Genomic DNA, 144,179 nt, shown 5'->3' with positions numbered 1-144,179 from the left:
AAGAAGGGGCCATGAGCCAAGGAATGTGGGCAGCCTCTAGAAATTGGAAGAGGCAAGGAAATGGATTCTCCAGAAACGACAGTGCCCTTTCAGCACCTTGATATTAACCCAGTGAGACCAATGTTGGTCTTCTAACCTACAGAGCTGTAAGATGATAAACTATTTTAAACCACTGAATTTGTAGTAGTTTGTTACAGCAGCAATAGAAAATTAATATGCCAATCTAGGGAAGAACTTGAGGAAAACAAAGGCTCACTGAGGAGGTGCTAAGTTGCAGTAACATAAACCAATGGCCAACCTGGAGGAAGGAACAACAATTTGGAGAAGGACCAGAAGTCAATTCGCATGTAAGTGACATCTCAGAGGTTGGAGAATAACAGTGATTGCTATTAGGTAATCATATTTTTCTCCTTGGCTGCTGCTCATGAAAGATTTGAGATGAATCCTCCACATTTCTGATGCTAGTAGATTATTAAAATACTTAACAAATACCTGGTTCTCCAGTTAGTAGAAAGGGTTATGTCTGGACACAGCAGGTAATCATGTAACCCAAAGGTGCTAAATAGTGTGCACAAACAAAATGAGGCCTTGGAACTCAGTGAAGCCAGTCTAGTCTTATTCTTGAAGGATGACTAAGTACTTAGGGGCCAGAAAACAGATGACCATTTTTTAAAAAAATTATTTTCAATTTTGTTAATCATGAAATCTAAAAAGTGTGTAGCTATTGAGGCAGAAGTAATAGTCCAGTTAAAGTGGACAAATTGCTCCATGGGTATGTCAGGTAGGAGTTGGTTACAGGAGAAGGCATTTTTTGTGTTTTTAATATTAATTGCATTAATTAATAATCTATTATTATAGATTGGATGAAAGTTTGTGGGTAGAGTGAGATTACTCTGTTTCCCCTAATTTCCTGCGTATACATCTGTTTCAAAATTTGCTGGGCTAGCAAAACAACAACAACAACAAAAACAAGACTGTCCAATGCATCCCTAAGGGCTGAGGGACTTTTGACTTAGATAGTTAAGCATCTAGGAAGTACTGGTACTCAGAGAATATCTTCCCTTCTCTGTAGGTTGCAGGAGGTGGGAGTAGGTTAGTATAAAGTATCTTGGATGACAGAATTATTGTTTCCTTCTCTTCAAAGTGTGAGAGCAGTGGAAACAGGTGTGGAGAGAGAACACAGCAATGTTCCCACAGGTGGGACAATCCCTTCCTGGCTAGGGTGGAGGGTAGTGTACGGAAAGGATTGCTCATGTACTTCCTACACATCAATGGATAGATCCCTGCTTTCAATGCTAAATCTCCCGTATTTGAAATAAGCGTGTAGCAATTGAAGCAAGAGAATCCCCTGAAGGTACAATTCTGTTTTCTGACAGGAGAGAAGCAGGTTTACGAGGATGCTTAAGCAGCTAAGGGGATCACCAGTAATCCCAATTTGTTATCTCCACTGAGGGGTTGTGTAGCAATTGGAGAATTGTGGAATCCTCACAGAAACACAGTGCAGAAGAGGGAGGGAAAAGTAACATGCAGAGAGTGAGAACTTAAGATTTCTAGAGCTCGACTGTGTTGGTCCTGAGTTTCTGTATCTGTAAGATGTGGGCTTGTAGAATTTAAGGGCCCCAGTGACCCCTAAGCAAACTACAAATCCACAAAGGAGGCAACATATTGGAGATTTATATAGTTTTATAACTATATACATATATATTTAAACATCTATTTACACGTATAGATTTAAATATTTTTTCCTCCATTATTGGAAAATAGGATGCTTTTGTTGATTTCCAGATAAGGTATCTAGCTTGTATTTTGGAAAAAAATGTTATTAAAAAATAGACTTTACCTTTAAACACCAGAATCCTATTCAGTGTGTCCTGAGAGGCAGCTGGGAAATGAGGAGGAATTTGTGTCAACTTTGTCACGTTCTACTTGGGTCCTCAGCTCATTCAGTGGCATGAGGGCTGCATCAGTCACCCACACAATTTAGGCTGTTCTTTATTTTTAATCTTTTTTGATATTAAGCACCTTTAGTGGAGTTTTTGAAAGTGAGACCTGCAGCAATGGCACCACACTTAGACGACACTGTTTCCTCCTTGACTCGCTTACTCCTTCCCTTAAAGAAAATCCATTAAGTTGGGACTTCCGGAGATGTCCAGCAATTAAAATAGAAAAGTTTTCATTTATCCCTTTAGTTGGGATTAAAACTCTTCTCCTGTCTCTTCACTCTCATAAAAATTTGTAAATGCACCTCTATTTAGTTCATTCTCACTTAGATTTAATGATATTGATGTATATTCCTGGTTCTTGGTTTTTTGGAGTAGGAATCATGTTTTCTCTATTTCAATATCTATTTACAGTGTTAGGTATAGTACATTTAAAAATATTTAAAAATTCTAAAACAGAATTTTTAATGATGGCCTGCAAAACCAGTCTCTTATAGTTGTACATTTAAATTGATTCCAGTTTTCTACTTTTATAAATAATATTTGGATAAGCTTGTCTGAATATAAGTTCTTGTGAATACATCAGCATTTGATTGTTATTCCCATTTTACTGGTGGGGATATTAAGGTACAGAGAGACTAAGTAACTTGCACATGGTCATACGCTAGTAGGTGGTAGAGTTGAAAACTGAACCCAACAGTCTGACTCCTGAAATGATATGTTGAACTGCTGCATAATATAGGCTCTCAACCCTTTATTTGAAACTTTTGGGTCCACTTGTGATTTAGAATCTAGAATCTTTCTGAGTATATACAGTAATATGATCCATATATCATATCATACATAATACTCCCACTGGGGTCTAGGACAGCAGCACTTAAGTGCATTAATATACCTGTAGCAAACTATATGAGTATTCACACTAAGTGTAATAAACAAAAGCAATAAATAGCCTCACGTAAATTCACACCAAATGAGTTTGGGCCAGATCAAGTTTTGCCATCCAATGAGTTAAGAATATCTTTAATTAGCAAGCTTAGTCCCCTCCCTACCCTACTCGCAGTTGCTTCATAGAGCTTCCAAGCTTCCGGAGTGAGGGGATAAGGATGTATATTTTTTGCTTACTTGAGTAGTAATATTTAAATTCTTACTCTTTTACTTTATCATCAAGTTAAAGTTGCATTGCAATTTAAAGCTTTTGATATTCTCCCTATACAGTCCACAACATTGGGGATGGTCCCAATTGTTCTGATTATCTATTCCTGTTTAACAAGTCACCTAAAATTTAGCCACTAAAATCAATACACCTCATGAATTTTTGGTCCAGAATTTGGGAAGGATTGGCTTAGTGATTCTTCAATTGTATGTGACATCAATTGAGGACGCTCAGTGGTATTCAGCTGGCAAATGGACTGGTCTAGAAGGGCCAAAATTTTAGTGTGAATCACGAGATGGCTAGGTTCAACTAAATCTGCTGATGGGAGGCCTACACACTTTCTCCAGGATGACACTCTGAAGGTAGTGGGGCTTCCATGGTAGTCACCTTGCTTTTAAGAGAACAGTCCAGGGAACGAGTATAAACAGCAAGGCTTCTATGATAGCCACAAAAAGCTCACATCCTAATGGTCAAATAAGTCACTGAAGTCAGTTCAGATTCAAGAGGAAGAGAATTAGATTCTACTTCGCAATGGGAATAGAACCAAGACTCTTGACCACCTTCAATCTAATACAATCATTTAAGAAAAGGAAAAACAGATGAACATTTTCTAGCAATTAGTGTTCCAACCTCAATGTTTCCATTTTTACTTTATTCTTCATTACTGGGGTGGAACATTATATTAAATATCTTTTGACCATTGTAATTGTGTGTGTGCATGTGTGTGTCCCCTATTCATGTTTTTTGTCCTTTACTTTATTGGGGTTTATTTCTCCCTTACTGATTTACAAGGGTTCAATATAGTTTTTATAACTTTAGGAATCCTTTTTGCTTATACGTTGCATATAGATATGAAAGCACTGAAAGGAACTCAGACTAAATCATTTTCAGAGATACTTAGAATTACAGAGTAGATTTGATCTTATTTAGATTCTGATTCTTTGGGAAATTACTCCAAGCTTAATGATATAAATACAAATAAAAGGCCTATGAGACACACACAAGACACCCACTCACACACACATACAACACACACATATGAAGTTATAAGATTTTGCATGATTAAATAATTAGAAATAAGAAAATTTCTATTTCTATTTCTTAAAGGCCATATGCTAGTTCTCTTTTATATGTTATATTAACCCATTTATTCAAAACAATTTAAAGATAAAAGAAACTGCAGATGGTGGGGAGGAAGTGCTAACATTTGTGGGTTGTCCATTGAAATGGCCACTTTGACAAGAGGTTTATGAAAAAGTGTTAGGATTTTTAATTCTCAGAACAACCCTTCAGAGTAGAAACTGTATGATTACTCATTCCACCCACAATGTTATAAATTTGAAGGTTAAGGAATAATCTTCACCGTGTTATAAATGATAAGGTTAAGGAAATTGCCCCTTATCACAAGTAGGAAGTCAGACTAAGTATCCTGCCCCCTTCCCTATAATGCCTCCCTGGATTATTCCCACAAAACCACCCTGCCACTAAATGGTCTCTATTTTGAGACTTCATTCAGATCATTATGGAGGACATTTAAAAGACACTTGTTAGTACTATGTTAATATTTATTCCTACCCACAGACTTACAACAAAAATGTAGCAGCAGATATCTAAAAAATGAGGAAGAATTTTAAAAATTTGCTTTGTAGGTATCACAAAGAACATTTCAATAATAAGAAACCAAACAATGATAGAGCAAGCATTATAACAAGAGTTGAAGTTTTCCAGTGAAAATGCTGTCTGTAATAATCCAATGCATTTTTTTCATTGACACACACTTACTGAATAATATGTAAAATACTGACACCTAATGTTAACTTTTTGTATTATAACTTCAGAAAATTTTCAATATCCCAAAATAGAATTTAGGAAGCTACTAAAGAATTAAAGTTAAATTTAAAAAAATCATATAGTTTTTAAAAATAAAGCTATTTGATTGTCTGATGTGTTAATGCGATAATATTTCTGAAAATTAAAGATAGAAAAAGCAGCTCATCTACATTTAAAGCTCACAATAAAGCCACGGGCACACAACTGAATTGAAGATTAGTGGCATGAATGCATTATTGATAACACCTTATCAAACTAATGTTTTCATGCACAGGTCAGTAAATTTTTTCTGTAAAGGACCAGAGAGTAAATATTTTAGGCTGTGTGGATGATAAGGTCTCTGTCACAACTATACAACACTGACCTTACACAGTAAAAGAAGCCACAGACAATATATGAACAAATGAGCATGGCACAGTTTCAAAAAAAAGTTGGCAATGAAATTTGAATTTCATATCATTGACATATGTCACGAAATATTATTCATTTTTTCATTTTTTTTTAACCATTTGAAAATATAAAAACCGTTGTTAGTTTACAGGCTGAACAGAAAGAGGTAGTGGACTGGATTTAGCCAACGGCCCATGGTTTGCTGAACCAGTGGTAATGACTTTTAGTTGAATGGTCAATGTAAGACAAAACAGAGAAACATTTCTCTATCTTTGGGGTGAGAACAGATTAAATAAAAGGAACATTCAAAGATCAAACAGATGTTTTTGTTCATACGATTACTACTCGCCTCAGACTGATGGTGCCCAGTAGGCTGTTTTATATTAACTGGATTGGCTACAGGAACATTAAAACTGTCTTAAAACTACACTACAAATTGATGTTTTCTTTTGTTTCATCTAACTATATATGGTCAAACTGGAAAGGACCTTAGAAAACTTAGAAAAAGTTTCCTAACTTTTAAATAGGAAGTCTTGCCTATTAAATACGTTTCTCAAATGACAGCAGCTCATGTCCACGTGAAGACCTTTTGCACCACACAGACTCCTTCCTTTGTTCAGAATGCTCTTTCCCTGACCCTCTGTTCCCCGTTTCTCATCCTCCAGGCCTCATTTAAACGTTACCTCCTCAGTGGGGCCTTCCCTGAACAACCTGGTGGTAAAAGTTCCTCCCTGTCCATCTCCCCCTGTGCACTCTGTTCTTTTTCTTTACAACTCTTACCCAAACTCGTACTCCTGTAACATCTGCAGTGGGTTTACATTATGGCCATCTCCCCAGAGATTTTGAGCTCCCTATAGCTTGGATGACAGTGCCCTTTTTCTCATTGCTCTGTTCTCTGAGCCTAGCATTGGGCAATGTCTGTAACTAGGGCCCAGTTAATATTTCTGACTGATGAGTATATAAATCAGATGAAATCAGACTGTCTTTGGTTGAAGTGCAGTGATGAGGTCCTGGGCTTTCACCCGCTCTGATTCTTGCCCTTCCCTCAGTGTTTTTAAGGAAACTTCATTTTAACATGAGAAGACTGAAGTCCAATAAATCAACATCTAGTATGCAGTTATTTAAATATCCTTAAAAAATTATGTTTGCTTTTCCTTTTAGGGAGATAGAGTCTGGGAAACTTAGCATAATTAAGACTACAATAAGTAATATAAAGATGACAGTTGAAAAGGTATAAGGCAGAGAAGTAGCAAGATGATTTTACGACAGAAAAGAAACCACTGGATGTCGCTAACCTGTGGCAAAAGGCCTCATGATAGAACTCCAGAGTTTACGAAATGTTTCCTTGTTTATTTTTCTGAGAAGTGAATGGAGAAAGTAGTCATTTTATCTCATCTTACATTTGAGGAAATGGATGTGCAAAGTTAGTATTTTCTGTGTTTACCATGCTTGTTGTGAAAGGTGAGCAAGCTGTGAACAATTAAAGTAAACCAAATTTTCAGTGTGCTCCAAGAGAGGAAATATTACACACTGGTTAAGTATGTGAGCTTTAGAGGCAATCTGCCAGGTTCTGATCCCAACTCTAACATTGTCTGGCTTTTTGATCTTGGGCATATTACTTACCCTCTCCTGCTTTATCTATAATATGAACACAATGATGTTTATCTCATAGGGTTGTAATAAGGATTAAATACAAAGTATTTAGACAAATGCCTGGCACACATTACACAAACAGTTAACTCTAGCCATTATTGAGCTTTATTATTTATCATGATACCTATTAGATGAAACAATGATATTTATTGAAGAAACATTTGAGGTTTTTAACTTCTAAGAACCCAACTGACATGAATAAGAAAGTGACAGAAGTAGTTCTTGGTTGGATAAGAATTTATTGTCACTCATGGAATTCTAATCGTTTCAAATATTCTCCACATCTCAGAGTTTGGTCATCAGTCCTAAAATGATTCATTCATCCATTCATTCATTCATTCACTCAATATGTTAAGCACTGAGTTATGCTTTGAGGATATGAAGATGAATCAGCCATGATTCAAATAGTTACATGAATCCAAATTACCATACAGTGTAATATAAGCATTAATAAAGATATTCCCAAATGAATGAATACAATGTGAAAGATACTCCATAGAAGAGTCAGAGCATCTTCCAGGCAAGTGCAGTTTCTATTGATTCATGAAAGTTCATTGAAATTAACTAAAGAGACAAAGGTAGAAGAGCATTTGAAGCAGAAGGAACAACACAGAGATAGTAGACTGACGGAAGACTAGAGTTGGATACACGCCTAGTGTTAAAAAGGGATGGGGAAAAGTTAATATTCATGGGGAGGAAGAACCGTATATAGAAGAGCTTTGAATTTCATGTCAAGGAAATGGATATTTTCTAAAGGTTGCAGAGTTATTAAAGGAATTTTTAAAGTAAAAATTCATTTACAGGTTTGTATTTTGGAAGTATTTTCAGTTATCTATTTCTGCCTAACTTACCATCCCAAACTTAGTGGCTTCACACAACAACAAGTTATTACTTCCATGATTCTGTGGGCTGACTGAATTGTTCTTCTACTTTACATGGTGGTGACTAAAGTGCTAGACTGGCTAGAAGGTTCAACTTGGCCTCACTTATGTTTGGAGGTTTGTGCTGACTTCTGGCTAGGCACTCACTGTGGCTGTTGTTATGGCTTTAGTTACCTTAGGCTGTTCCACATGGCTGATCAGGTTTCCTCAGAATATGAAAGCCTAATTCAAGAAGGATTGCAAGTGGCAAAAACAGAGCTGCACATCGTTTAAGGTTCAGCCTTAAACTGATGTACAACTGATACAATTCTTGTAGATTTTCTGTGTGTCAAATTATAATCCCCTGCATTAGATAAAAGCAACACCCATAGGTAGCATTCTGTATTGGGCTAAGTGTCATAGTGCTGTGAAAAAACACTGTCAAGATCCTCAGTAGTGATATTGTCTAGTGAGAGGTCTATAAAATCTCCACAAAATATCTTACAGCTGCACCTTTCATCTGATCTTGAGCCTGAGGTCATATTTAATGGAAGAATTTGATCTTTACCTTCAGCTTTTATTTTAATTTGAGAATCTTTTGTTCAGAGTGGAGAGGTCTGTAACTGAGAAGCAGTTTTATTTCTCAAACCTGGAGTTCCTGGGTTAAAAGCGTTTCTTTTATATTCTGATTGAATTTGAACAGTAGTTATTTCTTTAGTTCATCTCTCTATATCCAATTCTTATTATATGAAAAAACAAAAAAGTCAAAACAAAATTGTCACCATTTTTAACATTCTATCTGGAAATCTTAGCTAAATCACCAGTTAATTAGATATTTTTTCTATTTTTCATGTTACCTCATGGAAACCATGTTGCCAAATATTTTGCACCTAACTAACATGGGTCAACTTTTTTCAAGCTTCCAACGTCAACACACCCATTATCCTTCCAATTTCCATTAAGAATCTTTTAAAAACTTCTGGCTCCACTTACTTCCTGGTCCTCAAGCCAATGCCAGCTGTTCTAGGTTTTTGTTACATCAGTATCTCACTTCTAAGTAGCAATTTTTTGTTTCAGGCATCTATAACCATGTGACTACCTCAGAATTTAGTGGCTTAAAACAGCAACATTTTATTATTTTTCACAACTCTATGAGTTGACTTGGTGATTCTTCTGCTTAATATGGTATGAACTGAAGTTGTGGAACAACTTAAAAGTAAAACATGATCTTACTTATATGGCTGGTAATTCTTATATACTAGAACTCAGTTTGAGCCTCAGATCTCCATGCAGTTGCTTGGGTTTCCACACAGTATGGTAACTGGCTTCAAGGAGGAACATTCAATGTGGCAAAAGCAGAAGGTGAAGATCTCTTAAAATGAAACTTTAGAAGTTACACAATGTCACTTCTGCTATATTCTATTGATCAAATCAAGCTACAGAACCAGACCAGATTCTACGGGGGAAGGGACTACATGAGACCCTAAACACCAGCTGGCATGTTCATTAGGGGATATTTTTGGAATCTAGCTGCCAAAGAAATGTATTGGCAGGGATGTGAAGTATGGATTAGAAGGAGATGAGACTGAAACCAGTGAGAATAGGAGTCTATTAGTCTACCCCAGGCAAGAAATGTTTACAGCCCAAACTAAGACATTTGCAAGTGGATGGAGAGAACACCGACACAGAAGGCATTATGAGAGTGGATTGAGAGATTAGAGAGAGTGAGAGAATTCTAGGATAACTTACAAGTTTTGCTAGTGTAGTTCTAACCACAGTGGCCTCATTTAACAAATAGGATGTGAAATAGTTGAACTAGATGCTCAAACCAACCTAGACTTATTCTTTCTTGAAGCTCTGAATGCTCTCAATTATTCACAGGCTTCCTTTTCTCTGAATCATTGTCTGTGTCCCACCAGCACTAATAAGACAGGGTAGTGATAAGCATATTGAGCTACTGTTACCAAACCAAGTGGGCTCACCTCCTGGTGAGTTAAATAAGACTCTACACCAGTGGAAGTTGTCTCACAAAGTAAAGTGTATTTGCAGCAAATAGGAGGCCGTAAGGAACCATTTCCAAAGTCATGGCGTCCCCGAACAAAGGGAAGCAGGAACCTTTATTTCGGTTGGGGGATGAATATTCAAAAGGGAAAGGCGGGTATTCATTTGCACAGGCTCAGTTGGAGGACATGCTTCCACATAATGAGGGCTAAGCTCCCCCTGGAGAGACCTTTGCATTAAAAATAAGGCAAAGGTCACGGACATACCTCTTGTGGTGAGGCTTGGTCAGTTTCAGGATGGCTGGTGGTTATATCTCCCCTGAGTTTCTCACTTTGTCAGTTTCAGGATGGTTGGTGGTTACATCTCCTTAACATACAAAAGGAAAAGAAACAACTTGGAAAAACAATTAATTACTTCCAAACCCACCTTTGAGTTTCTCGAGGCACCTAGTCGGTGACACTACTACTTATTCCTCAATCTAGAAGAATGTTAATGATATTCTCCTTTGCAGTGAGCTCCTATTTTGATCAGCCTCTGAACTGGAATCCGCTATTCCCAACACTATAGACGTTGTATCATTATTCAAGTCCACAAAGGTCTCAGAAATATGCAACTCTCCCTTTCTGCTAAATAAAGAATTCAAAATGTCCTTCTGTTATTTCCAAAGCAGCTTTGACTGAGAAGACAGAAACTTGCTTTAACAGAACTCCCTCACAAAACACTTTGTACACATATTCCTGTCTACCTGGAGCCCAGAGGAGGGAAACCCAAGTCCCAACATTGAGAAGCCTGAAAAAGGCAAATAGACGGTTACCTGCTCCAAGTGCAAGTCAGAGCCTACTGGGAGCCTCCCAGAGGTAGGCCAAGAATTCTATTTCCTGCCAGAGTAATAACCGGACAATTTTTGGCCAGAGCCTGAGTAGAGATTTATACCTGAAGAACTGGATATATAATCCAATCAAATAGAGCCACCATTAGACCTACTAGAAAATTTTAAGTAGTTCCTAATACCATGTCTGTGTGTGGAGACTACAACAGATTATTGATGATACTTGGATAGGCAATTGTAAGTGTGGACCCCTACCCAAAACACAGAGTTTGCCTAATTCACTTGAGTTGCCTACAGTTCTCTACATGACTCAATCTATTCCCTTCTTGCTATCTATTGAATTCTCAGCATGCTCTATAGCTGCAGAAATTTAAATTCTGACAGTGAGATTAGGATCCTCAATTTCATTACTCACCTGTCCACTTGTGGGTTCTTCCAGAACCAGGACCACATGCTAAGCAATAGTGTGCTGGTAAACATTTAATGTAATGTTTAATGGTTAAATGATAATGTTTAATCAATCTGAGTGTACTTCTGGTATGAATGTTGGTTAACTGTTTATTTACAATAATGTGTTAGCTGAAAGTGAAACAACAAAGCTGTAGTTAACTGGTTCCTCAATGATGTGTGACCTTTTGCTCAAACAGATCATAGTTTTTGAATATTGAAAGAATATTTCCTCATTATTTTGTTATTTACAGTGTAAAAGCTACAGACATGATACACTTATAAGTTTTATCAGCATTATTGTTATTTTCTCCTTAAGTCTAGAAAATCAATAAAACAATGAAATCAAACCCCAATTTGTAGGGTTTGCCAATTTCCATGGTTTAAGTACTACCACCATGGCTGATTTCAACCTACCAATGTAGTGTTTATGCATACAGAATTGGAAAGAGATATGTATGCCATTATATAATATTTCTACTCTTCAGATAGAGTGAACATAAATAAACTCAAAACTATAGATAATAGTGAAATAAGTAGGAAGTAATAAGTTTTGAATATTTATTACCATCTTTCTAAAAAACTTTTCATTTTGAAATAATTATAAATGCATAGGAAGTTGCCAAGAAATATACAGGGAGGTCTGACGTATGCTTCACCCACTTCCTCCGATGTTGACATTTTGCATAACTGTAGTACAATAATAAACAAGGAAATTGACATTGATATGATCCATAGAGCTTATTCATATTTTACCAGTTAGTAATATACATACTCTCATGTATATGTGTGTGTGTGTATGTATAGTTCTTTGCAATTTTATCACACATGTGGCATCATATAACTATCACAACAATCAAGACATAGAACTCGTCTATCACCACAAGGCTACCTCATCTTACCCCTTTATAGCCACTTGTCTCTTGATTTTTCAATCCTTAACCCATGGAAACTGCTATTCTGTTCTCTATATCAGTAAATTTGTTATTTCAAGAATGTTAAAAATGTTATATAATTTGAACCACACAGTTTGTAACATTTTGAGATAGACTTTTTCGCTTAATATAATTCCTTTGAGGTCCACCCAAGTTGCTGCAACTATCAAGAGTTTGTTTTTTTATATTTAAGAGTAATATTCCATGGTATGGATGCACCATAGTTTGTTTAACCATTCATCCATTGAAAGACGTTTGAGTTGTTTTCAGTTTTTATCTATTATGAATAAAATTGTTGTGCATTTTTTTACATTAGCATAGTTTTTCTTTTCTCTGGTATAAATTCTCCAAAGTAACATTACTGGGTTGTGTTCCAAGCACATTTTTGGTTTTAGAAGAAACTGCTAAACTATTGCAGAGTGGATATAACATTTTACATTTGAACCAGCAAGATACAAGTGATTCAGTTTCTCTGCATCCTCATCAGCATTTGGTATTATCACTATTTTTTTATTTTAGCCATTCTGCTCATGTTTTTGCATGATGTTAAACCTATGTTAATAGTTACACAGCTTAGGCAGTGGATATATACCAAATATTTTAAAAACACATACTGTATGCAGGATTCTATATTAAGAAATGATTCTCTACTAATTTTCTAAAAGTTGTAAATAAAATGAATTGAATTTTCTTTATGATAAATCTTTCAAAAGGAAAGCAGCAGTTTACCTTCTCAGTTCTACTAATCTGTTTTTCCTTCTTTCCTATACTATTCTTTTCTTTCTTCTTTTTATATCTTGTAAAAAAAACTGTGAATATAATTTTAAAATATTTCCTAAACTGTAAATAACTAATAAATTACTAAATACAATATGAGTTGGATGAACAGAGGCCTATGAAGATAATTTTTTCTTTATCATATAGTTTCCCCGTACTCAAACTTTTTTACTAGAAATGTCTTTAAATGTTATCATACGTCTGGTAGCAATGACGGGATTAAGTTTTGTCCTTTGGATAACTTCTCTCCTTCAGTCACTGCACATACCTATATACACAAACTCACTAGCTTTATTTTTTTCATACAATGTATATTATTCAAAATTTCCAGGATGTACCTAGATTTGCAGAGATAAATATGTCTCATTGTGATTCTTTCTGGAGTTTCTGATTCTCAGAATAAAAACACTTCTGTGTCTGCACTAGATGTGTGATGTTGTACATCGTCATCTGAGAGCTCTCCTCTTTCTCAGATTACCCATGTTAAACACATAAAGGAAGAGCACGTTTCTGTTTACATGACATCATTCCTCCTTGACTTGCTCAAGCCTGGATTACAGTATGTTGTCTAGCTTCTCTAGAAATCTGCCTTTTTCATTTACAATAATAAAAATTCAATTTTTTGTCCACATGTTTAAAATGTTTTAAAGCTGCCATTCACTAACAGCCTTAGTTTAGTTACACACAAACTGTTTGAACGCTATCAGAACTTCTTAAGCTACAGCTTTCTCCCCAGTTATGAGCCATACATTATTGTCTATATCATCTGTCGAATAAACAGCTTTTGTGCTTGCCAAAAGAATATCTGGAGATGTTCTTATTTACATTGTATGTTGAAAATATAAACAAGAACACAAACATGGTTTACTGCATGTTACAATTAATAAAATCACCACAATCAAAACATTACCTGTTTTCTCCCCCACTTAACAGCTTCTCTTTAAACAGTTGATTTTTGAAAAAAAATTGTTTCCTTAATCTCTATTGAGGAGAAAAAAAATCAATATCAATCTTGCTGAAATTTTGGATTAACTATACATGAAAGAGAAGGGACATGCATTAAAATATGTTGAGAATTTAGGATTTTCTTAATATTAAATTGAAACATAGAGGGCATAACTGCTATGATGTGAGCAGATCTAAAGCAGATGTAGGACTAACGTTCAGCAGAACTGAAGAAATATTAGCATAAGTATTAATTAGCCTTCTGACAAACATTAATTATTAGTTTTAAATCAATTTTTCTGTCTTCATTCCTTTCAGTGAATGAGATTCTGATTTTCTAGGAGCCTATTTTAATTCATATCTCAGGCAATATGTTCACATACTGATAGTTACAATGGACACAAATTAATCTTTCATGATTAAGCATGATTAATGAAATGCTCTTGTTTAGATATTAGATAATAAGAAATACACCTTAGAAGTTTAAGACAGCTTTATTTCATTATTGACTATTCATCAATTTTTAGTTTTTAAATATGATTCTTCTTGCTTCTTGACAACTTTCTGTGTATCACACAATGAACTATGCTTTCTTTTTCTTTCTTTTTTTTTTTGGCGAAGAAGATTGGCCCTGAGCTAACACCGTGCCAACCTTCATCTATTTTTTATGTGGGTTGCCGCCGCAACACGGCTTGACTAGTGGTGTGTAGGTCCACGCCCAGGATCTGAACTCGCGAACCCCGGGTCGCCGAAGCAGAGCACGTGAACTTCACCACCAGCCACCAGGCCAGCCCCGTCATGCTTTCTTTTTAATTTTTTTTATCAAAGTAATTCACGTAAGTAGTTAACAATTAAATAGCACTGCCAGTACTAGTAACGTGTGCTACATATTATTTAAATGGTTTCGCATTTTAAACTACTTAATCTGTAAAACAACCCTATGAGGTAGTACTATTATTGTCTAATTTTGCAAACAAAGAAATGAAGGCATTGAGCATTTAAGTCTCAAGATCCCATGACTAGTAGGTAGTAGAGCCCTTTGATCCCTACATTTTGGTTTTGGAGTCTATGAATTTACCCTTGCAATGTACTTCTTTGCATGTTTCAACTCCTATGCCCAAAACAGTATTCCTCTGACCCTTCACACCTACTTTTAATTCCTGCTAACCAAGAGGCCTCAGCTCCTAACAATTTTAGATGTTTCTACTTATATTTAGCTCCACATTTTTAAATAATATGAATTTATTGCTATTTCTTTATCTTCAAATTTGCAACATTATTTTTTTCCTACTGTGGAAATTGAGAATTTAGTTATTATAGATCTTCCTCTCCCCATGGCCCACAAACACATACACACAGACAAATATGCTTTTTCTTCCCTCGTCCTCCAAATATTGTGAAATCATGATTCACATTACATCAATATTCATTGTCTGCATGTTTATAACTACATAAATATTATTTACAGCTGGTGTTGTCTGTATATGAAGGAATAGGGACATATGTTAAAATATATTGAAAACATAGCTTTTTTGCAACATTAAATTGAGAAATAGAGAGCATAACTTCTACACAACACGGTTTACTCTAATAATGTTTCTTTTATTATACAACCCTACTTTTTAGAGTTAGTAATTGCTGTCTTTTACAATTGCTCAATATTGTGGTCTCTGTACTAATTTGGATCCTCAAATTAGTTCTGACAGCATTTAAAACTCTTCTCAGAATAGTGGAATATATCTGGCATTAGGTATTTCATCAGTTTGTGAATGTGTGAGTGAGAGAGAGACAGAGACAGAGACAGAGAAACAGAAACAGAGACAGAGACAGAGAGGTAAACATCCATTCCTGGAGGCCTCTGAGCATTCACTTCAGTCTAGCGTGGTTACTCACTAGGAGTGATGGACTGCTATTATCATGGGATTACTCTTCATGCTCATTTTGGTAATCGTATTTTTCCTTTTTTTTTTGCCACTCAGTCCTTTCTAGTAGCTTCTGAGAAGTAATACATGGGAAGAAAGCATTCTAAGACTTTGCTCACCTGAAAATATCTTTATTCTATCTTCACATTTAATTGATAGTTTGGCTTGCCATGGAATTCTCAATTTAAAATAATTTTCGATCTAAATTTCAAAAGCATCCTCCATTGTCCTCCATCAGATTTGGTAGTGAGAATCTTTATCATTGTGATTGCTGATTTTTTTTTTTTTCTTTAGAGAAAGATCAGCCCTGAGCTAACATCCAATGCCAATCCTCCTCTTTTTGCCAAGGAAGATTGGCCTTGGGCTAACATCCGTGCCCATCTTCCTCTACTTTATATGGGATGCTGCCACAGTATGGCTTGACAAGCAGTGCGTCAGTGTGTGCCGAGGGATCTGAATCTGCAAACCCTCCAGCCACTGGAGCGGAGCGTGCGCACTTAACTGCTGTGCCACTGGTCTGGCCCCTGATGGTATTTTTAATGTAACTTAATTTTCTCTGTAAAATTGTTAGAATCTTCTTTTTAACCCCAGTATCTTTCATTTTTCCCGTGATGTGATTTACATTTTTGTAAATAGATTTATTATATTTAGTCCTCATTGAGCCTCTTTCTTCTGAAAGCACATTCTTGTTTTGGGAAGAGTTCTTGGGAAAAGTTTCATTTTTTGATAATTTCTCCTTTCTATTTTATGTGCTCTCTCATTTTGTAACTACTATTAAACAGGTTGTATTAACCTTCTAATTATCTAATCTTATTTGTTCTACTTTTAAGATAGTTTCTCAATTTTATATTCCAAAATTTCTTTCAAATTTTTTGTTTCTAATATCGTATTTCTTAATTTTCAAGAGCTTTTTCCTGTTCTCTGTACCTTTTTAATATGGTTTCTTGTTCCCTGGTTTTTCTTTTCTCTTAGAAGATATTAATTGTAGATTTTGTCCTTTTGTCTTCTTTTTCCATTGTATTGTATGTTTCCTGTTTGTTTTTGTGGATTCTATCCTGCATTTTAAGTGTTATTGTCAAATGTCTGGTGATGCATTTGTATCCATTCCTTTTTAAAACAGGAACTCTAAAAACCAGGTGCAAGCATTTTGTGCAGGGGCAGAATTTTTCATTGGTGGGCAGCCTTATACCACAATGAGACCCACGTAAGGACCGTAGCTCTTATCATTTGCACTGGACTGTTTTCCCAGAAAGAAATTTGTAATCATATTCCTGAGGCAGGCTGGAGGGGAGGTGGATATGAGCTCAGGTGCATGCATAATTTATTGGGAGCCCAGTCAGGGAAGAGAGTTAAGACTTTCACCATTTAGAATGCAAAATTTTGCTAATCAATATATTTTCAGTCAAATTGTTCATCCATCTCTTATGCTATCCTCATGTCCCCAAGCCTAGAACTATACCAGTTTGTCCTCTCTAGAAAATAAACTCTTGCCTTTGTGGGAGTGGGGAAGACGCAATATTCCAATTGCACAGACTGGAAGAAGGGATCTGGAGTCCAACTGCTAATTTTACAGACTTTCAACCACCTGTTTCCCATCCCACCGCCCACCGTGGCCTTCAGAAATAACTGGTATCTCCTATTCCCAAATATTTCAAAGATTCTTTGACCTGAGTTAGATTACTACTGTTTGGTAACCTCCCCTCTCACACAAGCAAGTGTATTTCAGCTTCTTCACCCTGATAAGTGAGTTTCCTTTACTTTCCGGCATTGAAAGTGTGTTGACATCTTTCACATACTCTTATCCTTTACCATTTAGGGGGATCCTTCTATGTTTATGCCACTTTTTTGCATTTGCTATCATTTTTTGTGAGATAGATGACTAATATCACCTGGAAATATAGATTACTATACAGTAATTTTGTTCCCCTAGAATGATTGTAAGTTATCCAACTTTCCCAGAGAAAGTACTTTAAAACATTTAGTTTTCTTATTTTATTTTTACTTTCTCCGACACAAGTACACGTTTAAATCTTTGAAGAAGGTGAAATTTTCTAATGGAAAGGTAATCACACAGGTACTGGATGCTAAACTGGTCAGAAGTGCATGAATTGATGATAAGGAATGTGCCAGCTGTGGCTGGACTGAAAGCCATTCGAAGGAAGTATTCTCTACCTTTTAACATGTTTTTCTTCAATCCTCCTAACTATTGTTGAGAGAAAGAAATATAAGAAAGAGAAAGATGACAAATATAGTGTATAAAAATATATGTAATGTTTGTTATGAAATAAGTTAATATGGCCATCAATATAATCAAGTAACAGTTATAAAAAAGCAATATTATTTAGAATTCAGTGAAAAATGTGACATTTGGAGTCAGTTACCCATTTCAAACAGTCTGGTTCTGTTGTTGCCTCCTAAAAAAAGACTGTCTGTGATTCTCTCTTTCTGTTCTGTTTTTTCCTCTTAATTGCCATTTTTTCCCAGACCAGCTGTAGCATGTATGTCCTGACTTTAATCCAACTACTTACTTTAACCCATAGAGAAAATGTCTCCCATAGACTCTGCAAATATCACTGCAATGTCTCCATTCTTGACAAGCTTGCTGTTTTAACACAATAGAATGCAAGGAGAGCTGCATGAAGTGAAGCTCCCACATACCGGGAAAGAGAAAATTAAGACCTCTGTTTAGTAAATATTGGCACAAAAATGCAGTTCTTCTCACCTAAAATAATATTGTGAGTATATGCAACTGAAATTTCAACTGAGGCCTAGGAATCCAATGTTAGTTAGCTTGTCATTCATGAGAAGTTGTGCATTAAAGCATTATTCTCATTTGATTTAGGACAATTAAGTCATTCGCCACTTTGGCCTGGCTGGGGCACTGGGAGAGGGTCTTTGAGGCCCTTTTAAGGCAAAGGATCTGTAATGTGATAGTAAACAACATAACCGGCACAGTAGATACTCTGATTCTGAAAACTTTAGAATTATCTTGCAACTGGATAAAAGAATAAAAATTGAATTTCTACCTATGGAAAACTGGTATCTATCTAAGCTGGATATTCTAAATATTTTATATGTTTCTGACGTATTCTAGTGAGCTCAAGATCTGAACCAGGTTCAATCATAAAGGATTGTCTATTAGCTACTCTTTTGAGGCAAAGGTTGCAGGAGTGGCCTCAAGATAAATGTGAACAGCGTATATGATGTATTAGAACTGCACATTTCTCATTAATTACCTGCTTATAAGGGGCTAACTGTATATTCAGCACAGAGGTAAGAACTGAGGGACATACCAAGAAAAACAAAATATTAACCATATCATTGAGCAAGTTACATTAAGGTAGGGAAAAAAGACATATACACAAATACAATGTTAGATAAAATGCCCCTTTCAAAATCCTTCATAAGGAAATTATAGACACAATTTTTTGACATGTGGAGGCAGAAGGCATTGTTTCCTTCATGAAAATGTGTGGTGGGAAAGATCATATACATGATCTTATTGAAATTATGAATTTTGAGGTAAGTATATTGGATTCTCGTCTAAGTCATCACCATTTATGGCTTTTTCTTAATTTTCAAACATTAACAAAAATAGAGAGAATCCCAAATGTCATCACTTGGTTTTAAAATTATCAAGATTTTGTCATATTTTTTTCTTCTTCCTTCCCTCTTTCCTTCCTTCCATTCATCCTTTCTTCCTATGGTAGGAAGAATAATAGCCTCCAAAGACATCCATGTCCTGATCCCCAGGACATGTGACTATTTTACCTTATATGGCAGAGAAGAATTATGATTGCAGATGGAATTAAGGTTGCTAATCTATTGGCTTTAAGATAAGGAGATAATCCAGGATAACCCAGTTGAGTCCAACGTGACCACAAAGGGCTTTAAAAATGGAGAGGGAGTCGTAAAAGTAGAGTCAGGGGAATCTGCGACTATGAAAGAATGATCAGAGCTGCAACATTGCTGGCTTTGAAGAAGGAGGAAGGGGACCAGAGCCAGGGAGTATGGGCAGCCTCTAGAAACTGGAAAAGGCAAAGAAATGGATTTTCTTCTAGAACCTTCAGAAAGGAATGTAACCCTACCAAAACCTTGAGTTTGGTCTACTGAGACTCATGTTGGATTTCTAACCTACAGAACTGTAAGATAGTAAATGTGTGTTGTTTTAAGCCACAGTTTGTGGTAACTTGTTTGTCAACATTCTTTATTTTTTTGGTAGAGGAATTTTAAAGCAAATTCCAGACTTCATATCATTTCATTCCTATGTACTTGGTATGTTATCTAGAAATATTAATATCTTCTTACAACCACAGTACAGTTAACACAGCTAACAAATTGAATAAAAATTCTTTTCATTCAAAAGTCTTCAGTTCTCTCAACAATATATTTTTATATTTGACTTTGAATCAAGATCCAAACTAAGTCCACACTTACATTTGCTTGTTATGTCTCTTCAGTCTCATATAAAAATCCAAAATAGTCCCTTCTCCCTCACCTGTCCCCTATTTTATTCATGCCATTGAAGAGTTGAAGAAACCCAATCAGCTGCCATGTAGAATGCCCCATATTTGCTTCTTTTGGGGGTCATTTAACTTATTCCTCTACTCCTCCTGGTGTTATAGACTGGAAAATAGCCCTAAAAGTTTGATTGAATTCAGGTTTATTATTTCCTGAGTATTCTGCATAAGTGGTGCTGTCTACTTCGTATTGCATCACATCACGGACATAGTTACAGATTGTTCCAATTTTAGCGGCACTAGTGCTGATCAGAGTTTAGATGGTAACAATCCGGTGCTCTCACTGTGTAGTTTCTCATCAACTTTTCCTTTAAGTTTGATCTTTGCCTGAATCAATTATTCTATTAATTGTTGAAAATGACTCTTTTCTAATTCTTTTATTCCTTCCTTAAGTATTAACTGTAATTTTCTGTAAAGAAATGTTTTTGCAAAGTATTCTACTATATTTCTTATATCTAAGAAAGAAGAGAAATGTGTGTATATATATACACACCCACACATATATATTTTACATATAGGTATTTCCTCTATTACTTTACATATATATGTATTATTTACATATATTATTACTTTACATATATATATGTAAGGTAATAGAAGAATAAACCAAAACATGAAAAATATGTGTATAGATAGTAGGAGGGAATAGGGTGAAGGTGATAGGGACAGAATCTAGAATTTCTGTGTATATCTTGCTTTGAAGATTTGAAATTGAAATTATCTAATTATCTTACACAATTCTGAAATAAATTTTAAAATTTAAAAGGAAATTTATAAGGATCGAAAAAAATTTCCAAAGTATCAAAACTAAGTATGTATGTAATTGATGGTGTAACCATACAGAGAAGAGTTATTACATGTGCCTTTAAAACACAGTAATTTGACTGACTATGCCTAGTGAGATGTATCCTAAGGACCAAAAAAATAATAATCTTAAACTGTTTTAATCATATTGCTCATCATAGCTTCAGTATTATTAATTCTAAAACTATATATATATGATAATGGTAGTATATATTATATATGATAAAACCAGTAATTAATACTGTGAGAACCAAAATTTTCAGCATGAGATACAAATATAAAATCAAGTTAAATTAAAAAATCCTGTTATCCTAAATTAAATTTAAAATATGTATATGAAATAAAGATATAATTTCTCTTAATAAATATGTATTTCCTAACTCTGTTAACTGAAAATCCTGAAAACAATGATCAACTCAATTACAATGAGCACCATCACTGTTAAGATTATGGTTTCTAAACACCATTTTCCTCCAAAAGGAACTGAATATTCTTAGAGAAATCACTGATGTCAAGTTGGAGGTATATTACCAGGTAAGCTTACATCTTGTCCTAACTAAAGCAGTGAAGCTATCAAATACAGTTGAGGTAACGTCAAAAGGACTCAGGAGCCACCTTAAAGAGTCAAAAATTGGAAAACTAGAGCATTAATAAAAAAAAAATTGCAATAAAATGAAAACACATCAGAAATGTTTAAATCCATTAGTTCATAATGTTCTGCTTTATTATTTTGTTCTTTGAGACTACATCTTGCTGAGATTAAAAATAATATCACTAGAGGGCAGGGAACATATCAGGTATCTCTCTCAGACACATAATGCAGATGCTAATGGCCCACACAAGCATCAAATTCATCATCTCCGTAACAGGGTGCCCTAATCCAGTGATTTCCATGTGTGCTTTATGATGCAATGCTTCCAGGGTGTTAGCAGGTTTCTTTCTTAAGATTATGCAAAAATCCATTTACTTAAAAATCAATGCTCTAGCAACTTCAGTTTATGGAACAAAGACATAACCCAATTTGAATGTAAACTCATATAGTTTTGAACTCAAGAGTAAGTAGAAAGTTATTGAGGAGAAAACAGCTGTAGAAAAAGTTTATTTCTTTAATTTGAAATTAAGTTATTGACCTCACACCTAGCCTTTTCTCCAGTCCATTTTGTATAAGAAGTATAATTTAGTGTTATACAAACAGCCCTGTGTATTACAATAGCTCCCAAGGGCATCACTATGAAAGAACTGTTATTTATATAAATGTACATGAGTTATTGAGAAAGCATAATCATTTTTCACATACTCTACTTAAGAAAACTGGAAGTACATAAAACATTTCTTGACAGTTTAGCATGTTGTGGGGGATTAGATACCAGAAAACAACGAAAAACAACAACAAAAACCCTTTTAAAATGAGATGGCATGAAAGCAAGAAATTCTCAGAACCCCAAAATGAAATAAAAGTAGAAACCTGGGAAGGAAGCAAGGATCAAAGTAAGCTTAGGATCAAAGCACGGCTTTCATCCTCAGAGTTTCTGCCAAATCCTAGAGTCATTGAGCTTCAGTGTTGATAACTGAATGAGGCATAGATCAAGCCTAGGACTGGACAAGGTAAATAAGCTGATAGGAGAGCCCTGAATAATGCTGACAACCAAAGAATACATAAAGAGTCAAGAAGAAAGATTAATATCTTCTGACAATTTGTAACTATAAATTGGCCCTCACATAGATTAACATATCAGTTTCATGCTATGTATATGAAAACATGAATTCATCTGAAATACAAAATATTCATCAAAATTTTAAATGTTCTTGTGTCAGAAGTGCCCCTGGCCAACTGGCAAAAGCAAACATGAATATCTTTGGAAAAAAACACTTTAACGCAGTTCTCAAAGAAATCCAAAATAGTCAAGATAAATGAGCTGTTTAAGTTAACAATTACAATATACACAAGGAAACAAGGCATTATATTTGAAAACCAACAGAAACAGAACTGTAAATTCATCATATATTAGATACAGAATATAACATACTTACGATTATTAAGACTATAAAGGAAATGCTGTCTTAGATTGAGTTCCTTAGAAAGAGAGCTTGAGACAGGGATTTGGATACGTATGCTTTATTGAAGGAGTGCTCACCAGGAAAAACCTGTGAAGGAGGGAATACTATGGGAGGCAAGGAGGGAATACTATCCAGACTATGGAAGGGGAAAGAGTTGAGCAAGCGTTAAGAGGCAGGTAAAATTCTGGTCTTGGCTTAACCCGCAGATTAAGGATGGTTTCAGAAGCGTAAACTGCAACGTGTATGTGTGTGTATGTGATTCTGTTTTCTTCCTTTTACTTGTGTGGAGGTTATACACTTATTCTCTGTTATTTTAATAATCCCTCTGGCTATTTTAACACACATATATGACAAAGGCAATCGATAGCTACTATTGGCAAGGATCGGGAGCGAGGGAACTCTCATTTTCTACTGGTTGGAGTGGAAACTTGTGCAATCCCTTTTGAAAAGAGTTTGATATTATATACTAAACTTGAACACGTGTATGCCCTCTGACCCAGCATTTTTTACAGTTATATGTCCTGGACAAACCTTTGAATGTGTGCACTAGGAATGTTAATAGCAGCATTGTTGCAGTATTAAAAATATTTAGAAAAACTCAAATGTTCAGTAGTGGAGTGAATAACTCCAATTATATAATAGAATACTAAGCAGCAATGAAAATGAATGAAAAGCTATATGCAACAAATGGATGAATCTCAAAAAATGTGATGCTGAGCAAAAGAAGCAGAAAAATATATGAAGCATTATTACATTTATATAAAGTTCACATACAGGCAAAATTAGCTAAAATATTTTTACGGGTACATACATAGGTGTAAAACTTTAAAGAAACTAAGGGAATGATTAACACAAAATATAATTTGACGATTATCTCTAGATTTGGGGAGGAGGGGAATGCAAGCTGGGAGAAAGAGAGTTTCTAATGTTCTGTTTCTTAACCTGAGTGATGAGGCCATAGTGCTGATTATGCTTTGAATGGTGTGTATATATAATTTGATGTAATTTTTTTGTGGGTGTGTGAGGAAGTGTAGCCCTGAGCTCACATCCATTGCCAATCCTCCTCTTTTTGCTGAGGAAGATGGGCCCGGGGCTAACATCTGTGTCCATCTTCCTCTACTTTATATGGGATGCTGCCACAGCATGGCTTGACAAGTGGTGCGTTGGTCCACTACCGGGATCTGAACCTGTGAACTCCAGGCCCTGAAGCTGAGCTCTCAAACTTAATTGCTATGCCACGGGGCCGGCCCCTGATGTAATTTTAATGTGATTAGCATGAAATATTTTGGAACTTAAACTTATAAGAATCTTCATATACCTTCTCTTATTCTGCCATCTAATTAATACTCCTGAGATTTTTCTTTCATAGAATCATCTGCTTCTCTTTCATAGAAGTTATGGTTTCTAATTATATATTTACTTGGGTGTATCTATGTTAACTATCTGTTTCTCCCACTAAACTACATGTTCCATGAGAACTGAAACCATGTCTGTTTTGTTTACCATTGTGAGGTTCAAAAATGATTCCTTCTATGTGAAATCATGTATAGTCAAGTTTTAAGGTTTTGAGAACTTTTCCAACTATGAAGATGAGTTTTGTCAAAAGTTGGAGTGGGAAGCTTTGCTAAAGCAATTATGCACTCAATTAAGTGAGATCACAGAAAAATAGAGTAGCACAATACACGGTCATGGTAAGTACCTGATAAATATCAGTAGTTACTGGTGTTGGTGTTGGAGTTCTGCATCTTTTTATTTAACTCAACCATCCAAAGTGGTTGTCTTAGTTTACTTCATTCAAATTTGTTTCATCAGGGACAATAATGATGTCATAGTCACTCTTTCTTGCTGCTTATGTATACAAATGTAGAATATTTTGCTAATTCATGAATAGTGGTTGTGGCATCAACAGCCGAAAACTAAGGAAGTCCAACATGGCTGAGTGTAACTGTAGTTTTCATAGCGGATAAGAAAGGTCATAGATTTGGGATAGAGGTTGAGAAATGAAGTACTTATTTCCTAATTTAATCTTCCATCGCAAATATCTTGGGGTGATTTATTTCACTATTTTAGAGACAGAGTAACACCTAAAGTCTTTTATCAGGGAAAATTCCCATTAAAAAACAAGAAATTATGATAACAATAAATAAAGGGACATTCTTGAAAAATAGGTTAGGACTCCGGTGAGTGGAAAAATAAATTTAACAAGTTTCAATCAACATTTGTTGTAATGAGATAAAATAGAACAATAAATATCAGAAACAAATAATTTATGAAACTTTTGTTTTTGCTATATATACCTTTTTTTTTAAATTGGATCTAAGATGTTATCAATTCACTGTGAGCAGCATGCTAATATCAGGGATGGTAATGTGAAAGAATGGCCAATGGTTATGGTAAGAAGCTGTTGATTGAAAATTGAAAGATATTTCTTCTTTCACAGATGTTAAAATATGATAAAAAAAATTGTGTATTAGAATCAATGAAATAAATACTGGTCTCTGATATTAAATATATTTCTTGGTGTGGATTGTGGCCAAAAATATTTGAAAGCCACTTCCCTAGAAAATGTATTTTCTGTTTCTTAAATTGGAGTTGGATGGAACATTGCAAAATCATACATATATCAGACTGTGCAACTACAGTGCTTATAAGAAACTCTTTGGTAAATTCAAACTAAAGTAATATTTCTCAAATTAACACAAAATTTCCACATATAGGGGCCGGTCCGGTGGCACAAGCAGTTAGGTGCGCGTGCTCCGCTCCGGCGGCCCGGGCTTCACCAGTTCGGATCCCGGGCACGCACTGACGCACTGCGTGGCAAGCCATGCTGTGGCAGCGTCCCATATAAAGTAGAGGAAGATGGGCACAGATGTTAGCCCAGGGCTAATATTCCTCAGCAAAAAAAAAAAAAGAGGAGGATTGGCATATGTTAGCTCAGGGCCGATCTTCCTCACACACAAAAAAATTTCCACATATATTATGAAGTTATCAGTCAAATTATAAATTAAACCAACAAAAACATTTCACTGACCATGAAATGTGACATGACCAAGAAATTTCACTACCAAGACTATGTACATAATATTTGGACTAATGAAGACTTTGATCCATCAAACAGCAAGAAATTGGACAGCTATGTGGATTCCTCAGTACCACAGGCTCAAAAAAATTATGTTTTTCTGTAAAATATACAATTCATTGCCAGTTATGTGAAATCAGTTCTGAAATACTTTCAATAATTAAAACTTGAATAATAATAATAAAATAACCACATCGACTTTCAGTATTATTTACTCAAGCTCTTCTAGAAAACACAGCTATTTTTTCGTTTCCGCAGAATCAAGTACAGAAGAGAGCAGACTGATAAATTTATAGACATCATGGAAAGAATTGTAGAGAGGAACCGGAGCCACTCGGATGCCATCTGGCTCCCGCTTGTCACACTGTGGGGGGAAAAAAGCCACAATAATGTTAGCATTATTCACTTAATAAAATTTACATTCCAGATAAACTTACATAAAGCAGTGATGCTGATTTCCCTAGAACTTAGTTTATAAGCAAATTTTTATCACTTTAAGTAAAACATAGTGTTTTTCTGTTATTTAATAATAATTAAAATATTAATGGATTCTTACATGAATATCTAAAGTACTTTCCTGAAGTCCACTCAGCAATCATCTTCTTTAAGCATTCAAAAGATCATATACACAATTTATTTATGGGGATACCCTGCAGAGACTGGAATCTTGGACATATTGAAGTGAACGAGAACCTCACAGTGATCTGGCGAGTTTTAGTCAATTATCGTACATTTAATTCTCTAATCTGTAATCTTGCAGGTAAGGAGTTGTCTACAGCCCTGGGAATGCTGAAATGTCATGAAATGGGCCCAGACAATTTGGCCTGGCCTGAAGATCCCTATGACTATCTTTAAGAAACACCTACTCCAGGCTAAACAACATAGTAAATGGTTTACGTGTGCTGGTCCATTTAATTCTCATAATAACTTTTTGAGGTGAGTATTATTGCACTCAAAATACAGATGGGAAATCTCAAGCCAATAGATGTTAACTAACTTTCCCAGGAGCACATAGCTTGGAAATAGTAGATCTTAATTTGGAATGCTGATATTCTGATTTGTGTCTCAGGAATCTGGGGTAACCTCTCCTAAAGTTTTGGAGGACCGCAGAAGTAGAGCAGTTCCTAAATTACATCATTGGAAATACATTATCACCATTTTTTCCTGAAATTATTCCATTGGCATTTAGTAAGTAGTTCTCTTCAAGAGACTAAGAAGACTATTTAGGCCCAACAGTTAAAAAAATTTATTCCATACAATGTTAACACTCCTAAGACGTGTCTACACACCTTTTTTGACTTGTAACAAGATTGAAAATAACTTAGTTCAATCAAACAACTAAATAAGACTGACTTCTTTTCCCCCCTCCACTATATTGATTCTACTTATTCAATAAATATATATTGGGGTTTTCACTAGTGAAAACATGTCCTCGTTGATTATGAAGAAACAATTTTTTCCGTTCAAACTGTAATAAAAAGAATGAACAAATTACATAACACTGTTTCCTATATCCAAAATTTGTGTTTTCTTCTCTTTTATCAGAAATGACAGATCTCTATGCCCTTCAGTTAGCACAGTACTGAATACTTAGTTGGCACTTAATTTATCCTCATTAACTGACTGATGTGAAATAACACGCAACAGTGAATAAGCCAAAGAATCCAAATTTTATACCAAACACGCAACCCATAGAGAAAACTCGGCAGCAAAGTAAGAGATATACTTACAACCACTCCTCTCTTTCCCAGGTTTTGGAATACATATGTCATTGGAGCAGAAAATGTTAGCGTCAGCTGGCAGCCACGATCCTCTATACTGGATGGCGTAATGATGTTCACAACTGGTTTCTTGGTTTCTGCTCTATCATTGCTACGGTAGTGCTTGATCATGTATTCCAGATAACCAGTTAGCAAAATAGATTTTCTCCTCAATGCTTTCATAGTTGCTTGCCTAAAGATCTGCAGAATGAGAAACAATCAGCTTAACAGTGTCTTGCTGATTTACAAAGAAGCAAAAATTAACTGTTAAGTCATGCATAAAAAAGGAAATGCCTACTTTTCACCTTTCCAATGAATGTCCCATTTTAGATAATCTTTTTGCAAAAACATGTCCTCTTTTAAATGATTTGCCATTAAAGACTGAATGCAGAGTTTTCATGACAGAAAAACTGTCCAAATGTCATTAAACAGTACTTGCAAAAGAAGAAATAAATAGTTTAATATAATGTTTCTTTAGCCAGCCCTGGTGGTCTAGTGGTTAAGATTCAGCACTCTCACCTCCCCAGCCCGGGTTCATTTCCCGATCAGGGAACCACACCACCTGTCTGTCAGTTGTCATACTGTGGGGGCTGAGTGTTGCTGTGATGTGCTGAAAGCTGTGCCACTGAGATTTCAGGTACCAGCAGGGTCACCCATGGTGGACGGGTTTCAGCAGATCTTCCAGAGTAAGACAGTCTAGGAACAAGGACCTGGCCACCCATTTCCGAAAAGATTGGCCATGAAAACCCTGTGACTACAGCAGAGCATTGTCTGATATAGTGCAGGAAGTGAGAGGATGGTGCAAAAGACCAGGTAGGGTTCCCATCTGCTATACACAGGGTCGCTAGGAGTTGGAATCAACTCCACGGCACTAACAACAACAAGAATGTTCCTTCACGGTTATTTTAAATTAGCTTAGTATAATTAGTATAAGTAAAACATACCTTAATAAATGCATTTAAATATCATAGTATTCAAACTTTTTCCTTAAAACTATTTTATACAATCATAATCAAGAAGTCTTTCTTCTATAGTGATATAAAATTTGTTTGCTCCACAAAACAGTGCAATAAAAGCAAAACATGCTGTATATGTGGAAGGCAGTGTTACCAATATTATTTCTAATTGCTTTGCCAATTACTAAATCTCCCCTAGTTTAACAGTAAGAAAAAAGCAGTTAAATAAAATAGCTAAGTTTTGTCAGATAAGGAAGCAAAAAAGTTAGATAACACATTTATTAGTAGTGAAGCATTGGGCTTTCTTCCTTCTTTCATCTATTTTTCCCCCGCTAAACTCCAGCACTGGTGTGAAACCACTGCCATTTGCTGCCTGAGGTGTCTTCTACTAAGGTGAGTGACAAGGGCACACAATAACCAGTGTCGGAACATTAGAGGTCAGAACAGACATGCTTTTCTAGCTTATCTCTTAAGGTCAAGTAGAGTATAAAAATACATCCTACATATAAGAACTGAATGAACTGCAAACAGAGTGTGATGCCCCGCATGCCTCTTAATGCTCCTTTTCTGTATCGTGTTACGCCACAGAGTAAAAAGATAGGGTCGTTCGGTGATATCTAGACTTTATGAAGTCTGTGTGAAAATAGTTATTTCTGTATATACCCATGGCATGTGTGGGCAGGCTAATAGGGCTCAAAACATTTGGGCATGGATTTTCTTGACCTGTATTGCATGGAGACTGTGGATTTGGCTAAAGGAAAGGGTAGGAGTTGTATTGAAGGTAATAGTTTCTAAGGAAGAGAGGAGAAACAGAGGACAGAATAATTGTCTTTCTCCCCAACCAGACCTCACAGACTACGTCTGCAGCCTGGGAGGAGGGTCAGCAGCCAGGAGAAACTGATGGTTTTGTTTCAGACAGCATCTGAGATCTGCAGTGCAAACACCACTGCTGGAAGACTCAGGCAACCCCAGTTACATGCAGTTTGGTAGGAGACCTCTCTTCATTTCCTTGTGTAGAACAAAATGTAAGTAGAATCTGACCCAATGACGACTCGAGAGCCTGGTCCAAGAACCAACATTCTCACACAGGGTAGGATCAGGGACAGGCAAGATGCAGCTCACCACTGGTTTGACTGTCAGGTTTGGAATAAAAGAATATGAGAGGAAATCTTTTCAAGCTTCTCTTTAGAGATCAATAATAATTCAAGAAAAATTTAATTAATAAATAATTCTGGGAAATGTTCTGCTTCCGCTATGTACCCCATGAGATGCAGATAGGAGCAATGCAGATAGGAGCAATTAAAAGTAGTACTTTTAATGATATTTCATTTGTATTCCCAGATTAGTAACACTGGGGAATATTACTTAAGTTTATGTCTTTTTTAAAGGAGGTTTTGCTCTTGCAGATTTCTTTGGATAACAGAAACCAAATTTTTTTAATGCAAACATCTCAATATTAACACTGTTACTCTTTGTTAATAATAAAATAATGTTTAAATATAAAACTATTTCCCACATTACAATCACAATAAGCGCAGTTGCATTCTGAGACATTCTTAAATTCTTCTCAGAGTGTGAAGTCTCTTCTGAGGCCTCATATAAAAATATTGAGGGGCTAATGGGAGTTAACAGGGAAATACAACAAATATCCTCTTTTCTTTTTTGCTTCTTATTATTTCTATGTGTTCAGTACTGAAAAAGATAATTTTTAAAATTAGAAATATGAAAAGTATAGTTTGAAAATATTCAATTTATAACAGAATTTTTGGTGGAGTTTCAACTACTTGGGTTATTTTTCTTACTGAGTAAAATGAATGCAAAGCTAGAAAAGTTAGATAAGTTTAAATAGGAAAAATAAGTACAGTATGATGTTTTCAACTGTTATATTTTTTCTCTTAAATTCTTAAAATTGGCTCCCTAATTACTTCCTGAGGACATACTTAGTACATTTCTTCTGACTTGCTGTGTATTTTAACTGAATGCTCTCATTTTGTATTTTGAAGATACTTATTTCATTATAAATTCATGTACTGACGGTCTAAAAATTGTCTACCTATTGCTACCTATAAGTATGACCCTTAAAAATACAATATAAGTATTGTTTAATTTCAAATGAGTAATTGGAAGATTGAGGGGACCTCTGAAGTAATCTGGTCCAAACATCTTCATTTAAAAATTGAGGCAAATAAATTCAAGAGTAGTTGTCACTCATTTAAAGTCACACTTAGTATCCTCATGAGGGATGGAGTATTTGCCTCCTGGTTCCTACCCTAGTGCTCTTTCCCTTGATCGACAATATTTTAAAAATTATTGTAGAAGTGATTAAGAGGCAACAATATAAAGAAAAAGACAGTTTGAGACTGATTATAAGGTGTTATTTTTAATAGTATCCATCAAATGCACATGTAATTGTAAAGAAAGCCATATTAATCTTTTAAAAAATTGTTATATTGCACAACTGAGATCATATCCATGTACCTTGATTCTTAAGTATAGAATCTCTCCTCCAGTTGGCATTTGACTATATAAAATATTTTTTGAAAGAGAAGTAGAGACGAAAGAGAAAAGTAGTTTGATTCAAGCATTTATTTCTTTCATTTACATAAACTTCAACTACCTATCTCCTATATGTAACAACTTTCATATAAGGTAAGCACCAACACAGTTAATTCACTAATGTTTATTCACATGGCAAACTCAGAAACATCTAGAAAGTAGAATATTTTAACAGTTAGGTAGAAAATGGGAAGCAATGAAATGTATTATTTTGTAACTTCAGAATTTTTGCAATTTACAATGGGGAGGAAGAATTTCGAAAAATATTTTCTTCAACATAAAGTTTGATTACCTAAAGTTAATTTTGGTTAGAACATAGCCTCAACAGTGAATGACTTAAGTCAGGTATTTTCAAGAGGCTCCAGAGAAACACTTAAGTGATAAGACATTCCAGAGAAGCGTATATCCCTCTTCTTGTGGCTTTTAGCATCCTTTTGGTAGGTTTAAGTTTAGATATTAAAGGAAAAGATAAATCAGACTTCAGATTCCAGCTGAGAATAAAAACTTTGTCTAGGTGACTCTAATACAGCGTGGTAGGGAAAATAAGAATCTGCTTCTTTCCATGGCAGAAGGGCTGAATACTGGAAGGGGAGCCACCCACTGCAGAGCACATTCCAAAGGGAGAGTGTCTAAAAGAAAATTTCTCGATATGGCTGAGCAGTCATTTGCAAAGGTAAGGAAAATCAGAGGAAATAACTTTAAGTGCTAGTTCTTTCTAAGGTATGCCTTGGTGCCTTTCTTTCTATTATCACTCATCTCCCCGATATAAACTTGCAAAGTGAGCAAAATTTGATTTTGTTTTAAAATGTTTTACAGAAGTGTTCCTCTGAATGGATATTATAAAACAATTCAAATATGAATATACGATTTGCTAAGCAGATTCCATCCCCCTCGAAACAACAAAAGAAACTTTCAAAAAAATGTATCACTGCCTGAAAAATCTTGTTACTGGGTCTATCATAACTTAAAACAAGATCAGCCCAAAGTGAAAACAGCACAAGCTCCACCTAGTGGTCAAACTGAGTAGGTGCTCTTTAAATTGGACTGAAATGAATGAGTTGATTACCACTATCTAGTGGTGAAGTTGTGTAAAAACGGAGGACCTTGACGCTGCCGTCCAGTGGCCAAAATGAGAAACTGCTATATGTTCACAGAATCCTAGAATTTTAGGTTTAGAAGAGATTTTGGAAGTCTTTATCCAGTCACTCCTACCGGAACGCTCCACAACAGGATTTCCTAAAATGTTATAAACTAGATTATTTTAGGAGGCTTTAAAAAAAACCAAATTTTTATTTTAATAGCTATATATTTAAAATCTCTATTAGAACTATATGTGTATATTTACTTAAAATATATTTTACTTGTATGTATATAAAATATATATTTCCTTAATATATGTATTATTATTAAATTTTATGTAATTATTAACAATATATATTTACTTAAATAAATTTAGTCTCACCCTGAAATTAATATCCAAATAATTAGTTATGATATAGATAGATATATAGAAAAACAAACTGATTATTTGGATCTTATTATTTAGGGTTAGATATTAACTATCTTAAGTAAAAATATGAATGAATTTAAAGAAAAACATTGAGCAGGTAATAGTAGAGATTATACATGGATATAAAGGCATAAAAACCCCACTTAAAAAAAAACCCCACCCTACCTCATGAGACAACCCTACTCAATCTTTGGTTTACTCTGACTATTCATAGTTTGTTTTTTTTCCCTTAAAGTAAGTTTTCCTATAGCTTTGTCACACGGCATTTTGTAAGTTCATTGATTCACAGAACTAACTAGAAGAAATAGAGTTCCCGGTAACCACAATAATGTCCAGCACACAGTACTTTCTTAATAAATAAATGTTGAATGAGTGAATTAATAAAGAATTAAATATTGTATGCTTATTTTGTGTATATCGATACCAACAGAAGATTAAATAACTTATTCAGGTTCATGCAAATTCTAAGTGGAACTAAAAATACCTCTCCCCAGGTCAGTTCCATTTAACATTTATCCAGTGCCAACAATGTGCCATGCACTGTGGTAGGGGCTGGAGAAATAAATAAAAGGTGACAATTAGCACATGGTCATTGTCCTAAAGGAGAACACTGACCTTTGCCCATTGGTCATGCACGATGCACACTTATAATCTTGCTGATTACCAGAGAAAGTACTACATGTCACAATCAGGTAAAGAAAAAGGTAAAGATGTGGGAAAGTTGAAGCATAGATCACTTACCTCTAAACTAGCCTGTAAGGAACAGACCAGAAAAATGGGAGGATTGGAAATTCGGAATCCATTGACCCCAGGGATTAACTGCAGTTCTGAAAAATTAATATCATGTCATTTTTACAGAATATATCTTAAAAAGTATCCTTTATGGATTTTTTTATGACAGTAAAGTAGTGGAGAGAAAAAAATATGACAAAAATTTTTATTCCTAATATTTCTGAGATATTTAAGAGAAACTTTATAGACCTAAAATACTGGCATCTTTCCCCTTTGCCTGCAATTTCTGTCTTCCCTGTTCCCACCTTCTTAGCAGCCTACCAAACACTAGAGCCCTTAGAAACAAGATAAAAATACCTCTCCTTGAAACTTTTCTGGGCCCCACCTATGCCCTCCCAATGCCAAGCTAGCGTTCCTTCTTCTGTCCCATCTTTGCTTTTCTATTATGAGACAAGGTCAATGAGAGGAAAACATCAAGATTTGAATGGCTTGTAATTGTAATGTCACCCAAAGGCGGAATATGAATGAAATGACCTGTGAATGGGACTTTTAGCACTAGGATTATTAGGTCAAGTGGCTTCTCTTAGAGACAAAAAAAAAAGGCTTTTTAAAAAATATCTGCCTAAGTATGACACATTAAAAAGGCAAATTAATAGAAGATATTATCCTAATTACAATTAATTAGATAGAATAGTAGCAAATTAAATCCAATAAAGATTGCTAGTTAGAGATCAAACTAAAACTAAGACTGACTAAAAGAATGTTGGAATATTCTGAGTCTTTAGAGATTCATCTAATCCTGAGGTAGGCAAACTATGTCTTGTGGGCCAAATCTGGCCCACCACTTGTTTTTGTAAGTAAAGTTTTATTGGAACATAGCCACATTCATTTATGTGTGTCTATGACTGCTTTGCCACTACAATGGCCAAGTTGAGTATTTGCCTCAGAGACAGTATAGCCCCCAAAGTTTAAAGTATCTCCTAGTCTGGCCCTTCACAGAAAAACTTTGCCCAACCTGATCTAATCCGATTCTCTCATTTACAGATAAAAAAACCCATCATAAGGAATTTAAGTAACTGGCATAATAACGGAGCTAATTATTTCAGCAGCGAAGATAAACTACAGGTTTCCGTATTTGACTGGAAGAGGCCATCTTGATCCTTGGCATCTTGGTTGTTGCAAAAAGGAACATATTTAAAATAGTATCTCAGGATTGGAAGTAATCTAAAGGATTGAGTTTAAGTTGAACTCTGAAAACATTTACAAAGCTTTCTGTATCTCACGGGATTGAAGAATAGAGTCACTCAGGAGAAAGTAGGGCAGTTTGGGAGCCCCTTACGCACAGTGTACTTTCATTTCTACCCACTGGGGTTTAACCACCATGGTTTGATATATGACAAAAGGAGGAAAATTTGGGTAAAGAGAGAGATAAAAATGAAATTTATTAAATAGCACTCTTATGTGCTACTCGATTTACAGCTTTGAACTTGTCTTACCCTCAAATTAAACCCTGAAATAGATATTATTATTTATATTAGATATGTAAGAAGGAAAAAAATCCCCAGATGATATAACTTGTGTAGCATCACAAAATGACTAAGCAGCAAAGTGGGATTGACACCTAAATCTCTCTGGGTCTGATTCCAAGCCCAAAATTCCTTCCTGTCCTCACTGCCTGATGCCTTGGGTCCTCCATATTGATGAGATCTGAGTCTTGCACAATAGATTTCACATTCTCTTATCTCTCTACAAAGGGATAGATTCAAAATCATGCTAAAATCTACAAACACTTAGTCTTACACTCTGGAAATGTCACTTCTTATTTTAAGAATTCTCAGTGGCATTTTCAAAGTGCACTCTCCATGAGCCATGTATATTACGTATCATACAAAGACAGATGAAAATTGAAATAAAGGTAAAATAAAATGACTTGTGAAGTAAAATTGAATACACTCACTGTTATCCATCTTAAATCTGGTGCTGAGTTCATGGCCAAACCATCCCACTAACCTAAAATATGAACAACAACATTAGATATTTTAGTCTACAAAAATAACCACAATTAATATAGGAATCTGGGGGCTACATATTAAAACCATTTGTGATATGATTCATCAAATACATAAGATATAAATGCTATATGATATCATAAGGAAATTAATATTTGCAACCTTATCAAAAATGAGGATAAAATCAATTTACTCATATTACTAGTTATATTATTTTTGTGAAATTAAATCATCTAAAGAGCTATATATAATGATCTTTTTCTTGTTTAAAATAAAATAAGATGAAAAAAATTTAGTTTTTCTTCGATTTTTAAAACAAAGGTAAAAGCTCAAAAAGGAAAAGCAATTAGTACAATAATATATTTTTCACAATAGGATTCAAAAAGGGAAATGGTACAAAAATAACCTATATAATTGTTGAAAATTTTTGAATAATTTCTTAAAGAAATTGGTTACTTTCATATTTTAATAAGAATGTTAATTGGTCAGACATAAAATACTAAGTGTATAGGAAAAATCATACATGTCTGTGTGCATACTACATGAAAAACATTACAAAATAATTCAAAGAAAAATATAAAATTTGAGAAAGAGTAATACAATTTCCTGATAATCAATTCTCCCTAAATAATTTTTTAGTTTTAATGCTGCCAAAATAAAAAATTCCAAAGCACTTTTTTTGGAACTTGGCAAAATGTTTTTGAGTTTATATAGAAAATATAATTGAGAATAATGAATTTTTAAGTAGAAGACTATAAAGGTGAATGGGCTACATATTATATAGCATATTAAAAAATTCATTAAATGAATGAACATAGTACTGGTAAAAGAAGCATCAAGGAGACAAATGGAACATGACAGAAAATATAAAAATGGTCCTCAGATCATATAACAATTTAATAAGTGATAATTATGACATTTCAAAAAATGCAAAGATGAAGAAAATATATTCACATATTTATACGGTTTTTAAAAGAGAAATTTCTAACTATAAAAACAAAAGAAAATATACAGGAACATATCAATAGATTCATAAACACTTAAAATTCTGTATTAAAAAGACAGACAAGGGGCTGGCCCGGTGGCGCAAGCAGTTAAGTGCGCACACTCTGCTGCGGCGGCCCGGGGTTCACCAGTTCGGATCCCGGGCCGACGCACCGCTTGTCAAGCCACGCTGTGGCGGCATCCCATATAAAGTGAAGGAAGATAGACATGGATGTTAGCCCAGGGCCAGTCTTCCTCGGCAAAAAGAGGAAGATTGTCATGGATGTTAGCTCAGGGCTGATCTTTCTCACAAAAAAAAAAAAAAAAGACAAAATTTAAAAGGCAAACCAATGATGGGGAAAAGGGTGCTACTTGCCTTATATGAAATGGTTTTCACCAAGTCATTTCATCAGAAAAAGGGCAATGTCCTAAAAGCTACAGCAATAGAACACAGACAGGGCATTTATAAAAGGAGAAACGCAAATGCCCCTCGAATTCAGGAAAACACCCTCAATTTCAGTAATAATTAAAAATATGAAATAACATAAAGATGAGACCATATTTCATATACCAAACTGGCAACGTCATTTAAAAATTATGACGCCTATTTTCATCAAAGATTCAAAAAAAAAGGAAATGAGACCTTTGTCTAATCATGAGAATAATAATAAAACTTGTGTAGAGTACAGTTTAAGAATACATATGAAAGATATGTATAATTTTCTATCCCATTACTTTTACTCTTTCCAATTTATCCAAAGGACCATTTGGATTACACTATTTGGAGTACACTAAGATATATGTACTAGGGCAATTAGCACAATACTATTTCTGGTGTCAAAGCAACCTAAATAACTTGAAAAAGAGAATTAATAAAATAAATTATACTATTTTTATATGATGGAATACTCTGTAGCCATTATAAAAATTCTATTTAAAAGAATATATATTTAGGGAGCCAGCCTGGTGGCATAGCGGTTAAGTGCACACGCTCCACTGCTGGCGGCCCGGGTTTGGATCCTGGGCACGCACTGAGACACACCCTGTCAAGCCACGGTGTGGCAGCATCCCATATAAAGTGGAGGAAGATGGGCACAGATGTTAGCCCAGGGCCAGTCTTCCTCAGCAAAAAGAGGAGGATTGTCATGGATGTTAGCTCAGGGCTGATCTTTCTCACACACACACACACACTATATATATACATATTTAAATAGAATAAAATGCATACACAATATTTATAGTATTATTCCAATTTTAGAACAGTAAAATATAATGTATGCATTTATATGTAACAATGGCCAAAATGTTAAAAGTTTTAATTTCTGTTTTATTCATAGCTGTGTTTTCCAGAATTTTCTAAAGAGGCTGTGTTGTTCTTGCATCAAAGAAAAGTTCTAGTTATAATTTTAATCCATATTCATTAGTTCAAGCTTTCTTTAATTCTAAAAATTAGGTTATTTTGTACATCTCGTATACATATATTTTTACATAGAATTAGTCAGCAAAGTCTGATTAATTATGTAAAATGATTAATCTTTTTACCCTACCACTTAAAAAAAATTATATAAAATTATATAGCTTCCCTTTACTTCAAGGGAAAAATTTAACACATCAGCCCTTTCAAAAAATTTATAGCATATCATACCTTTCAAAACTTATTTCTAATATTTTTTCTCTCATTTCAAATCATTCTTTCTCAAAATCTATCAAACAGCACTTCCCTCACCCCGGTTTTCTGCCTGAAATGCTGACATGGGTAGAAGCTGCATATGAGGAATTAAAGAAAAGAATCAGGGCAGAATGGTGAAAGCCCAAGGATATAATATCTAAGGAAATTCCAGTAAAAATGTACTTTCTGAAGTGAAGGTAAGGTTCTCCAATTTGAATTTCGAAAGCTATACCTTTGATACAATCACAGGTAAAGAACAGGGGCGAGCAGGGTCATTTTCAGAATGGCTGCTGTGTTAGGTCTTATGCAGAAAAGGAGAGGAGGCATAGCCATAAGAAGAATCAAGAGGATCCCAAAGAGCTGGAAACACATAGCTAGAGAATGAGAAACCTGAAAGACTACTTTGCCTTCTCCCCTAACCTTCAGTTTAGGTCTCTCCCCTAAATTGCTGATCTAGGAAAATTCAACTCATTCAATGATAAGCAATGAAAAAGGAACTGGGTATTGCACTGCCACAAAGATTCTACATGAAAAATGTAGAAATAGCAAAATCTATCCACAAGTGAAAAACATGCACCGGAAAAAGGTTGCCAGACATCTGATGAAAATGTAAAGCAAATGAATAAAGCAATAGAAACTAAATGAAATAATATTCCAAATGATGAAAAAATACCAAGTAGAAATGCAGAAATAGGACTGATACACCTTGATAATAGGAGGGATGAAAATAAGCTTGTAGAAATCAAGAAAGAATTAGAAAAGAAAAATAAAACACATAAAAGAAATGAAGAATTTGAATGAATGCAAGGAAGTCAGGAAACTATGGAAAAGATAGCAAGGGGCAGAGGATAGTTGTGAGAAAAAATAAACAAAAAGAAAAAGAAAAAAGAAAGATTTAGAATAGTTTAGAGAGAAAATGATAAATATAATAAGAAGACAAAGAAGTTCTATCATAGCCCAAGTGAATTTCCAAAGAAGAAAAGAAAAAAATGGAAGAACTTTTTAAAAAGTTATAATTCAAGACAACTTTGATTAAATAAAAAATGATTTGAATCTACATATTGAAAAAACACAACATTGTCTGAGCAAGTTGAGAGGAATTAATCCAAAGTGTTCAATTTTGTCTATAACTTATTCAAGTTATCGGATTTTAAGGATAAAGGAAAAAAATTGTGGTTTCAGGCAAAAAGGTGAAGACAGAATAAAGGAAAAAACATCAGATTGGCTTCAAATTTATCAAATGCTGGGGCTGGCCTGGTGGCGCAAGCAGTTAAGTGTGCATGCTCCGCTGCGGTGGCCCGGGGTTAACCGGTTCGGATCCCAGGGGTGCACCGACGCACTGCTTGTCAGGGCATGCTGTGGCAGCGTCCCATATAAAGTGGAGGAAGATGGGCACAGATGTTAGCCCAGGGCCAGTCTTCCTCAGCAAAAAAAAAGAGGAGGATTGGCAGATGTTAGCACAGGGCTGATCTTCCTCACACACACACACAAAAAATTATCAAATGCAACCATTCAATGACAGAAAATAATGTAAAAATACCTACATAATACTCAAAGAAAAAGAGGAAAACATAATGCACGAATATTAGGTTTAGATAAACCAAACTGTATAAAAGTTATTGGTGTTGATCAGGTAAGAATTTGGCTAATATATTTCTCATGAATTCTTCATGAAAATCTACCTGAGAGTGAACTTCAAGTCATCAAGAGATGACTGGGGAAATTATGACAAAAAGATATGTGGTGACTATTGAATGTATTTAATTCTACGACTGAGATTAAGCAAATGTGGAGATTAAGGTGACAGAACATAATGAAAGAAAATGTTATATGACAGTGTAAAAACGAACAATTGGCAAAAGGCGGGAAGTAAAGTAATTTCACTAATCATCTATAATTTAAACTTGACAGATCAAGTAATTGAAGTATAATCAGATCTAAGAATACAAAGTAAACACCAAGAAAGTCAAAATTCACTAAATCATGGGGTGGTAGGAGGTTAGGCAGAAGGAAGAGGAAATCTGCTACATATATCGTTGCCCATGGAAGGGAACTATTAAAAGAAAGAAGATAAAATTTTAATTAAAATCTTCCTAAATGTCATAACTATTAACTGAAAAGTGAAGACCAAAAAAACAAAACAAATCTCATGTTGAAAGACTTTAGGGCCGGCAGGGTGGCACAGGCCGTTAAGTGCACGTGCTCTGCTGTGGCGGCCCGGGGTTCGCCGGTTCAGATCCCGGGTGCGCACTGACGCACCACTTGTCAAGCCATGCTGTGGCGGCGTCCCATATAAAGTGGAGGAAGATGGGCATGGATGTTAGCCCAGGGCCAGTCTTCCTCAGCAAAAAGAGGAGGATTGGCAGATGTTAGCTCAGGGCCAATCTTCCTCACATAAAAAAAAAAAAGAAAGACTTTAAAAGCTCTAGAAACAGACAACAGGACATTAAATGACATTGAATTAAGACCAGACATAGCTGTCAAAGCAATAAAAGTCGATAGGTTTAATTCACACATTGCAAGGCAAAGTTATCAGATTATACCACAAATCAAAGAGAATCAGTAAAATGAGTGATTCAGAAAGAAATAAAATAAAAGGATGAGCACAGGTATAAATGGAAAATGCAAAAATATAGCAAGTGTGAATGTAATCTTTATATCAGACAAGATGTAAATCAGACCAAAAAGAGTTGCACAATTTGAAGTACAATTTATAATACTAGTGAATTAAGCTAATTTACAGTAAAGATAAAACACTTATGAATTTCTAGACATCACGTAACAGAGCAGCAACACTCACAAAGTAGAAGTCACAGAAGCTACAAGGAGAGAGAGAAATATCCTATGGTCGAAGCATTTTATTAACTTCTCTGAGTCTATGATAGATCAAGTGGACAAAAATATCAATTAAGAAGGTAAATCTAATTGATTAATGTCTATTGCTTTGCCCTGAAATACAGATTATAGCTTTTTTAGAAGTGCTCATAAAATATTGACTATAACTAACCACAAAAAAACCTTAATATTTCTAAAGTGGATATAGTGCTGACTATATTTTCTGATTGCCATCCAATAAAACTAACAATTAATAAGAAACACACAAAACAAAGATACTTGATTACCTGGCAAGTTAAAATAAAATTTATCTCAAATTACTTTTATGATCAAACTGAATTGGTAGAATTTCTTTCAAAGAATGATAATGAAAACACTATAGATTAATATCTTGGGATATTACCAGAATAGTGCATAGAGAAAACTTCAGAGCTTTAAATTTCAGAGCAACAAAAAAATTAAAATATTAAAGCAAATAAATCAATAATAAGTTATAAAGAACAAGAAAATAAACTGAAATAAAGCAGTAATATGCAATTGATAAAGATAAAAGTTGGAATTAACAGTTAGATAACATAAAATAAGTTACATTGATACTTAAATAAAAAATCAATTTGTGGGAGGAAGAGAGATATCAGTCAATTGAGAAAACACAAGACAGTGTAGCTGTGAAAAATAAAACCTTATGAGAAGGGATAATCACCAAATAGGGAAAAGGAAGGGCATCATAAGAGGTAGAGAGCTAAAATCAATTTTAAAACCTAGATAAAAGGGATAATTTTCTAAGAGAATGTTATTTATCGAAACTAATACCAAAAGAGAAAGAAAATCTAAACCAACAGATTTTAACAGAAGAAGTAAAGAAATGTCTCAAACATCTAAAACTCATAAAAGAAAGTGGTCTCAGAGGGAAATTCTGCCAACACTTTTCAGAGTAGAAAATTCCAATGCTATTTAAAGTATTTCAGAGTATAAAAAACAAAACCAAAACAAAAAAGTGGTATGGGAGAGATTTCCATTTTTTTGAAACAAATATATTAATATAAAACCAGGTTAGAATTGCACACAAAGAAATCACAAGCCAATTTGACTTAACAATCTTAAAACAAAAATTAAAAAAGAGCAATTTTAACAGGATATTAAAATAATAATGTGTTAGGAACAGCAGAGTTTATATAAGAAATGCAAGAATGGCTCTATATTAGTAAATTTATTAATATATAATTCATTATATTAATAAAGCTAAAAAGAAAATCATAGGATCATCTACATATACCTTGTAAAGACATTTTCAATGTTGTGCAACTATTCTTAACTAAAAACAAATCTAAACTGAAAAAAATAGTAATAGGAAGATACGTAATTGCAATTAAATATATCTATGTCAGCCTAAAAGTTAAACTTGGACTTCATGGAGAAACACCAAATGTACTTTCATTAATACTAAGGTTTTACGGTTATGAAAATTGGAAAAGAGGAAGTAAATTATCACTATTTTCAAATTGTATAATTTTATACCTGGTATGAACAAAAAGATAATTTAGTATGGTAGCCTAGTATGAAATTAATATGTGAAATAAATATCTGAAAGTTGACATTACAACAGACAAATATATTACCAAGAAATGTTCCACACCTACATAAAGAAAATTTTAAAACAATTTTAAATTTTAAAACCACTTCTGAATCTGAACGACACCACCAAAAAACTTGAATAGTATTCAACATCAAGAAAAGTCACTTCTCATCAAATTGATGTATAAATTTAATATGATAGCAGTAAAAAATACAAAGGATTTTTTTTATAAGGCACTAGAGAAACTTATTCTACTGCCAAAGGAAAAATAAATCATACTAGGATCCCTAAAATAAAAGAGCAATGAAGTTGAATATTTCTACAAAATATTACTATATTATAAAACTTCAGAATGAAAACAATGTGGTACTATGTTAACAAATCAATTAATATACAATTTATTATATTAATAAAGCTAAAGAGAAAGTCAGGATCATTTCCATAGACTCATGAATCATAAAGGAAAGTTCTATCAAGCAACATATACTATAAAAAATTCATTTGCAGCTCACGTTACAAGAGGTTAATCTTTCAAGCATAAAAATACCTAGAGATCAATAATGCAAAAATAACAACCCAAGAAAAATGACCAAAAGATGTGACTAGATCATATAGAAAAGGAAAATGACTCTTAAAGGTTAAAAAGAAGAGCTCTCCACTTACTAATGATAAGAAAAATGCTAATTAAAACTACGCTGAAATACCACTGTTCACCTCTTCTATGGCAAAAATTCAAAAGTTTGATTACACACTCCACTGGTACCAACATGGGTAAAGAGTAACTCTCATGTATTATTGTGGGAGTATAAATCGATGTATCCCTCTGGAGAACAAATGAATAATAACTATAAAAGTTACAAATACGTATAGCCTTTAACCTAGCAAATTCACTTCTGTGAATTTACTCACCAGAACTTGTGCAAGTATGCAGTAAATTACATCTAAGTATAGTCATTGCATTCCTTTTAGTAATAGACCAAGATTAAAAAGAGCCTAAAATGCCTTCACTAGGAGGCTGTTTTTAAGAAATCATGGTAAATCTATAAAATAAAATACCATATAGTTGTTAAATTAAAAGTGAATGAGGAAAAGTACTGTCTCCTGAAACAGAATGATTACAAGAGACATGAAACCAAAAAATAAAGATGTAGAATAGAATGTACAGTATCTTTCATGCATACTCAATAATTACTTGCTTATTTTTGTTTTTCTCCCGCAACGAGAGTGTCACGAGATCAGAGACTTGGTCTCTTAGTGTTTGTAGAAGAGTGCTTGTAATGCGGGTGATGTGATTATGTGGTAAACAGTTAATAGGTGAAGCACTGCTTAGGGTAACTGAACCAGCGTAGGGATGGTCAGGGGAGGCTCTGTCGAGGAAGCTGAGCAGAAGGATGAGTATATTTTAGCAAAAGAGGAAGGAAAAAGTGTTCCAAATAGTCAAAGCAGCATGTACAAAGGCCCAGAGCCAAGAAAGGGTAAGGTTCTTTAGGAGTTAAGTGATTTTCCCAAGGCAGACTACTCTCTGTTGTGGAATTGACAATTATGACAACCATTTGAGATGTAGCCAGTACGTGTGGAAGAGGTGTCATCTGAATTTATTCAACATTTTTAAAACTTGTTTTTCTTTTAACTTTTTAAATCTCTCATTTAAACTAGAACCACACTGTAAAAGTATAATTACCAAAAGTTATATATATTTTTTGGTTAGAATACAAGTCAGAACTTTCTCAAGTCTAATATAAAGGAGCTCATATAATTGAACTCCATCAATGGGGTAAACTGAGAGAAAAAAAATTATGACACAATTGTTTGTATGACATGCTGGAGTTTATCATAATGGATATTTACTTTGAAAAACATTAAGAAGTGATTTAAAAGGCAGTTATTTAAAAGTCTCAGTTAAAATACCTGAGACTTTTGTGGTAATGATTTATAAAATCCACGTGTGCTTGGAAAATTTTCAACTTATACTGTGCAGAAGAAAAGAAAAATTTAATAATCCTATTAGAAATAACCAGATCTTTTTCTGTATTACATATTCACATATTGAAAGATATATCTATGAAACAACAGAATTTGAATTATGGCTGCATATGAGGTCTTGCCGAAGACGTGAAGAACACATCACCTCATTCCAACTGAAAGAATCACTAAGCGTGAAATTCTACATGATGATAACTGACTTGATACTTTATCTGTATAGACGTCCATTTTCACTTTTAAAAGCCTCAGGGCAAGTTTTATTTTAAAGTTAACTGACCAAAATATTTCAACAGAGTGAACTTTGAGAATAAAGTATACTCTAGAATTGGTTGATGTTTAGACTGATATCCAAATGACAGATTTTGAATGGTCTGTAGAAAATCAAAGATAGGGTATGCTTCATAATGGAGAAAACAGGAAAGGCAATTCCTCAGTTCAGGCAAAAACATTTATTTGGCGTTACTCTAAATTCAACTCAAGCCATTGAGTTGAATTCAGAGAGCCCATCTATCAATATCTCATTATTTGAAGTTGACATTCTATCTAAACTACACTATTTGTTTCTACTCAAATCTAAATTTCCACTTCTATATGACTTATTCCTGTCTATCCCAAAATATAGAAGTCTTGTTTTGAGGGGGAATGTTTTGGATGGTTTTATTCATATGCTCAAAAATCTATGATTATATTTCAGTAATCCTACCTATGGCCAATCTTTACCTTTATGAACAAAACAAAATAAAAAAAAACAAAATAGAGGGGGAAAAATCCTACCTTGGAAGTAAGAAGGAATATTGTTTACATAAGTAAATGAACAAATACCTTAGCTTACATTTAGCATATCTTTGTGCCTCCAGGGAACATGAGAAAGTTTAAGTGTGTTAAGATGTTGCTGTTTGTTCTTTATCCAGTCACCACTCATGAAATATCTAGCATTTGAAAACTGATCAGATCTTCAGTTGTATGCAATAACACTGTGAATAACTGTCACAGACCAATTCATTCCATTGGGCTCACTGAGCATTTTGCATGATGTCTCTGATGTGTTCTCCACGTCCAACACACATAGAGACTATGTGGGCCAATTTGCCCTCACCTCCCTTTTCCACTCTTAACTTTCTTTTTGTACTATACTGTTTGACCTTAAATGAATTCTGTTGATTTTTTTTTGTTTACTAAATTTCTAGGTGTGTACTTAATATTCAACTTTAGAATTGTCGTCAAATTATTTTTCCAGAATAAAGTACCAAATCTGATTAGAAAATTGATGGTCGAGTTTGTATTCTGTTCTTGCTACCTATGATATTTTTAGTCACACATTAACTGCCAATTTCCCCTGATTGGAAAAATCTGTGGATTCAGGGACAACTACTGATATAATATTGTTTGAAAAAAATGTTTGGGGGTAGTAAAAACTGTGAAGATATTAGTTAAGAACATTTCTCATCATTTACAGATGGTTTCCTACAACTTTCTTCTTCACAGTGAATCAAATTTTATGCTTCAGGGTCATTTGTTAAGTGGAGAACATCAAAGGATGTATACAGTTCTGAAATCCTTTTAGCTTTGAGTTCCAAAATGAGTTTTTGAAACTTATAGCAGAGACAGTAGTCTTTAAAAGCCAAGTCTTCAGGTTTGCAATAGACATTTTGGAAATCTAATCATCACATGTCTCATATAGCCCAGCATAAAGTTCATGCTGCAAACAGCAAAGAGAAAAGAAAATAGAAGATACAATGAACCTAACCTATGAATAAAATAAAATTTGCTCATGCTAAGGAAGGAGAATCTTCAGAAAGGGAAGAGAACGATTGGATTCAAGTTCCTAATATTGAACCCAGCTGCATTCCCTACCCCCACTTCAGTTCTAGGGGATGGAAGTTGGGATGGTTGAGAGCACAGTGGGAACTCCAGATATGTTTGGAAGGATCTGATGATAGAAATTGCCTGAGTCATGTTTCCTCAGCCCTAGGAGGCAATTCAAAGGGTTTGTATAGAATCCCTCCATGCCAGCTTGATGCCACAGTCTTTATGTAAATATGTCAGCGGAATGGACCTGTGATAGCACCTCCATTTACAACCTAGGATCATACTAACCCAAGAGAGTATCCAGATCTGGGGTATATCCTATACCCCAGAGCAGGGAGTGGAAGTAACTAAGACACTCAGCATCCCCAATGGAGCTGGAGGGTTGGGATAAAGGGCATGGGGTCATGGTAGTTCCACAGACATCTTGGAAGATGCAGTAGTAATGGGAGCAGATGACCAAGGGGGTGCCAGGTACATTCTAATAGATTCCAGGAGATGGCTGTGGGCCAGAGGCTTCTCCTTTACCTAAGTCTGAGTGCTCTGTACATCACCTACCCCTGCAACCTCAGATGCCATCCTAAGGAGAAAAGGACAAGAAGAGAACTCTGAACTGACAGAGCTTAAACTCTGAATATAGTGAAAAAATCACAAAAATCGCTAAGCTTACCCAGAAGTTACAAGACTAAATTTCCTGCATCAAATAAGTTGATAGATAAAAATACAGAAAATAAAATTATTTTCCCACTTAAATTTATGGCCTGATGTCATTTACATATATAACTTAAAAAATATATATCAAATTTCTGATGACAACTGGAATCAATAATAAAATTAAAAATATATTTATCAGGGGCCGGTCCAGTGGTGTAGTGGTTAAGTTCATGCACTCCTTTTTGGTGGCCCGGCATTCACAGTTTCAGACCCCGGGTGTGGACCTACATACCACTTATCAAGCCACGCTGTGGCAGGCATCCCACGTATAAAGTAGAGGAAGATGGGCACGGATGCTGGCTCAGGACCAATCTTCCTCATCAAAAAGAGGAGGATTGGCAACAGATCTTAGCTCAGGGCTAATTTTCCTCACACACACAAAAATATATACATATACATATACATATATATATATATATTTGTCAAAGTTCTGAAATGTTTTTGTATTAAATATCAGAATTAGAACCTATGTTAAGTTAATTTGAACACATAACAGCTATAGCAATGAGTTAAATTGAGTGAGAAAACAAAACCACCATGCAGAGTAATTGTTTATTTGAGGCGCTTATGTTTATCATGATGTATATTTATTAAAAGCCCATTCTTTCAGCAGGCATGGAACTGTGCTGGGTACTGAGGGGGACTCAGTCTCACCCTTTCTATTGAGGTTTAGATTATTTTGCATAAAAAGGAGGAATTAAGGAAGGAGTTCTAGCCTGAATGAGTTAGATCCATTTACTATCATTTAGAACAGAGGCATTGACTATTATTTTATTTTAATCTTTTGAAAGGGAAGAAAAATGCTACAGTTTGTTAAAGAGAATTATTTCTTCTGTAGTTACAAACCAAAAAATAATATATGAGCCCTTTTCCACATAATGCTTTCTGTGGAAATGGAATCAAAATTTACCTCTTGACATTTTCTTTTTTTAAACATCTGAGGCGAATACAGTGGCTGTGAGACAGCGCAATGAAAAAAAATGGCAACATGTTTTTTTCCATTTCTTTTTAATGGAATCAAAACAAAAACTTGGGAGAATATTTCAATACTTATTTCTTATTTAGCAACTTTGCTTTCATTTTTGTGTATTTGCTAAAGGACCAGGCATTTGTCATTTCTGTTTGTGGAGTGATATTAAAAATTCAAGAGTATAAGTTACGATGATTGCTGGGTATATCTGACAGAAACATCAAAGGCCTACTGTGCGAACATGATGTCACAGGAGGAAATAATAGCTTGTGCTTGAAAGTACTGATGACATGTTCATAACCCAAATATGAAAGAAACAGGTGACTACAAGAAGGAAAAAATGTGTTCTTAGAGAAAAAAAATTGGGACTGATTCCATAACTGAGGTTAAGGCATCATTTTTTTATGCTTTATTTACTGAATCTATGAAAGTACTTTAACTTTATAACTGAAAAGTACAAATATGATATTATGATTGTTTCCATGTTATCTCTCATTTTTTGATGATGATATGCCTCTTCTGCACATATTCACTAAAGAAATTATATTTTGCTGTTTAAAGCTTGATACAAAGGACACTGGGAAACCAGCCCCTTGGACCAGCCCCGTTGGAGATTCTAATAGTTTGTCATCCATCACCGTCTTCCACCACATCCCTATCACCCTCAGATGGAAGTTATATAATCCCATAGAACATTTAAGAGTGATCTAGATAATCAAATTATTGCTTCTCATGCCAATAGGAAATCCTATTCAAAAGGTACGGTTGAGCAAAGCTTTTGCACAGCGAACTGCTAAGGAAAAAAGAATGGGAACTATGACATGTTTGCGGGAAAATGGGCACGATAAATTTCATGTCATCTCACTTAATCTTTGCAACAACACTCCGAGGTAGGTATTATTTCCACCATTTAGATACGAGAAAAGTAAGGCTTACAGAGGCTGAGTGATCATCCAAAGGAACATAGCTAGTTAAGCCCATATCCTGCTCAGTAAGTAAGCAGGGACATTGAGCCATCCTTGGAAGCTGAGTGGAAGGGCAAAGAGACCTGAGTAAAGGAAAATAGTTTAATGGCAGTTACAGTAGAGTTGGTACCTGTTATTAGTGACTCTATTTCTATCGTTTATGTTTCTAATTAAACTACCTTTTTTTTGAGGCTTATTAGAGTTTTTCTATATTTCATTCATTAATTCTTCAAAAATAGTTAATGAGACACTTTGCTAGGAATTAGAGATAGAGACATTACAGTGAGCTAAAACAGAAATGTCCCCTGCTCACAAAAAGTGTAAAGTCTATTGGGTGTGGGTGTGGCTGGGGGTACGAACTAGTTAAACAAACATTAATTCAACAAAAGGGTGGGTAGGTGTCCCCCATCACTACCTCCGGGTGTTCATACCTTTGTGTGACCCCTTCGCTTTTAACTATGGGTGGGACCTGTGATTCTTCATCAAGAGGCAAGAATCTAGGGGACATGTGAGGCGGAAAGAATTGAGAGAGAAAATGGAGTCAAACTTAGATGTTTGATATTAAAGAATACCTAAGGAAGACAGAGTTGCTGACATATGACATTAGGAGTGAGACATTGAGTGGATTGGAACCCTGAGAGAAATGAAACCAGAGACTCAGGAAAAGAAGTTTCAGTTTCATCAACATAAACATTGAAGTTACTAAAGGAAAGAAAGTAGAGTAAGAGAAACAGAAGAAAGAAAATCACATCTCTTTATAGAGGCTATTTATACTATAATTCCCTAACAATTGGTAGTAAATGGGGTCAGAATACTCCACAGCAGGAAGATACTATGATTTTCTGTATAACATGACACTAAAATCTAACATCTAGATGTGACAGTGACATCACTGAATTCAGTGATCAAAACAATTACTTGAAGAAAATATTAGTCAAATTTACTCAACATATCATAGATACAAACTCTCTTACAGTTTTCTGCCATGTAGCCATAAAAAAGTTGGGGGGAGATATTCCATGTTGTATGTGCTTTGAAGTCCTGGGGCCAGTAGTAGTTAATCGCTTCAACTGTCGCTGATAATTCACATGATGTGTTTCTTCCTTTGTATCTCTATTCTGATATAAAGTATTAATAATTACCATGTTCTTTTAATTATTGGTGGTATCTGTCTTCAATCTTAATGAAATTCTGAATGTTATTTCTTCTGGAAATAATTGCAACTTTGTAAAATTAATTGCTCTACACTTTTACATGATAAAATTTAATCATTTAAATGCAATATTATAACAAAAGAATGGCATTTTTAGTTTATTAAAATTTATTTTTACCCATAACCCCCGGTGAAGTATAACAAGTCTTGGGATCTCTTCTTTAATGTGTGACATTTTTCAGGTTATTCTGGATATTTTCATAAAAAAAAAAATCAATGATATATTTTTTAATATAAGAGCCCATACTAATGTAACTCTTACCATAACTAAATTACTCTTTTGAAAAACATTGTTAATTTAAATAAAATAATAAAAGAAAAAAGAATTCTATTTACTAAAATGTTAGAGAGATAGTCTTTTCCCTATATTATCTCTCAATTGATAGAAAGTGAACAATGTGAACCCAAGTGATTGACTCTTCAAATATTTAGCAAAGGTCTTGTAAAAATAGTCAAACAAGTTTAACTTAGGGATGCATGAGTTTTTCCTGATTTAGGTTTTTGTTCTAATTTTGGGAGCAACAAAGACAAATGTTAATTGAGCTTTCATTATGAGCCAGATACTGTTCTAAGTAATCACTTAATCTTCAAAATAATCCTATGAAGTAGGTACTATTACTATCCTCATTGTACAGATGAGAAAATTGAGGTTCCAAGACACTTGATAAATAGTCTAAGATAACACAGTTATTAGTCATTGAAGCCCAAATGTAGATATCGGCCATTATGACCAAGGATATTCACAAACAAACGCAAAATCACCTGGGACAGATTTTTAAAAAATGAATCAGAGATTCCCCAGATTGCTTAAATACTGCACTTAGGATTCTGAGCTGGCAGAATGCCAGGCTAGATGACAGCCGCATTCTGTTTATACACAATGCTTTTATTTTCCCCATGAAAAATTATTCTTTTGACTTTCTCAGTTCTTTCATAATCTCTGTAGTTAGTTCCTCTTCTTCAAAATGCACGGACCTAGGCATCTAATTTAGTGAACTTGGGCAAGCATATCACTCAGATATTACACCTTGAAGTCATTACAAGTGGAATGGGGCTGTTTAAAGTCAAATAAAGAAATGATTATTTCAAAAAATATTCATTCAAATACAAAATACATCACAAAGAACGTAACGTAAAGTTAAATTCATTTTAAGACCTCACCACTTGGAACATAGGAAAAGTAAAATCAAAATACTAAAGAAATATAATCCAAATGAAATCTTGGCATGAATTCTAAAAAACAAATATTCTAAAGCTAATAAAGTAAAATTAAAAGCCATTAAACTAGTTTATAAGTAGCTGTTATCACAGCAAGCTCATAAATTATTTTTACAAACTAAATATGAACAATAACAATTAAGACGCAATTTCATTGTACTTGGAATAGGAATTTGAATTTTTGCCACCAAAAATTAAAAATCAATCAAGGAGTTAATTTACTTAGAATGAAGATATTAACAGAATTTTGAGAGAAAGTATTGGAAGAGATCCAATAAATAATAAAAAGTGAAGATGTTAATATGCTTTGTGTTCTTTGAACATCATAAATTTCCTAAAAGGAGTTTCAAATAAGTACTATCAAATGGAAAGCATCACTTATTATAAAGACATCTTTGAGGCATGATATTCAGATTCAGTAAGAGAAAGCCACCAGGGATCCATTGAATATGATTTTGGATGCAAAGAGTTAGGAAATGAAATATCCAAACTCTCCTTGATCTCCTTAACAAGACTTTAATGGCAGAATCTCCAGTATGAATCCCTAAATATTTCATGCACGGACTTAATTTAACTTATTCTGCAAACCTCTTACCTCTCCTCACCCCATACCTCACCAAAATTAAACAAAACAACTATCCCAGTTTTCTTAGCCTATGTTAAATATGCAGTTGATCACTGGAGCAAAAACCAACGTATGAAGAAATTAGATCACAATCTTTTCTAAGGAAGTACATTTGCATAAAAGACTGCTTTCATAACAGCCTTTAATTTGACAATTTATCACCATACATTTAATAATTTAATTCTATGTTTAGGCATATGAATTGGGAGTAAGTTTCTTTTTTTTCCTTTTCCTTTTCCTCTTCCTCTTCCCCACCCTCCCTCCTACCCCCAAGGACACAACTTAGAACTAAATACAATTGTCTTACTGCTTTCATGCCTTCAAAAAATGTGTTGAATCAGACAAACTGTTACAGCATTGCAAAAAATACAGAACATTTGGGGTACAGCGTAATTGTTTATTCTTAAACAAAAATCTGTAATAGCAATTGGGGATAAGTTGGAATGTTTGTCATCTTACATCCTAATGTCCTCTGTAACCTAACCTCAAGTCAAAGTGTATTACTTAAAATCCTCATCAAATAATCATGTTTCACGGAATCAAAAGTTCCACAAAGGTTGTTTTATTCAGAAAGTAATGAGAAATTTATTCATTCAAATAGTTTTTATGTATTCTTAATTTTCATAATAAAAATTTTGGCAGCTGAATTTTAAGAAATACATAAATAGCACCGTTTCAAACTTGAGAAAAGGAAAAAGATGAGCAAGTTATAGCAAGGTCGGTTACGGTTTTGTCTGAACTTACTGTGTTTTACTGTATCCACCTATTGCAGAAAGGTAGAGGGGAGGAGGGTCGCCAAGGTCAATAATATAAGCTATGCCACACAGATTTCCATCAAGTTGGTTTTCATTTCTGAGCTATCCCTACCAGCAATTCACCTTATTCAGATGCTTCATTTCAGTTACTTGAGAATCAGAGTTTAAAAGCTGGAAGGAAACCTTAGAGATCCCTCAGGCCTAACCATTTTTCCCATGAGAAAACCAAGACCTGGAGAGGTGAAGAGACCTGAATTTGCAGGTTTGTTCCACATAAGTAGTCAATGGCTCCCTTTTGTCTTTATGATAAAATCAAAATTCCTCACTTGGAATGCAAGGACCTCAATGTTCTGGCCCCTGACTATGAAGATGCTGGTAAAACCTCCTGCTTGGAACACCCCACCACTGCCTGGTCCCCTTCAGTCTGACTAAGAGGTAAGATTTCTCCAGTCAGCTCAAATATCACCTCCTCCAACTTCTCTCTACCCTCTCTCTTTCCTTTCGCTGCTCACACTAAACGGTAAGTTCCAGGACAATGGGGACTCATTCCTGTCTGTACCCCCAATGCTTTGCATGCTGCTTTGCCCATAGTAGATGTTCAAGACATATTATTCAGTTGATAAATGAAATAACTGTATGACAATAACTGCTTAACAATTTAGCATCCCTTTACCCAAACATCAGGGTTAATCTTTGATTCTCCCTTCATTCTTACCCCTCTAGCCAAACATTTTGCTATGTCCTCTTGATTCAATTTCCTAATAACTCTTAACTCGGTCCTGCTTTCTTCATCCCATTTGCCATTACCATATTTTAGATAGTGAGCAGCTCACTTCTGTATAATTGCAAACATCCCTCAATTGACATCCACGTTTCTGTTCTTGATCTCCTTCAGAGTGCTGCCACCTATCTTTTATAAAAGATCCAGAATCCTACAACTACTCATCACCTCCTCTGCTACTCCCCTGCTTTGAATTGCTGGCACCTCTTGCCTGCTTCCCGTGATGGTTTCCCAGCAGGTTCTCTAAAGTCCACCTTTACCCTCTTACAGCCTATTCCCAATAAAGCCACCTAAGGAATCATTTTAAAAGTTCCTATGTCATGTCACTTTTCTGGCAAAAATGGGTATGGATCCCAAGTCTTTGTATTGCTTTATAAGGGCCTGCATTTTCTGGACCCCTTTATCTCTCTAATTTCATTGCCTAACCTCCAGCTTGCACAATCTCTTCCAGCCATGCCGGCCTCACTGCTGTTCCTCAAACACTCAAGACTATGCTGTCTTAGAGTCTTTGATAAACTACTCCCTCTGCCTGGAACTCTCTTCACCAGATAACTGCTTGGCCTACCCACCCTTCAACTGCTTGACCTTTTTATTCACATTTTATTTTCCCAGTGTGGGCTTTTCTGAATGCCCTTTTAATACTGCGCATTGCCCAGGATCCCACATAGAATATTTCTATACCTACTTTTCCTGTCCTACTTTTCCAATTGTCCATAGGACTTCTCAACTTCAAACATATTATATAATTTGCTCTTTGTTATGTGTATAGTCTGTCTTCCCTGCTGGAATGTAAGCTCTATGAGGGCAGCGATCTTTGCTTTTTGTGTCCATACATCCCAAACACTTTAAAAATTGCCTGGAATATAGTAGATAATAAATATTTCTTTAATGAGTGCACGTGTAGCCCAGGGGCATTATGCAGCTGTGCCTTCAAGGATTATAAGTCAAAATTCTTCCACAATGTTCAGTGAAAATATTAACTTCTTTTCATGAATAATTCTAGACTTTTTTTGCTCTTCCTTTTTGTTTGTTCCAAGCTCTATTCATCTATCATCAGCCAAAGTGTTTCTTCAAGCCTCCACTGACAGTCTTTTCTAGCCAATCAATCAAATTTGGATGACCAAGTGCAAACAAGGATGGGTTTGAGCTTAGTAAAACTCTGCCTTCAGGGAAGTAAGTTTAGTTTGGTAGGATTTGAGCATCGTTTCATGGATACACAAGTCTCCCAGTCAAGTTCTTAGGCCATCCCTCACAGCAGGGCATTAATGTTGCTAAACTACCATGTGGAGTGAGAAGAAAGGCTTGGGAAACAGAAACACAATTGCTACAGTTCCAGCAGATATTGGAATCCAGAAATAACAGTAGTTTCAGCACATATAGGGAAGGTGGAGCCAGTGCATAGGAATAAGAATCAGAGAAGGCAGTAAATATAAACTATCACAAGAGGCCAACAAAAAAAACAACTAAAAATGTGACAAAGAGCAAAGAGAGTTTAAATCTAGGCAGTTGGTGACCAGCACACTTGTAGCAAAAGCAAAAGTAAAAACCAGCACACACAGCTACATGACAGAACCAGATTCAAAGGTGCTAATGACAAACAAAAATCTTGAAAACTGACAAAATAGGTTGCTTTGGCCTATAAATTGTACATTCATCCTGATGCCAGCAACCAGTTCCCGAGAATGACTATTATAAGGCTTGACATGTCCATGACATTAGGCAGGTAGAATATTATCAACTCACTCTTGGCTGGTAAAGAAGATCTCTATCAATTCCTATTTTCTAAAAAATATTCATGTATTCACATTTGCTCTGCTCTGTTCTAAGTCAACGAATTTAATACTACTCTGGAAAGTAGTTTGAGGAGGTATCACAAAGTTCAATTCCTTTTCCTCCTCTCATTTGCCCATTCATCTGTAAATACTGTTAACATAGAGTGCTTCACTAGGTTCTGTTACATATTCAATTACATCTTCAAATCTTGCTCAACAGGAGGCTTGCTCAAATACATCCAGTGAGCTAACAGTATAAACATAGTTATAAAAAAGCACTTCCTGATATCATGAGTTTTAATTAATGAAAATTGTTTCCTGAAGTTTCAGAATAATATGTTGTCCTTACAAAAGCTAAGTCAATATTTTCTTAATGTGAAAGCTTTATTAACAAATAAAGCCCTTGAAAATTTTCTACATATACTTTCTTGAAATATACTATGATTTTGAAATATTAATTTATAATCCTTTGAGGTAATATTGATGTTAAAAGCACAAAAACAGAGAAAATGTCTGAGTTTAGCACTTTAGAAAGAACTATTTGCAATGTGGATTAAAATACTCATGAAGGATTTCATAAGATGTCTGTAGCTAGTTTTCATGGATATATTTGGTCTTTGTAGAAACATATGGAAATGCATATTTAATTTGACAGTATTTTGCAAATCATACCCCCTTCAGAATAACTCGCAAAGTAGAAATGCTTCCATATGCTAGAAGATGGTTTGTCTCTTATGCTGAGAGTAAAGAAAGAGCCACATATTCAAGAACAAAATTTTTAAAAATATTTTCTTGGGCATTGTGGATTATGAAAGTAAAGAAAGAGCAAAAGGACAATGTCCCTGTACTCAAAGAAATTTAGAATTAATTTATAATCAGTTTTTCAAGCAATCACATTGGACATGCAAAGATGAATTCACAAAGATCACAGGCCCCTTAAAAAAAAGAAGAGCCAAATGGCCATTTTCTGCCTAAGTTGCCACGGCTTGTGCCAAGTCTTCTGAGACCTTGACCAAAGCTGATTAGAGCAGGGATTATATGGGAATCAAGGCAAGCTATGTATACGTGAATCGGTCATGACGGAGACAGACCTCAACTCTAGAGGGAAGGATAAATCCCACCCAATCAAATCTTCTCCTCTGGAGTAAAAACAGGTGAACAAAGAGAAAATGGGCCACAGGAGTTGAGACCTTTGTTCTTAGCCATGTTTTACAAGTATTCTTGTGGTCTGTGAAGTTAGCCTGCCGCAGTCTTGGCAGCACCAGGACCCAGTGAGTCTGTGTGTGATGAGCGTTCCCCACGCTGTCCCGCTCAGCATGTATCATTGCACCATGGCTGTTTCGGCAATCATGAAGAGCCAGAGAGAGAGACATATTTTCTCAACGAGAACAGATACAAGTTTAGCAGTAGCTCTTCATAGTTAATACTAAAAAAACCCCTGCAGATTCCAAAGGTCTGTTAAGGGACAAAACCTGAAGTAATTAAAATAAGAGCTGAAGCTCTTTGATGAGTTTTACTTTTTGTGTCTGAAAGGTTCATGGACCTCATCTATCTTCAGAGACACTAGACTGCAATTTTAGAAAAGAAAATAAATTTTGAGGTTTCAAAGGACTTCAATTTTCCCAAATTAATGATTATGTCATCATTATCTGAGAGTAGTGATTTGCAAGCAACAATGGCTTTAATGTATCTTTTTATACTGATAATTACTATTTTGGCTTTCTTTTAAGAGCCAGGATTACTTTATCTCTTGAGTTGAACAAATCAGATTATTTACTGAACTTATTTTTAACTGTGATCACATCTCAGTGCATAAAGGTTATTTCTATGATGACAGCTTAAATCCAGCACACATAAAAATTATCTGGATGATTTTGCACAGTAAAAATTGTCAAGCCAAGAAGATGAGAGATCCTTTTAGAGTTATTGATCTAAAACAGTTTCTGAATGAAGACAGATGTAGGTTATATGTCATGATTCCATGGATGGGTTTCCTTCAATTTGTCTTCTCTGGGATGCCTTGCAGCGAGGATTTGGTGATTAGGACTTAAAACAGATATAACCCACTCCAGGAGCGTGGTTCTGGGAACTAAGTGAGAGCACAAAGCAAACTTGATTTTACCACTGTTTATAATTTCTAAAATATTGTAGAATAGGGATAAAGAACAATTTTATCATAATAGGTAGACTTTAAAATGTTAAGTCAATAACTCAGATTACATAAAAATTCTAGCGAAGAGTATAAAAAGGAAAAGATCACTTGATATACCCCTTTAAGAAAAGTCATTTAAGTAATTCTTTCTTATTCTTTATACTTCCTTAAATTTATGAAACTAATCAAGTGAAATCTCTCTCATAGGCAACAATTTCAGCTTTCAAAGTAACAGAGAGTAAATTTGTTCACTTAGTGAACATATCATGGCATTTTGCAAAGGATTCATCTCTGGAAGTTTTCCCGCTGCCTTGCTTAAGCTTTTCTGAAGCAGCTCTGAGTTAGTCATCTATGCCTCTACTGCTCCTATGGCTATGTTTGAGAATTCACCTAGCAATTCCATATTAAAGAGTTGCCTTGTGGCACATATTCCAACCCTGTGTTACCTGTCATTTCAATCATTTATTTGGCTGTTGAATGGTATTTCTCCAAATGGATTCTAAGATTTTAAAATCATAGGCCATATCCTATATTTATTCCCATCTATGATAGCTTCTTGTACAAAAATATTTGTTGGTTATATTTAGTCATGTTTCCTTAATAGACTCAGGATCATTCTCTTTACATGATAAAACAATTGGCACCTTAGAAAAGATACTTGTGTTGGAGTAAGATAAAATGGAAGTTTCACCATGTTTAATTCTTGAGATTAGAAAGATATATAGATATGTTAGAAACCCTCATTATTGGATAACAAATGGAATCCTGGGGGAAGGTCATTTAAAATAAATCCATTTTAAACCAGTAACCACATTGTTATAGTAATTAACGGAGAAAAAATATAAGATTTGATTGAGATGCACTTGAGATGCTCTTGACTTTAAAATTTAAAATTATATAAAAAATTTAACTTATAATTTGACAAAATTTAGATTAAAATTATAACATGCTAATTATTAAAAATAATAAATAATAAATCAAGTATTGATTTTTTGGTGTATTTTGACAAATGTGATGATAGCAAAATATAATCTCTTTCAGATTATATTTAACTTTTTCAGCATGACCATAAAAATGATCATTTCTAGAAAAATTTTTGAAGCATTCATCATTTCCTTTAAATCTTTGATATTCAAGTCATTTGCTTTTGAAGTACGGTGTCTAATTTCCTCTGCTTCATTTGTTGATGGTTTTAACTGTGACAGATTCTCATTGTCTGTGATTTTGTGATTCAGCAGCTCTTCAGTATTACTTGCATCGTGAAATCCTGAATCTCCTAAAAAATTTTACTTCACAATCCATTTTCATTATCTGATATTTATAACATTCTATAATCAGCAAGAGACCAAGACTTTTTATATTAATTCATAGAGATAGATGCTAATATTAATTGAGAAAGGGTGATCAGTAAGGGCTACTTTTGTAAGTGGGTAGTTCATTAGTGAATATTTCCTATTGTGATAATCTTTGCTTTCCTACACTACCATGTATCTTTGGGGACTGGGATAATGCTTTGGTAATCAGGTACTCTTGCAATTTGCAATCAGGTGGAAATAAGTGCTAAAAAGTAAGCAAATGGTAAAACTGAAAATACAAACTGTTGTCCTCTACAAATGTCTACTGTTGAAATCATGACTGTGGATGAGATACTCCTGGGCATGAGGACCAAAGGTTGAGGCAGGAAGAGAATCAATGAAAAGGCAAAAGAGTAACCTTGTAAAATACAGAAGAGTAATCATATACATTGGAGCAGGAGCAAGAGAAAATGGTACAGTGGAAGCTTAGGGCTGTAGGAGGTAAACATTAATGACAAACGGGATGGCCAAGTATGTCTAATATATCTGAGAGGTCAAGAAGTTGTGGCTGAAAAGTCATCCGTGTTAATACCGAACACCTAACTCCACATACAGGCCAAATATGTAGAACAGATGCCCTGGGAGGTCTAGGTCATATTTCAACTAGCGATTCTGGGAAAATTCTCACTGAGAAATCTCTTGATATTGGCCTTTCCCATTTGAAGGCCTCTGAGTCTCTTGAATTCACACACCTTGCTACTGCTACCTACACTCCTTGTTCTCCTTTAACAAGGAGACCTACTACAGGTACTAGACAAAGATATGATAAGTAGTAAGTCAGAAATAATCACTAAGAAACCAAAACAAGGTTTACGTTAGAGATAAGTTTGGGGCTACGGCGTTCTCCAGCATTGCCTGGAGAAGCATGTAGAATCAAATATATCAAGTCAGCATTCTCCAGAACAGATGTGCATTAGATGATCTCCCCACATAATATTCATTGTACACTCGGGCAAAGCATGGCATAAGCTTATAATTTTTGAAGTTCTTTTGCTAAATTTTCTTGATGCTTATTTTTATCCTTTGTTAGATTTTCCTGAATATTGTTTGATGTGTCTTCTTTCAAGTTGCCAAATAATAATAATAATTTCTGAGTTCTAAAATTTGCCTTAACCATGCACTAAAGTCAGCCAGCCTCTTCAGCTGGTTCTTTTTAATCCGCCAATTACTTATCACAATAAAGGAGATGACTCAAACCCTTAATAAAGCCTGTAAAATGTCATCTCTATTTAGAGCCTTCAATCAAACACCTCTAGCTGCTTATGGAAATGTGTTGGCATGATTTGAAATTCCAGAATTTTCATCAAAATTATCAGCAGACCCCATTCTTGGCCACTCAGAAAACTTCAACAACAACAACAAAAAACCCCAGGGGAAATGAGTATCTCAAGAGGTCTAACACATGAAAGCATTTGGAGGTTTGTTAACACCACCATGGAAAATGAGGAACAGCAGTTTTCTAGCATGTATGATTTCACTGGACAGGGTAAAAAAATAAGTGATAGAAGAAACCTTAATAGCTCAAATAATCTCTCCTGTTTTCATGCTAGAGTCTCTCTAAAAAGGGGGGGCATCTTGAATTGCAGTCTATGGGCTCTTATAGAAGAATCTTTTTATGGGCTTCAGATACCGTTGAATCCTCTAAAATCAAAAGGTTAAGTATTGATCTAAAGTATGTCAGAAAAGACATTTATAAAGTTAAAAAGAAAAATTCAAGGTATTTAAGTACTTTTTTTAGTGATACAGTTCTGATTGCCAAATTCTTACAATTAAAAGTATTTCCCTTCATATCTCAGAGCAATAATTATTAACTTTGTAGACTAAATTCAAGTCAGCCCCAAGGGGAAAAAAACACAAGATGGCATTTATTCACAACCAGCCCTAATTTAGTATAATTCTTAGCTACAGACAAGGTTTAGAATATTACACTGGGATGGGAAAAGATGACGATAAACTAGAAAATGGTCAAATTCTAGTTGACAATAACAGCTTGAGTTATGATGCTTAATGCAGTGGATTGACTCTGGTCTCTACTCATTCTCTTTATTGGCAAAGGGTTCTTGGAAAAAGTCTTAGGTTATCAGTTTTGAACAATGGCGAAAATGTCTCTTTAAACAAAAAAAGAAAGCAAAATTTCTTGCTACAGATGTAATTTACCATTTGCTAATGGAAACCTCACATGAAAGATATTTCAAAATTATATACTGAATATTAAAGTTTTAGAATGCAGGGTTACATATCCTGGAATCCACTCTCTATGCCAGGTGGGCCAACCACTCCCATAATGCCTTTCTTCCTCAGCCTGGATGAACATTTATGCATTCTGATTAACCATGCATCTAGAAAGCCCCACACCTTAAATTCCACCTTCATCCTGTTCTACCTCTTTATCAAAGGATTTGACTACACCATTGCACTATAAATATATAAACAAATAATATAAAAGAAAAAATAACTTAAATATACATACTTTAAAAATACTTGATAAAGAATGAATGACTGGACCAGGAAAAGAAATGTTATTTGGATACCATTTAGTTGAAATAACATGTTTGGCCACCAGATGTCACCCTTTTTTAAGCAACAAAGTTGACTTCACAAAGTTGGCAACATCAACAGCAGTTTACGTTCCACTACAGGGTAGAAGGTGGCAACACTGGAATTAGTCATTCTGCCATCACATAGAAAGAAGGTTTAACGACAAAAAAACAGCAACCAGGGTTTCTCCTAAGGAGGGCTTCATGAGTCAAGGCTGATTTGAGTTTTGTTAGTCTCCAAAGCCAGACAGTTAAAATGCAACAATTAATAACATATAATTTTTAAAAATTTAAAAGCATGGCTCTGATACAAATATAAAAGGAACACACATAAAGATCTCATTCAGCTCATTAACTAGTGAGGGAACTAGTAAGATGGTAAAGCCAGTACAAGAGAGAATTCAGGAATGGAGACTTACACAGTCTGTCAAAGGCCGGATCAAATGAACTTGGTGATAGATACAAATCTGTTTAACATCCTAAAGGTCACAAACCATAACCTTTGGGGTTATGTTTCCTGTTAAGAGAAATGATCTCTACGCCTACAAGTTAACTCGCAGCTTGACAGCGAGGCAAGGAAGATATAATAAATCACATTCACAGTAATATTTAAGGGGCTGTGCCTAGCGCTGTCCATGCATCATCCCCTTTATTCTCACAATAATTGCCTATGAGGTGATGCTGGTGTTATCTTTGTTTAGATGCTTGAACACTGAGAGGTCAAGGAACATTCTTCAGGTTACGGACCAGCAGTGATCAAGCTGGAGTGTGAATCTGGTCTGTCTAGATGGTCTTCCTCCTGGGAACACAGACTTACTAATCACTTACAGTGTCTAGAGGATGTTGAGATTTCACGAGATGGGGCACATGTAAGCACAGTACAACACTTGTGCCCTCTTCTGTTCCTCATCCATGAAGGGTAATTAATGGTGAAAGAAATATCAAGTGCAATAGACATATGCTGTAAGATCAGAGTTCAACGGCTAACACTTGCATTCTCAAGAATTTGTGTAGATTACCAGCACACCCCCTGCCACCCCACCTGCTTGCCCTTTGGGTTGATTTAATACATCAGATCTTCTATTACAATTTAATAAGTGGAGAGTGGAAAATGGTCAGGGTGGTGAGTCTTCACACAAAAGCAAGCAATATCTTATATACTGTCTATATGAAAAACAATTATGCTAGGTAAAATGTCATCAATGGGGTTTGCTGAAAATGAAAAAAAGCCTTTTTAAAACATGGATGGTATTCTTATATAATACATGCTTTATATTCTTTTCAGAGAATTTGGGACATGGAGAGAAATCTGATGTACTGACAATATATTCAAGGAAGATGTCTGCCTGACAAAATACCTGTGTCAAGAAAATGCTCTATTTAATTTTAAAATCTGAAGAAATTTTAGACGTGATTAAATGAACTATAGAAAATCATCTTAAATTTCTAGGATTTATATGCCTCGAATCTCAGAAATGTGAGGTGCTCCAAGCTCTATTATCAATTCATCTTCAATTCTTGTAAAGATTATACCAGTGGCTGAGAAGATTCAGAAAACTAATCAAACATTATTATTACCTATTAGAATTATTATTACCTATTATTACCTGTTATTACCTCTAGACAGTCTCCTCATCACACATATTCTGACACAACAACTACGAAAGGGTTTTTTTTCCTGAATATTATTTCTTTATCTCCACACCAGATAAAAATAAAAGGAACACTTATGAGTTCCCAAGTCAAATAAAAATGTATAAATTTGTTGGTGTATCATATTTGCATTTACACTTGCTCTAAAAAATGAGGAAAGTTATATAAAATAGAAAAGTATTGCTTTTTATGTAGTCAGTCTGTTGTTCAGTGTTCAGCTTCCTCAGTTTTCATGGATTATAAAATCTTTTAGGACAGAAGATATTCCTTACGAGACTATCATATAATATTTCTGGCTTTAAAGGTAGATGTAATTTTAATAATAACATACCACATTTAAGGCTTTATTAGGCATAGCTATGGTTGCCTTTGATTTATTCATCAATGTGAGGAATCTGAAATTTTCTAAAGTCTAATTTTTGAAAAAAAAAATTAAGTAGTTCCTTTGCATTTAACTATCTGCTTTACATGATTACAGTGACTCATTTTTAGCACTGAAGCTTCCCTTTTTGTGATTAAATTTCTTGTTCAACCCATTGAACTCTTTGGAAAGCATTTATTTCTGATAAAGCATATCATTGTTAATAGAGTAGTAAAATAATTATAATCAATCCAGATTCTTATTGGATAGCATCTTAAAGAACTAATGTAAATTTAGCATTTTATTAATGCAAATTAAGGTATTCATCACCCAAGAAGAATCTGAAGATGGTACTTACGCAGGTTTAATTGTATAGGCATGCTTTTCATGGATAAAGGCACCAGCAAGACCTCCTGCTCCTGCATTTAAATACTGGATTGAAAATAAATTACATTGTATAGGTTTACCTGAATATATGACAAAAACAAACAATGTAATCATTTGACTTTTTTGTTGTGAAACCAACTTTTGACCAATTTCAAAATGTGTGATTATTTGAGCTTTAGTAATAAAACAGAATTTTGGGCCACCTTGTTCAAAGAAAATGAGACAGCATTATTAATTAAGAATACGCTTTTAGCCAAATTTTGCCCCAACTCAAAGACAACAGTTCTACTGAAGTCCATCTGATTTCAAAGCTCATTCATTTCAATTATTTTGTCACCAAAATATTTAAATAATAATAAAAGGATCATATTTTAAAAACACCTAAGTTAAAATAAAACTGGTTTCATTTCTATGCTCTCTGTCAATTAAATTGTCTTCAAATGTCAATACCAAGTTGATTCCATAAGAATTATCTTCACAAATGTAGAAATTTCACAACATATCAACATAAAAACTAAGAACCTAATCAATTTGAATTAAGTTTTAAGTGTGGAGTTTTTTTTCCAGAATCTCCTGACTTTTTCATAGTAGCCAGAGAATTGAAGGAATAAGTACTCTATAATGGATGGAAATACAAGAATTTAAATTTTTTTTTTTTTTGAGGAAGATCAGCCCGGAGCTAAATCTGTCAATCCTCCTCTTTTTGCTGAGGAAGACTGGCCCTGGGCTAACATCCATGCCCATCTTCCTCCACTTTATATGGGACGCTGCTACAGCATGGCTTGCCAAGTGGTGCGTCGGTGCACGCCCAGGATCCGAACCGGTGAACTCCAGGCCGCTACAGCGGAGTGCGCGCACTTAACTGCTTGTGCCACCGGGCCAGCCCAAGAATTTAAGTTTTTATTGTACTGTTCTATCATATGACTCCACAATTAACTAAAATCAGAAAATACTGTAATGAAAGAAATGGAGGAAAGTAATTCAAATAGTTAAAATTGGCCACCGATCCTGTTTTTCATTTAGATTAATGTCAATTTGGAATAAAAAGATGTAAGTATATCAACTAGTTTGTACCTTGTAGGAGCACCAGCAGGCAAAATCAACTCCCCAGTCATGTAAGTGGAGTTCAACATTTCCAACTGCATGTGCTAGATCAAAGCCAACAAAACAACCCTGGGGAAGAACATAACCAATTTTAAATTTGCTTAATGATTAGAAATAGTAAGTACAAATATCTTTAAAAAAATCTTTGACAAACTATTGGACCATAAATACCGTTCATCTTTTGGTGCAGCGGTTCGCAAAGTGTGAACCACACAACCCTGGGCATTCCCAAGACCCTTTCAGGTCAAAACAATTTTCATAATACGAAGACAGTCTTTGCCTTTTTCGCCGTGTTGACATTTGCACTGATAATGCAAAAGCAGCAATGCGTAAACTGATGGCAACTTAGCATACATCAAGGCAGTGGCATCAAACTGTACCAGCAGTCATTGTACGTGAAGGCCCTTCAGTTGCAGCAGGGACAAAAAAAAGATAATAAAAAAGATAAAAATCTTCGCGACAAAGCTGTAAAAATGATGTTTGTATTAAATCTTAATACTTTAATTCTCATATTTTTAAGGCTTAATGTGGGAAATATGCATAAAACATTTGACCACATTCTGAAGTAGGATGGTTGTCACAAAGTAATTCACTTATGCAATTATTTGAGTTGCAAACCGAACTAGCCACTTTTACTTCATGAACCATTTGGATGAAAGAGCAACAGGTAGACAAACAATAGTAATTCATACTCATGTATCTGACAGACGTTCTTTTGAAAATGAAAGATGTGAGTCTGTCAATTCAAGGAAAACAACTCATAGCGTTTGTTGCCAGTGAAAAAACTAGTTTCCGAGGGAAATTAGAATTTTGGAAAAATTGTATCCACTTCTATGAGTATGACTACTCTCCAGTATTTAAAGACACTTCCGAAGAGTTTAAGAAGTATGTATAATTTTTTAAAAAATATATAACAAAATATGTAAATATTTGGAAAATATGCCTAACTCAGTGATCCAATATTTTCCAAATGACCAATGCTTGATGTTATGTATCATGCAGGAATAATCTATTCAAAATGCAAAATTAACCAATGGATTTTAATCTAACAAAGCACAGAAAGTTCAGTGATTTGCTTTCATATTCTATACCACAGATTCCAAGAAGTTCTCACTCATCAAATTCCAGTGCAGTATCAAAGAATATTCACAATTAATTGAAAAGGCTATTAAACTACTTCTGCTTTTTCCGACTACATATCTGTATGAAGATCAATTTTCTTCATGTTTCATCAAGAAAAAAAAAACAAGAGATTGAATGTGACAGATATAAAAAACCAGCTGTCTTCTATTAAGCCAAACAGTAAAGAGAATTGCCAAATATAAAACATACTTTTTTTTTTTAGAAAATATAGTTTTGTTTCCTATCAATACATTATTTATGTTACTATGTAATGGATTTGTTATTGTTATTCTAAAATGAGTTTGTTATTATTATCCTAAAATAAACACATTTTAAAATTCTATTTTAATTACAAATATAGTAAACATAGAGAGATATAAACACAATATCAAAAACTCTTCGAGGTCCTCAATAATTTTTAAGCATGTAAAAGGTTTGCATTACTAAAAAGTTTGAGAACCACTGCTTTAGTGTCTCCTACTAACCTGAACAAGTTAATACAAGTTTTCAGTTTATCACTTAACCCCACATTATGTGGGGGGTTAATTTAATCAATTTAAGTATATACATGCTGTGGTAAATTGCCTTAACGGTTGCAATTCTTCGTGCCTTGTATATCCATGTCTTTTGCCATGTAACTTTTCAGTTCCTCCCACTGTGGGGCAGGGTGCAATTCTCTGACACTGGGATCAGCCAGGTGACTTATTTTGACCAATGAATGTTAGCACATGTAATACAAGCAGAGTCTCCAAAGCAGTTGAATGATTACGCTTGCTCTCTCTTGCCCTCTGCCATCTCTGTGAGAAGGATTTGCTTGGCCTGCTGGCCCACATGGAAGATGAAAGAACTGTGGATCAGAGTCAACCTCACCTGAGTTCAGCCTGGATCAGCCGCTCTCCCCACCTCCCCCTTAGTTGGTCAGAGGTGCATGAGTGAGCTCAGCTGAGATCAGCAGGATCCCTGCGACCAACTCCTGCCTAGATCAGCTGACAAAAGATGACCCATGAAAATGATGTTGTTTTTGACTCTGCACTGTGTTCTCCCTATACATTGACTTGAAACCCTAACAACCTCTTACTATCTAACTCTAACTCTATTCTTAGTCATTTACTTGTATGGTTTCAAGTGTTTTGTATGTCTGCCTAATAGAATTCAGTGTTTTAGAAACTAAGCCTTTTCTTCCACTAAGTTCCCAGAAGGACAACCTCGAGCAGTGAATTTATATTATCCGAAATTGTACCCACTAGTAACTTTCTAATTTAATGGCTTACCATTAAAACCATTTAGCTTTCTGCATATCAAAATGTTAAATGTTTTACTTATAGAATCTAGTGATTCATTCCACATTGAGACAACTTTGTGCATGAAAATGAATTAAAAAAGAAAAAAAGTGATCATTAAATGGGGGTGATAGTTCACTTCTCAAAAATGTTTTACCACGGGGGCCAGCCCGTGCCGTAGTGGTTAAGTGCGTGCACTCTGCTGCTGGCGGCCTGGGTTCGGATCCCAGTTGCGCACCGACGTACCACTTGTCAGGCCATGCTGTGGCAGCGTCCCATATAAAGTGGAGGAAGATAGGCACAGATGTTAGCCCAGGGCCAGTCTTCCTCAGCAAAAAGAGGAGGATTGACATGGATGTTAGCTCAGGGCTGATCTTCCTCACAAAAAAAAAACAAGCAAAAATGTTTTACCTCTGAGTTCTATTGTTAGCTTACTAAGTGCACATACAATAATTACATTCTCAAAACTTTAGATTTCTTGCAACTTTGAAGAAACACATTTATCGATTGAAGTTTTTGAAGTAAATAATTGCAGAGGGACCAATTTTAGATTGTTCTAACACCTCTTAAGAATAGATAATCCCAAACTACCATTATAGGGACTTTCCCTAGAACAGAGGGATGCAAACTATAACCTGCTTTTCATAAAATTTATATTTAAACACCACCAGTCTCATTCGTTTAAATATTGTCTATGGCTGCTTTTGCAAGCAGAATTGAGTACTTACAACAGAGATCATATGCCTGACAAAGTATAAAATATTTACTGTTTCGCCCATTACAAAAGAAATTTGCTAACCCCTACCCCATAGCAATAGTTTCCATAAAGAAAACTCAATATATTGAAGAGTCAACTAATTAGAAACCTTACTCATTATAAAGTGGCCAGAACTTGCATCTCATAAAAGAATAAATTCTTACTGGCATTATATAACTGATTTTGTTTTGAGAGGGGTATTTGTGCTTTGTTTCTCACACACACACAAAATAATTAATACATGTCATAAAAATACAACAGATGCTCCATGCTAACATAAGTTTTGGGAGCGACAGAAAGACATAAAATTAATCTCTATCAAAATTTAGAGGTTATCAAAACCTGAATTTGAAAACTAATGTTTAGGTTCAATAGATACAAACACACACACACACATTTGTTTGTTTATATTTTAAGATACACATTTTATACTGAAATTCCATTTGGGGAAAAAAAGTTCTGAATTTGAAATCTTTTTTCTTACCAACATTTTTAATTAAAGCGATTTTTTTTTATGAAGCAATTTTTACAACTCAATTTTTCATAGATATGTTTTTACAATTCAACTTTTCTTAGAAAACTCGAGGAATAGAAAAGACAGCACTTCTATTTTATTATCAATTATTTATAAACAATGGCACAACGAAGAAACCATGAAGCTTCACCTACCATATCCCATTATTAAAAGCCCTGTGGTCACATCTGTGGCACCACGTAAAAAAATCACTTGCGGCTCCTACAATATGTTTTAATGCATGTACAGTTCTTTCCCCATCGATGGCAAAAAATATAAATTATTAAAAAGTAACTGTTTTGAGTAAAGGACCTGAAGATACAAACTTGAATGGGATCACCACAAAATGATTTTACAAAAGTTTCACTAGATGGCAGCATTTTAAAAATAAAGAAAATACTAGTAGTTGTCCCAAACTTCTGTACGGCCATCCAATTAATGTTTTCATTACTTTACCTCTAAGAGTAGGTAAAATGATATAACTAGGTGGAACCATAAAGTCCACGCTTGAGCGCCTATTTTACGCATTTTTTAAAATAAAAGTCAAATATTTGTTGACAGATTTTTATTAAAATTACCCACAAGAGGTCACACTCATTGATACAACCACATACAAGCACAGAGGTGTTCATCCACATCACCTGGCTTTATAGTCAATCCCCAAACTACTGCAGTAGTCTTCTAACCATTCGGAATCCTTCCAGCTGGCCTTCCTCCAATGAGCTTTGTAAATCACACATTTGATTATAAGAGTCCCTGTGTCCCTTCAAAGAACCCCCTGTTAACTTCAGGATGTAGCTAGTTTTCCTTGGTATGAATTTTACAGACCTTTATGATCTAGTCCTTTCAAGCTTTCCTGTGTCAGGTGCCCAAACCTGCCTCTCTCTATTTGCATAAACCTTTCTCTGCCTCTGGGGTATTCTTTCCTTCCTCATTTGCTGTGTAGCTCAAAGCTTGATCACAAGATAACTTCTATGGGAAGATTCCTTTGCCAAACCCTCTCTTCTCTCTCATCTTACAGCCCTGTTTGCATAGATCTCCTGTAGCAATTTTCCAATCGTAGTATTACACAATATGAACTCAAATAATTGTTGAATAAATAAGTAAATGAACGGACAAATAATAAAGTCATATAACTGTCAATATATATTCTCTAAACTGATGTTAAATTTCAAAAGAATATTATTTGAGGTCCTTTGTTTCTGTTGTAATTTTATTGCATAAGCTATTCATTCAGACTGAGCATCTTTTAAAACAAAATTTCTTGGAAAATTAATGATAGTTAAGATATGTTCAAAATCCCTCTCAATAAAACCAAGAATATCTTGTGATTTTGTCCTTGTCATCTTCACTAGCACAATACTAAAAGTTTTTCTAACTAGTGGAATAATATTCTACACAGAGCCTGTGCTGAAATTTCCAGGTGAAGAGCTAACTCACTATCTCTCAAATTTGATTTACTATTTGTCTATTTATTAAAATGAAATATGGAATAATACTGCTTAATTTTTTTCCTAGTAGCATTAAAGTCCTGATAACTTTATTGATTCATTCTGTAACAGATTGACTTTGGACTGATATTATTAGTTTGTTCCTTCTTCACCAAAAAAATCCTATAAATTATGAAGGCCATCAATAAGTAGCAGATTTGGTGTAAAAAATGGTAATTATGTAAGATAAGATATTTGTGGCTATACACAGAGCTGAAGTCAGCTGGTATGCATTGGTATGCTCACATAATTGTTAAAATAATAAAATACTTAAGGTAGGTAAATAGCCTTTGTCTTGAACCACTTGAGTAACCACCATGGTTGCAGGCCCCATGGTCCCCAGGAGGTACCTGCAAGGGGTGCTTGTCAGCTAGCCTGCGGCTGTTCATATATACCAGCCTCTGCACGTTCCCTGCTCAATGCAAGTCCAGACTCCAGTGGATGTCCTTGGCAGTGGGACTAGCATCATGGTGGGTAAACTTCAGGTGCCTATAAGTCCCTTCAAGGCTAGTAATGGGTACTAGTCATGGGAGTGTGAACTTCTTGTGGCTGTTTATGGGAACTACAGCTTCCGCACTATACCCATCAGGTCTTTAAGTATTCTGAATTAATCATTCCTGATTTGATATAAAAGTCATAGGAAACAACTGAGAAACTACAGGGCTATAAATTTGGACAATATTCCCTTGGAAAGAAAAACTGATGGGAAAATTTGAGGGAAGTCAACAAAAAAAGAAAGTTATAGGAGTGTGTGTGTGTATGTGTGAACTCTATATAGATGCTATGAACAAATGGTGGATTAATAATAACAGGTTGGCTAGTTTGATCTTAGGATTTCCCAGGGAAGTTCATAATTAGGGAGTTGCCAAATGGCACTGGGGGATGGTGGGAACGAAGAGAAGGAAGACGAAAGCTGGTAGCTTTCTTGCCACAGTCTTGATTCACTTAACTTTCCAAAATTCATTCCAGTGCTATGATTCAAAAGGATACATGGATGCTAAGTTTAAAAAAAATAATACCCAGTAAAAATCTCCATAAGAGAGGCCTCTATCATCTCGGTAAATATCTCATTTCAGAGTAAATTTGTATGTATTCTGAAAGTCTTTCTTTTCATCCAGCCTAAATTTATTATGGTCTTCAAATATCCTTCTCACTTTTTTTTTTCTTTTCATGCAACTTTGTGGTTATAAGCAGGAACTAAGCATTATTTCTTATATTATGTACACTCTGTACTTAAAGTCCATGAGTTGTTTGTATCACAATTTCCTTCCAAAAATTAATACAGCTATCTACTATTTTTTTTAAGTAGTATGTTAAGCCTTCACTTATTTATACCAATAGTTTGATGAGAATGGCAGTTCCTCACTATCAAAACATAAAACAATACAAAATGAGACTAAACACACAAGTAAAAAGGGACAAGATACACTCTTCCAAGTGGAGCTGCAGGGAATCTTTTTAGAAATCAAGAAGCATAGCAACTAGAATCAAAGCTTAAAACTTTCTGTAGGGCAGAACCAGGTGCTACTCAAAATTATTTTAGTCCTGAGGCTCTTATAGATAATATATGAGACCAGAAGAAATGAATAATCAGCATATGCACTGCAAAAAAAAAAAAAGAAATACATGCAAATTCCATCCAGGAAGTTAGCCACCTGACAATCAATTCTAAATGCTCATATTGATGTTCAGCAGCAAATAGGGGCAGAAACAGGGAACACTGAGAGAGTAGGCAAGATTTTACCGTGGACCATAGGATAAATTACTCTAAGATTAAGATCTAATAATTTCAAATGTATCTTTCATCAAAATATTATTTTAAGATGCAAGTGTACAGAGAAGGACGATATCGCATATAATCCTTACCCTACGTGACAAGTTGATTAAGAAAAACCCCCCCAATTTTTCTAGAGCCATTGATTGACGGTATTTATGCCAATATGTGTGTACAGAGGAGAGAATCAGCCCTGATAAAGTGAATTATTGTTCTATGCCTTTTGTGTGGGCTGATGCTAGGGATCATGCCATAACTATACTTCAGAGTTTCCAGAGAGTTTAATTTTTAAAAAAGACAAGAAATCCAATAAGGGAGAGTTTTTAATCAGGAAAGAATCTTTCCTGGGAAAGGATATGCACAGAAATCAAGTAATTAATTAAATTAAAAATAAGTACCTCTAACTTGAAATCAGAATGAACTTGGTGATTTTAAAACTCTGGTTTGGATTCAAGGGTAAGCGAAAATGGAACTCATTCTGAAATATTCACTTATTTGTCAATTTACACAAATTAGAGTAATACAGTATTAGGATTTTATTACCCACTTACATCAAGCCACACTTTCATATTTTCAAAAAGTATAGTAGCTCATTGCTATAGGTACCATAAAGGAAAATATGAAGAACGTGTCCTGTTGGAAAAGTAAAGCTACAAGGGGATGAGATGTTGTAGAAGGGGATGGACACAAGCAAGCTAAGGAGCCTGCCTTTGGGTGGAAACCCTGGATTCCTGAATGCGTGGTAAAACTCTACTCAAGTGTTCAAGATGGCCAACGTAGTGCATTTTTGGATGCCTTCCTGGTCTCTACTTATGTCATAAGAAAGGGAACTTTTATGTTTTTTGAAATTAATATGTAACCCAAGTGACTCTTTGTTTGAGTTCTAGAACTGTTCTAGCAATGCAATCTACATAGCTAGCCAGGTAGCCCATAAGGAATACTGGTAACAAGAATCTGGGACGATAGTTATGTTCCCTAGTTATGAGAATTAGATGCCTGGAGGAAATGATGGCTTCTGAATTTGAGTGGGAATGTATCTCCTATACTATCTGACTGTTCCCCTAGAGCCAATTTACAATATGTGGTTTTGGCCCAATCTTAAGGTAAAATGAATCGAAGCACGCATAACTCTACTTGTTGTGATGATAGGTTGGCTATTTTTTTCTAAGACACTTTTGTAGAATTTGTTCTTACCTTTATCAAGGACTTAACACAGTCTAAAGCAATTTTCTATTTATATGTTTCTATGCCCCATCTGACTCTGAGTTATTTAAAGACAGAGACAATGAGGTTTTTCTTAATCTCTATTCTCTCTCTCTCTTTTAAATCCCAGTGTCTGACATGAAGTGAGGGGTCAATATATCTATAAAACAATGAAATTTCTTGAGAGTACTATGCAATTCAGCTACCATTAGAGAGTTCAGTGGACATCCTGCTGAAATTTTCCTCAGTGTCATGTGGATTAGTTTCCCAGTTCATACAGGGGTTTACAAGCTCTTTTCATTAGAGGGAAAGCTCCTGTAAACACCTCTAAAGTCTCTGAGGAGCTGCTAACAGGAGTGACAATGGGGCCGTCATTGGTGGGAGCTATTGACAATGGAGCAACTGTCTGAGAGACCCACCGAAAGGAGCTATGGAGGGGTCAGTGTCTTGGGGTTTCTCCTAATGAGATATTTTCTTTGACTTTTCTAAATGTTGAGTCCTCTTTGCCCTTACACAATTAGTTTACATAGATAAAAGAAGACAATATAGTGGAAAGAGAGGTGAGGTATCACCCAGATCTAGACTCCAACTCTAGCCTTCACTGGCTGGCTAAATTATCTTGGGCAACTGCTTAATCTCTCTCAGATTCAGTTTCTTCAACAGAGCCAAGGTAACAGCTTACTGTTAGGGTTCCTGGGAGGATTGGAGCTAATACACATCCAGTGCTTGAGGCACAGTAGGCCATCAACTGTACCAATTATTATTCACCTGGTACAGAGCACTACTGCAGACACTGGATTCATCCTTTTAGCCCAGCTTTCTTAAAGTAGATATTGATGAGACAAGCAAATCCAGAGATGAGAAATAGGAGGTGGGAAGCATAGGAGCATTTTGCTAATGCAATTTAAGGGGCATGTGCCAGTTAAGAAGGGGTGAGACAGAGCTAACAGCTACATAGAAAGAGTAAAGGATTTGGGTGAAAGGAAAACCAAAAGATCTTGAGACCCTAAAGCATTGTGTAAATTGCAGGTGAAAACATCTTACTATCTAACAAAGACTGTGCTTTCAAGAGCAAATTTCAGCTATTTCTTTTACCAGAAAAAACAGTGACTGTCTTCTCTATTTATTGTCAGAAGTAAGTACAAAACTGAAGAGGAAAAATAAAACAAATTGAGTAGCACTGTTCTCTTCTGGAGTTTTTCTTCAGCTGGGAAGAACCTCATACAAAATACAGTTTGTTTGATTTATTTCAGATACCCAAGATGGGAAAAAGAGTTGAAGGTAATTTTTCAAGCTTAATTTAGTTCATTTAGTATTTAATGACTTAATGGAGCAGTCTGCATGTCCTAAGTGTGTCAAAGCATAGAAATGGAATATGAAAAAGAACTCAAAATTTACAAAAAGTATTTTGACTTTTAGAGTAATTAACCATTATAACAATTCCTCAGAATTTTCTGATTCTATTTAAATCAGAGCACAGTTGTGCTTTTTATGCAATACGTATGTGACCCTTAATAGCCTGATCCAAAATAGCCTGAACTACTCTTGCTGATGGACACACACTTCTCCATTCGCTGGCCAGACAGGTACATGTTTAAAGAGCAGTGACTATGTGCAAAGCACTAGCATGAGTCTGGGGAGTTTGTGGGGTCCACCCTCAATCTGTCATTGAACACTCTACTGACATAAACTTCCTAAATTTGAGAGTTAAGATAGGCATAGAAATAATTACAAGAGAGCGTGTAGTGTGAAAGGTGACCAATAAAACATTTGCCATCATGCTGTGGCAAAACACAGGAAGATAGATTTAGCCTGGCACAGAGGAGCAAGAGAATTTTGATGATGAAGGTCAAGGATTGCACACTCATGTTTCTATAGGAGTTAGTCAAGAAATATATGAGTTGGGCCTGTAAGAAATACTTCACTCTACCCTTTATTGTAAGAATACTGAAAGGTAAGAATAAATATATATGCCAGCTGTCACTCTGCTTCAGTGCCAGGGTCAACAGGTAGAGATGGGAGTTGTGATGAAGAGCTCAAGTCCCATTTCACGGGCAGAGCTGTTATTCAGTCTTGCCTATTGTTATTCTATAGAAATGATGGTCCAGTGTTGCCAAACTTCTAATTTTTTAGAAGGTATTTGAAACTAGGAGCTTTTATATAAAATCTCTTGATCTTCCATTGTTGGTATGTGATTAAAAAATTTCAAATATGCCATGTTTGCGTATACAAAGAGGGCTAAACAAGCAAATCTCTAGGACAAGTTGTAACCTGTGAAGCAAGTAGTGGTTGAGCTGGGATAGAAGAACAGAATCTTCACATGTGGGAATTCTAGGAAGAAGGAAAGCTAAGAGTAAAGGCATGGAGGGAGAAAGTATGACATCTGGACAGGAAACATATGAAGCATTTACTTTAGCTGAACCATAAGTTATGTGAAAGAGAGCAGAGGAAAAAAGGATATTGATAATTTAGGTATATGCAAAATTATAAAAGGCTGAAGTGATTTGGACTCTATTCCACAAATGGTAGAAGAGTGATGGTCATCATGTGGGAGAAACATGAGGCAGGAGATCAAATAAGAGATACATGCGCTTAATCACAACTTTCCCAACAATGAGCTCTTCAGATGCATGGTGACTTTTAACCTCTACTTACCTATTTTTATCTACCTGTCCTGTTATAAAGTGGAATTAAAGCAACTACTTAATTTATCCATCACAGGGTAATGATACTTATACTGGTAAGGATTCTCACACTTTAGATGTGAAATGAAAGTACACTCTTCCGTAAGAATTTTTCTAGTCATTACTATGTCAATCTAAATGGTTAATTTCTCAACCAAATTTGCTTATATTTTTAAATTTACTTACATACTGAACTTGATAATATAGCAAAGAAGTCTATAGGATACTTCTTGAAGACATCACTCAAATTTCTTCCCTGGAAGCTAGTTTTTATAGATGATCTGATAGTATCTTCTTTGCTCATGACCTTATTTAAGATAGATTATTTAATACAAAAATGAACATTTTCTCTTCAACTGAACTAAACTTTGATATCCCTAATCTTATTTGCATAAATAATTTCACTGATTTAAAAAGGAGATCAAGAAGAAGGACATTAAGAGAAATCTCTTACATTTTATTGGGGATGTTTTTTCTGCTCAAGGATCTTCTGAAATTCCACTTTCATTGCCATGAGACACAACCTTCCCTTTCCATTCTTATATTGGTTAGTAAATAAATTAGAACTGCTGTGTACATTTTGTGTTGGAACCCTTTCATTTTTCAGCTTAACAAAGACTTAAATCAGCCTTTCTTTGGTTAGTCAAGTGGCATGAAAAATGGAATATTGGAGAAAATAGCCTAGGTCTTAGACAACATATTTTATAAAAGGCATATCATCTATCAAACAAAAACAAAAACTTCTAACTGTAATATATCACTTAGGGGGACTTGGGTTTAGATGAGGCTAGATGAGAAGTAGTTATCCACCATGGCTTTGATGATAGTGGTTGCAGAAGCAATGATTCTGACTGACAACTGGGAGGCTTGCTTTTCCCAGATCCGTAATCCTAAAACATCTTGAGTCTAAATTCCTCTTCTATAGAGAATTAATCAGTCTTTCTCACATGGTCTATTTAATGAAAAGCTTAAATAAAATATCTGACGAAAACTTCTTAGAGACAGCTCAAAATTTTTAGATTCTTGGGCATTAATCTTCACCAACATATTTTGACTTGTTGACTCCAGGCTCCTACCTGGATGAATTTAAGACTACAGATAGTTTACTGTATGTTTCTGAATACGACAATCCTCCATTATTCCCAAAGACTATATTTCATGTAGTCGGAAATAGATCCTTCTCTGGTAGCCCCGTCTTTTGAACAGTATCATGATAGAGAGTTTTTAAATTCTTGCCTAGAGACTGCAATTGCCTCCTTACTTTTGCCCACTCTTATCCTATTGCTACCCATTCCTATAGGCAGGAAATTTCTTTTTAAAATTAAAACAAAATCCAGTTCCTTTGCTGTCTAAAAGCTTTTAATGGCTCTCCATAGATCTTCAAGGAGAAGTTCAAGATGTATAATGTGGCTTAGTGGGCCCTTCTTTACTCGGCTTTTGCCTTCCTGGTAGATTCATTTCTTGTCATACATTTTCTAGCTATCAAATTATATCATTTTTTATACAATCAAATTATACGGAAATATATGCTTCCTTGCAATCCTGTCAATTTTTTTTTAACTGTCTAGAATGGCCCCACAACACTGCCAGTTCCCTGGAGGGGATTTTACCTGATTAACTCCTACTGATAATTCTAGGATTGTCTCAGGTTTCATCTTCTCTACGAAGGTCACCCTGACGCTCCAGGCTAAATTAGGTGTTCCTATTTGGAACTCCATTATTATAATTTACTCCTGAAATGTTCACTGATAGGGAGAATGAATGCAAGATCCAAATACATGTCACTTTACTTTAGAAAATATAGAGACAAGGTTCATCTTATGCATGAATCATAAGATCCTGTTGGGCGAACCGGCAGTGACTTTAACAGAAGAATGGCTATACTCACTACAATTTCTAGTAAGGATTACTTAATATTGAACATTCCAATATTAAACCTTTTTGGAAAAGATTAATTTTTTATGCATAATAATTTCATATAACATGTTAATTTATATCATAGTTATACACAAAAGTATTTGGTACTAATTTTTCCTGGCTGATTCATTGCTCAAATCCTGCTATCCCACTCAAGTATTATTGATACTATTCTATTGTAATAGTCCATGACAGTTGACACCCAATCTCAATACTAGAAGCATCTCAGCCAAGCTTTCTGTAGAATTTCGAGGTTTGCTCATTTATTTATCTACTACAAGAGTCTCAAAATTGTGTTTAACAAGAATTTAGGCCTTCCCTGAAGATGAACGGATGGTTTGGTGAGGTGACCATTTACATGTGAGTGTTGTTTAGACACCTTAGATTTTACTAAATGATGTTAAAAGTACAATATGTCTTTTTTTTTAATAAGGATATCTTTATTCATATTTCTGCTTTTGTCTTACATTATTCTGGATCCAGAATTAATTCATTTTTTTCCTTCAAATTGGGCTATGATTGTGATTATTATTTATTAATAATTTAGGCAGCTTATGGTTGGGTCTAAGAGATGTTTGTACTCATACCAGTAGAGATGGCCTCTTGACAAGATAGAAGCTAACAAAACAAAGTGAAGGTTTGCAAAATTTAGTCTTGTTTTTAGTCATCATTTGCGTTTTGATTTTCAGTATGATAAAAGAAAACTAACATTCCAGCATCCATATAGGTATAATAACATAGTGTAAAAGATGTGACAAATAAGAGAATCAATCATTCACTCATTCAACAAATATTTTTTGGCACCCACTGTCTGCCAGGCACCATGAGTCCCAGTGTGCTGTAGGCTGTTTTATGTGGCATTGGACAGAGGAGGTGGAGTATAAGCAGTTGGCACTGAGTTTTTTCAGGAATAAGATTATTAAAATTTTTATTAGTCCATGACCCAACCTTTTAAAATTTCAGTCTAGTCTCTTGAGTCCTAACCATGCTGCTTAGATTATTGTTTTATTTTATAGTCTAGCGGGGAAGTGTCCAGTGAGAGTCTTTAGCTTAAAATTCTGAATATTTCACTTTCTAAGGACCCATTATTTCTTTTTCTGGTAGTTTGGATATTCCAATGTGTCTTTTTTTTATATATTAATAATTGGTAACATTTACTGAGTACTTACCATGCACTAAATACTAAGTGTTTTAGGAATAGTATCTTGTTTAACTCTCCTTAGAACAAACCTATGAAGTAGGCACTATTACCTTCACCATTTGTTAAATGGAGAAATGAACTCACACTGGTAAGCAAATTAAGCCAGTCATACTATGCTAGAAACTAATGGAGAGACATGGGTTCAACACCAGGTCTGACTCTGTCTCCACTATCTAAACATTTTATTAATGCAAATGTTACACTGCATCTCAGAATAAGTGTCCTACTCCATCAGCAACACAAAATACCTGAGTTGCAGGTGTGGCAAAACTAATAGCTGTTCTTGAGCATACAACTATACTTCATTTGCCAGAAATGGCCGTGTGTTTGTTAATGGAATATAAGTGGAAATAAATTTTGCCATTGCTAAGCTAATGCTTTTAAGAAGTTAGTGTGCCCTTTTATCCCATTCCTTAGGCTGAATCCAGACATAGGCTCTAAGGTATGAAAGCCATAGGACACAACCCAGAATCACTGGAAACTCAAATCACTGCTTGAGAGAAAGCTGATCCCTGGCTGCTGCACGAGCGAGAAATAAACATCTATCACAGTGTAGGCATTTATGGCTCTATTTATTTGTTACCAGGACCTAGTCTACCTAACACACCGAGAGTTTCCATTGAAAATAATTTCTATTTGTTACCTATTTTTTATCATAATCCAAGTTGAGAAATTATAATTTGTAGGTAGTTTATTCATTTCTCCAGATGATCCAGAGAGTTTCTCTTTATTTCTCTCTCTTTACATTTCATTATGTTGCTTAATTAATTTCCCATAAATCGCTTTCAAATGCTTTTGTGAAATGAGGTGAAAAAGAAAATGAAAAGTGAAAAAGGAAGGAAGAAAAAAAAGAAAGGAAGGAAGCAAGAAAAAAAGAAAAAAATTAAGGAGGAATGGAAGAGGAAAACAGATTAGAAATAATGATGCTCCATGGGGGTGTAATTGGGAGATGTAAGAAGTACTGTGGTTAGTTAACCCAGACCCCTTCCCAACCCCTTCTTCTTAGCTTCTCTCTACTATAGGGCCATAAAGGCTAAAAATTTCTTTACTCACGCTCTTTTGAAGCTGCCACTTCAGAAGGCAATGAGTTGTAAGCAGGAATCTGCTAGGCTTTTCTGAGAAAGATTTTGCACTTCAGATGAAAGGGATGGATGAAGATACACTGCTATTTCTCCCTTCTTCCTTCTCTCTGCCTTAAATAGAATTATGATGTCTGGATTTGGGACAAATGTCTTCTTACTTGTGACCATAATGTGAGAAGACTGAGAAAAATCTGAGAGTGCTCTGGAGATGCCACTCAGACGTTACTCTGCTGCTGGATGCATCCCAGCAGCCTCCTGCCTCAAGTCTTCCATGGTGAGAAAAAGAAATCCCTAATTTTTCAGTGGGATTTTTTTTCTTATAGCTAAAAATCTTCATAAGTGATTTAGGCATATTAAAGGAAAGACTCACCCTAAGAGGGTGGAATTAAGAAGTAATTGGTTGAAGAAGGAAAGAACAGGGAAGTATCAGAGTTGAGTCTAAAGGTCTAGAAGGATGGTGGCATGACACAGTAGGGTCATTTTGGGGGGAGAGAAATCTGGAGTGTACTGATCTCAAGGTGCATGTAGAACTTCCAGGTGTAATAGGCAGATGGGCATAAATAATGATTTTCGAGTGTGGGAGTAGCCTGTCGCTTTCACTTGGCAGTGAGAGCTAAATCACGGCAGTGGTTAAAATCTCAGGGGATAGTAACTCAAAGGACAGTGGGGAACATTCAGTGGGTGTAGAAAAGGAGAAATGATTAGTAGAAACAAGTAATAGAATATGAAAAGTATAGACGTATGGAAGTAAGGCAGAGCTCCAAAATGAGGGATTGGCCAATACTATAAAATAAATTAGATGGCTTCAGAGACAAAAAAGGAAAATGTATCTGCGTACTGATGTCTCTTTTCATAAGCTGGCCTTATAATATGGTCCTCTAACCTGACCTTATGTTTAATTTTCCTCAGCCTCCCCCAACTTGTCACCATCTCAAGCCTTCTCCTCAATTAAGAAAAGCCTTGGTATCTTAAATTCATTATGTGAATTAAAGCCATGCTATCAATTGTTCTTTTATTAATTAATTTATTTTTCCTCTTAGATGATCACTAGAAATTTTGTATTTCTCTCTCCTTCAAAATCAATTTCTATACCACCTACACCAAATAACAAAAGACAGCAAAGCAAAGGGAAAATTGGGCAAGACACGTGAACAAGCATTTCATAAAAGAAGATATTCAGAAGGCTAATACACATGAGAAAGATCCTCAACCTCATCAATAGCCAGGGAAGCGCAAATTAAAACTACAATGCCTTAGCACTACAAACTAGTCGGAGAGGCTATTGGCGAGGATGTAGAGCAACAGAAACTTTCTAACATGCTGGTGGGCGTATATGCCAAATTGATACAAATCTTTGGAAAGTTGGCATTGTTGTTTAGAATTGAACATACACTACTAACTTATGATCCAAGAATTCCAGTTCTAGGTATATACTTAACAAAAATGGGTATGAATGATCACTCAAAAAAATTTGTAAGAATGTTCAGAGTATTATTTATTGTAATAGCCCTCAAATGGAAATAAAATCCAATATCTATCCTGACTAGAATGGAGAAAAATAAATTGTGATCTATTTCATACACTCTAATAATATATTGAAATGAAAAGAAAAACAAATGAAACTACTGCTAAATACAACCTGGATGAATGTCGCAAACACAATAGTGAGCAAATAAGCAAGACACAAAGAAAATATATTAATCCATTCACATAAAGTTCAAAGATGGACAAAACTAATATATATGATTAGAAGTCCGGAGAGTGGTACTTTTAGAGGGGAGGTAACAGGCAGTATTTGGGAGCGGGCACAATTGAGGATTCTGAGTGTTATAAATGTTCTAGAAGTTTCTTGATGTGAGTGATGGTTATAAGGGTTCAATATAACTCATCAAGCCACTTACTTATGACTTATGCTCTTTTTGGCATATATGCATTTCTTTATTTAATATATTTTTCAAAATTCGTGTCCCTACTTCCCTTTCACATGATTTTGAAGTTTCTACTTCAAAATCTACTCTTGCTAACTTTCATTGTTCCATCCCAACAACATTTTTGGTTCCTACTGTACTTGGTTTCTGGAAACTTTCCCCTTTTTTATCTCACTTAGCCTTTCTTAACAGTGGCTCTTTCCCCCCTTTTTTCTTTCCTTTTTTCCCCCTAGGTTTTCCTAACTCTTTCTTGATTGACATCTTTAATTTTGTCTCTGCTTCTCTCCTCAGCTTTATTTTTTCATAGACCACTCAAGAGGGCTATGTGAGTCTACATTTTAAAGAACTTTCTCAACCTCCACTGAGAATGGGAGGAACTGTCTAGCAAGAGTAGAAATGTTTGTTAGAATAATTTTGATAATGGATAAATTGAAGTCTGTTATATCACCATTTCACTCCCATAATATCCATCACTTCTGTGCAGTTACATTTCGATGAAACTGCTCATTCCTACTTTCCTTTATTTGACTGAAAGTTCAATGAGAATTTCACTTGGTAGGTACTTTTTTCAAGTGAAAAAAAGCCTGCAAAATACTGAGAGAATCGTTTCAGCAACCAAAGTAGTTAAGAGTGAGAATTGTATATAACACCTAAGTAAATAAATTTATTTTGTTTTTTAATGGGAAATAAAAATAAAACATATATCTGAGCCACTTTCCATAACTTCATGCTTGTTGAAGACAGTAGAAATGGGAGGCAACCATCACTTAGCAGCAGAATCTGTGCAAACTCTTCATTCTAAACACTGAATTTATGAAGTGGGTCTTGTTATCCCAAATTAACACTTTTGAAAATAGAAACTCAGAAAAGTCAAGTAAATTGCCTGAAGTCATATAAACAATGAAATGACCTAGCCAAGATTTGAACCTCAAACTGTGTGATTCCAAAACTTATGGTCTTTCTTCTCTATCTTCCTGCCTCATTTCTATGATGGTTAATGAGACATGCATGTATACCAAAGGGACCTGGGACTGCTGATTACTTGTATAACATTTTAAAATATGATTTTTTTAATTGGCCTTCCTTTATTTTGGTGCTTAACATTTAATACCTAAATTAAGAAGACATTATCTTTATATCTTTTGTAATGCACCACTTTCACTGTTATCCATCAAACCAGTTGGAAGTCGTGGTTGGAAATTCCTAGAGACTGCTGATAATGGTGTTAAATTTCTCTTCATTAGTTCCATTCATTAGCTTCAATAATTGAATATATTAACTAGACCTCACACATATATTAATCCCATAACTTATTAATGTTCAGAATAAAATTCGATTGTCACCTTTTTAAATACATGACTTGATTGCTGAATCAAATAGAACTGTTATTTAAGAATTTTAAACAGATTGTGACCGTTGAATGTTCTTCCTCTGATTTCTTTTTTCAGGCAAACAAATACTAAAAACACTTTTTTATAAATGCTTATATGTAAAGAGACACAATTTCAAAATAGTAAACAATTTAAGTGTGATTTAGTAATATGTAGGGAAAACCACGCATATAGGCAATATAACAATTTCTCAAGATTCTTAGGAACAAAATGGCTTCCCTAAAATAAACTGTAAAACTCGATCTACTGATAAACTTTTATTCTGCATCTCTCCTTTTTCTTAGGGTACTTAGGGTTAAGTGAGAACTGAATTATATTTAGAATGAGTTACAGTATGACGAAGTACCAGAGTTGAGTTTCTAACAGTCCTAATGTGCCCTTACTATCCTAAGTATTCCGTCTGCTTCCTTCCGACTGAGTAGCTCAGTACCAATCACGTCACCTGCAGGAAGCTCATCGGTCCTGCTGACTAGAGGCAAAACTGGGAGAGCAGATGCTAGTAAGGAGGTGAGACCACAGAAAAAGTGACAAAAAGAAGTTTAAATAGAGATGCCTGAAGCAAAAAAGAGTATAGATTTTTTTTTTCTTAATTTAAAGCTGACTGTTTTTAGCTGTTCAAAAACTTTTATGCAGACACAAAGGTATTTCACTAGAGGCGCAGTTAAAACACTCTTCAGTAGACTGATGTTTGGGGTGAGGCTGGAAGGAGAAAACAATGAGCATACCTTTGCCTGGCCAGCTTTGGTGATGGCAGGTATATTAAAGAGCTGTCCAGTATAAAAATGCAGCCCACTGAATAGAATGACTGCAATCGAGTCTCCTTCCTTCTCAATGACTTCAAGGATATCTTCTATTCTCAAGGTTTCTTCCCCCTAAAGTCAAAGTTAGGCACAAGTTACGTCATATCCACAATAATAAATTTATCACTTCATATTTCCCAAACTGAAATTCACCATGAGCTCTTTCCTACCACAAGAAAAATCCAAGATAAATTTTTTTTAAATTAATGATCTTCAAAAATCTGTGAAGAGAGCAGCATTTGGGCATGCTTTTTGTTATTATTAAGAAATGATAATAAAATGGTAAAAAGAGGATTATAAAGTGTAAGCCTTTGCAAAACCCTACTTATTTGATTTATTCTTCAGTTTTTTGATTAATCTGTACTATTTGCATATCTATAAATTGTTTCTTCTTTACTCCCATCCAATAAAATACCAGAAAGTACAAGAAGTCCACGAAATATTAAATGGCAAGAGAAATTTCTTACAAAGTAGTACTTCACTTATCAATCTAATACCATGTAACTTCTTGCAGGAAAAAAACACTTATATGTCTTTCATCTGAGTATAACCCAACTAACATCTTCTACTAACTTAAGAGTAAAATATTCTCCATGCCAATCTAAAGATCACGACCCAAACATGAAGAAAAATATCAATGAAACTCAATTATTAAGGTTACTTTTCTCTACATCTCCCCACCTAATACTAATGATTGGTTACTTCACGAAAATTGTGAATGAATTTAGATTTGGTTTTGCAAACAACTTGAGCAAAAAAGAAATCAGCTAAATACAAAGTATCTGTCTGTACTCTAATAATTCTTACCTATTTATGAAATCTTCATGAATTTTCTCTAGTGCTAAATATGATATGATTTTGAGGTCAAAGCATCATTAACTGCATTAATATTTGGAGGAAGCTCATTGACATATTTATAAATTTTCCTCCAGTCATTTTTAATTTTTGGTAGTTCTTGCTATTTGCCAATTACTATGTCCCATGTTAGGCATATTATATATATCACAAATGCAATACATACTCTAGTTTCTACTAGAAGCCTGGAACTTGTTTACAAAGTGGGAAGCTATTAAAACGGTATTGATATTGAAATCTTTGAATTAAGTGATGTGTAACTTATATACAAGGAGAAGGATTTCAGTAATTCCAAGAAAAATTCTGAGTAAAATTAATAACATGGTAATCCAAAGCTCTTTTTTCTTAGAGGAATCTAATACGGTTTATTCACTATAGTTTCAAAAAAAGAGTAAGGAAGGTACTACATATACTAATGCTTAATTTATTTCTTTAAAGAATCAGTATTGCTCAAATAAGAAATATATTCCTTAATGACAGATTGTGGTCCTCTCTCATGTTGACTGGCTCTAATCTAGTAATCCTAAAGATTGCGCACAAGATTATGATTAACTCATGAGGCTCCACAACACTTGTCACTTTTTTTTTTTTCTTTTGTTGAGGAAGATTTGCCCTGAACTAACATCTGTTGCCAATCTTTCTCTTTTTGTATGTGGGCCGCTGCCACAGCATGGCCATTGACAGATGAGTGGTGTAGGTCTGTGTCTGGGAACTGAACCTGGGCGGCGGAAGCAGAGTGTGCTGAACTTAACCACTAGACCACTGTGGCTGGCCCAACACATCACTTTTAAAATTAAAACTTGTGACATATTAGTGGCTATATTCATTGTTGCTAGAGATTAGCAATTTATATATGACCTATGAAACCAATACCCTCTCACAGATGTGAGAACTTTCTATTCCATTAATTTACTGCATATTGGCAAACAGAAGTGAATGGAGTAGATTTTAATTTCTTAAAGTATTCTGGGTTAAAATAAATAATTGTTCAAACATTGGTTTAATGGCCTGGGAGCATCATTTGCGAAACCTAAAATTTATTCTGTGTGGATTTCTTGGTGCCATATTACACAAGCTGCAGGGTTTATATGTCAAAGTCTGTATAACTTAGCCTTGTATCTTTATTAATGTAAAGTGCACACTATTTTAGATCTTGAACATATGGTCCAGCCTGATTAGGTATTTCCTTTGTTACCTGTTTAATATGAAGGAATCTCAGAGAGATAAAGTAACCTTCCCAAAGTCCCTTATCCAGTAAATTGGTGAGTCTGGGATTTTTCTGGGGTATATCAGCCAGGCTGCAAAGCCCAAGCTTTTCCTGCTGTATAGTGTCCCTTTCTACACCCCAATCCAAGCATAAAGGAAAATATTTGATACTTCAATTAAGAGGAGACATAAAAGATAGGCATCATTCAATTTCAACAAATATCACTAGTCTTTAACATAATCTTAATGGCACTCACAGGTAATGGCATTTGAAATTAAAAATAATATATGCAATTTGCCATCCCCTCTCATCCCATTGAAGAATATGGCATATTCCAGTGGTATTAATAGAAAAATAGTTTGCTTGTAATATGACTATCCTTTGCAAAATGAAAATAAATACACTTCTGAGTTAGTTCTCCATTTCAAGCAAAATGACCTAACAGTAACAGAAGCATAGGTCTTTTATACTTTCTTGAACGTTCCATTAAAGTAATGAAGACAATAAACTTTTGAGGAAAATGAAGAAAAAAATCAATACTAAACAGAAGCATGATGTATATGTATTTCTCTTTCTCATATACCTCTCTTGGCTTTATAATCCGCATACTTTCCTCAACGTTAAGACCGTGAAGTTGAAGCTGTGATTCAACAGCATACTGGAAAAGAAAGACGATTTATTAAATCAAGTCCAATGCACAGAAATACAGTGAAATAACTCAGAAAAGAAATAATAAAATAACAATAAAAACATACTATTATATTAAATCCAAAGTCAAAGTTAAAAGTGACTAAACAGAATACATCAGAGAAGAACTGTTTAATATAATTTACACACAGGAATCTGAACATTCTTCGAAACACTAAATAGTGAGATAAATGGAAGCACAGGGGTCATCTAGACTTTAGGGAGTTACAAGAGATTTTTAGAATAAGATATTAAATCACCTAATCTAAGTCAAAACCAGAGTTTACGAAATAACCGAAGTGAGTAGTGTGGGTTTGATATGCTTGAATATAGGATATAGATGTGGCTTACTTTAGAAAGAGTAAGCTAGTAAAAGGAAAGGACATCAAAAACTTCCCTGCTTTGAGAGTATAACATATGAATGGGGACAAGCAATTATGAAGACCCTGAATTTTTTAAAGATATTAGGGTTTTTATCCTTTTCAGTAAGGTAATGGCTATTAATTTGTACATAATTAAATGGCTTAAAATTATAAGATGTGGTCTAGAATAGTTAACGGTGATAACATAAAGACACAAATCAAGTTTCTTTAACACTAAAACTGAAATAGCAATATATTTTTATTTGTGTCTGTGTCTAGAACTATCAGATTTCTTATCAACCAAACTGTTGATAAAATAGCAAGATTTTGGGGGGAACCACAAGGAATATTTTAATCTTTAATCAATATTTCTTTCAATAATCAAGCACCAATAATTATGCTAGCATGCTATGAAAACAAATGGACAAATAAAAGTTTATATTCCTATTCTATGTAGCTAAAGGGTTAAGCACTGAGGTATGTATCGATTTGATTTTGTAAAATAAAACAGCAACAAGAATTAATAAAGCATTCATAACTGCACTTGATTTAGACCAGCGATTTGCTCAATGTCTTTAAAAAGACTAATAAATCAATGTTCCTATTCAGTCCTTTCCTCCCTTAACACATGTTTTACTTGAACAAAAGAAACAAAGCTACAATCTATTAAAAAATGCCTAAATCAAAAACATTTGTCAGATCTTTTTATTGTCAAGTTGCTTGGAAGGAACTAGTGAATAAACATTCAAGTCAGGCAAATGATATGCTCCTCTAGGAAGAGTATAAAGAATACAAACATAATTTGAAGAATCCTTACATGATCTGAAGGGAAGGCTTTGGCTTCTAGAAGAATTTTATATCGTTTTGGCGTAGGCTTAAAAAACGATAACTGCAATGAAATGGATTTATTGAGAAAAGTATTAATGCACAATTGATACATTTGTTCATTTTACACCACATTTTCATTTTGTAATCTCCAGCATTTTAAAGGCATTCATTAATTAAACATTTTGATGTCTTTCAAGGGTAACTTTTCCAATTAGCCTTGTTTCCAATGCACTATAAAGAGGAAGAAGATATTGGCTCATGACAATTATCAATGGAAATGCAAACTTAGGAGAAAATGTGAATCTGATAAAAACAAATTCTCAAACTTCAATTTTTATTGAAAAATTATCTTCCAAATGCATTTAATGGTATTTCTGTATTGTGAGCCTGAAACATCATGTTCTATGTATGTCTTATTCATATTGATTTATCTTGCACTGCTGATTTGGTTTCTAGTACATAATATTTCCACTGCTTTATTACTCTATTCAATTTCATTTGAGGTCCAACTAAAAGCACATTATCCCTAAAGAAACATTTAACATTTCTGGAGGCACTTTCTAGAGGAAGTAGCTCATTTGTTCAGTGAGGCCTTTTCATTCCTCCACACAGTTCCTGGAGAATAAATACTGACTGACAATAATAACAATGAAAATGATCACTACTGTTATTTGGGTGTTGATCATTTGTCAGGGTGCTAGAGCAATTTTCACATATTATCACATTTTATAATCATGCATACCTATGAGGTAGCTATTACTGTCCTCATTTTTCCAAAGAAGAAAATTAAGATTTAGAAATGCAAAAAACCGTGTTCCAAAGTCAAACAGGCATTAAGTAACTTAGCTGGGAGTCAAACTCAGCGGTGTCTGAACTTAAAACTATGCTGCTTACCATCTTACTTAACATACTCCACAAACATGTTCCTTCAGGCATATTTAATAATCATTTCTCTATTTTATTAAAATAAAATATTAATATCTTCTTATGCATCTTGTTCTTGTAGACATGTTTTCAATAACTCACTTAAAAATGAAATAATTTTTTAAAGCATCAAGCAATTACTATAGGCATATTATTCAAATCAAGAATATATTTGAGATTTTAAGATATACATATTTATTAAGTACTTAGCATATAAGAAGCACTTTAAACACAATAACTCCTTGAGATACTAGATCCTTTTTCTCCAATTTAGTTTTATTTTTCTAATTTTTTTAACCTACCCCCCAAAAATTAAGCTACAAAAAATACTGATCCGTAATCCTACCCTGCTAAATTCTGGCGTATGGAAAAACTGTTTTTCTGAAAAATTTAGTGTTTGCTAGCGTTTGTACATCATTGTTTTGCGCCCTTGCAAGCACTTTTGCTTTTCACCCACTGTGACTCTTATTCCTTACATTGTGAGATAAGAGCTATTCATTTTTCTAAAGCTCCTTGCCAGAGTCAACTCTTCCAGGATTATGAAGAAGCCATTCCATTATGGTCCAGCATTTCCTGGTAAAAGTGAAAATAATCTCACAACTTATTTTTAAATAAGTAAACCACCAGATGCTCATGAATTAAAGATAGAAAAATGTCAGATTCTGTAAATGAGTGTATACTAAACATTGGTGGGAAAAGAAACTTACCAGTAGAAGATGTAAATTCACACTCAAACCATTCATTAGGGCTATTTCTTTCTCATTGGCTCCTGCAAAATAAATATATCATAATTTAGATTTTTCTATCAGTTCTAAAGATACATGGAAAAACAAAGTAGGGAGGCTTCACTCCTTCATCCTTAATGTTTTTAGAGATAAGGGCATATTTGATGTGTCATCACAAAGAAATGGAAGTTTTCCCACTTGACTCATTTTATCAAATGATATCTGGACTCACATGCACATAGCTAGCTAAAAAGTATATTTCCTTTTTGATACAGTAAATAATAACAGCAGAACAGCAGAATAATGAAGCATTTCCTTTTTCCTGTAAACTAAAAATGATTTATCCCATTATCAGCTAGTTTGTCAAATTCCCACAGAGCACATTTTTGTGGTAAGTGTATCTCCGAAAGGAATCTAAAAAGAAATGAAGGCCAATCACATTTTTAAAGCTGGGGGGTTGTTTCTAGTGTCAAATTAAAATGTAGCTTTAATAAAGGAAGGCCTTTTTGCCAAACATAATTCACTGTTATTACAGTGAAAAATATAATAGTTTATAAGACAAAAGAGGTAGGAAGCAAAATACAAAGAGCTAAAGAGCTCTGGGCTTTATTCATACACACTGATACAAGATAATTAATACAGATATGCATTGTCTGATGGAGAAAACATGCAGAGTTAAGATATCCACTACACAATCATAATCAGATCTAATTCCTAGTAGTGAGGATTTTGGCACTTAGAACAGACCCAGAGACAAAGCATACACTGGATACTTAAGAACTCAGAGCATGCTAACAACAATAATAATACATTTCCTATTTTTAGTTCTTATGATGTCTCTTAAAGGCAATTAGATCTGTATGATAGGAATGATGTTTCTTTAATGATATCTCTTTACTCATGAAAAAAATGAGCTATGAGCTGTAATGTTTGGAAGGCTGGACTAGGTGTTAGAGAAAATGTCTAATATAAGTCCTACATTTTGTATCCGAAGAGATACTTCTGATAGAGTGCTATTTTAAGAGACTAGACAGTAAGTGGAACAATTAATCTAATTAATAGATTCCAGGATAAGTTCACTTGAAAGGAGGCCACTGGGAATAAGTGTATAAATTAGGAATTTATATTTCAACATAGTCATTTAAGGAAGGGCTCGTGTCTTCCTCTAGTGAAGAAAAACCTCTTGTTGCATCGGCAGATGGATTTCCCCATTTGATATGCACAGGAGGTAAACAAGTGGTGAGTGTTAAAGATGTGTCCTGGTCATTATAAGATGATAATGTCTGAAGCCAAGGGGCCAGAAGAACAATCTCATTCCACATTCCTAGCACTAAATAAAATTTCTCTTAAACATACTGGATAGATATGAATATGATAAGGTTATGTTGTATACAGTGGCATATGTCTTCTCCTACAATATGAAAATCTTTTGGAAATACGGTAAAAGAAATACTGCCAGCTTTATTATATTTGTGTCTTTGCATTATGGTATGAATTTTTACCATTATTTTGAAAACAAAACATTATCTAAGATATCTAATCTGATATTATCCTTAACTCCCTGTTAGATATTTACACACATCTTTTCTGAAAACCAGTTATTTCAATAAAAAATATTTTGGCAGAGAGAGTGGAAGGAAGAAGGGAAGGAAAAGTAATATAAAGACAGAGCAGAATTAGCAGTAAGGGAAGCATTTGAAAGACTTTAATGAGAAGGAAACAAAAGAAGAAAAAAGAATTCATAAATTAGTTATCATAAAATAAAAACAAAGAAATGGAAGAGGCAGGAAGGGAGGGAGACTTTCCATAGAAGGTCAGACACTCCATTTTTGCTTAATGATTACATCTTGATTAAAATGATTAGATTCCTTGAAATTTTTAGTCCTCCAAACAGTGCAATGTTCATTTTGGATCACCTAACGTTTTTTCTGCATGGAATGTGATGAACAGATGTGCTGGGCTGAATTAATCTAGACAGACACTTGACATTGTGGTTTCCTCCCTTCACTTTCAATGGCATGCTAACACTTGAATCAATTCTTTGTAAATAACCCCTCACTGACTTGAATAGTTTGTCTGCTCACATGCACAAAAATTATCTCACCGTGGAACACTTTAAATTCAACCATGTGCTTCACAAAATGCTCTCTTCACCTGCTATTAAACTCTGTCAGGGAGGATCAGGCTATTTAACATGAGTGCATGTGCACACATGTATCTGAGGATGGTGCAAATATTAAAGTTTCAGAAGATTAACAGAAATGTTTATTCCAAATATAGCCTAAAGGCACAAAACAAGTGTTCTTAACATCAAAGGACCACAAATCAGACTGATTTTTAACATATTTTTGTAAGAAAATTTACCCAATTGACCTATCTCTTTTGGTTCAAATTGTACTTCTGAAACCATTTGTTCTAAGATATTTCAATACCGTCAGCATTCCATAAGAAAATAAATCTTGTTTTTTGAAAGCAAACTGAAATTCTTTCAAGTTGCTATTCTTTGTTCCTTTTCTTTTTCCTAAGAGCTTTTTTTGAATTAATGTTGAAACATCAAACTACAAGTATTGGGGAGCAAATTTTTTTTTAAAACTTCCTGAAAGCTTCTCAGGATTTGGAAGAGTCTTCACTTTAGATCATTCACAACTCACTGCAGTAAATGTCAAATTGAATCGCGTCACCTGAGATAGATGTGAGCCAGGGTTCTCATCTGAAGAGTGCTTTCCTGCCTGTTTATTTATTGAACATAATATTTTGCTTTACCGGAAGGTGAACTTTAGTTAAATGCAAGCACTGTCATCTGATGTCAATGCCTGGCATGCTAATGTTTACTGAGCCCTTACAATGTGTCAACACTTCTAAATATGTGACTTGCATTGTCTTACATAGTCTTCACAGTAACCCAATGAAGTACCTACTTTGATTCTCCATATTTATCAATGAGGAAACTGACATCCAAAGAGATGAACTAACTTGCCTAAAGTCTCACAGATAGGAAGTAGAAAACAAACTCCTACCCTCTCTTAAAAAAAAATTAATTAGAATCTTTGTTTAAGACTACATTTGGGGGCCGGCCCCGTGGCGTAGCGGTTAAGAGCGCAAGTTGCACTGCTGGCGGCCCAGGTTCGGATCCCGGGCGCGCACCGACGCACCGCTTGTCAGGCCATGCTCTGGTGGCATCCCACATAAAGTGGAGGAAGATCAGCACGGATGTGAGCTCAGGGCCAGTTTTCCTCAGCAAAAAGAGGAGGATTGGCATGGATGTTAGCTCAGGGCTGATCTTCCTCACAAAAAAAAAAAAAAAGATTACATTTGGAATCATAGTCTACATTATCCACTCCCTGCAAGTCAAATATAGGAAGTCCATGTTCATTATCAACATCCCTCTGCATCTTTCTAATCCTAATTTAATTTCAAATATTTTGCAAAGTGAGGATAACAGGGCCCCAAGCTGCTTAGTGTTTGATAGCAGGGCTCATGATGGATCTCATAACTGCCATACCATGCTGTGTATACTTGATTAAGCTGCCGCAAATGTTATTGTGGATTTGGTTGTAAGGATTGTACTTAGGCTAAGTCCGAGAACTTTCCATTCTGTTTTTCAAGTGGCAAATTCCTGTGGCCTCTAGAGGAGGCTTGCGCATGGCTGAGGATTCCTAACTGCTTGGAGAGAGCTTCCAGTGATTGCTGCTTCTCTGTGGGTCAACCACAAGTTTCATAAAGCAAATTTATGTTCACATTACAACATTTTTGTAAGCTGAAATGCATACATGTAGCCCTGTGTGATTTTTATGTACCCAGGGAGAAGTAGCCTTAATAATAATACTAGTAATATTCTTCAGCAATTCTATTTTTAGTATCTTGATAATATGACATTAATTATAAGGGAAAGTTATTCCATGTTTTGCAGAATTGTTGGCACTGTATAAAATGTTTTATTAATAGTTTTTCTTCTCATCTGAAATTGAAATTCTTTTCTACATCTAAGAATAAATATGGTTGCTCATTGTCCCTTCCTCCTCTCTACCCACTCGATCAATTTATACACATAATAATTTTTATTATCCTCCTGTTACTTCTTTTTGAGAAATTTTATGGTGAAATAAAGGCTGTGGTTTTAAGGGCCTGGAAGATTCAATCATAGCCCCAAATATACAACTTGTCTGTCTGTTTGCTCATGACACATTTAGATGGTCTAGCAAGTAGCAAAAATAAATTTGACTTCTGCTGCTCTGTCCTGTAGTTACCACATAATTATTTTAATTATTTTTAATTTATACAACATGTACTTCCAAAGAAGATTTTAGGCTTCTTGTATTACAATGTGAGGGAGAATGATAAAAAGTAGAAATAGAGTACAATGTAGGCAGATGAGAAACAAATTAGAAGCTGTTAAATGTTTTTGCTACTTCAAACTCCACCAGATTTTCTCAGAGCTTCCTAGTAACTGAAGCAAAAAGGGAACTTGCATGGAATTTACAACAAAGATAAACACACACACAAACACCTTCTAAAAAAGTCTGTTCCTACTAAGCAGAGTGAACTCATTCATTTTTCAACTTGACTTAAGAACCATTTCTTTGATATATACAAATTTAAAAGTAAAGAAATTTGAGAGATAACAGTTACTGAAATAAAAAAAATACCAATTTTTAAAATATTGCTCATAATACACTTTGCAGACACTGTAAATTTGTATTCCTTTGGTCAACAAAAAAATGGTAGAAATATTTCTCCTAATAAAACATGAACTGTAGAGAACAAAACAGACATTTAATAAAAGAATCATTAAACTAAGGATCATCTTCCTTCACTGACAATATTTCAATGAACTATGACAATGCATTTGTCATATAAGGCTTGAGACTTTGGGAAGATATATATATAATAAACAATATATATTGTTTATTGAGTTTCATGTCTACAAAAGTGACTATGCCCATTTCAAAAGATAACTGTTATTTTTCATATCCCAAATTATTAGAATCAAATGTGTGTAATTTAATTAATAGAACATTCAAGGAAAAAATCACAGAAAACAAAACGAAGTTTATCTCATATGTGTTACAACTTTGCATGGCATTTCAAAGACAATAATCTTTAAAGCTAGAGTTGTTAAATATTCTTTTAAAAAAATTTAATAAGTTCAATCCTTTTACTTTTCTAAATAAATCTGATATTTAGTCTTTTTTTTTTTTAATTTTCCTTAGTAATAATAATGAGAGGAGGCTGGTTTGAAATTTCAGTGATCATTGTCACATAGATGCACTTGCTGAGCAACAAAATACTTGCACATTTAATAAGTTGCAATAGAGCTATAAACTTTTGAATGGTCAAAGGAAATCTTTTAGCAGGATTTATTGGCTTCATAAATAAATCTCACTAAATAATATCACCTTACCACTTCCCTGGCCTGTATATAAACATCCCAACTCCTCTTTAGAGGATGATAAATATTAAGCACAAAATAACAGGATTAGAACACAGTTTATGTTTTGAAAGCAAACCTAGTAAAGAAAACAACAATCCACAGCTAGGGATAACATATATACTCAGGTCACAGTAACTTAGGATGCTATTCAAGTGTTTTATCTACATGTTAGACATTTGAATGAATATAATTGGCTTCTAAAAAATGAACACAAATAAAAGCATTATTAAACAACTATTTAATACACCTTTAAATGCAATCCAGGATTGTTCTGATGGTGATTTCCTCCATCAGAATATACACTCCTTTAGATAATGCTGACCGCCTGATCACCTCCTCTGTGTTCCCAAGAACCTGACTGGTGTGGCAGGACATGCTGGGTTTTCACTTCTACCTGGCCTGGTTGATAAAGATTCTGGCCTTGGGTCGCAGCCCCGGCACTGAGAGCTGTGAGGATTCACCCTGGGGCTTCTTGTGAGTGTCCTGGACTCGGGCCCTCCACACTCAGCCTGGCTCCAGGTGCTAACCCTAAAGTCCTGTGCTTCCTGGCTTCCAACTGCTCCTTTCTTCAGCAATGGCTATATTTCTGGTCAATAGAGGTTTCTATTTAATGTTTTTTAGTATTTCTACATGTTTATTAATCTAATTATTTTCTATCCTTGCTCCGTGTTTGGAATAGAAGGGAGTGTTTTCAGTTTGTACTTAATCTGTTATCTTAAACTGCAAGTCAATATTCTGATCCTATAATATAACCACATAGAACAGATAGAAATGTGTATAGTGTAATGATTACTCAATAATATCTAGTAGGAAAGAACTTATTCTTTTGCTTGCAATCCTTTTATGGGATTCTTTTTTTCAACTTTTTGAATAGGTAACACAGTTATATGGTTCATAAACTAAAAATAGATTTTCCTTAGAAGTCTGGTAATTTGGGCTGTATTAAACATGAGAGTGTTCCCCACTGTGCTTGTGGTAGTGTTTCTTGTAAGATGACCCTATACTGGGCCATCGTACTGGGAAAACTCACGTCAGAATCTTTAGGTTGTCCAAATATCACAGAGAAGACTTTTGTAGTTTTCTGCATGGATACTGGGAGCTAAGTTAGAGCAGAAGTGGATAAACTTTTATTTAACTCTTTTGTTTTCATCATGGAATATATTATGGATTGAACTGTGTCCTCCCAAAATTTGTAAGTTAAAGCCCTAACCCCCAACGTGAGTATATTTGGAGACAGGGCCTATAAGGAGGTAATATAGGTTAAACGAAGTCATAAGGGTCAGGCCTTAATCTGATAGGACTGGGTCCTTATAAGAAGAGGAAGAGGCACTAGAGATCTCTCTCTGAGTGTCAACAGAGGAAAGGCCAAGTGAGGACACAGAAGATGGCCATCTACAAGCCAGGAAGAGAGGCTTAACCAGAAACCAACCCTTCTTCTTGGACTTCTAGCCTCCGTTCAGGACTGTAATAAATTTCTGTTGTTTAAGCCACCAAGTCTGTGGTATTTTGTTATGGCAGCCCATGCTGACTAACACAATATACATATCCTCCCCTGAGACCTTCCCTTCTCCCTTCTCCAGAGGCTCATGCAGTCTCTTCTGGAGGAGGGTGGGGGAGGATTTGCCTGGCAGCATGGAGTGGGCAAGGAGATCTGTATTCTAACTGCATTTTAAATAGACTTTCAACAAATGTCCTTGTTTTTATTCCTGTCTTCACTCCCACTCCTAGAGGTGTATCCTGTAAGTAATCCCCAAGCCTTTGAAGGATCTACAGTGCAAAGCAGGTGTCTTTCCATCTTTTCACCAACGGGAGATTAGGATTTGGTTTTCTTTTTTTTCTGCAAAGGCAGTTACCACATGTCCCCCTGCTATCTAACTCCCCAAAAATGTTGCTATCATCTCATTTGCCATTCTATTTGTCCTTTGGGGTTTATGCTTTTTAAATTTTTTTCTAATTCCACTAAGAATTGTTTGGTGAGATTTCAGAAAAAAAGAGTACTTAAATGCAGGTGTTCAGTCCTCCATCATTAACTGGAAATTGCCTCTCTTTTTGAAGCACTAATCCCAGTGATTAATTCTACATTTCTTTGTATTGTGTGACTATATGTATATATTAATTTTATATTTCTTTGTATCTTCATTTACTGGGAGTCCCATGGGGATAAGAGTGGTAAGGACTCTTTCTCATCATTTTATCCCCGGTGCCTCCCACAAATCCTGACAGACAGCAGAGGTCCAATAATTACTTTTTAAATAAACAAGATATTCCCCAGATTTCATGACTTGCTAATTGCCATAATTCTTCCTGAATGTAAGTCTTACTTTCCCCATTCTAATTTCATTTTCCTCCCAGCTCAAGTTGATTTTACCTTCTGATTACTGGCCAAGATACAATTGGTGTGAAGCAATAAAGACATTTTTTATACTTGCCTCTAAAGAAGTGAAGTTTGAAATAGCATTTTGACACTTGAGGTTTTTCTAACTCCTCCAAATATTTCCAAGTAACACCTCTCCAATTGCTTAAATATCATTAATTGTTTTGTTCAATACTCTAAATGTTATATAAGATTTTAGGCAATGCTGAATATTCAACCCAATTAAATAAATAACTTTTTTCAAAATGTTAACACATTTACCATCTAAAACTACCTGGAATACCACCAAGAGTACATAGAACACACTTTAGCAAACAAAATATAGACCAAAAAGCAGCATCAACCATATTATTTTCAATAACAATAGATCACCATGGATAAAGATGAAACAAGCCCAAATATAATTGGTATTTTAGAGCTTTAGCATGTGAAAGTTAATATTTATTTTACCATATAATAAAGTCTTAGAAAATTTATTTAAGTTGATTTTTAAGAAATTTGTTTAATTATAAATTAATACAATGCATGTGTTTTTCAGTGGGAAGTAAACATTAGTGTTAAAATATACAAAAAATAATAATAACATATTTTATTTTTGTACCAAATAACCCAGTTATGTTCATTATAGCAATCAAATCTCAATTAAAGGTATACTTACTCTTTACTATTATGGATTAAATAGAAAATCAGGATGTTCTTCGATAAGATTTTTACTTTATAACCTATGTTTATAACTAGATGATTATATCTTTACAATTCTTTTGGAAAAATTCACTTTGTACTTACCTACAATGTCATTCATAAGGCCTAGGATAGTCTCGTCTCCCGTAATCCAAGGACGTTTCCCTACTTCATGACCGTAGCCTCCCCTGAAATTGAAAAGGGACATAAACAATCTTAGCTTTTGGGTGTGTAGGTATATGTGCGTGATTTTTCAAATATCAGCATTAGCAACAGGACATTTCTAAATGAGTCTTTGTAACATTTTAGTAATTATATGAAAACATATTTTTTTAAAATCAAAAGTAATACTTGAGAACTCTTTTGTTTTTTTGTTTGGTGAGGAAGATTAGCCCTGAGCTAACATCTGTTGCCAATCCTCCTCTTTTTGCTGAGGAACACTGGCCCTGGGCTACCAGCCATGCCCGTCTTCCTCTACTTTATATGTGGGATGCCACCACAGCATGGCTTGATAAGTGGTGCATAGGTCTGTGCCCGGGATCCGAACCTGCGAACTCCGGCCGCTGAAGTGGAGCACACGAACTTAAGCACTACGCCGCCAGCCCAGCACCGAGAACTCTATTTTTTAGCTTGTCATTTTAAAATTTCTTTGATGTCCTTTTTGTTTGGAGTAGGGGAGATTGCCCACATAATATTTCATTATTTTTCTCTATTTTAGAGTCCAAGATGTTATTTTTTCTTTTTTCTTTTCAAACTTTCAAGACTATTTGAATCCTCTACTTGTATACCTGTAGCATATAGTAGTATCTATATTAAAACATACTTACTATTTTTGAGGCTGGAGATTAAAATGATTATATATTGAATTTTAAAATATAGCTACAATCTGTAAATTAAATAGAAGTGTATAAAATGTGACGATACGCATGATGACATTTTAAGTAGATAATGAAACTTGGCAATAATCAAAGCCAACACTACATCTTGATCTATTTTCTAGCAATTTCATCTTTCATATTCCAGCTCAATTTTATTATTCTAGTAAGTATCCCTGTAGGCATAATGGAAAAACACAAAACACATAAGAGAACTTCAACTCTCGAGAAATTTTTATCAAATGAAGAAGGCAAATATATTTGAAAAATACAGAAGAAATTAAAACAAAAGATCAAGCAGTGAGTGACTTTATGTGCTGTGACAGATTTGTATCTTAGGGAGCTCTGAATTAGATTGTTCTGAATTCTTTCAGAATCCAAAAACTATGTAAACTTGGAAGAAAGGAGTATGTGCTTTTTGTATAGTGCAAACTGTTTGAATCCACGCTCTGGAATTCAGTAAGCTGGCAGTGGTGAGCTGGTAAATCTGCTCTCAGAGATGGAAGGTAGTAGAATATTCCACCCCCAAATATGTCGCTGTGGTATATTAATTATGTTGAGCCATAAGCACTTGAAAAACAGCAAATGCAGGGAGAGGCTTTCTCTGAACTCCCCTATCTGCCTAAAGACAGATTCTTCAAAGGGAACGCAATTGTCATAAAACCCCTTGCTGGGAATTTTATTAACCAGGGAAGATTGACCCTTATTATAGAAGACACTAGAAGTCAACACCACGCCCAGACAGACTTTGTCACAAACTTCATTTCTCCCACCTATTTTTCAAGGGCTCATTCTTCTTGCCTAAAAATTATTTAATACCCCCAAAGTGGACTTCATCTGCCCTCCCCTTTCCCTATTAAGATGGTATTCAAGCCTGAACTCTAAACCACCTCAGGGAGTTATTCATTTTTTCCTGAGTTATCTCCCATTTCTACATGAGGTATTCACGTTAATAAACTTCTGTTGGTTTTTCTCTTGTTAATCTGTCTTTTGTTACAGAGGTCTCAGCTAAGAATTCAGAAGGGTAGAGGGAAAATTATTTTTCCTTCCCTACAGGAAAGTGGGGGAACTGGAGGAGAGAAGCTCTGATTTTTAGCCTTTGCTGATTTTCCTGGTGTGAATACCCCCATCGTGGCCAATTTCACGATATCAACAAAAATCCTGAATATTTAACAATTGGCTTCCATCACCTGGCACGAGCCAGTTAGAGGTCACTACTGGTTATGAAACTACATTTATTAGAAGCTTATAGGGCCTAATAATTTTCAACTTTTGTAAATATAAAAGGGTGACAATATATGCCTTAAAGAATTGCTGTGAAAAATAAATAAGATAACATGTATAAGAGATTGGTACATAGTAACTCTTTTCTGAGTCTTCTTTCATAACGTAAATCTAATGCTAAAATTCCCTTCATTATTATATGATGTACAACACAATTTTTAAAACTAATATTTTGATTACGATACGAACTTTGTGAAGGAAGAGAACTTTCTTGGAGAATAAACAGAGTATAAGAGCTAAGGAGGCAGAGAAAGGCAATTGTTAGTTATTATTATTCATATTATTATTAGACAGCCTGCAGCTTGCCTCTTTGTTGACTTCCAATATAAATGCTAAAGACAAAAATCATTATCATTAAGTGGTAGTTAAAGGCAGATACTTGGATCCTTTTTAATTTTAATCACATAGAGCTCCATGGCCTTGCCGATAGCACAATACATCTTATTACATTTAGATAGTAAAATTCTATGTTCTGCCTCAGAGAATTTATACCTCAGAATATTATGCCACCTACTTCTTACTCTGGTAGACACCATAGTAATAATCTTTAAGGACACGTTTCTTCCTGCAATGCTTTTGGCATCTCCCTCCCTTTAAAATATCACACAGAGTCTGCTCCTTCATTTTGTCAGCCTACTAGCCTGGGGTAGTGAAATGTATTTAGAAAGTGTTACCCAAATAAACTCAAAGTAAAGTGGCCTGTTATTAAGAAGAGTTGATGTAGATTATAGTTCAGTTATAAACATATGCATTAGAGTTAAGAAAAAGATTATATTGCTCTCATTCAAAACTGCTTAAAATAGTTACAACCTTCTTTTACAAATGTTGGAAAGAAAAGGAGAGCATGCGAGAGAGTTAACTCACTACCAGGGCATAAATCTTTGCCATGAGTGGGGTGTTCTCTGAGATGCCTATGGAGCAGTATTTGCTCACAAAATTAGATGTCAGGATATAAAATCTAATTAGGAAGTTAATAAAAAAGTGGATTCTCTTTGAAATAGGACTAGACTTTAACCACCCTACAAAATGAAAAGTGGTCCTCCTTTTAAAAGCTCTCCCAATAAGTATATAAATAAGACTTCGGTCTTCCTTAATGATATCACCATTATTTTTCGTGTGACCCAACTGATGATTAGCCAACACAGACATCAGGAAAATCTTTGTAACATGTCATATCATGTATTTTATTATTCACACTGAAGGGTGGCAGTGGCAGAATAAGCCACACTAAAACTTGCCTCTTTAGCTTAAGGATTATTTTGAGCTGAAAGCACTTGAAAAACAACAAATGCAAGGACATGCTGTCTCTGAACTCCCTTTATCTGCCTGAAGACAGATCCTTTAAAAGGAACTCAGTTGTCATAAATCCACTCCCCAAGAGTTTCATCACCAGGGAAGATTGACTCATCACAGGAGAGGAGACTAGAAGTCAACAGCACACTCAGATAAAGTTTGTCATAAATGATCATACCTCCCATCTATTCTCCTAAGGGCCCTTTCATCTTTCCTAAAAATCATTTCCTCTCCCCTAAGTGGCCTATATATTCCCATATTAGACGATATATAAGTGTTCAAATCTCACCACTTATGGGGTGTTCACTTTTCTTTTCCTGTGATGCCCTCATGCATATAATATTAAAAATTAATAAATTGCTATGCCTTTTCTCCTCTTCATCTGCCTGTTTTCAGTTTATTTCATAGACCCAGCTATCGGACCTAGGAGGGTAGAGGGAAAGTCTTCCCTTCTCTACAATACACTTTTTTTTTTGAAAGACAGAAACACTTAAATTGAAGGAGACTGCAGTAGCTGCAGGCGCACAGCTCTCCCATGTGCTTCACCAGGGCCCTTTCTGCACACACATCGCTACATAAAGCAAGCCACTGTGTGCAAAGCAGGTGGTTCATTCCTAATATGTGATTCAGCAGGCTATTTTCCTCTTTAAATAATCTTACCTAAAATGTCACAGTCCTTAGAAGAATCCCTATAAAGACACAACTGTGGCAAGTTTTTGTTCCTATGAAAAATACAGAAAACCATTTATCTAGTAGATAGGACAAGGCAGACAACTTAAAATATTGTGATTATATCTTAGGGACATAATATATATTTCTCAACTTACAATGTGCTCCTTAAGACTGATATTTTTCCCTTCAACTTTATCACTATGACTATTAACCTATGTTATTCTCCTTTAAATAATCTGGGCCATTAGTAAATATTTAATATAAAATGTTCTCAAATAATTCTTTAAGCTTATTGCCTACCCATTCTAGTAGACCCACAGGGTCCAAGCATATTGATATTGTTACTTCTTATTGTTATAGCAACATTTTGCTGATAATTATTATATATCAAATGGGTCAAATCACCCTAAAACTTTTCTATTTCAGATTATGAAAATTATCTAAGTATTGTCTTTTCACAAAACAAATGTATTCTCCAAAGTAAAGTGTTAATCAGACTACTTTAGAAATCACATACAGTTGAAAATAAAATTGGAAAATAACTATAATAAGCATTTTTAAAAAAAAAAAAGTTAAGTGCTTTATTTTCAGTTTTGCCTTGAGTAACTTGACGTTTTGGAGGAAATCATTTGGGTCCTAAAACATTTCTAAGTGTGCCTCTATTCTTGACTTTCCTCTAGAATAAGTAATCAAAGATGGTAGCCATATGACTTATAAGATCGGGCTGCATCATGGCCAGTGACACTTTATTTTGTAGATAGGTGGGTACTACGTCTGCAACTGGCCACAAAAGATGACAACCATGAGCCAAATGGCATTTCCCACATTATAGGTCATGGACAGCCAGTCAGAGACTTGTTATCAATATCCCAGAACAATATCTCACTTAGTCAAAACACTCTAATTTTTATGTACTGTTAAAATTATACATTTTTAATATGATTTCTTTTCCTGTTAAGCAACTAACTTCAATGTGTATTAGAGTATTTAGTGACTGTGTAGATCTCTTTGACTCAGTCCTTCCCGAAATCTTCCACTGGTCGAGAAAAGAGGGAGGCACTGGCCAGGCTTGGGTATTAGCTGAGAAGTAGAGCATAGGTAGATTGGAGGAAGTGAAGAACAGATGATCAGGTAAAACTCAGCACAATAATGGGAGGCCCTGGATCTAGAGGAAAACGAAACTTATGCAGAGGAGGTTTAGTACAAAACAAAAGCAATAATCGGAAAGAGAAGGAAAGGGACCAGTAGCCCACCAGCGTGGCATGAAGATTACTTTGAAAACGTATAAACAAACAGCAACCAAAGAAAGAAACATTATCTAAACTTAAGCAGAGCCCCCTGAAAATACAGCTGTCATTGACCCATCCTCAGAGAGAGGATGGCCCCTAGCACTGGGAGGTGTGGATTCAGATGCCATCTCCTCAGGGAGCTTCCAGCCAGCATGGATACTGTCTATTTTCATCAGGATGAAAAAGCACAATAGAACCTTCCATACTTGCCTATTGAATCCCTAAAACTGCCCCCTTTTGTTAAGCTGGTGTATAACTGTTACCCCTGGCAGTTCAGTGAATCACTCTTTGTAGAGAGCTGCTGCATGCATGTGAAATAAACTGTTCTCCTGATAATCTGACAGTTGTCAAATAATTCACAGGCCCCCAATCACTAGGACATAAATTGATACAGGAAAAGTTTACCTCCCAACAGAACCTTAGGTAGAAAAGGCCAGAGTGGAATTTTAAGCTAAATATTTAGGAGCAAAGAAATAATGAACAAATACTTTCGAGATCAAAGACGATGGGAGGGACAGGAGGGAGCAGGATTGCGATCATACACCTCAAACACCAGTGACATCCACAGGCAGGCAGGGCCATGACGTTGACTGGGCCACCACAACTTAAAGCAAGAAGACTAAATAGAACAAAACAAAGACTAAATAAAGCAAAAGAAGCTAGCTACCTAATCTTTTTCTCAGAAGAAGTCTTTTTTCTAATTTAATTTACTTTGTTTGAAGCATTAAAATTATTAAAATGCACCTCCATTCTCAATCATCTGTCTAATGAAAAATCAGTAGAAGGGTTTAATATTATGGAATTTTCTATTGTCATGAGGTAAAATATGAAATCGAAAGGTAATAACAATAGAAGAGTGTTATGACAGACAGGTGCTTTCCTGGAATGTAACTTTAAAGGCTTGAAAATAATCAAACAGTCCTTTAACAAAGTGGGATAATCATAAGGATATAAATAGGGTAGCAGGACAGCTTCTTTAAAAGCCTAAAGGAGAAAAATGCACAGCCTTGCTGAATAAATATCCAAGAGGCAAGGACACTCTCTAAAGTTCAAATTCAATCTAATTCTCTGCTCTCTTTCACATTAAGGCCAAAAATGAATATTAACCATTTTTATCGATGATGACCCTCATTTTTTAAATACTAAAACCTGCTAGTGCGAAATGCTTCCCAATGTGGTGATATTTATTTTTCAAATTATGAATAAAAGTTATGCAGATAAAGTTATAACGGGCTTAATACATTATATAAACCTCTATCCTACTTGCCTTGAGTTGTGAACTTATATTCTTAAACACTAAAATTAAGAACTTTGCAGTGGTAGTAACAGCCATGGTAGTAATCATTAGCATAGTCAGTGTATACGACGCTTTAAAGAAGAGGTACTGTTCGCAATATGAATGACCAGTGGCGTGAAGAATGAAGAAAGATGGGGAAGACATTCTAAGTTTCTATGAGAGCCAAATGTCTTGCTGAGAATTCTTATCTGGTTTGGTTTCATCTTTCCGAATTTTATTTTTCTGACGTTCAGGTTTGGTTCCCCCTTTGTATCTATTTTTCAGATTTTAATAATCAGAAAATATTTTAAACATATTTCTACTTATTTTGAATATTTTAACTATTTAACAATTTTAAAAAATATGAAAACTTTTAAATAGTTAAAATATTTTTTAAATATTTCTAGTTTCAACTTTATCAGTAATTACTAGGGAAGGATAAGAAGTACATAAGAGTAGGTTATTTTCCCTAAGGGATTTATAATATAGCTAAGAATATGAAACTAATGAAAATAGTCACCTCTAAACTGTTTATCCCAGAGCAGTGATTATTAATGCAGTGGACATTCAGGGAGTGATGATCAGTGTGGTTGAGAAGGTTGGGATTAAGGAGGGTAAGCATTCAGGCAAGCAGAGAGTGTGAAGGGTTTCATAAGCAGAAGAATAAAAGTAAAACAGAAGAAATGGAGAGAAAAATGGATCCTGATTCAAGATTTCCACATGGTTGGAGTGAACCTGCTTGGCTAAGTCCAAATGGAGCATCTTCTCAACAATAATGTTCAGCTTGGGAAGGGAAGTACCTTCTGCTCCACTCAACCTCTTGCCTCCCCTTAACAATTTTTATTTCCTTACTTATAAAAATTAGCATGATAAGATCCTGGGTGGCACAGCAGTTAAGTTTGCGTACCCCGCTGCAGTGGCCCAGGGTTCACAGGTTTGGATTCTGGGTGCACACTGATGCACCACTTGTCAAGCCATGCTGTGGCAGCATCCCATATAAAGTAGAGAAAGATGGGCATGGATGTTAGCCCAGGGCCAGTCTTCCTCAGCAAAAAGAGGAGGATTGGCAGTGGATGTTAACTCAGGGCTAATCTCCCTCACAAAAAGAAAAAAAAAAATTAGCCTGATAGAGTTTAGCCAAGAACTAATCATGAAAACACTAAATTAAATCCTAAATATTAACTCCCTTATTAGTCATTAAAGAAATAAAATAAAATGATTACTTATGATTTAGATATGTCAACTCAGAAGAGGAACTTCTATTTTTAAATATTTTAAGTTTACTCTTTTTTTCTTAGTTATTTATTGATTGATTTGTTTGCAGGGAAAGATTCACCCTGAGCTAACATCTGTGGCCAATCTTCCTCTTTCTTTTTTTATTTTTTTCTTCCCCAAAACCCCAGTGCATGGTTGTTTATCCTAGTTGTAAGTCCTTCTAGTTCTTCTATGTGAGCCGCCACCACTGCATGGCAACTGTCAGGCAGGTTGTGTGGTTCCATGACCAGGAAGTGAACCCAGGCTGCTGAAGTGGAGTGTGCTGAACTTTGACCACTAGGCCATCAGAGCTGGCTCTTAAGTTTTACTCTACTCTGCCACTAATTTGCCATATGACCTTATCTACTGATTCTCAGTTATTTCAGCAGTAAAAGGAGAGTATTGAATGAACACAATCCCTAAGATTCCTCTCTGCCCTCAAATTCTAGGATTCAGTTATACCTTTTCAAATATTAGACAACCGAGTGTGATTTTTAAAATTCTTGTATGAGATGTTAAATGATAGCTTTTGGAATAATACTTACATTTTGGCCCACTTATCTAGTTCTTCTTCCAGATATGTTTTAACCATTTTTGGTTGAAGGCCAAGAGAATTTCCCAAGAAATAGATGGCGTTTTCATCCTTATTCACTAAAGATAAATCAACTGAAAGAGAAGAAAATGTAAAAAATGTTTATTCAATTAATTAACACTCTTCCATTTGGCATTGTTAATCTACTACAAACAATTAATATAATTAACTCCAAGAACAATAATAAATAACTTACAATTCTTCCCAAGAATTGGTTCTGAAAAATAATCGTTTATATTTATATTTTAAAATACAATTTAAATCTACAGAAGCTTTTGCTGAGATTTTTCATATTTATTGTACTCCATGAAGAAATCTAAATTAGCAAATACTCCCAATCATGAATAGCCAAAGGCAACAGAAAAGAGCTAAAAACAGAATTTTACAGGAAGCATATCAGCCTATCTAGTCATAGTAGAAAGTTTCCAGAATTTAGGCAAGTACTGACCCTCTGCATTAACTGGTATTGTAGATACAGCAAATAAAAAAAATCTAAATGATTACATATCTGAAGTAAATATATTGAATTTTTATATTTTTTTCATTCTATACAGCTATACACCTATAATATTAGTACATATATAGGCAAAGATTGTTCTCTATACCTACTTTTTAATTCAAATAAATCAGAACTTTAGTGATTTGTCTATCTTACAACTCTCCCTTTACTGCAAAAAGCGTGGTTTCATTAGCAAACCAATCCATGTGCTTAAAATATAGTCCAGAAATGCACAAGTTTATAATTGTGTTCTAAGAAGTTTTCTTTTAATTCTATGGAAAGAAGACACCTTCTTGCTGATATTTCATTGGAATCATTTGGTAGTTTACTTTTCTTCACTTTAGACTACTTAATTAAACATCTACAGACTTTTTAAAGGCATATCATCTATTTCAACCTGATCCCTTTTACAGATACTGTGCCACTCTTCCACTGGCATCTCTTAAATCTGAACCAATAGGAGAGACATAAAAATTGTTCACGCCTTTAAATTGGATTCATTAACAGTACTTTGTTGACCTAGAGAACAAATACCGAAGGGTTTTATTTAGAATTCAGAACTTTTTAATTGGTGTACCATGGCTCAAATTTCAAGTAAGCATTCAAACAAGTACAGTATGAAGACTAAACCTGTTCTGTGCCTGTCGGACCCAGCACTGACCCAGGTTGAGGAGGCAGCCATCCAGATCTCTACTCCCATTTTATTGTCTTGTTCTTTCATTGCTGATGCTTCTACAGGCAAATAGGCAGCGGGCTGCTCTCGTTGAGAAAATCATTTTAAAAGTGTGTTCAATGTGAAAGAAAAGCAGAATTTTAAGCTAAACTATCTTGAAAGAAAAGCAGAATTTTAAGCTAAACTATCTTGCCTCATGACAGCCCACAGTATGGTTCCTCTTCTTCTTTCACTGCATTCCTTTCACTTGGTTGAGTCAGTTTTTTAAAAAGTCTCAAAGCACATCAAATGGCATGACGTGAGCCATCAATTGGCACTAGGTAATGTGGTAGGTTAGAGTGTCAAGAAAGTGCATTTGGTAAAGACCCACAAGAATGAAGAGATAACCCACCACTCTCCAGCCCAATCCCATCGGATCTGTACAACATGAAAGACAAACAGGACCCTCAACTTTGGGGCCCTAGGCTTCTCTTGTGCCAGAAGAATGATAAGCAAGTTTGTTATTAAAAGCTGGTGCTTTTGGCATTGATGGGGTTCAGGACACGCTATCCCAAAATATGGCACCTTGGCATACTGAATATTTTAGGCTGAAGCAATTTGAGAAATGACGTGTGCGGGAAGGACTTTCTGACCTTCCCCTAAGCAAGTCATAAAACCCTCATGTGAGAGGTGCCCTCCCTATGCATCCTTATCTCTAAGACACCAGGAGGAATTGGAACTAGTAGGCCCTGCTGCTTCCCCCAGTTTACTACACTTAGCTCATACCCTTTATCTTATCACATTTTCCCATGATTTTCCACTCTTCATCAAACTTAGCATAAAAACATTCAGGTTTAACTGCTTCTTTGGGTCTTCATTTCCTTATGAAGGTTTCAGTGTCATGTAAAACTTGTATTAAAAAATTTGGTATGCTTTTCTATTGTTAATCAGTGTTTTGTCACAAGGCCTTAGCTGAGGACTTAGAAGGGTAGAGGAAAAAGTTATTTTTCCTTCCATATAGCAGCTTAGGTGCTAAGGGAGAACAGGGAAGAGGGCTCTAAGAGTTGAAGAAAAAGCATCTGAACCAACTTGATGGAAGGTGCTTTCCATAAGACTGAGAGACTGGAGGAGTGTTTCCTCTGCTAGTGCCTCCACTGAAGATTCCAGGGCTTTCCATGGATACGTTTGGGGACTGGATAGGAGATTGATGGGGAGAAGAAGCTGCTGCCAGTGAAGCCACCTGCCCTCAAATGGCCATAGAAGCTAGGGCAAGGGGAAGCAAGAGAGTTCATCATGGCCTCACAGACTTCTTTCTAGGACACCAAGATGCTTCCAAAAGTTTGTGGAGCCCTGGGAAGAGCGAAGATAAATTCTAAAATAAAGGAACCAAAATTTTCCATCAAATCTGGTAGATGTCCAATTTGTTGCCAGTTTTAAAAAACGAAAAACTTTACTATTTTTATACCTCCAGGGTGAGATTACAAATTATACCCATTACTGTATATTTTAATTGGTGTACTATGGCTCAAATTTCAACTAAGCATTCAAATAAATACAGTAATCAGATCATTAGGAGGATATTAATAAGAATGACTTTTTAATTGCACCAAATAAAAGATCCTCTTTCCCATAATGATCTCTCATTCCTTATAACTATAATAAACACCTAGAACTAGTTTATTTTGCATTTGGATTCTATAGAATAAATTATGAATGAGCTTTGTTTTTCTCACACCACTGCCCTTCAACCAAGTTTCACTTAAGACTCATTCATCCACCTGTGTATTTCCTGCAGGTCCCACATTTGTAAGTATTAGATTCATTTTCTTTTCTCTCTCTCTGTCTCATAACACTGCCAGAATGGCTTGTTTTCTTGGAGAAAAGAGAGAATGAAGTTAGCAATGTGAAAAAGACAGTTGGGACCTGAGGTTGGGTAGAACAACCTCTCACCTTCATACACACCTATGGTACAACCACCGCCCTCCCCCATTCCCCTGCCAGGAACTAACTAAGAGAAACAATAGCTATGATAGCTTGGTTGTGGGGAGGGTGCTGTGAGGAAGAGATAGAGCATTCAAGTGACAGCAACAAAGAGTTCTTGAGGGTACTGAGAGGGCCCTCAGACAGATGCTGTACAAAGAATACATCATGCACATAGATGTTTAAAATTATATGGATCAAAGTTGTTCTCCCTTATCCCCTTCCCTCCCTTCTACTCCTTACTGTTTGTTACATCTCAGCAACTCTTTCCACATTCCATATGACGGGGAAGGGAAGTAAGTTGAACATGACATTCTCAAATTGTGATCAGCTTCCGGATCTTCTTCAATTACAAGATTCTTTACATCTTCTCTGAGTTTCTGAGGGTTGTTCTCATTTGTGCCAAGAGGAGCCCCTTGGTTAGGATACCCATTATTGGCTGAACTTCAGGGTCAGCCACGACTCATTGCTTCCCATCCTCAAGATTGTCATGTCAATTGTTATTGATTGTCACATCAATTATTACTGATAATCATCTGCTGCTTCTTTGGGTCTTCATTTCCTTATGAACGACCCTTTATAGCTAGAATCCAAGTCTAGAGTCTTCTAGAATACATCCATAAGAATGGGTGAGCTCTAGATGAGAACATACTTCCTAGTCTTTCAGTGCCAGTGGCCTGACTGTTATACAACTCAACATTTTGTGGGTTCTGTTGAATGGCTTGTTTATTTCAACTTCATGGCCTGGGAAGAGTACACTTTCTGAAAACATTCTTTGCATTTATTCTTTCTTCCAAAGTCAAATTAGGGTTGACATAAACTGGTCATTCTTGTTCTTCAGGATATTTCCCGTCTGCTGACAATTTTTTGGCATATTGAGGATTGGTGTTCTGCCAAAATATACATTTCAGAAATGATGGCATTTATATTTATTTTCTTTGAAGTAGGAGTTGCCAATTTGGGCATAAACTTTTCTAATTTTTCAATAGCTCTCGGTTTTCTCCCTCACTTCAATGACATTTTCACAAAGGACATTACAACACATACTGTAATCTCTCCCTTTTCAAAATAAATTTCTGCTTCATTAACACATGTCATTTTGAGTCCCAAAATCTTGGTTAAGTCATAATGCCTCAAGAATGTGATTAACTCTTCTTTTTCCAACTCTTCTTCTTTTAGTGCCTTTGCTTCTTTTACTCAGGAATGTCTTCCTCCCTTGGATGTGGCTCCATCTCGTTTTGGGGTTGAAGAGGTAAATGAAATGTCTCAAATTCTTCCTCTTAATCCATACTGTCCAGGTCTACTCTGAGAAAACACTGAGAGGTGTTATGCTCTAGGGATCCTAGGATTTTTGTGTCCAGATCAGACCATTTGCTGCACTTGCTCTATTAGCCCCTAGTAGGTGGGATCCCAGGCAGTGATCTTGTTCTAGTTAGGGCAAGTCAAGCATTTTCTGTAAAGATCCAAAGAGTAAATATTTTAGGCTTTGTGGGCCATATAATCGCTGCTGCAATGACTCATTTCTATCACTGTAGCATAAAAACAGCCACAGGAAAATATGTAAATAAAGAAATGTGACTGTCTTCTTATAAAACTTTATTACAAAAAATATTTGCTGACTCTGGTCCTAGGGTCACTCTCCAAATTCTAGCACAGACTAGGCATGCTGAAAGAGTTCATGAATTTCCTCTATCAGGAAAATCTCCATCTTCTGTGAATCCTCCTTGAGCTTCGAATACTTGCTTCTTGTCATAAATCCTCTGTATTAGTTTGCTAGGGCCTCTGTAACAAAGCCCCACAAACTGGGTGCTTAAACAATAGAGATTTATTATCTCACAGTTCTGGAGGCTAGAAGTCTAAAATTAAGGTGTTGGCAGGGTCTGTTCCTTCTGAAAGCTGTGAGGGAAGGATCTGTTCTAGGCTTCTCTACTCGACTTGTAGATGGCTGTCTTTATGTTCACAGGTATTCTCCTTCCATGTCTCCATGCGTGTCTCCAAATGTCCCCTTTCTATAAGTCATGTTGGATTAGGGCCCACCCTAAGACCTCATGTTAACCTAATTACATCTATAAAGCCTCCATCTCCAAATAAAATCACATTCTATGGTAGTAGGGATTAGGATGTCAACACAAAATTTTTAGGGGACACAATTCAACCCACAACACCCTCCTTAATGGTCTACTTGGCTTCAAATGGCCTAGGAACTCAAGTTTCACCTTTTTACTGAACTTCAAACAGACCTCACCTCAATTAGGTCTAAGTCAACAGTTTTAGAGCCATTTGTCTGGAAGTCTTATCTCTTGACAAAGGTTGCAATGTGATTTCTATAGAGCTCATGATTCTGGAAATACCCTTGATTGCTTCTGAATAACATTTTAATGCATCAAAAATGTCCTCACGCTTGGAGGGTATTATGTTAAGTGAAATAAGCCAGACAGAGAAAGACAAACACTGTAGAACCTCTCTCTTATGTGGAACGTAAACTAACACACGGACAGAGAGAACAGTTTGGCGGTTACCAGGGGGATGTGGGTGGGCACAAGGAGTGAAGGGGTTCATTTATATGGTGACTGACAAATAATAGTGTACACTGGAATCTCACAATTTATAAACTATTAAGACATCATAAAAAAAAATGTCCATTACTCTGGACCTTCATTGCTTACTCTTTTAGTTTATTTACATGTTCCAAGTCTACCTGGGGAACCAGTTTCATTTTTGCTTCTTAAATATAAATCAAAATTTATCATCACTTCAGATTCAAAGTTTCTCTCCATTCCCCGCTCAGGGCAGATTTAATTCAGAAACTTGTAGTTTGGAACAAAGGAATATGTCTATTGTAGTTTTTTTTTTTTGCTTGTTGCTCACTGCTGCTGCCTTTAATTCCTCCAATGGAGTGAGAAAATAAAGGTAAGAAAACTTTAATCTGGCTTTGATGCCTTTATGTTAGGAGCTCTTTCCCTTATGATGGACTTTTTTGTGAGTTCTTTAGAAATCCCTCCTCACTGGAGAACCTCTGACCTCCAGTTTCCTGAAGTGGTTAATGCACTTTGGCTGATGTTTTTGATCCTACCCACTACCACCACTCCCACTTCTTACAGTATATTTCCAGACTCTTTCTGCTGAAGTTGTCAGAATTCAACAAGTAGCCTTCTCGGGTAGCATCCTTTTGGAATGATTTAAATTCTGCCACTTATCATTGGGTTCATTTAACTCAAAGGAAACATGCTTCCTTAATATTTTAATTGTTGGCATGCTAATGAAGCTATTTTAAATTTCGAGTTGTAACTATTTTAAAGTCTTTAAGTAAAGTTTTATGTCTTCCACATATATGAATTTCCTGCTATAAAGCCTTCCACAAAAAAGCACTCAACGTTTTTGGAGCATCCAATTAATATCACCAATGTTGGCCAAATGCAATCCTAATTGCAAATATGTTGTTAGATACCAGTACCAAATATTCTGCCTTTGAAAGAGAGACACTATCATTTATTTTAAAACCACACATATGTAGGTACAATGCTATTTAACCTAGCTATGATAATTTATTCATGAAATGGCAATTTTTAAAAATAGTATATATAATACATCTCTACAATCTTCATATATTTCATTTGGATTTACATACTAGTCTATCATATCAGGCGCTTTAAAAAATACAGTGCCTGGGCTTGACTCAGAGATTCCAGTTTAATTGGTCTGGTGTGGGGCCTGGATACAGGCATTGTTTTAAGATCCCTGCAACTAATTCCTTATATGGCCACATTTCAGAAGGCCTGGCACTAACCCTCTTATTAAAAATAAAACAAAAGAGAACAAAAACTGAGTTTCCTCAAGTTTAATTGAATTATCCAAGGTCACAGAAGGTAGCTTACTTTCAACTTAATATAACATGTGGTTATTATAATTAATAATTTAATTAGTCCATTTAAAATATTTTAAGACTCAGGAAGAAAATACACGTGAAATCATTCTAAAGGAAGATTAATATAGTAACTATAAAATAACTCTAATCTTTTTTCCTTTTTATAAGTTAAAGAGGAAACACAGAAGTAACCGTATGGTTTGACTGAAAAACAAAGGTAAGTTCCAAAGGTTTTTAAAATGGCTTGTCTGTGTAAAGAATACTTCCTAAAATAAAATTGTTATAAAAGGGAACTCAAATGTTAGTGGTTTTGTTTATCCATTTGGCAATGTGTATGTTTGATATGTATGCCGTGGGGGTAATGTATACAGATAAACCAACATTAAATGGGAGTGCCAGCATGCGAAGTAAGTCTAAATATTTCATTTTAGCATTGCAAAAATGTTTTAATTCATTCCATATAATTACTGTTTATTGTCAGAATATTGTTAGATATTTGTTCATTAGAATAAAAGACTAGTTTTCTCAAATTTTTTAAAAAATAAATGTTCTTTCTCTTTAAATATTGTTTAGTTTTAATGGATATTTTTTTCTTGAACTAGGGAATTTCACTTCCTGCCTGTCATACTACTTCAGAAGTCATAAGAGACAACTTGATATAAAGACGCAAAGCTGAATCAAAGCTTCAGCCTATGATGTAAAGGAGAATGTGATTCCTCAAAAGCTATTTTGGTAAGCATTGTCCTGGGTTGGTTCTTGTGACTGCTTGATTTTTATGTTAATTTATTTTTCTGCAGATATGGGGGGGAAAAAAGAATGAAATATCTCTGTGGAAGTTAACCCCTACAAGAAATATATTTGTTTTGAAAGTATTTATATTTAAGAGATCTTTTCCTCCATAGGTGTATGAAAAGAAAACCCACAACCCCATTAAACGGTCATGTGATAAGTAGGTTTAGGAGCATTATTGAGTGCTCTTTTGATTAGAAATCCTAGGCTAAAATTTCAACATACTATGTGCATTTGAGAAATCTGAGCTAAGTTTAGAAAAAAAGGAATTCTGTTCTCGAATTTAAAAAGAAAAAGACCATCCTCAATGATCTACAATGTTTTCACAGATTGGTGAACACGAAATTGTTACTGATTGTATTATAATTAATAATGGAAAGCATACAGATTCCAGCTGTGTTTGTATCATTTGTGTTTTGATTATGTGTAGCCTTGGTAGTATACCAAGAAGACTATAGGCAGCTGATGTGAATTTGTTGGATAAGAACTATCTAATTGTAAAATTGTCCCAATCTTAATACTTGTGGTACTAATGTGATTGGATTTTAGCTGTTGTTGTTGTTGTTGTTGTATTGAATTGAATTTGGAATAATGCTTAACTGGGATTGATGTTTACATCCATAACTCTCTGAGACCACAGACCTCTGAGGAAACAGGTCAAAATTTTATCAACAGACAAATAATCTCCAGAAGCAAACCAGTGGTGCCAGGACTTATCACTTTCATTATATGACACATAGGGCACTGCATCTCAAAATTTCTAAGCACCAGTTCTGGTTCTGGTCATTAGAATGAAAGATTAGCTTGCTAACATAATCTTCTTTTAAAAAAACATTTCAAAATAAATTTTTCTTCTTTTTAAGTAGACTTTAGATTTAATAGGTGTTTTTTTCTTGAACCACAGAAAACCATTTCTTCCCTTCTCTACTTCAGAGAAGTCTAAGACACAACTTGACATGAAGAAGCACACTCAACTCTGACACAGTGCGTGTAACTAAAATGCATTGAGTAGCATTTTAGAATCTAAGGAATCTGAAAAATAAATGGTAACAGATATAGTGGGGAAGAAAAACAAAATTTGAAATACCACCAAACTGGCATTGAGTTTCTTATTTTCTTTCTAACTCTGAGGAATCTCTCCTGGCTTGATTTCAAAGACAGCCAGAAATCCCGAACTATGTAGTGAGTGTGGATTGTAAGAGCCAAGAGAAGCCCACTACTCTTATTTCTGGTCAGAGTTGGAGAGAGAACCACTACAGGCCAGAGAGAGAGTGGGGGGAAATCCTGTAGGTTTTTTTTTTCCTTTCATTTTTTGTGTTCTCTTCTATGGTAGCCACCAGTCAATCCTATGACAGAAGTGGCAGTCATAACAGCAGCAGCTGAACAGGCACCTAAATCACTGAGAAAGGAAACCCTTCTCTCTAACCCCAGGAAGGATGGTTCTAAGAATATGGGATAACTCTAGTTGCTTTTGTTCTCTCTGTCCTCTTGCCTCTGGGCATCAGAAGCGAGTATAGTCACAGGAAGTACACAACAAAATGGGTAAATTAAAGTCTCAGTTTTCTAGCCATAGGATAATGAAGGTGGGCCCCTGGGAGCAGGAAGGTGTTAGTCCCATTGCACAGTGAGAGCTTCAGAAAATGATCATATAAAGTTGTACATGAACTTTTGAGCTCACCCTGCTCGATGCCTGAATAGATCTAAACTTAAATAATATAACAAAACTTTGAGAACTGAACCTAGCTCCCAAACTGGTGACTGAGGGGCATACACACAGGACAGATCCAAATAGCACTGCAAAGATTTTGAAAATTGAATTGACATTGGAACCACCATCCACATGAGGTGAGTATGAACTTACAAACTGAACTTATCTGGGTAGATTGCTTGCTAAAACAAACCACAGGAGGTAAACAATATCAACATTCTCCATAGGATTTAAAAAGACACAAAGTCTCATAAGATAATATTAAAAATGTCTAGGATACAACCCCAAATTGTTCAACATAAGAAGAACCAAAACAATCTCAACATCTATTAATGAAAAAGAAAACCAATGGACATTAACCCCAAGATAACACAGATATTGGAATTAGACAAAGACCTTAAGGTTGCTATTATAATCATAATGTAAGATGTAATATCCAAGATACTCTTGAAATGAAAAAAAAGACAGAAAGTTTCAGCAGAGAAGTAAAATATTTTTTAAAAGAAACAAATTGAAACTGTATAACTGAAAAATACAATGAATGAAATTTTTAGAAATTCCAAGATAGACTGAAGAGCAGAGTGGAGATGACGGAGCAAAGAGTCAATGAACTTGTAGACAGATCAATACAAATGATCCAATCTGTATATCACAGAAAAAAAGAGATTGTAAGAAAATGAACATGGCCTCAAGGATATCTAGGCCAATACAAAAAGTTATAATATTTATATCATTGGAATACCAGAAGAAAATAAGAATGGGTGGAGTGCAAAAAGTTTTAAGAAATAATGGTTGAAAAGTCCCCAAATTAGTCAAAAAATTTAAACTTACACATTCAAAAATCTCACTGAAATCCAAGTAGGATAAGCTCAAATAAATGCATGCCCAGACATACTGTAATCAAACTGCTGATAATTAAAGACAGAAAAAATTATTTAAAGCAACCAGAGAAAACTAGCCATTGCCTATAGGGGACCAACAATTCTAACGACTGCACATTTCTTACCAAATACCAGGGAGGCCGGAAAGCAGTGGAACTAAATATTTAAGAAGTGACTGAAAGAAAATAATTGTCAGTACAAAATTCCAAATTCAGCAAAAACATACTTTAGGAATAAAGGCATAATAAAGACATTCTCAGATGAAGGGAAACTAAAAAAATTCTTTGGCAGTAGATCTGTCTAAAGGAAATACTAAAGGAAGTTCTTTAGGGTGAAGAGAAATAATACTAGAGAGAAATTTAGACTTTAGGAATAAAGAGAGCGCAACAGAAATAGCAAATATCTAGGTAAATGTAATAGACTATTTTCTTTTCTTTAATATTTTAAAATATGTATGATATACAGTTTCAAATATTGAAAGGAAAAGTTATAACATTATCCGATTGGGTTTTTAGTGTTTATAGATGTAATATACATGACAACTATAACATATAGAGAGTGGTAAGTTTTCTACATCCTATTTAAAGTGAGAAAATATTGTTTCTAAATTGACTAAAGAGTTCTTTATATATATTTGACATATACTAATAATTATTAATTAATATATTATATAAAGTACATTTTATATGATATATATTATAATCTCTAGAGCAACCATTAAAACAAAAAACTACACAAAGAGATATAATCCAAAACTAAATATGCAACTTAATGTTATACCCCTCAAAAAATCATATGATCAAAAAGAAGACAAGAAAGGGAGAAAAAGAGAAATGTAAAACTGACAAACAGAAAACAAATAATAAAATGGTAGACCTAAATCTAAACATATTAATAATCACATTAAATATAAATGGTCCTAACACACCAAATAAAAGACAAACATTGCCAGAATGAATTAAAAAAAGAGATCAAACTATATTCTGTCTATAAGTAAGTATACTGTCTATAATTTAATTGTAATGATATAGGTAGGTTAAAAATAAAAGGATGGAGGGGCTGGCCCAGTGGCGCAAGCGATTAAGTGTGTGCACTCCACTTTGGCGGCCCGGGGTTCACCGGTTCGGATCCTGGGCGTGCACCATCACACCGCTTGTTAATCCATGCTGTGGCGGTGTCCCATATAAAGTAGAGGAAGATGGGCACAGATGTTAGCCCGGGCCAGTCTTCCTCAGCAAAAAAAAAAAGAGGAGGATTGGCATTGGATGTTAGCTCAGGGCTGGTCCTCCTCATAAATAAATAAATAAATAAATAAATAAATAAATAAATAAATAAAAGGATGAAAAAAGATATGCCATGAAAACACTGATCAAAATGAAACTAGATCAGCATATTAATATAAAACAAAGTAGACCTCAGAATGAGCAAATTACCAGGGATAAAGTAGGACATTATATAATGAAAAATGTGTCAATTCAACAAGAAGATATAACAATCCCAAGTGTGAATGCATATACTAACAGAGTCTTAACACATACAAAGCAAGGATCGATAGAACTCAAAGGAGAAATGGGAAAATCCACAGCTATTGCTGAAGACTTCAGTGCTCCTCTTTCATTAATTGACATAGTAAGTAAATTGAAAATCAGTAAGGATATGGAACTGAAAAACACCATCAAACAAATGAATGTAATTGACGTTTATAGAACACTCCAGCAAACAGCAGAGTAAACATTCTTTTAAATGCACAAGCAAATAACACTGGAATAAATATTCTTTTAAATGCATACGGAGAGTTGACCAAGATAGACTGTTATCTTGGGTCAAAAACAAACCTGAACAAATGTAAAAAAACTGAAACCATACAATGAAAGTTTTGTGACCATAACAGAATTAAACTAGAGATCAATAATAAAAGGAAAACTGAAAAATATCCAAATGTTTGGAAATTAAAGAACATACATGTAAATAAAACATGGGACAAAGAAGTCTTTGGTACCTACGGTCAGGTGAGGAGTTCTTTGACACGGCACCAAATGAACAATCCATAAAAGAAAAATATCAATATATTAGGCAACCTCAAAATGAAAAACCTTTGTTCTGTGAAAGACATCATTATGAGAATTAAAAGATAAGCTACAAAAAGAAAATTATAAGCTACAAACTTGGAGAAAATATTTCATGTCACTTATTCAACAAACGACTTGTATATCAAACATATCAAGAACTCTTAAAACACAACAATAAGAAAAACAACTCAATTTTAAAAATGGTCAAAAGATTTGAGCGGACTTTTTTTAAAGGAGATATATACATGAGCAAATGAATCGATTAATACTTAAGTTCATCAGCCATTAGAGAAATGCATATGAATACCAAAATAAGAAATTACAACACACATTGGCTAAAAAACAAAACAAAATAACAAAAATCTGACAATACCAACTGCTGGTAGTGATGGGGAAAAACAGACACTCCTATACATTGCTAGTAGGAATGAAAAATGCAGAATGGTACAGCCACTCTGGAAAACAGTTTGGTAGTTCCTTGTAAAGTTAAAAATATATTTGCAGTATGGTCCCACAGCCAACTTGTAGTATGCTAGAGCAGGGGTTGATAAACTACGGCTTGTGTGCCAATTCCAGCCCATGGTCTGCTTTGTATGGCCTGCAAGCTAAGAATGTTTTTACATTTTTAAATAGAAGAAGAAGGAAAAAAAGAAGAGAAAGTGAATGTATGAGGCCTGTGAAGAGTAAAATATTTACTATCTAACCTTTCACACACACCAAATAAGTTTGATAAACAGTCTACATTCACACAAAATCCTGTACATGAATTTTTATAGCAGCTATTCATAATCACCAAAACTGGACACAACTCAAATGTCCTTTATGGATGAATGGATAAACAACTGTGGGACACCCCTACAATAGAATACTATTCAGTAATAAAAAGGAACAAATTATTGATACCACTTTGATGAATCTCAAAGATATTATCAAGTGAAGGAAGCCAGTCCCTAAAGGTTGCATATAGTATATGATTCATTTTATATGACATTCTGGAAAAGGCAAAACCATACGAACAGAAAAACAGATCAGTGGCTGCCAGAGGTTAGTGGTGTAGAAGAGGGATTGATTACAAACGGCTAATATGATGGAGTTTTTTGGGGGGTGATGAAATCATTCTATATACTGACAAGAGATGTGTTTATATGATTCTACATGAGTCAAAACTCGTAGACTGTATACCAAAAATCTCAGTTTTACAGTATGTAAATTTAAATGGTAATATTAATAATACACTCTCCCAATGAATAAGTAATTTATTTTGTACTTCTGTCATTAGGAAAGAAAGGATTCCACCATTCCTTCTTAAGTTGGGAACAGGTTCTTAGATGGGTGGATGAGAGCAGATCTTAGGATGAAGCAGAAAAAAAAATGCAAGAAATATTGTGGTCCAGTTGCACTTTGCTAAAGAGAAGTTTGAGCAGAAACAGGAGAATTAAGGAAGAAAAGCCCAATATAACTGTGTCTGGCTTAAAGGACTGAACTATAGAATTAGTTAAAAAAAAAAAAAATCATGAAAGAGTAGAAAAATATGTTTAAGTTGTCGCATTCAGATAGGTTAGCCCAGATCCGTATATTTGAGTCTTCGAATAAATAAGAGCTTGGAGTAGACTTTAGATAAAGCTTGAAAAGCAGATATTCAAATACTGGCTATAGACATAGTGGTCAACATCAAGAGGAACAGCAACTGATAGGGATACAAGGCAGTTTTCTCAGGTGCTGAGAATGTTGTTTCTTAATCGAAGATCTTGTTACACTGATAATCTCATGTTGTAAAATTCAGAGCGGTATGATTTGTGCATTTTACTTAAGAAAAATTCCAGCTTTTTCTCTTTACAATTATTCAGACTGTAATGAGCGAAGAATTTTTTTTGTATTACTGCATGCCTTATAAGATTAAATTTCCTATTGTTGTCTTGAGGGAATATTGGTGTCATTTTCCTTCATAGGAATACAAGCCTATGATCTGGACAAACTCCTTGGACTTTGAATATAATTCTGAGAAGAAGATGGAAAAAAATATATGATCACGACTCTCCATTTGCACACACTCATTTTATATTCTTGTCTAATTGTGAGATCTGGAATGGTGAGTGGGATGGCATCTGATGGAAGGACCCTCTGTATTTTGAGAATTTAAAAAGGACTACTACAGACCCTTGAGGATAAAACTCCTATGGAAAAGAGCTCACAAGGCCAGGTGAGATCAGACATTGCCCCAGAAAAGGTTAAAGTCTAAATTCTCCTGATAAAAATCTTTCTATTCCCAGTCCTTTGTCCTCAGACTGTGGCAGTTGTGGTAAGACGTTGCCAGAAAGATGGGATGGTTGGGTGAAGACTTGAGATTTCCTCATGAAATCTCAATCTGAATCATATTGACCTTGAACCTCGGGGCCAATAAATCTTTTGAGAATAGGCAAAGAATGTCTTTAGCAATTTACATTATTTTAGGGTTTCAGGGTCCATGAGGTGAAAAAGGTGGGGGCAGGCAGTAGATCCAATAGATGCTGGCTGGCTCTAAATCACATTCACTTCTTTCTCTGTCTCTCTCTTTCTCTCATGACTTCTTTTTCTTAATGTAAAAGCATAATCAAGCTCCTATCTTCCTTAAACATAGACATTCATTCATTTCCTTTAGTCCCTTGATATTACTGTTTTCTTCCTTTCAGGGCAAGGTTCTTGGAAAAACACTCTAGATACTCAGTTTCTAACATTTCACTCCTTCAATTACTTCTAGAAAAATTATTTCCCTCCCTGTCATTTCAATGAAGTTGTTAAAATTAAGGCTGTTAATAATGCTCTTTTACCTGCTAAACTGAAAGGCCTATCACAAATCTCTGTGACATTTGATCCTGGCAAGTACTCCCATTTCCTTGGACACCTCTATTCACTTGGTTTTGGAACACCACATTTTCTTGTTCTTCTCTGTCTCCCTTTCTAGAATTCTTCTTCCCTTGTCAGTGCTTTAAATTTTGTTTTTACCAACCTCTTCTAACCCTAAGTATGGTGCCTAGATAATACCATCCATACCCACAGCTTAAACTAGTACCTAAATGCTGATGACCCTCAACTTTATATCTTCAAACTAAACTCAACTGCTAGCTGTGCCCTAAATTCATTCTAGTCTTCCTCTATACTAACAGAATTGATACTGGCTCAAGACAAGGTTGACATAAGGGAAGCCATATCATAGAAAAGAGGCTCTATTGTAACTTTGAATGACCTCTGACAAACTAACCCAGCTGGATATGCACCCTCCAGGAGATCTAACTGCTCTGTAGATTTTATGACCCCTGCTTGTGCACGTACCTCCCAGCTACAATAAGATGATAACTTTGTTCTTTTGAGTTCCTTAGGAATCTGAAGACCCCAGAACAGAGAGTCTACGCTGATAGCTATTATCAATGAAAACTGAAAGATCTGGTGTGGCACTCCCAGTCTGTAACACCAGAAGGTCAACATTCCTAACCCCCTCCCCTATAAGCCACCAGCCTGTAAGATTTTGTGCCCCCTTAAGATGGTTCTTTCAGCAATGACTCGACCATTTTCCTTCTTGCTAGCAAGCTGTAAAAAGTCCTTTTTCTCCTACCACCTTGCCTCTTGACTATTGACATGTCTTACAGCAGGCAGATGAACCCCCTTTTTGGGCAGTAACAGAATTGATAGCTTTGCATGTGGCTCCCAAGCACAAAAATGGTATTTTACACTCAGTCTTCCTTGCAGATAGATGAGGCCATGACCAAACAACTGGCCTGTGGCATGTAGGTAGATATGTAATGAGGCTACTTCTGGGAACCTTTTCCAAGGGAAAGCATGCATGCACTCTTTGTCTTTTCTTCTTCAACTCTACCTGCTTCCTACTGCTTGAAACACAGCAGCCAAGTTCCTGGACTCTGTGGCTAAAGCCACAAATGGCAGAGCGGAAAGAGAGAAAAAAACTGAGTTCTCTTTAAATGAACAGAATATAAGCTAATTATATTAGTGAATGTCACCACTATTTACCTAAATTAAAAAGTTTGACTCATGCTACATTTCTCCTACTTAATGGTTTATTCCATATGTAATGAATTCAGGTTTATTCCATGAAAATTTCAAATATTTCTTGACTCTCTTCCCCTTTTTCACCTCTAATGCATTTACTTGGATTTTCACAATTCTTCTTGGATTTCTGCAAAAATATGCTATATCATTTCCTCAATTCTATTTTTGCCCTCTTCAATATGATTCTATATTGTTGATGAAATGATATTTGTAACATGAATATACAGTTTTGTTGTCCCAAGCTTAAATATTTTCCACAACTATCTATAAACTCAGCATAAATTTCAAACATCATAGAATAGTTAAAAAAACCTTTCTAATTCTTCAGCTTTATCGCCAGTTGTCCACACCCACCTATTTTCTATTTATTTACACTCTTATACCAATTACCCTCTTATCCTATTTACCCTATTATATACCCTGTTATTTATTTTTTACCCACACCCACCTATTCACGTGGTAGCTTTTGATCATGTAAAACTATTCCTAGAGGTCAAAGCAACTATGCTTTCTCTCACCCATGTCTTTGCAAATGCTGTTCCCCCTGAGGGACAAGACCTCAATGGCTGCGTCCACCCTACTGTCTGCCTAGTTGATGCCTACTCATACACAGAGAAATAAGACAGTCTCTACTCTCAGGGAGCAAATAGTCTACTACAAAAGAAAAGATTACAAATAAGTCCACTAAATTGCGGAATACAAGCACCATGAGAAGTTGAAAATGTCTGAAAAATTAAACTTTTAACTAAGAAATCCTCTTAATTGTTTGTCATATGGATATTAGATACTTAAGTCATTATTAAAATCATATAGTCATACATATATGTTTTTTTATAGCTGGATAAAGCCTTTATTTAACATAATGCTAGGTGTTGTTAAATAAAGGATTCCAGTCAATGTTGAAGAGCGCACTTTCCCAGATTGCATTCACTGACAACTCATACGTGTCACTGTCGGCCTAACACTAGTTGAACTGAAGAGGCTCTATTAGGTTATATGGAACCCCTGGAGATAAACTCAACCATGACAGTTTTCTATGCCAATTTTATCTAACTGAGAGTAAATATCACAAAGTATCACGAAGTCAGAGTAACAGTAGATCTTGTTTGGATAGCATTAAATTTAACTTACTAAAGCTGGTTGGTAACTTGCCCATCTTTCTTGGATGTGTGATAAAATTGAAGGAGGGAAATATTGAGTGTGAAAAGAACAGTGATAGGAGCACTGTTGAAAGAACATTCTAGGCCCAAGATGGAGCTGTTCCTGCCCAGGGTGCCACATCAGCAAACCCAAACTTAGATAACTTTTGTGTCTTTGTAAATGTTCCACTTGGCTAGAAAGGCAGTATGTCCAGTCAGTAAATCCTCAAATGTCAAGCCAGCTCTAGACTCTATATTTATTTCCTTGTTCCTTCTCACCCCAAACAAGTTTGACTATGTGGCCCCAGCTAATTAGATATTTTCTATTTTCTCTTCCTTGTTCTTTATTCTTTATCTTATAAAAGCTTCCTGCCTTCCACCCCATTTTGCAGTTCTCTGGACCCTTGGAAATGGAGATTTCCCACTTTATGAAGTATTAAATAAAGTTTATATCACCTAAATTATCTTCTTTAATCATTTTTAAACAATTACTTGTTTAAAAATATTATCCAAATACAATTTACTGGTAAGGACATTCCTTGAGTTAATTATCTTCTATACAGAGCAAATTAATAGCAGTTTAGTAGATCACTGGCCACCTGGGGCTGGAGGTGGGAAATGGGAGTGAAGAACATTCTAAAATTGGATTGTGACGATGGTTGTCAGACTATATGCACTTATTGAAAAGTATTGAATTGTACACTTAAAATGTTAAGTGAAATAAGTCATAGAAAGACAAATACTGTATGCCATCACATATATGTGGAATCTAAAAAATACTAAACTCTTAGATACAGAGAACAGATTGATGGTTGCCAGAAGTGGGGGCAGGTGGTAGGCAAAATTGGTGAAGGTAGTCAAAAGGTACAAACTTCCTGTTATGAGATGAATAAGTCCTGTGGATGTATTGTGGAATGTGAAAAAAAGTGGATTTTATGGTATGCAAATTATATCTCAATAGAGTTATTTTTAAAAACTTTGAGCTTTGAGTCAAAAGAACTGGACCAGGAGTCACAAAATTTGGAATACATTTCTGGTCCTATTGGCCATCTACTTGGACTAGACATATTCACTTAAAATCCCTTAGATATTTGATAGAAAGAGTTGATAAACCTAAGACATAAAAAAAATAAATCAATTAAAAAATAAAGTAGAAGTAAATTTTTTACATGAAGGGGAAATTGACAAAAAGAAAAGCAAATGACCAAGGAGTTTATAAAAAAAAAAGTGTCCAACACTGGCCCAAGAAATGCAAATTCAAGCAAGGAAGAGACAATTTTTGATTATCAAATTAACAAAGATTTTTAAAATTGCTAATATCTAGAGTCAATTAAGGCAACTGCCTTTATTTCTGGAGGAAATGTAAGTAAATATAAATCTGGAAAGCAGTTTGACAGTTTGATATGAAGACCTTAAAAAGTTTGTCTTGTGTCTCTGCAAAAGCAAGACATCTTTGGGACGATCCAATATGCTCTCAGAGATTTAGTTACAAGGATGTTCCAAACAGGAATCTTTATAATTTCAAAAAATTTAGACAGATCATTTCCAACATTTATGCCTTACATTCTTTCCTTCCTTTCTTCCTTCTTTTATTTTTCCATGTGTATGTGTGTGTTTTATTTTTTTTGGCTATGGGCCTTCAGAACAATGTTGAACATAAATGCAACACCAGCTTAGCAAAAGTAATTTTGACACTTTTTTCCAATAATATCTCAGAAACCACCTAGGAATAGAAGGAAACACTCATTCTGATAAAACTTGCTGTTAGAAACCCAAAGCAAACATCATATTTAATGGCAAAATATCCAAAAATTTCAGACTGTGCCTATATCTTTAGGATTTTTTTTTTTAGCCTATATTATGAGACAAAATTTCATTTTTGCAAAACTTGTTTATGTTCTTTGTTTTTCATTATTCAGCATTGCTAAAGAACATTTGTTCTTGGTGTTACGCTAGTCTCTTACAATAATTTGAGAGACAGTATTGTTTTTAGATGCTCTTGGAAGGTTTTAATAAGAGAGGGAGTACTGGTTTCTTAATGAATTCCTACCTTGTCAAAAACAAATAAGTAAATTTCAACACCAACTACCCCTGAGCCTGGTGCTCTAGAACAGCCACCGGGCTCACTTCCTCACTTCATTCTCATCTCTGCTCAGATGTCATCTCATCAGTGTTTCCTTTGCAGACTACCCCAGGTAAAATAACACTACTCCCACTCTCCCAGCTGTCGTAACACTTAGAGCACTACCTGAGAGAGAGTATATACTATGTTGTTTGTAAAGTTGTTTATTCTCTGTCTCCTCATACTAGAATAAAACTTCAGGTAACAACCTTGCTCTTTAGTTCACTGATAAACTGTTTTGAGAATAGTGTCTTGAACAGAGTAAGTGCTTAATAAATATTTGTTGAAAGGATGAATCCTCAGAGAGTAAAAAGCACCTAGGGTAAGAATAGTGAGAATATGAATTAATTGATCCAACTTGCTGTGACAACATCCTAACTGAACTAGAAAAGATGACTGACTCCCCTCAGAGTCTCTGACTTAGTGATTCTGGGGTGGGACTTGCAAGTTCTAGTAAATTCACTGGTGATCCTCATGCAGCTGGTCAGGAGACCACACACTTTGACAATAACTAGTTTAGAAGAGCGTTAATGACGTAAATTTCAAAAAAAAAAAAAAAAAAAATTCAACACTGTATTTTTTGAACAAATGAAATGTTTAAATTCTTTATTGAATCAATTCATCTTCTTTCCCTTTACGTTTCTTTAAGAATCAGCAATAACTTATTCAAGATTGTAATTTTCTTTAGTTATTTTCTATTGGATATCCAATTAAAACCATTGTTACACCTATAATCAGGATACTAGAGTCAACTTTTAAGTATAATGAAGTGATTATATGTACAACACTATCCTTACCTGGGTTCTCATTAAAGTATCTCAACGCTTAGAATGTTCTTGTGTTGATCTGGTACTAAAAATTCCTATTAAAGTTAAAGTCTATAACAAAAGGGCAAAGAAATTAACGTTCTGGCCCTATTCTAGGTTCACTTAACATAATATTATTTTCATCCCTCAGAAAGACCCTGAACGTTTTGGAGCAGTATTTGTCTTTCCACATGGAGGAACTGTGGCTCTAAGAGGCTACTTGCTTCTCAAAATTCACACAACTAGAGAATTAGAGCCAGGAATTCACAGCAATCTCAGACCACAGTGCATCCCAGGACAAACACCATGAGTTTGTTAGTTGTTTATGTCGCAAATCCATTGAGCTGGGAATGGGAGAGACGGATTAGAAAGCAAGTTTCAAAGCATGAGGAGGAATGTGAAAAGGTAACTAATGAATAGTATTGAATGAAAATGACTCAACATGAGGATGAAAGTTATGTTAGTTAATGAGTCTTAGGACCAATAACAGGAAAAATAATAAATTCAAAATAACATTTTAACTTTCTGTGTACCCATTCATTTCAACAGTCTTTTGCTCCTGGAAATTCAGTGTTGCACCCTACCTCAAATCCCTGATGGTATTGTATAGAAGAAAGGCATCATAAGAAAAGAAAGACAGACAAAGAAACCAAAACTGCCTAATGTATCACCTGCAGTGCCCAAGAGGTAGTCATTGCTCATAAATGGGTGTCTAGATGTGGCCATTATTTAGCATCATTTCCCAAAGCATCTCAGCCCAAACTGGAGCCACGATGGACCAGTAGCCACTTTCTCTGCTCCGTGCTTCTGCCACATTCTTCCTTCTCTCTGTAATACTATCATCCACTCTAATTGGAAAGGTTTTGTTGGTATTTTTGTCTGCTTACTTTGTCATGTCTGTTTTTCTTATCACTCATGAAAAGGAATAATATAAAATTTTTTAAATTGTGAGGAAATTACAACTTTCAATAAATGTCATAAAGTTCTAGAGCCCTAATTCCTGATTTATAGTTCTTGTTGCATGCTGAGAAGGCAACTTAAAGCTCTGTGGCACTCCAGAGTTCTGCTGTCATCCCTGAGCTCATCAAACCTCCCAGGCAGCCAGCCCATAGACTGGAGAGCACACTGGGGCAGGGTCAGCAGAGCTGACTTTTCTCAAGTAGATCGTGGGTATTTCTGAGGACTTCCACACTGTGTGCTGCATGTTACTGGGCCCCTTCCTTCCCATCTCTGACAGAATATCCCTAGATGTAATTTCCTCATTTTGCAAACATTAACAGTTCTTTTTATCCATTGAGATTCAAATCAAAATGCCCTTTCATTCTAGATTCTAGAAAGACCTAGAAGATTTTTCCTCTGTGATCTCAGATCACTTCACTTATAGCCCTATTTTATCTGATCTTTCATAGCTGTCATTTTTATCAACATCTCCCCCTGATATTAAATAACTTTAAATTGGAGGTAGGGCTTTCTCTTATTTCATTCTTCCTCAATTCTACAGGGTGCTATCCTGTGTTACATAATAACATATAAGCCAGTAAGACAGTTCTGTGACCCAATCTCATCCTAAAATTATACTAGCTGATGCTCTTGGATTATAAAAGTATCCAAAATTATAACTGCCTCATTTAATCTGAAGAAAAATGAAAATTAGGCTCTATTATAAAGTATGTGAAACCCATTTTGGTGGATCAATTCCATTCAATCTGGTAGCCTTTTTCATTGATGTAAAACAGAGCAAAGCCAAATACGAAAAATTATTTTATATTTTTATACTTGTGCTACCTATGTTTTGCTTTTTCTAAACAGGACATGCTCAAAACCAAGCAAAGAGTCAGCTTACTGTATTATTTAAAAAAATGCAGTACGCATTTCTTAGTCCTTGATTCTTTCTTTTTTTTTTTTTGGTAAGTCTTATAGATGTCATCTTTACTCACAGCACACAAAGGTGGCTATTCACATAACATCACTCCTAGTATACCCAAGTCCCAAAATAATATTTCCTCTAACACAAATATCATGCTATTATAAATGAGGTGCCACAAAAGAAGAGATATTCTAATACTGTATTGAAAAGGAATTGTTTTGAGCCCTAAGTGCTTAGAGAACAAGTAAATGTATCTGCCTATAATTTTCAATCAGTCACTCTATTGTTCAGAGAAATAGATGACAATATAAGAACCCTGTAAGTATTTTATTCAGAAAAGGAGAGGAAACATAAAGAACCTGAAGCTAAGGTAGGCTGACAGGTTGATTTAGCAGCACCAGGAACCTGCTGTTTTTCAGACACAATTGTAACGGCTCTATTATGCAATGGAACAATGCTTTTCAAAGATTTATGATAAACACACGCAGTAGCAAAAATAAATTAATAAATTGATTAAGAAAAATAAAATCTTTTTTAGTCTTCTTACTTGGAGGCAGATCCCGCATTTTGGGCATATAAAAATAATCCCTGAAGTGCTTCAGCTCATCTTCCTCATCGAGTCGAAGGGCGACCCTTTCATCTGTTGGATGACATCCAAGTTCAGATGCGATTCGTTGCACTGTGTCAGCTGGTAACTCAAGAGGTGAAGGCTCCATTACAAGTTGTTCTCTAAAAGTGCAAGAAAAATAATTAAAAATTATCTCGCCACCATCATTTTTTCTGCAGAAAATTAGCCTTTTAGATAAAATACATTTTGTTTTAACTAAGATTCCCATCATCCCAACCTCAGGAATATTATAATTAACCAAGCAGCATTAAATCCCATGCTTGAGTTTTCCTCATGTATAAAAGAAAGAAAATAATAGTAATTTAGGCATATCGAAAGGACTAAACTAGGTAATGGTGCTCAGGACAGAGTAAGCTCTTAATAAATGTTAGCTCTTTTTCGTTTTTTATTTTCTGGAAAGTGGACCAAATCATTGACTTTCAAACATATGTAACTTTATCACCTTTTCCTCTAGATGTCTTACTAGGAGGTAACAGTAAAGATGTTTTTGTAAAAAGTGTAGGAAAGCAGTGCCCCACCTAGCTTTTTTTCCTCCTTATCCCACCTCTACTATCCCTTTCCCAGTGTTTCTTGGATCATAGTTTTAAAAGTATGGACATATATATAATAAAACCTTAAGAAATTCTTTGTTGTGAATGAAATTATTGATGAAAAAGGTAACTTTTCAAACTTTTCAGGTTTCAAAGGAAACCACATTCTGCTTCATTTAATCATCATTTAACATTTCCCACCTTTTTGGAAAGAAAGCTTAATTTTCTGAAGGCGGTAAATTACAATGAAGATTTAAATATATATTTATAAACATCACTCAAGTTTTATATTTAATTTTATTTCTCAAAGTTTTAGTTTGAAATTGAGCAAGAGTAGTATTAAGGAAAAAAGATTTTCTTAGGCTAGCTTGATTTACATATTTATTTATTTATTTATTTTTTATAATTTTATTTATTTATTTTTTTTCCCCCAAAGCCCCAGTAGATAGTTGTATGTCATAGCTGCACGTCCTTCTAGTTGCTGTACGTGGGACGTGACCTCAGCATGGCCGGAGAAGCGGTGCGCGCCGGGGATCCAAACCCGGGCCGCCAGCAGCGGAGCGCGCGCACCCAACCACTAAGCCATGGGGCTGGCCCTGATTTACATATTTATACTTTTGCTGGATCCACTCATACATCCCTCCATCTATTTACTCTTTTAACTAATATTTATTGAGTACCTATTTTGTTGCTCCAAGCACTGGTGGAACAGCAGTGTATAAGATAGTGTGCAAGTAGTAACTTTTGTAGAGTTTACTCTTTAGTGGAAGAATGGAAAAATAATAGTGCAACTTCAGATAGTTTCAAGAGCTATGAGTAAACAGAGCAGAGTAATTGGATAAAGAATCACTGGGGTATGGTATAGTTACCCTTGGTGGGGGGAGTCAAGTGCATCCCTCTGAGACAGGGATATATGAGCATTTCTGAATCATGTTATGGAGTCAAGCACGTGAAGACCTGGACCTGGAGGAAGATGACAGCAAATGCAAAGGTCTTGAGGTGGAGATGGCCTTGGCCTGTTCAACTAATGCACTAAGGGTGGTAGGGATGAAACTGAGAGCAAAGAAGTCAAAAGATCTTCCCTAGAGCAAAATACTTTGAGATAAACTTTGCTAACTGCAGCTGTGCATATGCAGCATAATCAACTGTTGTTCAAAACTAACCAGGTGTTTCTGTTCTTCCTTAGTATATGAGTGAGCTGTCTTTCCCAAGAAGTCGAGGTCCAGACATCAAGATTCAGCCTCACGAGACCAAATGCAGGCTGAAAATGAAAACTAACTAGAAAAATCCAGACAGTGAAGGGAAAAGAAATTTAGTCCCAGACCAAACACAGGCTGGTGGGAAGGCACCAACCAGCAAGGCCACATGCTTCCACTCCCCCACCCAAAACCCCTGCATATACTCCCACTCCCCTACCTAAAACCACAGATGAAAACCTCTACCTTTTTCCTTTCAAGGAAGTGGATCTGAGTTTTAACTCCTATCTCCTCGTCTTGCTGCCTTTTAATAATAAAAACCCCTTTCCTTGCCACAAGCCCAGTGTCCAGTATTCTTTTGGTCCCTCTTGTGTGGCAGGTAAACAAACCTATGTTGGTGTCTGGTAACAATTTGGCAAGCCAGCCAGGAGGCTCTTTACCCGTGGTTCTGTGGCCCCGGGCCAACTGGTATCTCCTAGGAAACAGTCCAGCATCTACCTAGGTGATTTTCCCTAGGGACTGTCCTCAGTACTTTCTGTCTGACCCAGCACAGCTGGCCCTAGGCACAGTTTTCTTGTGACAAGGAAACAGGCTCTAGATTTGTTTGTTTGTTTTGCTTTTCTGATGAGTCGATGGGCTCAATCTGAAGTAGAGTAAGTCACCTCAGCCAGGACTGCCATGAACTCCCTGTATCTTGCAGGTGAAATCCCAGAGGGATATCTCTGTCTGAATCTGTGGATTGACTAATGAGAGACATAGTTGTAGGACTACTCAGAATCTGTTGAGTACATCTGTCTCTTCTGTTTGGGATCCTATCTGTGTCTGAGTGTCTGTATGTCTGCAATTCTGAAATGGAGGAAACTCCATCTGTCCCCAAGGAAAGCCCTCTGGGCCACCTCTTGGATAAATGGGCTGACTTCAGCTACATACCCACGTCCAACAAGAAGATGGTTTTCTTTTGTAACACCACATGGCCAGAATATTCTTTAGACTCCACAGAGAAAATGGCCAAAATGGGGCAATTTCAATTTACCCAAATTGGTGTATTTATATATGCAATTAGAAAAAGCCAGCTGTAAAATTAACCAACCAAATGGGAAGCCTATTTTAATCTTTTGAGGCTTCTAAATGAAATCAGGAATCCTTTACTGCCTCTTTAAAAGAAAATAATTAAATAATTAAACATGCCAGACTGGAGGATGTCAGCAGCCTTGCTAACGAAATGAAACCCCTTACAATGGAGTGCAATCTTTGACTAATATGCAGAAACTTCTAAAAGATAAAAGGATTTCAAAAACAGCTGTAAAAAGGATCCTCACAGCAAAAAAAAAAAAAAGAAAAGAAAAAGAAAAAAGGAATCTTTAGTAAAAATCTTTGGTCATCTAAGCAGGTCCATCTGCCAGGAAGCAATTTGGATCCAACTGTTCTTCTGAGTTTTGTACCTGAGACCTGGCTAAACTTTTAAAGATCTCTGTTTTTGTCTATCTGTATGTAAGTCTCTCTATATATTTGTCTCCCTCCAGATGATATTTCTAAAGAATCTCTATGATTTTTTTTTATTTATTTTATTTTATTTTTTTTGTGTGAGAAAGATCAGCCCTGAGCTAACATCCATGCCAATCCTCCTCCTTTTGCTGAGGAAGACTGGCCCTGAGCTACCATTTATTGCCAATCCTCCTCCTTTTTTTCCCTTTTTCTCCCCAAAGCCCCAGTAGATAGTTGTATGTCATAGTTGCACATCCTTCTAGTTTCTGTATGTGGGACGCTGCCTCAGCATGGCCAGACAAGCAGTGCATTGGTGCGCGCCCAGGATCCAAACCCGGGCTGCCAGTAGGGGAGCGCGCACACTTAACTGCTAAGCCACGGGGCCGGCCCCTAAAGGATCTCTATTTAATGGGCTTGAGGTAAGTGCTTACATAAACTATTTCTAAATATAATAGAAATTAACCCAAATGTTTTTCAAGTTAACAAGATATAAAATGATCCTTGGTAAATAAAAGCTTGTCTAAGTTTGTTGGTTTGATTGAAATAAATACCTTTTCAGAGTTATCAACACTGAATACGGTACAAACATGTTATCTCTGTTACAAAATTTGTCAGCAAAAAATAATAACTTAAACTAATAGCAGATTTTGTTTGATGTCTCATGAGGGTTTTGTAGGCAATCTAAATTTAAGTATTAAAAACAAGTAAACTAAACAGATGTAAAAAGGATAAAAGTTTTGGGGGAGGGGCTGGCCCAGTGGCATAGTGGTCAAGTGTGCGCGCTCTGCTGTGGTGGCCCAGGGTTCAGATCCCAGGCACACACCAACCCACCGCTTGTCAAGCCATGCTGTGGTGGTGTCCCACATAACGTGGAGGAAGAAGGGCACAGATGTTAGCCCAGGGCCAGTCTTCCTCAGCAAAAAGAGGAAGATTGGCAGATGTTAGCTCAGGGCTGATCTTCCTCACACACACACAAAATGTTTTGGGGGAACTTTTTAACAATAATTATGTACTATGGTGTGCATATTAAAACATAAGATAATGGCTAACTACTTTAATGTCATGTGAAGTTTTTTGTGAGTAAGCTAAACATAATTGTTAGAAACAAATGATTTAAATAGATAAAAATAGGTAAGATTTTTTGGATACAATAATTACATTTTATGGTCTGTATACTTGAAAAAGTTTCCAAAATCTTTTTGGTAACTTGAAACTTTAGGGTTTTACTAAATTAAGTTAAATGATAAAAATTTGTTGAGTATCCAGGTCATTTCCACATAAGATAAAATATTAAAAAATTAATTACTAAACATAGATTTGTCTGTCTTTTGCTTCTTGTTTCAGAGAAGCTAAAAAATACTTAGATTTATTGATAAACCTGTTTTGTGTCAGGCTGGCGACTTTTCTGTGAGAAAACACATATTTCTAAAAAGTCTGTATACAAAAAAAGTAAAATGTATGTTTTCAGTAGGGAAGGTATAAAGAATAAAGACATTTTTATGTGTTTTTTTTTAAAGATAAATTTGTCCTAAAGTACTAGAAAAGAAAAAAGGAAAAAATATGGGACAAATTCTGAATGTAAAAAGTAAATGACAGAGATTTGTAAAAGTAAAACCCTGAAGAGTTTTATGCATGGTCAATTTGGATAAAATTAAAGTAAATCTAATTAAGTAAATGAGTTTTAATGTCAAAAGTAAGCTAGTACAGGGGAAATTTGGATCACAAGATGTAAGTTTGATATTTTTCAGCTCATAGACTGTACTCAAAGCCTAGAACCCCTAGGGACCAAGCAAAACTAACAGAGATGAGATTCTAGAATCTCTATTCAATCATCTTTCTTCTATTCCTCACTCTTCCTCCTCTCAACCGCAACCAATATGAACAGCGTGAGGCAATAAAGAGTTACAGGTCTGAGTGTCATACAATGCCAGTAAAACAGACATACTTGCCCTCTAAACTTAAATTCCCCTGCTTATTTATTTGACCTCTTCCTTTCTCAATTGCCAATGATCTCCCCTGATAAGCCATCCTTTATATTCCCAGATAGGGATACTCAGATTTACCTGAACATGTTTTTTAGCTTTGATACCAGTAATGGCTTCCAATTGCTACAACCCATGCTTTTGTACAAAAGTCAATGATTTCAACATTGATCTTGATGGTTCTTTCAATATCTGACCATACTAAATGATTATTTATTCTCTTCATGAAATTTTTCTCTCTCTGTGATTTTTCTCATGGCATTCCCTTTGCCTAAAATGTTCTACTTCCCCTTCTACATATTCAGATCCTAGTGACCCTTCAAGCCCTAACTCAAATGTCACCTTTTTTTTCATGAGATCTGTCATGATGTCTCAGCTAAAAGTAGTCTTTCCTCCTCTGAACACCTATAACACTTATGAGCATACCTTTTATGATAAGCAATACATTCTGCCAGGTACTATATTTGTTTAGATACATATGTGGATGGGAAAGATCCATCTTGCTTGTCTTGCTTACAACTTGATGCTACATGGGTCCCTACCTATAGCTTTCTGATGAAGAAACCTGCTTTTTGAATAGAGATGACCCTGTCTCTATCAACGGCCGGGTCAAAATTGATTAGACCTCTTTTGGACACTTGACCCCCTAAAGACAATGCACTGTTTTGTCAATGGTCTGTGAGAGACTTGCTGTGAAAGCTCTAGCCAAACAGTCATGATGGTGTTTAGCTGAGCATATAATCAAATTCTTTCAAGAATCTGAGCTGTTAGATATAGTTATTCATTCAGTTGAGCAAAAATTTAAAAGAATCGTAGAGAGAAGTAACAAAATGGTAGAGTCTAGAAGGAGTATTGCCATGAACAACTCATTTTTTAGAGCTGTACAGAATCGCTGATTGTTAAAGCATGAAATGATTCCAGCAGCAAGTAAGAATCACTTAGCTACACAATGGCAGGGGATAGAACAGCTATAGCTCCTGAAAAGGTGACATGACAAGCCAGCATGGAGAGTCACTGAATCCTTTCATGCAACAAACTATGTGCAAGGCCTGGGAGGCTGCCTGATTGACTGTTAGAAAATCCCATGAGCTGTTTTTCTGCCTGTCAAGTATGTCTTTACTATAAACCCATTACTTATGGTAGCTTGATTGATTTGCTGGTCTACCCTACTAAACTGTATTAGACCTGGGAGGCTGAATCTTGTTTAAGTTATCTTTGTAGCCACCCCATTCCTGAGCAGTGGCTTTTAGATAGAATGCTCCCCCTAAATGGCAATTGAATACAAATATACAAAATAGCTTGGTGAATTATTTGACATGATTAATGACATGTTACCAGAGGGATACCCTCCTCATTCCAACCACATGGGAAATAATTAAAGGAACATTTTCAGTGAGACTCAGAAACAAGAGAGCTTGCTTTATATTTGGGACTTTCTTTGGAGATTCAGGACTTTGAAAGTTCATTGGGTTGACTCCAAACTCTAAATGGGTTACCTAAATAAATATACAGAATAGTTTGCTACCATCATAGTCCCAGAAAATCCAACTTTATTTAAAAAAAATGTTCATATTACCTCAGCCTCTTTATATTTGTTCCTTATTTAACCCTTGTAACAATCCTGAGGGGTCAGAGTCATTTTCCCCCATTTCAAGACCAAACTCTGGTACTGACAGAGTAGAAACACAAATGGAATAGAAAGATCATTGAGCTCACTATTTGGGACTGCACTTTGCCTCAGGAGCTGAGTCAGCTGTGCTTGTCTTTGACAGAGCGTGTGGGTGGAATGCGCAGAGCGGAATTCCTGGCCTGAGACTTCAACCTTTCACTTTATTTTCCTTTCACCTTGCTTCTTGATTTTTTTAAATGTTTTTTTGCCTCATCCCTTTTCTTCCCCTCATTTCTTTTTTCAGCCTGTACTCAGTCTGCAAAGCACCACAGGCTATGAATCCATCTACTCTTTTTATAATTTTATTTATTTATTTATTTTTTCCCCTCAAAGCCCCAGTAGATAGTTGTATGTCATAGCTGCATCCTTCTAGTTGCTGTATGTGGGACACGGCCTCAGCATGGCTGGAGAAGCGCTGCGTCGGTGCGCGCCCAGGATCTGAACCCAGGCCGCTAGCAGCGGAGCGCATGCACTTAACCGCTAAGCCATGGGGCCAGCCCATCTACTACTTTCAGTCAATTGGTCCAATCCAGTCCTGGCCAGGCAAAGGTTAAAGTGGCTGGTTCCACTTCTGGGCCTGTCACAGCCCAGGTGTTACAATCTCTCAATCTCTCCCGCACTGATAGTGAGATACAGCCTGGTGAAATAGTCTTTTGAGAACAGCACACCTGGTTTCACACTGTCAACATGCATAGCCTTCAATGGAGTAAATACAATCCTCAGTGCCCATGGCAACACTATGCCCTCACTCCAGGGAAGCGATTTATTAACTCATAATAATTGCTGCTTAATTCTGCACTCACCCCACCAGCTAAGACAATCAGTGCTTCGAAAGCCATAATTTTATGCCTTGTTTAGGTTTACCATTTGCAAGTAAGTTGACATGCTCTTATTTTGAAATAAAGAAATTCAATCCAAGTTAGAAAACTCCAAATTTTATATGTCACATATTTACTGTTAATTTTATTAAGAAGGTGGGCATATAGAAAGAGAAGGACAAACACCACATGATTTCACTCATAAGTAGAAGACAAACTAACACACAGACAGAGAGAACTGTTTGGTGGTTACCAGGGGCAAGGGGGTTGGGGGTGGGCACAAAGGGTGAAGGGATGCATTTATATGGTGATTGACAAACAATAATGTACAACAAAAATTTCACAATAAAGAAAAAGAAAGTTGGGCATATACACATATAGTTTTAGGCAAGTCACCTAACATTTCTATGCCACAATGTTATATAAAACTAAATTAAATTCTACTTTTTTCAGAGGATCATGGTTAGGATCAAACAAAACTAAGTAAATTACTTTATAAAGAGATAAAAGATATTCTCATAATATCTTTTAATAATAGTACTTCGTGATGGAAATTGCCATTTTACCCTCAATTTAGCTTTTGAAAGTTCGTAAATTGTGTTTTCACAGTTTTATTTAGACAGCTTAAACTTTAAAGCTAAAACCTTTATAATCATAAAAACTGATTGGTTTTATAGAATCAAAGAATTCAGGATGTCCTAGTCACCCATGGGTCTAAAGTTAAATAAATGATTATGGGTACTTAATAGTTGGTGAATCTTTACGCAATTTCAGGTTTCCTGTCTGAAATGAGCAAATTATACACATGAGTTCAAAGTTTAGAACCTAATAAGTAAATTATAAAGAAAATCTGCAGCTTTTCATTGAGAAAGAAATGTTATTCAATCTATGAGCATAGGAACATTTTTTTAAATGTTTCACTGTTTGAGAAATGAGTGACATCACTGTCACAGCTGCATATTTCATATCTAGGATTATATGAATTACATGCTGAGCTTCACATTAATAAGATCAACGCATTTGCTCCAATGTTACTACATAAACAACACCCCACCTGCCTCAAAACAAAGCAGACAAGAAAAAAAAAAACACTTTTACCTATATAAAAAAAGTTTATTGGGGGTCAGCCCCGTGGCATAGTGGTTAATTTTTCGCACTACCCTTCAGAGGCCTGGGGTTGGCAGGTTCAGATCCCAGGTGCGCACCTACGCACTGCTTATAAAGCCGTGCTGTGGTGGCGCCCCACATACAAAGTAGAGGAAGATGGGCACGGATGCTAGCCCAGGGCTAATCTTCCTCAGCAAAAAGAGGAAGATTGGCAATAGCTGTTAGCTCAGGGCTAATCTTCCTCACAAAAAAAAGTTTATCAACTTTCCATTCTTAGGCAAATATTTCATAAATGAAAGAGGAAGAAATCTTGCTCAAGAAATAGACATTTTCACTTCTCTAAATAAATATCTAATATGACTAAGCACCGTATGACAACTAGAGTTACCAGAAAACATAGGACTTAAAGCTTATTTAAGGATCTGAATTTTGATCTAATCTTACCATTTAAACTCAAGTAACTACAGGATTAACTTTAATGAGTTAAATGTAACCATCTTTTAGCAGATGAATTGCAGTGTGCTTTTGACATCAATTCTATTTCATTACATTGGTAAAGATCTCTTCATTTAACCCCACATATTAAAGGTGGGGGCTATTAGGGGGTTGTGCCATTTTTATGAAGATAATTTGGAGAAAAGAAAAAGAAGAAACCCGCAGAAGAAACTTCTAAAGCACTGTGACAAGGATACTAGCAGAGAATTTCCCTTTGGAAAAATCACTGAATGTATATTTGTGTGCAGAGTGTGTATCAGTGTCTCAGTGCTTACCTGCTAGGATCGTGCTGATGTCCACAGCTCTCAGTCCTGTTAAAAAAAAAAAAAAACCTCTCAAGAGTTCCTTCCGTATTTATAGGCCAGATCTCAGGGTGAGAAATTCAAGGCACTTGTGTTCAGCCTCCACCCTGAGGGGAATTTGTGAAATAACCTTAGTTCCTCCCACCCTAACTGATCTGATTGTAAATCGCCAGTCACTGACAAACATCTAAGCAAAATGTAGCTTTTGCTTTCTATTTCCAACACTAGGGGCTCTGCTTCAGGCACTTTCCTCTAAACAGCCCTGCCCTTTAGACTCCAGTAAACACTTCTTTGCCCTCTCACTACTTAGATCTTTGCGCCTGTGAGCTGTAGGCTATAATAATCCTATAGAGTAAGTAGAATATCCTTATTTGTGTGTGAGCTGAACCAACCAGTTTGTCTAGGAGCTAAATTCCAAAATTTTCATTCTTTCCTAGCTTTTGGGCTCTGGAATACACTAAGGACTGGAGAAAAATTCTTCCCCAACTCTAGAGATAAGGGAAACTTGGATTTTGAGGCAGTACCCTGTTGTCAAACGCATTGTGTTTCCACTCTGAAGGCAGAGTTTGACATTTAACGGATCAACATTTTTGTCAAAAATTTAAAATAGGCTCTCGATTCTAGAATACAACTTATTGCCCAATAGCTGAGTTTTTAAAAGCCCTAGATCAAATATTTAGATAGAAGACAATCAAGGAAGAAAGAGTTACAGTTTGAAGGTAAAGTGGAAACCAGCCTGAGGAAACTTCACGAATGTAAATTATTCCTTTAAGCCTGTGGGCTGTCTATTGTTTGACCTCCATTGTCTCTTTCTGCTTATTCCAGAGCTAGGGTCTTTGGGGGAATATCATTTTAGGTATAAAAACCAAGAGCAAAAAGTTTTAGATAAAAGACCAAATATGGAGACTGAGTCAGAATAGGTGAATCACTTTGTTCACCTACGCCATGGTGAGACCCCACAACACAGCAGGTAAACATTATGTGATTCAATCATCTCTACCGTGTGTTTACTGGTATATAGCCCTGGACCATTCACTAACCTATACTGAGGCTCAATATTCCATCTGTCAAATGGACACACAAGTACCTTCCTCACAAGATTACTGAGATATAGAACAATGCATGTAGAAAGCCAGTGTATCAAGATACATGAGTCAATAAGTGACACATTTTTTTAATTAACCAGACCAAGAGTACTGCCCTCTAGTCTCCAAAAGAGGGGGATAAAACACGTGAAATTACATTAATACAAGTAACTGAACAGCGAAAAGAAAATATATTTCATCTCATTATCCTATCCTTACAATAATCCCATAGAGTAAGTAGGGTATCCTCATTTTATGAAGTTAGAAGAATGAAACTTTGAATCTAGTCAGAGTGTCTCAAAATTTGTACTTTTTTTTTTCTTTTCTATTTTGCTTACTCCTCTTGCTGTAAGAATTTTAGACCATTTGCCCGGTTCTAATATTCAAGAAGGGAGCCTGAGAGTGGGGTCTGTGTTATTTTTGGTATGAGACTCACACTCCTTTAACTACTGACTATGGATATAGAGATAGAGATAGAGATCAACATATTAAGGTCTTGCTTTCACATTGTTTCTTCTAAAATCTTTTGAATAATAGTTTAAAAACCATTCCATCAAAATATTACCTTAGAAACTATTGTTTAACATAGCCACTTTTAAAGAAATTGCTTGGAGGTCTAAACTACACTCCTATTTCTTATATTTTGTAAATCTGTCTCTCTTTTTTAATTTGTTACCTCCATTAATTAAAAAAAAAAGTATTAAGCATATTCTTTGCACCAGGCACAAAGCTAAATGCCAGGGATATAACGGTGAGCAAAATCTTTATAATATTAACATAAGTCCCTAAAATTATAAAGGAATTGTGAGATAGCAAGTCATGGCGGGAATGAGGAAAGCAAGATCCACTGCAGGGCCAGCTGTGGAGGGAAAAGAAAGAAAAGAGTGAGCTTCCATTCCTTTGTTTTTTGGAAACAGGAAGAAGAAACGTTGCCAGGATAAATCCTTGTACCAATTCAGAGTTGTCTATTAACTTCCATGTATGTCATCTCAGCTACAACACGGTGTCTCTGAAAGGCACTGACTTTGATTTTTTCTTCCTCAGAGCCTTGCCTATGAATGAAGCTAAATAATATCTGCTGCATTAGTTAATTTTTTTCAAAAAATTATTCAATTACTTCCATCAAAATTGATGATTGGGGATATAAGGGAAGTCCTTTTCTCCCAAATGATAATTCTTAAACAGTGAATTTGATCTTTATTCTTCAGGGCTTATTCACTACGGCTAGGCCAGTGCCTGGCCTATAGTAGACTTCAATGGGTGCTTGCCATATTATCAACCAAATTAAATTCAGTGTAGCAAACTGGTTTTGTAAGAATCTAAGGCTACAGATCCAACTACGACCATCTAAAGCTGAATATTTGATAAGTAAAGATGGGTGATAAGATCAAAGACAAAGATGCCACTTTGGGGCCAATTCAGGTCCTGCTATTAAAAGTGTTCTGTAGAAGTGAAAGAGAATCTCAACCTTGGGGGCCAGTCGGGAAAGGACTAAAAGCTACTTTCTCCAACTTGGGTGTTGAAGGGTAGCAGAATATGCCACCCCAAGATATGATTGCAGAAGTTCAGAACACGTCGCCACGAAATATGCTGCTGTGGCATATTGATCATTTTGAGCTGTCAGTACTTGAAAAACAGCAAATGCAGGGAGAGGCTTTCTCTGAATTCCCCTTATCTGCCTAAAGACAGATCCTCCAAAAGAAACTCAATTGTCCTAAATCTCCTCCCTGGGAGTTTCATCAACCAAGGAAGACTGACTCTTCCCTGGCTAGAAGTCATCACCACACCTAGACAAACTTGGTCATCAACAATCATATCTCTCACCTATTCTTCTAAAGACTTATTCACTTTCCTAAAAATCATTTACTCTCCCTGGCCTACATCCGCCCTTCCCTTTCCCTATTAAGATGGTATTTAAGCCTGAATTCTAAGTCACCTCTGGGAGTTACTCATTTTTCCTGGGTTTCTCCCATATATGCATGACATACATGTTAATAAACTTCTGTTTGTTTTTCTCTTGTTAATCTGTCCTTTGTTACCAGGGTCCTAGCTAAGAACTCAGAAGAGTAGAGGGACAATTATTTTTCCTCCCCTACAGTATATAAGAAATTTCACATTAATCTTATTTATTTATTTATTTTTTTGGTGAGGAAGATTGGCCCTGAGCTAACATCTGTTGCCAATCCTCCTCTTTTTTTTTGTGAGGAAGATCATCCCTGAGCTGCTATCCAATGCTAAGCCTCCTCATTTTTTGCTGAAGAAGGTTGGCCCTGGCCTAACATCCATGCCCATCTTCCTCTACTTTATATTGGACGCCACCACAGCATGGCTTGACAAGCAGTGCATCAGTCCATGCCCGGGATCCGAACTGCAAACCCCAGGATGCCAAAGCAGAGTGCGAAAACTTAACCACTACGCCATCTGGCTGGCCCCCAATCCTCCTCTTTTTGCTTGAGAAAGATTATCGCTGAGCTGACATCTGTGCCAGTCTTCCTCTATTTTGCATGTGGGACGCTGCCACAGCATGGCCTGATGAGGGGCGTGTAGGTCGTGCCTGGGATCTGAACCTGCGAACCCCGGGCTGTGGAAACAGAGCACTGGAACTCAACCACTACACCACCAGGCAACCCCTTAATCTATTTTTTTGAATTAAGTGAAAACTTTTTAAGAGCTTACTTGTCACCTATGTAGAGGGAAATTTAATCTGAGTCACTATTGGGACTCGCCTTTCTTCTTCCAGGAGGGTGATGCAAATTTCCCAGATGTTTTATGCACAACAAAATACTCTGGGGCTTGGCCTGTTAGCTTCCTTCTCTCTCTTCCCTTCTGCCTCTCCTTTCCCCACCCTACCATCCCGCACACCCAACCACTCTTTCTCCTTCCTCTTGGGGTTGACCAATATAACGTAACATAAGCTTTCTCAACAGCTGGGGCAGGAGGTTCTGGTCAAGAATTTTCTATTCTGAAGCCAAGGGATGCAGAATCTTCTCTATGTGAGTAGGAAAAAATCTAAAGAACAGATCACCTCCCTGCACCAAATTCTCTCTTTCTGCCCGTTCTCCTCGCCTTTCCTTTTCTCCCTCCCCCCATTCCGTCCCTCTACTCCTCTTGCCTGCCTTTTCTTCCCCCGCCTCCTTCCCTCTTCTCCCCTTCTTCTTCTCTCTTCTCTCCCTATTCCCCTCCCTTTGCCTTCCCTCCCTCTCTTCCTCCCTCCCTCTTCTCCTTTCTTCTTTCTCCTTCCTTCCCCGTCCTGTCCTCTCCTCTTCCCTCCCCAATTCTGCCTTCTCCTCTACTCTGCACCTCTCCTCTCTTCTCCCTCTCCCTCACTTCTGTAATAGAGAAAGCAAAGCAAATTAATATACCAATGAATCACTAGGCTTATTTAGATAATCTGTTCTTTCCTTCCTGTGAGGTATATATTCTGGTTATTAGAAAAATTTCCCAGTAAAGAGCAGGGACTTTCCTATCCTCTATATGCAATATTTTCACTTTTTCTGAGATAAATAAAGTGCTCATTAAAAGTAAATGACATTTTGCCACTTGGTGATGAAAATTCATTTAGAAACTAAGATTTCTATAACTTATTCACTTTATCTTAGACCAGAATTTCTCCCTTGCTGTTAAATTC

At 35.4% G+C, this 144,179-nt stretch overlaps 1 protein-coding gene across 1 annotated transcript; it reads right to left on the bottom strand.

The window, feature by feature from the left end:
• Positions 1-25,947: 25,947 nt before the first annotated feature.
• KYNU (kynureninase) lies at positions 25,948-139,487 on the bottom strand. Its single transcript, XM_058548614.1, has 14 exons — positions 139,440-139,487; positions 129,802-129,983; positions 106,790-106,910; positions 98,407-98,489; positions 89,798-89,859; positions 88,156-88,227; positions 86,873-86,947; positions 84,153-84,299; positions 65,055-65,153; positions 63,952-64,025; positions 35,618-35,670; positions 33,670-33,755; positions 27,877-28,107; positions 25,948-26,510 (listed from the first exon to the last, which is right to left on the bottom strand). Exons 2-14 carry the CDS (start codon positions 129,968-129,970, stop codon positions 26,385-26,387), a joined length of 1,398 nt encoding a protein of 465 aa, XP_058404597.1. The 5' UTR covers positions 129,971-129,983; positions 139,440-139,487; the 3' UTR covers positions 25,948-26,384.
• Between the last annotated feature and the right edge of the window lie 4,692 nt (positions 139,488-144,179).

This window comes from Diceros bicornis, chromosome 10 (assembly GCF_020826845.1).
Source record: "Diceros bicornis minor isolate mBicDic1 chromosome 10, mDicBic1.mat.cur, whole genome shotgun sequence".
Lineage (NCBI taxonomy): Eukaryota > Metazoa > Chordata > Mammalia > Perissodactyla > Rhinocerotidae > Diceros > Diceros bicornis.
This window is presented reverse-complemented; position numbering and strand designations above follow the sequence as displayed.

Bases quoted from the DNA above. Each gene is read 5' to 3' on its own strand.
- KYNU (XM_058548614.1), bottom strand. From the start codon at position 129,970: ATGGAGCCTTCACCTCTTGAGTTACCAGCTGACACAGTGCAACGAATC. The intron at 84,300-86,872 runs GTATATGAGAAA...CTTTGACTTTAG, and splicing joins GGATTATAAAGCCAAGAGAG to GGGGAAGAAACCTTGAGAAT. The intron at 28,108-33,669 runs GTAAGTGATCTA...CTCATTCTGCAG, and splicing joins CCTTACAGGCTAGTTTAGAG to ATCTTTAGGCAAGCAACTAT.